General features: G+C 47.7%; 2 protein-coding genes across 2 annotated transcripts in view; both read right to left on the bottom strand.

The window, feature by feature from the left end:
* Positions 1-28227: 28227 nt before the first annotated feature.
* Positions 28228-138208, bottom strand: LOC147974876 (uncharacterized). Its single transcript, XM_087520186.1, has 8 exons — positions 138167-138208; positions 137975-138070; positions 137796-137870; positions 137528-137575; positions 38123-38193; positions 28738-28984; positions 28395-28661; positions 28228-28284 (listed from the first exon to the last, which is right to left on the bottom strand). Exons 1-8 carry the CDS (start codon positions 138206-138208, stop codon positions 28228-28230), a joined length of 903 nt encoding a protein of 300 aa, XP_087376312.1.
* A 4483-nt stretch (positions 138209-142691) lies between these two features.
* LOC125550817 (putative catabolite repression protein creC) overlaps positions 142692-144179 on the bottom strand; it is a 9405-nt gene continuing 7917 nt past the window's right edge. Inside the window, exons 10-11 of the mRNA XM_048713914.2 lie at positions 144073-144165; positions 142692-143458 (exon numbers count right to left, since the gene is read on the bottom strand). Of these exons, the coding sequence (XP_048569871.1) occupies positions 143018-143458; positions 144073-144165 (534 nt within the window). The 3' untranslated portion in view covers positions 142692-143017. The remainder of the gene's footprint in view (positions 143459-144072; positions 144166-144179) is intronic.

Genomic DNA, 144179 nt, shown 5'->3' with positions numbered 1-144179 from the left:
AGGGACCTTCCCACTTGGGATTGAGTTTGTCCTTTTTCTTGTCCGGTAGTCGTAGAACTAATTCGCCAACTTTGTAATTTTTGGCCCGTACTTCTCTGCTTTGGTATCTTCGAGCCTGCTGTTGATAGAATGCGGAATGGGCTTTTGCCACATCACGCTCCTCCTCCAATCCGTCCAAGCTGTCCTGCCGATCGAGTTTGGCTTCTCTTTCTTCGTACATGCGCACTCGAGGTGAGTCATGAATTATGTCACAAGGCAAAACTGCCTCTGCGCCATACACCATAAAGAATGGTGTGTATCCGGTGGTGTGATTCGGCGTGGTCCGCAGCCCCCAGAGTACGGAGTCGAGCTCCTCTACCCAGTGCGTGTTAGATTCCTTGAGGGACCGCACTAGTCTGGGTTTGATGCCGCTCATGATAAGACCATTTGCACGTTCGACCTGGTCGTTAGTTTGTGGGTGATCGACGGAAGCATAATCGAGCTTGATGCCCATGTTTTTACACCAGAGTTTTACCTCGTCGGCCGTGAAGTTCGTGCCGTTATCAGTGATGATGCTGTGGGGGACTCCGTAACGGTGTACAACCCCGGATATAAAGTCTATCACGGGTCCGGATTCAGCCGTCTTAACAGGCTTGGCATCTATCCATTTGGTGAACTTATCCACCATGACCAGTAAGTATTTTTGCTTGTGGGTTCCGCCTTTAAGGGGTCCAACCATGTCAAGCCCCCAAGCCGCGAAGGGCCAAGTAATGGGGATAGTTTGGAGGGCGGTGGGTGGCATATGGCTTTGGTTTGCAAAGAGCTGGCAACCGGTGCATCTTTGGACTAAGTCTTGAGCGTTTGCCCGGGCCGTCGGCCAATAAAAGCCTGTACGGAAGGCCTTGCTTACGAGGGACCGAGCTGCATCATGATGACCGCCCAGTCCAGCATGAATTTCAGCCAGGAGGTTCCGCCCCTCCTCTTCGGAGATGCACCTTTGAAGGACTCCGGTAGTGCTTTTCTTATAAAGCTCTCCCTCATGGACTCTGTAGGCTTTGGATCACCGCACTATGCAGCGTGCCTCATTTTGGTCCTCGGGGAGTTCCTTCCTAGTAAGGTAGGCGAGGAATGGTTCTGTCCACGGGGCGATGACGGCCATTATTACTTGGGCTGAAGGTGTTATTTCATTGGCAGAGCCTCCGATTGTGTCAGAATGTTCGGTGTCGGGCTGTGCGGTTGGGTCCGGTCTGTTATTGTTCGGCTCCCCTTCCCATACTATGGATGGCTTGAACATCCTTTCCAAGAAGATGTTGGGGGGGACTACATCGCATTTTGCGCCGATGCGTGCCAGGACATTTGCCGCCTGATTATTTTCCCGGGCTATATGGTGAAATTCAAGCCCCTCGAACCGAGCTGACATTTTTAGGACGGCGTTGCGGTAAGCTGCCATTTTTGGATCCTTGGCATCGAAGTCTCCATTTATTTGGGATATTGCGAGGTTTGAGTCCCCGCGCACCTCTAGGCGTTGAATGCCCATGGATACTGCCATCCGGAGACCATGTAAAAGGGCCTCATATACGGCTGCATTGTTGGAGTCCGTGTACATAATCTGGAGTACGTATTGAACTGTGTCTCCTATGGGGGACGTTAAAACGATGCCAGCCCCCAGTCTGGCCAACATCTTGGAGCCGTCGAAATGCATGATCCAATTTGAATATGTGCCGTACTCTTTAGGGAGTTCGGCCTCCGTCCATTCCGCGACGAAGTCGGCCAAGACTTGTGACTTGATGGCTCGCCGTGGCTTATAAGTTATGTCAAAAGAGAGGAGCTCAAAGGCCCATTTTGCAATCCGGCCCATTGCATCATGGTTGTTTATAATATCATTAAGTGGTACTTCCGAGGCTACTGTTATTGAAAACTCTTGAAAGTAGTGTCGTAGCTTCCGGGATGCCATGAATACCGCGTACGTGATCTTTTGATAATGCGGGTACTGTGATTTGCAGGGAGTGAGGACAGTGGACACATAATAGACCGGCTTTTGAAGGGGGAATTTTTGTCCGTCCGCTTCTCGTTCGACGACGAGCACTACGCTTACAACCTGATGTGTTGCTGCAATGTATAATAGCATTGGTTCGCCAATGTTTGGCGCGGCCAGGACTGGGTTTGTTGCCAGTATGGCTTTTATTTCGTCGAGACCGTCCATGGCTGCATCCGTCCATTCGAAGTGTTTGGTGCGCCGAAGGAGGCCGTAAAGGGGTAGGGCCTTTTCTCCCAAGCGGGAGATAAAGCGGCTTAAAGCCGCCACGCATCCAGTTAACTTTTGTATTTGTTTGAGGTTCTTTGGGATATTCAGTTGCGACAGAGCTCGGATCTTGGCTGGATTTTCTTCAATTCCTCTACCGGATACAATGAAGCCCAAGAGCTTTCCGGCTGGAACGCCGAAAACGCATTTTTCTGGGTTGAGCTTGATGTCGTATGTTCGGAGGTTATCAAATGTGAGCCTCAAGTCGTCTACTATAGATTCGACATGTCTTGTTTTGACGACCACATCATCTACATATGCATCCACTGTTTTGCCGATCTGGCTTGCCAGACATGTCTGAATCATGCGCTGATATGTTGCGCCGGCGTTTTTGAGCCCGAAGGGCATCGTGTTGAAGCAGAATGGGGCGTATGGAGTGATAAATGCCGTTGCGGCTTGGTCTGGTTCTGCCATATTGATTTGATGGTAGCCGGAATATGCGTCGAGGAAACACAACGAATCGTGTCCTGCGGTAGCGTCGATAATTTGATCGATGCGGGGGAGGGGGAAGGGATCCTTTGGGCAAGCCTTGCTAAGGTATTTAAAATCAACACACAGGCGCCAGGATTTGTCCTTCTTTGGTACCATCACCAGGTTTGCTAGCCAGTCCGGATGTTTTATATCTTTGATGAATCTGGCCTCCAATAGCTTTGCTAGATCCTCTCCCATGGCATGTCTCTTAGGTTCGGAAAAACACCGAAGAGCATGTTTGATAGGTTTGAATCATGTTTGGATATTTAAGCTATGCTCGGCCAGCCGGCGTGGGATTCCTGGCATGTCTGAAGGGTGCCAGGCGAAAATGTCCCAGTTCTCTCGGAGGAACTCTCACAATGCGGCGTCTACATCAGGGTTTAACTGTGCCCCGATGGAAGCTGTTTTATTGGGGTCCGTTGGATGGACTTGGAATTTGACTATTTCGTCCGCCGGTTTAAAGGAGGTGGACTTGGATCTTTTGTCGAGTACCACATCGTCCCTATTCACCGTAGAGCGCAGCACAGTCAGTTCCTCAGCCGCTAGGGCTTCGGATAGTGCCTCGAGGGCCAGTGCGGCTATCTTGTTTTTGGTGCAGAGTGCTATGTCCGGATCACTAGCGAGAGTGATGATCCCGTTATGCCAGGAATCTTGAGCTTCATGTACCCGTAATGGGGTATTGCTTGGAAGATTGTAAACGCTTCCCGCCCTAGCAGAGCGTGATAACCGCTGCTGAACGGAGCCACATGGAACGTGATCTCTTCGGACCTGTAATTGTCCGGAGTGCCGAACACCACATCTAGTGTGATTTTTCCTGTACAGCGCGCTTCCCGACTGGGGATTATTCCTCTAAAGGTTGTGCTGCTTCGCTCAATGCAGTTCCAGTCTATTTCCATTTTTTGAAGGGTTTCCTCATAAATGAGGTTCAATCCGCTGCCGCCGTCCATGAGTACCTTGGTAAGACGAAAGCCGTCCACTACTGGACTGAGGACCAATGCGGCTAGTGCTCGGGCTGTTCGGAATTTAGGTTCATCACTGGCGTTAAAGGTAATAGCCGTGTCACTCCATGGGTTTATTGTTGCTACTTGGTAGACTTCGGCAAGGCTGCGGAGTGTCCTTTTTCGCATATTATTTGATGTGAAAGTCTCGAAGACTGTTAATACCGTATTGGTGTCTTTGGGGTGGCTTTCTGTGGCCTCCAGAATTAGGAGATTTTCACCAATTTTGGCCACCTGCCGGAGTATCCAACATGCTCTAAGGCTGTGAGTTGGTGTGGTGTCCTCTGTACTGTGAATTTTACAGGGTCCATTAAGCCATCCTTCGAGTACGGTTCCATGTTTTGTAGAGGGTTTTTTCTTTTTAGTGCTTGACCCGGGTGTTTGGTGATGATGCACCCTTTTATTTCAGACTGGGTTTGAATTCAGGGCCGGATTATACCAAAATTTTATTTCGGTTTTCCAGGCGCTTTCCATCGCACAGTACTTTCGTACAATGGATGCCAAGTCAGCGAAGCGTGTAATATCACGGCGACTTATGGCGTTGAGTATTCCCTTGTCCGTGCAATTATTGCAGAAGATTGAGATCGCGTCTTCCTCGCGGCAGTCGCTTAACCTGTTCTCAACCAAGAGGAATCTGGCCCAGTAATGATGTACTGTTTCATCGGGCTCTTGCCTGATTTTGGATAGATTTCTTATGTTGGGGTGGGTGGGTGGAATTAAATCTGAAGCCTCACCCCATCTAAGGCTCAGAGGCTGAGGAATTTCTGAAGTCGAAAATTTGGATTCTTGGATGTTGTCCAATGAATCCAGCCCGTCGCCTGACTCTAAATTCAGATCTTGAGTGATATCCTCCCCTCCACGGGTATCCGGTTTGGAGGGATCGGGAATCCGAATGTAGCGAGTTTTTAAGATAGATGAAGGGTCGCCGCACTGTACCTCTACCACGGCAACGTGATGGGTGACTTGGGGAGAGTTAATCTCTCTCAGATCGGGTTTAGACCCAATATGGTCGTAATCCGTGGCGACTCCCAGGGCACCGAAGCGATCCAAGAGCTCGTTTATGGAGGAGAGCTCCATTGGATCTAACTGCTCGGCGAGTTCCGAGCTAACATGAAGATTTTTTTCGATGGCTCGAGAGGTCATCGTCGGCGCAGAAGCCGAACAGGCGGTCATAAGAAAACCACCTAGCCGGAGGGTTTGGCCGACAACCAAAGCTCCCTTAGCAACGGTGCCGTCTTTAAAGACGGGGCGAGGCATCCTTCCTGATGGCGACGACACAGAGGAACTCTCAATGAAAGCACCAATGTCGGTGTCAAAACCGGCGGATCTCGGGTAGGGTGTCCCGAACTGTGCGTCTAGGCCGGATGGTAACAGGAGACAAGGGACACGAAGTATTACCCAGGTTCGGGTCCTCTCGATGGAGGTAAAACCCTATGTCCTGCTTGATTAATATTGATGATATGGGTAGTACAAGAGTAGATCTACCACGAGATCGAAGAGGCTAAACCCTAGAAGCTAGCCTATGGTATGATTGTTGATGTGTATGTTGTCCTAAGGACTAAAACCCTCCGGTTTATATAGACACCGGATGGGGTTAGGGTTCCATAGAGTCGGTTACAATGGTAGGAGATATACATATCCGTATCGCCAAGCTTGCCTTCCACGCCAAGGAAAGTCCCTTCCGGACATGGGACGGAGTCTTCAATCTTGTATCTTCATAGTCCAACAGTCCGGCCAAACGATATAGTCCGGTTGTTTGGACACCCCCTAATCCAGGACTCCCTCAATCTCATTCATTCATATCTGAGAGCTATGCTCGATTGCATAACATGACATTCTATGACATGTCCACTACCATGGAAATTCAAACCCCTGGCTCTAGATGGCAAACCTCCAGAGTAAGCCATGGGAATGAAATTCTTGTTGATAGATTTGTCTTCCTTCCATCCTTAATAGCTCTCAAGTCCTCGGACATAAACAGCATCTTGGGTATGGACTGGATGTCAGCTCATTATGCTAAGATTGATTGTGCCACTAGAACCGTTCAACTTACTCACCTATCGGGCAAGACAGTCAATGTATTAACTCGAGTGGCCAAGTGCCAGCTTTACTCCCTAAATTCCAACCCCCTTCCAGACCTTGATGATATTCCGGTAGTCCGAGACTTCCCGGATGTCTTTCCAGAAGAACTGCCAAGTGTTCCACCTGACAGGGATGTCGAGTTCATGATAGACCTTGTTCCAGGAACCGTCCCAATTTCTAGAAGACCCTATAAGATGGCACCCTTAGAACTAGCCGAGCTTAAGAACCAAATCGATGAGTCCTTGAAAAAGGGTTTCATCCATCCTAGTTCTTCTCCTTGGGCTTGCCTCGTCATCTTCGTCAAAAAGAAGGATGGAACGGATCGGATGGTTGTAGATTACTGACTTGTCAACTTGGCCACTATCAAGAACAAGTATCCGCTTCCCAGAATCAATGATCTGTATGATCAGCTCGCTGGATCCTCAGTCTTTTCCAAGATGGATTTGAGGTTGGGCTACCATCAAATCAAAATAAAAAACGGGGACATTCCCAAAACGGCCTTTGTTACTCGCTATGGCCAATACGAGTACACCGTTATGTCCTTTGGTTTAACCAATGCCCCAGCCACCTTCTCTCGATTAATGAACTCGGTCTTCATGGAGTATTTGGATAAATTCGTCGTAGTATACCTCTATGATATACTCATCTACTCCAATAATGAGGAGTAACATGCCGAACATCTAAGGCTGGTATTGACGAAACTTTGAGAGCATCGCCTTTATGCCAAATTCTCCGAATGTGAATTTTGGTTGCCAGAAGTGACCTATCTAGGCCATGTAATCTATGGTAAGGGTATTTCTGTCAATCCCAAGCGAGTTCAAGCCGTCCTTGATTGGGCTCCACCTGAAATGGTCAAGCAAGTTCAGAGCTTCCTTGGCTTAGCGAGCTATTGTCGCCGCTTCGTTGAGAATTTCTCCAAGGTTGCTAAACCTCTAACTGAACTCCTCAAGAAAGATAAAAAGTTCAAGTGGACCCCACAGTGCGAGTTCAGCTTTCAGGAACTAAAAAGACGCCTGACAACTGCTCCCGTACTGGTACCACCAGATTTCTCCAAGGACTTTATTATCTATTGCGACACCTCGCGACAAGGACTAGGTTGCATACTCATGCAAGATCGTCAGGTAATTGCCTATGCTTCATGGCAATTACACCCCCATGAGGAAAACTATCTCACACATGATCTAGAGCTTGCAGCTGTAGTCCATGCACTTAAAACGTGGCGACATTACCTTCTCGGTAATCGTTGCGAGATCTTCACCGATCACCAAAGTTTGAAGTATATCTTCACCCAACCGGATTTGAATCTCAGGCAAAGACGTTGGGTCGAGTTGATCTCGGATTACGACTTAGGAATAACTTACACCCTGGGCAAAGCCAATGTCATGGCTGATGCGCTAAGTTGTAAATCTTATTGTAACAACCTGATGTTACAACAAAGTCAACCACTTCTCCATGAGGAATTTCGTAAGCTTAACCTTCACATTGTTCCTCGAGGATTCCTATCCACCCTGGTGGCGAAGCCTAACCTTACGGATCAAATCATAGCCACCTAGAAGCGTGATAAGGGCATATCCCGGATTAAGGAAAACATCGCTAGCGGAGTTGCTAAATGTTTTTTGATGGATGAGCGAGGTGTTGTCTTCTTCGAGAACCGCTTGGTGGTTCCCAAGAAACAACATCTACGACAGTTGATTCTTAAGGAAGCTCATGAATCCCCTCTCACCATTCATCCCGGTAGTACTAAAATGTATCAAGACCTACGCCAGAGGTTTTGGTGGACTAGGATGAAGAGAGAAATTGCTCAATACATTGCTAGTTGCGATGTCTGTCATCGTGTTAAAGCAGAGCATCAACGACCTGCTGGCACCCTTCAACCTTTGGCTATTCCCGAATGGAAATGGGATAAAATCAGTATGGATTTCATTACTGGGTTTCCCAGGACCAAGAGAGGGAATAATGCTATCTTCGTCGTGATTGATCGTCTTTCCAAAGTAGCCCACTTTCTACCTATTCGTGAGAGTATCACCGCTAGCCAGCTAGCTGACCTATACATCTCCCGAATAGTGTCTCTTCATGATGTCCCATTGGAAATTAACTCAGACCGTGGGAGTCTCTTCACCTCTTGATTTTGGGAAAGTTTCCAAAATGCTATGGGAACTCGTCTCTCTTTTACCACCGCCTTTCATCCCCAATCAAAGTGGTCAAGTAGAGTGAGTCAATCAAATCCTGGAGGATATGCTCCGAGCTTCGGTCATCTCATTCGGAATGGATTGGGAGAAATGCCTTCCATTCGCGGAGTTCTCTTATAACAATAGTTATCAAGCTAGCTTGGGTAAAGCTCCTTTCGAAGTTCTCTATGGACGAAAATGTCGAACACCTCTTAACTGGTCAGAAACCGTGGAAAGACAACTCTTTGGCCCGGATATGATTCAGGAAGCAGAAGAACAGGTTCGCGTTATTCTTGAGAAATTGAAAACAGCCCAATCTCGTCAAAAGAGCCAATATGACCGTAAACATAAGCTCATGACTTATGAAGTCGGAGAGAAGGCTTACCTTCAGGTCACTCCGTTAAAGGGAACCCATCGTTTCGGTATCAAAGGCAAATTGGCTCCTCGTTACATTGGACCCTTTCGCATTCTTGCCAAACGAGGAGAAGTTGCCTACCAATTGGAACTACCTCCACATCTTTCCAGAGTTCACGATGTCTTCCACATTTCTCAACTCAGGCGTTGCTTCGCGGATCCTATCCGTGGAGTGGACCATGAAAAGATTGATCTGCAAGATAATCTCTCATATCGGGAATATCTTGTTCGTATCCTTGATCAAGTCGAGCGTACCACTCGACGCCATAACATCAAGTTTCTCAAGGTTCAATGGTCACACCACTCTAAAAAAGAAGCCACTTGGGAAAGGGAGGATCGTCTTCGACTCGAGTACCCCACCTTCTTCCCAATGGACACTAAATCTCGGGACGAGATTCTTTTGAGTGGGGTGAGTTGTCACGCCCTAGCTAGTTCATGCATTAGAGTGTTGCATCATGTTTAATTTCCCAGAAAACTGAAATGGGGATGACAGAACCCCCAGCACCCCCCTGGAACAACTAGGGTTTAGTAAAAACTTTTTCAATGAACCTGAAATGCCCTTCTAAAAAGTCCACCCTTTTTGTTTTGGGTTAAAACCTTTGACAAAAATAGTGCACACTTTTCTAGGACATCATAAGGTCATTGGATTAAGTCATTACTAATTGCATTTGGGCAATTTAAATCTTATAAATATGTTAAAATGCCCAAATAATCCTGAAAGTAATTTTAGGCTGTTGAGAATATTTTCAAAGGTGCGCCTGATTATTTTCAGGGTTTTTCTAAATGAAATAGTATTTTTACTATTTCAAAACACAAAACAGAATAAATAGAAAACAGAAAAAGAGAGAGAAAGGGACTAACCTGGCAAAACCACCAGCCGGCCCACCTGGTGGCCCAGCACTGTGCTGGCCCATGGTCACTCAGCTGCTTCCTCTCACCAGGCAGGCAGGCAGAGAGGTGAGCGCCGGCGCGCCTGAGCTCGCCACGACGCCACCTGCTTGCCGCCCGCGCCCCTGGACGTCTGGACGACCTCCATGTCGTCGCCCCGACCCCCTGGACCCCTCCATTCGGCCCCAACGCCTCTCCCTCGCCCTCTCCCACCATGGCCGACGACCCTGCCGCCGCACCGTCGCCGTAGCCGCGCCCTCCGTCGTCCTCGCGACGCGCCATCGTGTCCACGAGCACCGCCGTCGTCGACTACGTCGAGCAGGCCGAGCCCCAAGCGCTCGCCCGCTCTGGAGTCGCCCCGACCCCGTCTTCCCCAACTCCGGCCGCCGGAGATCCCCTTCGCCTTCACCGCAGCACTAGCTCGTCCCGACCTCTCCGTCTGCCTCGTTGTGATCGCTGTGAGCCCAGCTACCTCCTCCCCCTCTCCATTAACTTCCTCCTGCACCGTGTGCACCGCACCACCCACACCCGAGCACCCGCCGCCGCCGAGCTCGTCACCGATGTGACTCCGGCCACCCACCGGCCACACCTTTGCGACCAACGCACTCACCGCACTCGCAGGAGCCCGTAGCACCATTCCACGCGCCTCGCCGTGCCCTATAGCCTCGGTTTCGACCTCGCCCGAACTCCGGCAACCGCCAAGGTCATCGTCGGCGACGTTTCCGGCCACCCCAGCTCCACCCACTGCCACCACTCGATGCGGCTTGCTCCCAGCTACGCGTAGATGCTCTCCGCTGTCATTTTGGTCGCCGGAGCACGAAACCTGCATCACTCCGCCACGTCTGGCCTCGCCGGCGGCTAAACACCGACGAGTTTGACCCTGTTTGACCCCGTGTGGGCCCAGGTTGACTTCCCCTGAGTCTATGACATGTGGGACATCCCTGCTAATTAACTTAGATTAGCACTAATAAAAATTAGTTAGTTAATTAACCACTGACAGACAGGGCCCACCGGTCAGGTTTGACCTGGGCTGGCACCTTTGACCTGCTGACGTCACCCTGACTCAATGCTGACGCAATAATTCAATTACTGGAATTATTCTTATATAGGAAATTCCAGAAAATATTACAAACTTCAAAAATTCATAACTTTTAATCTGTAACTCCAAATGCAAAGATTTATATATGAAATTTGATCAGAAAAATTCAATCTTTCCATCTGTAATGGTTTCATGCATGACAAAACACTTTAACCTTGCTGATTAGGTGAAACAAGCTAATACACTTATAAGGGTTAAGAACATAAGCTTCCATTTGAATCTTTGATTCAAATGGACCCAAACCAACTTGTTTCACATTGCATTAGGCAGGACACCTCATATTGCCATGTCATAGCATGCATCATATTGTTGCATATTGCCATGTGATGATTGTTTTCTGTGGTGTCTTTCGTGGTAGGTTCTGCCTCCGAGGATATTTCCGAGTATCCAACTGAAGGGCAGTACCCTACTACTACTCCATCAGGGAAGCAGCCCCATTGATCATTTCAATACAATCCCATGTTCTCTCTTCTGCTCTCATTTACTGCATTAAGACAACAATGTTTCAAACTGCTATGTGCTGTGGTAGTTGAACCCTTATCCTCTGCATGACCTATCATTGCCACAGTAAGTAGATGAAACCCACTAGCATGTGTAGGTGTTGATTGAGCCATGTATGTGTTTCCTACCTTGCTATGCCTGCTATGCTTAGAGTTGTGTCAGGTCTGGTTCATCTGGGTGATGGGCTAGAGTGAAATGATTACGTCGGTAATGTGAGGGATGTGTTGAACATGCTTTGCTAAAAGTATCGATTAGAGGCCATGTAGGAGTACATGGTGGGTTGTTTCATTGAGGTCGTCCCTAAGAACTGAGATCTGTATGCGTGATTTAAGATTCAGCGACTACCACACATTGGGCCCTGAAATATGACCCTGCTCGACTTACTGACCCCTCTCGTCCTCTGTCCAGGAGTTGCAACTAGTTTCTGGTGTTTATAGGTTATGTGTTGGCGGCCGTGCGTAGCGCTGACCCTAGGGGTGGGCTATGATGCGGTAGATACACCATGGCCGGGTATGCCGGGTGCCCGTTTGGCGTCTCGGGACCCTGTGCACATTGTTTGGGGCCGTTGAGGACACCCCGGCCGGATTTCCTTGCGGATGGAACCTGAATAGGCGATAAACCTGGACTAGAGACTTGTGTGGTTAGTCAGGTCGTGGTCTACACCCACATCAGCTTTCGCTTGAAGTCTGTCGAGCACATGTCATCTGCAGACGCTAAGTGGTGGAAACATGTGTGATGAAGTACACCCTGCAGGGTATAAAATATTCGAATAGTGCGTCCGCTGTAAAGGACTACTTGGTTGCCTATACAGTTCATAGACAAGTTAATGGTTACTACTAAAAGACTCAAGATAAGTGTGAGTACCGAGGATGGCCCTCTCGTAGGATGATGAGGGAGGATCCCCGGTGGAGTATTGAGTTGGTGATTAGTGGACTCGTGTGCGAAAACTATTTCACAGTGGCGTCTCGTAGGATAACTTAGCCAAGAGTCAAAGCTGGCTTGCTGCAATAACTCCACCATCTTCTTGAGAATGAGCATGTATAGTAGGATCTGTTTTAAGACTTGCTGAGCACCTTTGTACTCATGTTGCTTTAGTTACTGTTTTCAGACGACAACACCGCCCCCTCTGATGGGTTTTATGTAGACCTCGACGTCGATGAGTAACTTGCCACCCAGGTGGTGATTCTGGCCATGGAGGGCCCTATGTAGATAGACAGGCTTCGACAAGCCTTCTTTCTTTCTAGTGTCTGTACTCAGACTTATTTGCTTCCGCATGTGCTTGTATGCTTGTATGACTTGAGTGTCGGGTCTTGTGACCCCTACCTGTATGAACATGTTATGTGTGGCTCTCCGGAGCCTTTAAATAAAGTACTTGAGTTGTAGAGTTTTGTTGTGATGCCATGTTGTATTTACACATATCGAGCATATTGTGTGTATGATTGAAATGCTTGGTATGTGTGGGATCCGACAATCTAGTTGTTTATCCTTGGCAGCCTCTCTTATGAGGAAATGTAGTCTAGTGCTCCTTGAGCCATAGTAGTCCGCTACAGCCCAGTTTACCAGAGTCCTGCTTGCCCAGCACTACTGCTCAGGACACTTGACTGGCCGGCATGTGTTTCACTTTGTTCCTATGTCTGTCCCTTCGGGGAAATGTCACACGGTGACATCCGGAGTCCTGCCAAGCCTGCTACAGCCCGGGTTCCCCGGAGTCCTGTTAGCCCAGTGCTATAGCCCGGATTCACATGCTGATGACCGACATGCTCGATGTGATTCATGTATGCCTGTCCCCATAGGTTAGTGCCGCTTTGGGTTCACGACTAGCCATGTCGGCTCAGGTTCTCTGTCATACGGATGCTAGCGACACTATCATATACGTGAGCCAAAAGGCGCAAACGGTCCTGGGCCATGGTAAGGCGACACCCACGGGAATACTGTGCGTGAGGCCGCAAAGTGATATGAGGTGTTACCGGCTAGATCGATGTGACTTGGAATCGGGGTCCTGACAACGAATCTGATATGATGCTCATGTCACTAAAACAGAGAACGTTTAATTGGTCACCTAATGTTCCTATATTCGTTTCGAAAAGCATGTGTGCCACCCACTGGTCTAGCTAGTTCCACTTTCCTGATTTTTCTCTTGATGCTTAGGGTTTTCCCCTTTTATCTACTCTACTATGATCTGTGTAGTTGCTTTCTGTCGTACTAGCATCACTCCACCCTTCAAGCTAAACAACACTCAGAATTCGAAAGCTTAGTTGTTCAAATATGATTGTGATATGATACTGATATTAGTTAACCGACACATTTAATTAGTTAGCTAAAGGTCCCACTTGAGTTTCCAAATGCATGTCGCGACATATAGAGAGACATCATAATTGCATTTCTTTGTCACTTGTTGACCGTACTTTCTTTTCCATACCAAATCTTAGTTGTTATTTCAAAGCAAACATCGGTTGCTAACTACCCTTTGCGCGGTTTGCAGCTTCAAATCTGCCATCCCACTGCCACGGTCAACAATGTACTCATCATGCTTATGTTTTCCCCATTTTATGATGACCACAATCAGCCTACGTGGTTCTTGTGGTAATAGCACTGCTCCACCCATCGAGCTAAACAATCTTAGTTGTACAAATTCATATCTGATATTATTGCTGATATTAGTAAAACTGAGAGATGTTTAATTGGTTAGCTAAATGTTCCTACTTTAGTTTCGAAATGCATGTGAGCCACATATGGAGAGACCGGAAAGAATAGTATTTCTCTATGCGCTCTGGTTCATCATGGGTGGCCAACCGACATTGTATTAAAAGACTTGTAATATCTTCAATCTGCTTGCTCTTCTGCTCTTCTTTAAGATGATACTCTTCTCTTGCGGTCGATTGGTCAGGTCGAGTTGTTCTCCCTTAGTATATTTTGAATCTGTCAGGTCAGGTCGACTTGTTCTTCTTTACTATATGTTGAAGCTATCATCTGTGAAGTGTCATCACTTCTGGAGCTCTCATATTTTGAGTAGTAGGCCACATTATATTAATGCACACAACAAATTACAGCATGCATGGCATGTTTTAAAAGAATTGCAGAGATAGCACAAAGGGGTTTACAGGCAGGTAGTATTGGATTAGAATCACTTCTGCATTACAAAGAAAATCTCACTTGTTTTTATGTTTTCATGCATGTTAGATATTAAACATTATCAAAATGAATATGAGAATGGGCGCCCGAGAGGAATATCGCAGAATGATCCACTGCCTAACAAACTTGGCATGGTGGAGGATGGCCTATCTTATTCACCCATCAAGGTGCTTGCTCTAACTTTGCAAAGTTGTATTGGTCGCACATATTTTGCTTTTGACCTCTTGCATTACTTCTACTTTGTTACACCATCTGCTTAGTTTAAGCGTCATATATGAGTATATGCCATACCTATCCATTTTCTGTACCTATTCCATGTGTCATCACACTATTTTTCCAGTCAAATGTTGTTCTTTCATAATAGGTGTCCAAAAGGAAGAGGGTGAGTGTAGGTCGTCAAGGAGTACAAACTAGGTATTTGGAAAAGGTAGTGATACCTGTTAAATCAGATAAATCAGCAGCCACAGAAAACACAGGCCCAACTGGACCACACTTTACCCCTACTCGAGTGGCCAAACCCCTATTAGAACTGCTGGGAGCCCAGCGTCAGGTACTGTCTATGATATCAATTCAAAATTTGAACTCCTAAATTTCTTCTTGTGCCTTACCTTCTCTCTTGTATGAAAACTAATTTCAGATGAATCTCCTTGCTCAAAGGATCATACGATCTCAAAACAATAATGGGCTCTGCATTGCTCTTGTCAGTACCTCTCTCCCTTTTGCCTTGTAACGTTGTACTTAATTAATTGCTATTTGATTATGTATCATCAGTCTGCACCTGAGCTTCATTATCCTATGTTTCTTCCAATATTATTTGATCTATATTTACTCTTTGCAAAATGTAGAATAATGGCAATGCTTATAAAGAATTTTCTTTGGGGAATTTATTGAATTATCCTTCCATCAACATGGAGAAGGGCTTTGTCCAGCCCGTGTTAACATGTAATGTTAGTTCATCCTTCTCAAGCCTTCAAACTTTTTTCTAGTATAGATTTGGATAGGCATCATTTCCTCCACTGTTGTTTGCTTTGCTGTTTACACCTGATTGGATGTTTGCAACAACTACCGGTTTCAAATTGTAGTTGTAAAAACATGTTCCTTATGCAGAACATATCCATTTATTTGCTTATATAATTGTGAAACCTGTTACGTGTCTCCTTGTTTCTATTTCAGACTCGTATCTCTTACGCCAGGCAGAACTTTAGGGAAGATAGTGAGCCAAACCATCTTGAGGACAGCGAGATGACCCCAAGGTCCTGTCTTGATGAAGATAGTGAGTTGAAGCTACTCACCAGCAGGTGTGAGACAACCTCTGTGCAGTCGCTGCCTCAATCAGTTTGACTTCTTCAGTCTCAACTTAAAGCAGAAAGGCTTGCTTCAGCTCAGCTCCGACTTGAAGTGAAAGATGCAATGAAGATGTCAGAGGACTGCCGTGCGCACCATCATGCCTTAAATCCAGTGTTGATGCATCTATCGTTGACACAACTGAGGTCTACTCAGCTTCTTCAGCTGTTTGGGGGGGCGACCTGGCCAGGCCTAGTGCCTTCTGAAGTGCTCTCAGTTTTGTATATTCTTTTGTTGGCGCATTTATTTGCACTGGTGGCGAACTTTGATGCCAAGTGGATGTAATATGTGTGATAGCCATGATAGCCTAGCATAAGTTGCTTGCTTATTTATTTGCTTGTTGTCTTGTTTATTTGTTTGCTTCTAGTCATTGCAGTTCTTTTTCCGCGGTTTGCTAGTGGCTGCAATAACCTATTTTTTAAAACTAGGCCACAATAACCATGGGCTAATATTTACTGTAGTGACACTGGGCCTCCTACAGGCCGTAGAAACAGTGGGCCTTCTATGGGCCGTATCATCAATGGGCCTTATACGGGCAGTATGATCGATGGCCAAACATGGGCCAATAACAGGCCGCATTATGGCCGTAAACGGGCTAGAGTTGGAATCGTCCATTCATGGGTCGACCATAACGGGCCATCGTTAATAGGCCGTATTAGATGACGCTATGAAAACGGCCCAACGTATTAACGGACGACAAATGGGCCGACTGTAACCACGGGCTGAATTTGGCCCACAAGCAGAAAATGACAGTAACAGGTCGTAAGTAAACGAATGCTGGAAATGAGCCCAAGAATAAATGGGCTGTGAGAAGGCCGAAAGATAACATGGGCTGGAAACGGCCCAATGGAATAACGGGCCGTTAATGGGTATAAAGTGATACATTGTTCATTACGGGCCAATTTCACCACGGGCCGTTAATGGGTGTAAAGTGATACACTATTCATTACGAGCCAGTTTCACCATGGGCCGTTAATAGGCCAAGAGTTACATAGGGCCTCATATGTGCCGAAAGACGTCATGGGCCATACATGGGCCAGAAGTGAAAACGGGCTAGAATCATATTCGGTGCCCAGATGATGCTACTAGGCCTAATTCGGATAGGACTTAACGGGACTTGGGTTAGCGGGCTGTAAATGGGCTATATGCGAACAGGCCGTTAACAGGCTTTACATGGGCCGGCCCACCACCTTTTGACCAAGTCAAACGGGCCAGCCTTTTCATAGGAATGGGCCTCTGTTGGGCCGTGCCACGTGCCGACGTATCATAGGCACCAATCTGACCCACTGACGAGCTGACACGTGTTTCGTCCGGCCAATAAGAATTTTACACGTGGGAATTTCCCATTGATCGGGGCTATTAACGGGTTATCGGATCCAAAACCCGACCCGATAGCTTAATGGTGTTCCGTTATGGTGGATGCCACGTGTCGGTCACCCTTGACGAAAGCACTTCTGTGACGCATGATTTATCGTCATGGAAGTGGACACTTCCGTGATGATAATTTTGGTAATGTCATGGAACACTTCTACGACAGCACAGGTATGACTATCTTGATTCTGTCATAAATTTGTCATGGATGTACATGCATGACAAAAAACGTGACCTACTGTGACAAACACGTATCATCACAGAAGTGTATTTTTTTTGAAGTGCCTCCTCTTCTTTCTCCTCTTCTTCTTCCTCCTCCTCCTCTACATCTTCTTCTTTGTCATCCTCCTCGGATTCATCTGCATCTGTATAGGTGAAACCCATCTCTTTCTTTTTGGAGCACGGCATGACGTCCCGGTTCCCATTGATGGCTGCTGGACGTAGGGATCAATATCCGGCTCCTCGTTATCGATCTTGGCAACTGCTTCAATGAAGGTGCCAACCTGTTCAGTTACTGCCTTTGAAGGATCGAAATTAGGTCTAGAGGGGGGGTGATTAGACTACTTGACCAAATAAAAATCTAGCCTTTTCCCAATTTTAGTTCTTGGCAGATTTTAGCAACTTTGGACAAGTCAAGCAATCTTAACACAATTCAAGCAAGCATGCAAAGAGTATATGAGCAGCGGAAAGTAAAGCATGTAACTTGCAAGAATGTAAAGGGAAGGGTTTGGAGGATTCAAACGCAATTGGAGACACGGATGTTTTTGTCATGGTTCCGATAGGTGGTGCTATCGTACATCCACGTTGATGGAGACATCAACCCACGAAGGGTAACGGTTTCGCGAGTCCATGGAGGGCTCCACCCACGAAGGGTCCATGAAAAAGCAACCTTGTCTATCCCACCATGGCCATCGCCCACGAAGGACTTGCCTCACTAGCGGTAGATCTTCACGAAGTAGGCGATCTCCTTGCCCTTACAAACTCCTTGGTTCAATTCCACAATCTTGTCGGAGGCTCCCAAGTGACACCTAGCCAATCTAGGAGACACCACTCTCCAAGAAGTAACAAATGGTGTGTTGATGATCAACTCCTTGCTCTTGTGCTTCAAATGATAGTCTCCCCAACACTCAACTCTCTCCCACGGGATTTGGATTTGGTAGAAAGAATATTTGAGTGGAAAGCAACTTGGGGAAGGCTAGAGATCAAGATTCATATGGTAGGAATGGAATATCTTGGTCTCAACACAAGTGTAGGTGGTTCTCTCTCAGAAAAAATAGGTTGGAAGTGTAGGTTTGTTCTGATGGCTCTCTCCATGAATGAAGAGGAGGTGGAGGGGTATTTATAGCCTCCACACAAAATCTAACCATTACACATAACTTCCGAAACTCGGTGGGACCGAATGGTTAAACTTGGTGTGACCGATTTAGCAAAGCTAGTGACCGTTAGGGTTTTCGGTGGGACCAACATGTAACTCGCTAGGACCGATATGATTAGGGCTAGGGCATAATGTAATCTCGGTGAGACCGATTACACAAACTCGGTGTGACCGATTTTGGTAATAAGCTAACCAGAGAGTTGGTCAGGTAAACTCGGTGGGACCGATTGCTCATTTCAGTGAGACCGAAACATTACGAAGCGAAAACACAGAGTTTACATTGCAATCTCTGCGGGACCGATCGCTCATCTCGGTGAGACCGAGATCCCTATCGGTGAGACCGATTTGCCTAGGGTTTGTGGCAGTGGCTATGACATTTGAAACTCGGTGGCGCCGGATAGGAAGAATCAGTGGGGCCGAGTTTGACTTTTGGTTTAGGTCATATGTCGATGTGAGAAAGTGGTTGAGGGTTTTGGAGCATATCACTAAGCATTTTGAGCAAGAACCTCATTAAGCAACACCTCATTCCTCCTTGATAGTATTGGCTTTTCCTATAGACTCAATGTGATCTTGGATCACTGAAATAGAACATGTAGAGTCTTGAGCTTTGAGCTTGAGCCAATCCTTTGTCCTTAGCATTTTGAGGGGTCCACTTTTCTCATCCATGCCATGCCAATCATTGAGCTTTCCTGAGATATTAATCTTGAAATGGCATTAGCTCAATGAGCTATATGTTGTTAGGAATTACCAAAACCACCTAGGGATAGTTGCACTTCCAATCTCCCCCTTTTTGGTAATTGATGACAACATATAGATCAAAGCTTCGACAAATGATAATAAAAGTGAAAAACATTGTCGCTTTGAGAAGTATGTGAAAAGCAAGAGCTCCCCCTAAATTTGTGCATAGTTTAAGATTTGCTTTGGAATGCAAATGCACAAAGAGTTAGGATCATGGGTTACTCTTCCATGTCACATACATCTTGGTAGAGCGCTCAAAATGATAATAATTATTGAAATACATGCACTCATCACCAAGCAAAGTGAATGATCATATGGAATATAAAAAGGATAATGTCATCCAACAAGCATTAAGGTAGCATATGATCAAACACATGATCATCCAAACAAGCATAAAGTATAACGTATCTCAACCAAGCAAATAAATGAAGTTTAACCACCAAACAAAAAGAGAGAATAAAAAGCAACGCTCTCTCTCGAAGCCTATGATCTATACATTTCTCCCCCTTTGGCAAAAAGTTTCCAAAAAGTTCATAAAAATGCATAGTGCTAGATCGACACTCAGGCTTGGTCTTCAAGTGGTGGTGTAGACAGAACTCCAAGAATGAAGGCATCAGTAGATGTAGATGGAGCTGGTGGAGTAGGTGCTGGAGCTGGTGGCACTAAAGCTGTAGCTGGTGCAGATGAATTAGCTCTGGTGTTTGAAACAGGCACTGCAGCAGACCTCTGACCTCTGGGCACTCTAGCAAAAGCATCGGTGGTTGTCTTGCCCTTCTTGTCCCGCACTTCATCCTGAAGTTGCTCAACGACTGACTGGATCTTAGTGACCTTCACATCTAGGTCATAGAACTTCTGCTCCACGATCCTCTCCAAGCTCTCCTGGTTTTGAGTCAGGGTAGCCAATCCCTTCTCAATCCTCAGGGTGGAGGCAATCAAGTAGCCAAGCTGTTCATGCGTGCTCTTCAGAAGATACTGAGATGCCTCTTCAGTGGTTGGCATCTTCGCAGCTTTTTCAGCCCTTGCCTTCTCCTTCTTGGCTTGTGCGTGCATAGAAGATGGTTCATTTTCATCCATCACCACAGTGTTGTCCTCAATGTCTGGGTAGATGGGCAGGTGCTCCTTGTCCAGCAGATATGTGCCAGTGCCCATCTTGGAGTTAATCAGCTCCTGGATCTATGGGGCATACCCACAACTCCTCTTCTGATCTGTTGCTGTCCTCTTTATAGTTTCCACTATTAGGCTCATGACTTTGAACTTCTGTGGGACATCAAAGATGTGAAGCAAGTTAATTGCATGGCCTTTGATCATCTTGTGATCACCTGACTTTGGCAAGAGAGTGTGCTTGAGGATCCAGTTGAAGGTTGGCAAGCCTGACAGAAGGTAATGTACAGATCCAAACTTGTGTGTCCCAAGAGAAGCATCTGGGATCTCCTTGTACATGTGTGCCATGGTGTTGTGATCCTTCTTCTTCTTGGCATAGACATCCAAGTCATCTTCACTCTCTTCTGGGGCATTGATCAACTTAGCCCATTCTGCAACTGTTGACTGGTACCTAGTACCTTCAGACATCCAGACAATCCTTCAATCTGGGTAGAAGTGAGGTGTGGAGTAGAACTGCATGATGAGCTCATCATTCCATTTTGTGAGCTTCTGAGCCACAAACTCATCAACTCCACAAGCCTTGAAGCTGTCATATACACCAGGGAAGTGATCCTTGTTTTCCTCAATGAATGACCAATCGACCCATCTCATGTCACACACAATGGGCTTCTTGTCAAGCAAGATGGTCTCATAGAAGTCCTGTTGTTCCTTTGTATGGAACATGTAGTCCACATCAGTCCTTCTCCTGGTGGCATATGGATTAGACTCTCTCCATATCCTTAGACCAAAGTCCTTCCTAACTTTCATGTTCTCTGCAACAGGATGAGCATCATTGTGATCTGGAATTTTTGGCTTCAACTTCGTCAAGACAATAGAATCATCTTCTTCCATTTCAGCTTCAGGCATTGGGGCCTTGTTCTTCTCTGCTACTGGGATGTTCCTGGTGCTCCTCTTCGGTGCAGTTTTGGGTTTTGGCGCAGCTGGCTTAGAAGTTACTTTGGGCTTAGATGGAGTAGCCCCTGATCTTATGGCATCTCCCATAAGCTTTTGAGCTTTGGGTGCTGGTGCTGCATCCTCTTCCTCTTCCTCTTCTTTAGAGTCTTTCATGATTGAAGATCTCCCAAGCACTCTGGCAGTGGTCTTCTTGACCCTTTCCTTTCTTTTCTTTTCTGCCACAACCTGCTCTTTGGGTGCAGATCCCAAAGTCTCTTGAGTAGATGTTCTGGCTTTAGACATTGGAGCTCTCTTGGCAGGAACCTTTTGCTTCATCCCTGGCTTGGTGGCAGCAGCTGTCCCATATTACTTTTTGAGCACTTTCCTCTTTGAGGTGGCTTCTTCCTCCTCTACCACATAGTCCTCATCCTCTGACTCTGAGGTTCTTTTCTCGCTGGCCCTTGTGGCAGCCATTGGCAGATTGCTGGTGTGCTCCTGCTTCCATCATCTGAGCTGCTAGAGGGACTAGTGCCCTCACTCAAGTGAACCTGCTCCTCTGACTTGTTCTGACTGTCACTCTGATCTGACATGATGCAAACACTGACAGCAGACCCTTTGAATAGATTATAGATGAGGTAGAGTGGATGAGCATCACAAAGTACACAGGTTTTTGCAAAAGAATGAGTTAAAAACTTAGTTTTAGTTTTCCATAGAAAGCATTTCGGATCTACCGATTTGCAAACTTGGTGATACCGAAGCAGCTTTTGGAACCTAAACTAGTGAACTCGGTCAGACCGAGTCACACTTCGGTGGCACCGAGACTGCTAGGGTTTCACAAAGTGCTAAACTCGGTCACACCGATTTGCAATTCTCGGTCAGACTGAGAATCACATGTGCAATGGCCTGAGCCAAATCGGTGGAACCGATTTCATCAACTCGGTCGGTCCGAGATGGTTTTGGCGGAAACCTAACCCTAAATTTTCAATTCACGACTAAACTACAAAGTGTTTTCGATGGATAGAACGATCTCAATCGTGGCAAGATTCATGGCAAAGCAATGCTGGGGAATCAGAATTAGAACATCACAAAGGTCAAGTCCATACCCTAGTTCAACGGTGAACTTGCTATGGCGGCAACGGCGGAGATGATCCTGTTGACGATGGCGGAGACCAGCAACAGGAGGCAGCTGGCGATGAGGAGCATGATCCAGAGACCCAAGGAGGCAGAGCAGGCTAGGCGCGGGCGAGGAGGTTCGGAAAGTTTTCCAAAATTTGACCCATGGATATATATAGCCTAACCCTGTCGGTGTGACCGAGTGGAACAACTCGGTGGCACCGAGATTCATAACTGCAAGCAGTTACTAAAACTCGGTGTGACCGAAAAGTTCAAATCGGTTGCACCGAGATTGAAAACCTAGATCGACTTAGTGATCTCGGTATGACCGAGATGGATGAATCGGTCAGACCGAAACGCACAAAGAAGTTTTGGATTTTTAAGTCTATGACGAATCGGGGACTCCGAGTGCTCCTCACACAGAGTGGTTCGAATCTGGCTTGATCAAACTTTGTGATGCAGCATGAATAGAGTTTGAGACGAGAAAAGCATAGATAGCTAGAGAAGGTTCTTAGGCATTCTTGTCCATCCACTTGGCAAAAGAAACCAACCAATCAAAACAACAAGTGGATGTCCTCGAATGAGTAAATTATGCAACCAACATGCTCACACAATAAAATGACAAATGAAATATGTGGCAAAGCATGCACAAACAATTCTAGCATCTATCAAGCAATTGGCGATGACTAGGTCATCTATATATGAGTATATTAACTTAGGAGTCAAATGAGAACATTTGATCATAGGTCATACTCATCGTTTAAGCACAAGTGGGGTTACCACTTTTACATGAAGCGTTGTTGTGTTCACACCATTAGAGTTGCTTTAGCTCAATTCTTAGAGTAGCTCCCCCTAGATGTGAGATCCCCCCTAAGAAGGATGAACTAACCTTGGGTTTTGTCGATGATGACTTCATGTAGGTGTTGAATATGTGGATGTTCTAAGTTGATGTAGATCATTCGGAGCTATCCTTTGGAGTGAGTTGCACTTTCAATACCTACACAGGTTAGTCCCACAAGGAACAAACAAGGATATCCATAGACATAGTGTGATGCACACACAAGATGATGTCTATGAGAGGATTAGGTTACCTTGTCCCTTGTCTTACCAACAAGAGGGTTTATGACTCCTTGAACTAGTGCAAGATGTGAAAGTTGATTGCATTTGTTCTTGCCAAAATGATAAGAGTGAAGTATGTTGGCGGAGTCACCCTCAAGAACTCTCTAGTTCTTCTTCTTTGGGATCCACACCATCTTGATGGGAATCCTCGGAGTTGTAGTTGTACTTGATGAAGTGGAACTTTAATTAGTCTTGGGAACCCACTTGACCAAGGCCTTAGGAGCTTCTTCAAATGCATCAATTTCCTCTTGAAGCTTGTCCTTGCCTTTTTCCTTGTGGTCTTGTGGTGGAAGATCATCTTGAGCTTGTGTCCCTTTGAAGGAAGTAGGATCATACTTCTCTTGTTGAGGAACAAACTTTGTCTTGGGGTATTGATATTCTTCCCACTCAACTCCATTGGCTTTGAACTTTCGTTCAAAACCAATACCTTGATTCTTCCGGTGCCTTCCTTGCTTGCGTACAATTTCCTCGAATTGCTTACTCCCGGCAAGGCTCTTGTAAACACCTTTCTCTATGATTCCCTTCAATAAGCTATTTTGTTGCTCAAGTGTAACTTGGCTAAGAGAATCATTAGTGGAATCAAGAGAACTACTAGAAGCAACAATATTGGATTTAGCATGATTATTGTTACTACTAGAGGAAGAATCCTTCTTGTTCTTGTTACTAGACTTGACTTGAGGCTTGTAAGTGGATAAGAGTAAACACTTGGCAATGTAATAAGAACTTTTCTTGCGAAGATCATCATTGATTGCCTTTAAGAACTCATGCTCTTGCTCAAGATTGAGCTTCTCAAAACGTAATTTCTCATGAGTCCTTAAAAGTTCTCGATGATCTCCTAAGATAGTTTCATGAGCTAACTTAAGAGTGTTTAGTTCTTTAGTTAGAGACTCAATCTTCTCCTTATCATTTTCATTCGTTTCATATTGATTAGCATGATTAATTGATGTTTCATCATAGTATTCATCACTAGAGTTGTCAACAAGTAAATCATCATCACCTAACAAGTCATCTTCATTACTATTGAAATCAACATACTCGGGGTGTGATACCTTTGGACCTTTGGCCATGAAGCATCTTCTAATTCCTTCATTTGGTGAATCAAATATGTCATAGGAGTTGGTTGACACAAGTGCTAGACCGGCAACACCTTCATCTTGAGTATATTCAGAGTCGGAGTGATAGCTTCTCTCGGAGTGATTGTCAGAGTCGGAGCCGGATACCCATTCACCAACATGAGCTTGATGCCTTCGTTTTGTGTAGCTCCTTGATGACTTGTCCTTCCTTTCTGAATCCTTGCTTCTTCGGGAGGGTCTTCGTTCATAACGATCATCTCTACTCCTCCTCTCTCTCTATGGTGATTCTTCTTTTCTACTTCTTCTTTGGGAGAATCTTCTCTCCTCTTGTAGGGGGGCGTACACTCAGTTGAGTAGTGTCCGGGTCTTCCACAATTGTAGTAGTTTCTCTCTCGACTAGAAGATCTTTTGTCATTGTAGGACCTTGACTTGGAACTTCTCTCTTTGCTTCTACTCTTGTAGAACTTGTTGAAGTTCTTCACCATTAGGCTCAATTCTTCATTGAAGGTTTGTTTCTCACTTGATGATGTGGGAGCTTCACATGAGGCTTTGTAAGCACCACTTGACTTGTTATGGAGCTCCTCCTTATCCTTGAGTGACATCTCATGAGCAACAATTCTTCCAACGACTTCCGTTGGCTTGAGATCTTTGTAATTTGGCATCATTTGGATCAATGTGCATACGGTATCATATTTTCCATCCAAGGCTCTTAGGATCTTCTTCATGATGAATTTGTCGGTCATCTCTTCACTTCCTAAGCCGACAATCTCATTTGTGATAAGAGCAAGCCTAGAGTACATTTCAGCGACACCTTCACCATCCTTCATTTTGAACTTATCAAGTTGACTTTGAAGCACATCCAACTTGGATTCCTTGATGGAGTCGATACCTTCGTGCATATCAATCAAAGTATCCCAAATTTCCTTTGCATTCTCAAGACGGCTGATTTTGTTGAATTCTTTGGGGCACAATCCGTTGAAGAGGATATCACAAGCTTGAGCATTGTATTGCAGCATCTTCAACTCTTTCGCGGTAGCTTCACGGTCCGGTTCTCTCCAATCAAAGAATTCACCTTGCAAGCCAACACACACAATAGCCCAAATGGCGGGGTTATGTCTAAGAATATGAATTTTCATCTTATGCTTCCAACTAGCAAAATTAGTACCATCAAAGTAAGGACCTCTACGGTGGTAATTTCCCTCGCCAGACGCCATACTCTCCTAGGTTGTGAAACCAAGGCTATGACTTCCAAAAGCTATGAAAATCAAAGCAAATGGAGACCAAAGCTCTGATACCACTTGTAGGATCGAAAGTAGGTCTAGAGGGGGGGAGATTAGACTACTTGACCAAATAAAAATCTAGCCTTTCCCAATTTTAGTTCTTGGCAGATTTTAGCAACTTTGGACAAGTCAAGCAATATTAACACAATTCAAGAAAGCATGCAAAGATAGATGAGCAACGGAAAGTAAAGCATGTAACTTGCAAGAATGTAAAGGGAAGGGTTCGGAGGATTCAAACGCAATTGGAGACACGGATGTTTTTGTCGTGGTTCCGATAGGTGGTGCTATCGTACATCCACGTTGATGGAGACTTCAACCCATGAAGGGTAACGGTTGCGTGAGTACACGGAGAGCTCCACCCACAAAGGGTCCACGAAGAAGCAACCTTGTCTATCCCACCATGGCCATCGCCCATGAAGGACTTGCCTCACTAGCGGTAGATCTTCACAAAGTAGGCGATCTCCTTGCCCTTACAAACTCCTTGGTTCAACTCCACAATCTTGTCGGAGGCTCCCAAGTGACACCTAGCCAATCTAGGAGACACCAGTCTCCAAGAAGTAACAAATGGTGTGTTGATGATGAACTCATTGCTCTTGTGCTTTAAATGATAGTCTCCCCAACACTCAACTCTCTCTCATAGGATTTGGATTTGGTGGAAAGAAGATTTGAGTGGAAAGCAACTTGGGGAAGGCTAGAGATAAAGATTCATATGGTAGGAATGGAATATCTTGGTCTCAACACAAGTGTAGGGGTTCTCTCTCAGAAAAAATAGGTTGGAAGTGTAGGTTTGTTCTGATGGCTCTCTCCATGAATGAAGAGGAGGTGGAGGGATATTTATAGCCTCCACACAAAATCTAACCGTTGCACATAACTTCCCAAACTCAGTGGGACCGAATGGTTAAACTCAGTCTGACCGATTTAGCAAAGCTAGTGACCGTTAGGGTTTTCGGTGGGACCGACATGCAACTCGGTAGGACCGATATGATTAGGGTTAGGGCATAACGTAATCTCGGTGAGACCAATTACACAAACTCAGTGAGACCTATTTTGGTAATAAGCTAACCAGAGAGTTGGTCAGGTAAACTCAGTGGGACCGATCACTCATTTAGGTGAGATCAAAACGTTACGAAGGGAAAACAGAGAGTTTACATTGCAATCTCGGTGGGACCGATCGCTCATCTCGGTGAGACTGAATTGTTACGAAGGGAAACAGAGAGATTACAAGCCCATCTCGGTGAGACCGAGATCCCTATCGGTGAGACCGATTTGCCTAGGGTTTGTGGCAGTGGCTATGACATTTAAAACTCGGTGGCGCCGGATAGGAAGAATCGGTGGGGCTGAGTTTGACTTTTGGTTTAGGTCATCTGTGGATGTGAGAAAGTAGTTGAGGGTTTTGGAGCATATCACTAAGCATTTTGAGAAAGAACCTCATTAAGCAACACCTCATCCCTCCTTGATAGTATTGGCTTTTCCTATAGACTCAATGTGATCTTGGATCACAAAAATAGAAAATGTAGAGTCTTGAGCTTTGAGCTTGAGCCAATCCTTTGTCGTTTGCATTTTGAGGGGTCCACTTTTCTCATCCATGCCATGCCAATCATTGAGCTTTCCTGAGATATTAATCTTGAAATAGCATTAGCTCAATGAGCTATATGTTGTTACGAATTACCAAAACCACCTAGGGATAGTTGCACTTTCAGCCTTGCACAGGTCATTAACCACTTTGGCAATCTTTGCCTTTTTCTGCATAAGCACAAAAAAATAATTCAGTACTGATTCAGTTAGAAACCATTTTTAAAAAGAAAATGTATGTAACTGACAATGATGTGTTCAGCAAGCCGACTAAGACACATTTTTCTGGCCAACTAAAAACATGATTCTAGCCAACTACACATGCATTGTAGCCAAAACTAAACATGCATTCTGCCAAGTTTATGTTATTGGTTGCAAACGAGCACACTGGCTGTCCAAAGAATATGTGCAACTAAAAAAGCATATGTGTGCAACTGAACATACATCCCAGCCAACTAAATGATTTATTCTCGCAACTAAAAAGGTATATATGTGCAATTGAACATACATCCCATCCAAAAGAAAATGTTGGTAACTGATACAAACTTCTGTGTGCAAAAGACTAACCTGCGGATTGTAGGTTATTGGCAACTTGGATGCCACGAATGCTTCGGCTTGCAAAATACCATCAAACAGTGGTGTCTGCTCCATGTCCCTATACTCCTCTTTAAGCTGATGTAAAAAAGAGAAAAATAAAAGAACAAGGTTATCAAAATAGATTTGTGTGTTAAATGAAAACCAAACATTATAACCCGTGCAACTACAACAAGATACTAGGTAGACAATTGGATTCTACATATATGCAACTGAACAAACCAAAAAAACTGTGCAACCCACATGTCACCTAAAAAAGATTTCTGCCAACTGATGTCACACATCTGTGCAACAAGAAAAAATGTGCAACTTAGAACAGATGATGTGCCAATTAAAAATGAACATGTGTGCGGATGCCAAAGTTAAAGCTACAAGTTGTGCAACTACATGCATTGTTGTGCCAACTGATCACAATTTTTTTGCAATTTCCAAAAAGTGAGCAGACATGAATAGAACATAAAAAGAAGCCACTGTTGGAAAAAAAACAAAGAGAACTCACTTATAATTGGCCGTACACACTAGGAGAGATCGTTTCCTTCTTGATCACCTTGACAATTAGAATACCGTCCCATGCATTCGCTCATATCACGCAGTTGCTTACTGGGATATCATGAACGAGCGCATCAAGGTATAGTATCTGCGCCAGAACCAACAAAGGAAACCCAAGTTCAGTTATTGTGAGGAGTATTTCAGAAACTGTAACTGCACAAAGAAGAAAAACACATGGAAGTGCTCGTTTTCACTAACCAGCAAGTGATACAAGCAGCAACAGACGGTTTGCTTCTGCTGATCCATGTTCCGAAAAGCTTCATTTATGTGTTCTGCTACAAAGAGGTAGACGTTTGTGTTCTTGAGCATTTCATGATCTACCACAACTCCGTAGCACTTTGGGCTGAGCCTCAAGGCCGTGGTTGGTTCTAGAAAAATGCTGAATGGAACCACAAGCCAGGCCATAAAGAATGTGTCATCCATTCTTCCCACCATATCCTTAATCATCTTGCACCATGTAGTGATCTGGGGATGAGAATCTCCATTATGTTCAAAGCCTCTCTAATCTCCTAGTTGCATCCTTGCCAACTACATATCTAACTTTTTGACCCTTGTTTGGGAGATCAAATACCCTGTGAACACTGTCAGCATCGACACAGATCCTTCCCCTGCCTGGGAACACCATTTCAGAGCTCTCTGGCTGGTAGGACTGCACCAGGAATTTAGTGAGGTCCGCTGGAAGTGTGTCTGATAAGTTCAAGAGGCCCTCGAACAACCTCAAAAATAGCTCAGACTTCTGTGGTGGGGATAGAGAGCTGTTGAACTTCACAATCCGCCCTGGTGATGCTTGAGGAAGTCCTGGATTAGGGGGTATCCGGATAGCTGGATTATATCCTTTGGCCGGACTGTTGGACTATGAAGATACAAGATTGAAGACTTTGTCCCGTGTCCAGATGGGACTCTCCTTGGCGTGGAAGGCAAGCTTGGCAATACGGATATGTAGATCTCCTTCCTTGTAACCGACTCTGTGTAACCCTAGCCCCCTCCAGTGTCTATATAAACCAGAGGGTTTAGTCCGTAGGACCAAGAACATACAATCATACCATAGGCTAGCTTTTAGGGTTTAGCCTCTCTGATCTCGTGGTAGATCAACTCTTGTACTACTCATATTATCAAGAACAATCAAGCAGGACATAGGGTATTACCTCCATCAAGAGGGCCCGAACCTGGGTAAACATCGTGTCCCCTGCCTCCTGTTACCATTCGCCTAGACACACAGTTCGGGACCCCCTACCAGAGATCCGCCGGTTTTGACACCGACATTGGTGCTTTCGTTGAGAGTTCGTCTGTGTTGTCATCGTTAGGCTTGATGGTTCCTTCGATCATCGATAGCGATGCAGTCCAGGGTGAGGATTTTCTCCCCGAACAAATCTTTGTATTTGGCGGCTTCGCACTGCGGGCCAACTCGCTTGGCCATCTGGAGCAGATCGAGAGTTACGCCCCTAACCACCAGGTCAGGTTTGGAAGCTTAAACTACATGCCCGACATCCGCAAAGACTTTATCTTCGATGGATTCGAGCCCTTGCCGAGTGCATCGCACGGTCACGATCAGCATGATTTAGCTCTACCATCGGACAGTGTTCGAGTGATCGCACCGGCGACCACTCTGACCCTCAATTCGGAGCCAATTGCGCCATCCATGGACGGGTGGATAGACCCCGCCACGGAGGCCGCATTCTCAGCGGCGATCGAGCCGAGTATCGACCTTACCCTTCACGAGAGCCGTGACGCCGAACTGCCGGATTCTCCCCCGGCCACGGACTCCGAACCGCCTGCGCCCGTGCCTATCGAATCTGACTGGGCGCCGATCATGGAGTTCACCTCCGCGGATATCTTTCAGCACTCGCCCTTCGGGGACATACTGAACTCACTAAGGTCTCTCTCCTTGTCAGGAGAGTCCTGGCCGAACTATGTCCAGCAGGATTGGGATGCGGATGACGAAGAAATTCGCCGCCCACCCACCACCCACTTAGTAGCCACTGTCGACGATTTGACCGACATGCTCGACTTTGACTCCAAAGACATCGACGGTATGGACGACGATGCAGGAGACGAACAGGAACCACTGCCCATAGGGCACTGGACAGCCACCTCATCATATGATATATATATGGTGAACACACCCAAAGAAGGCAATGGCGACGGCACAGCGGAGGATGACCCCTCCAAGAAGCAACCCAAGCGCCAACGTCAGCGGCGCCGCTCTAAGTCTCGCCACGGAAAAAGCGGTGATACCGGCATAGGAGATAATAGCACTCCGGACAGTGCCGAAGATGACGACAATCCCATCTAGCAAGATTTAGAGCAGGAGGATGGAGAAGCCAGCATTCCTGAGAGAGCGGCATATGGAGAGGCAGAAGATGATAATTTCATGCCTCCCTCCGAAGACGAGGCAAGCCTCGACGATGACGAATTTGTCGTGCCTGAGGATCCCGTCGAGCAAGAGTGCTTCAAGTGCCAGCTTATAGCCACGGCAACTAGCCTTAAGAAAAAGCAACAGCAGCTTCGAGCTGATCAAGATTTGCTAGCTGACAGATGGACAGAAGTCCTTGCAGGCGAGGAATATGAACTCGAACGCCCCTCCAAGAGTTACCCAAAGCATAGGTTGCTACCCCGACTGGAGGAGGAAGCATTAAAAACCTACATCTCCAGCATATGACGCGGCTGATCGGCCACCTCGTGGCCGCGATAGAGAGGCATTTCAGCCAAAAGCTCAGCCCGCACCCTGACGCCACTCAGATAAAAATGTCAAGGCATGGGGAAATACGCTAGACCTGCGACACGTATTGGAGGACAAAGCAAAACACGCAAGATCGATCTATAGATCACGAGGGCGCGCCACTATGCGAGACGATAACCGTCACGCCGGATACAGTAAAAGTAAATCCGGTCGGGCCGAACACAGCGGACAAGACTCATTTGAGCTGCATCGTGATATAGCCCAGTATAGAGGCGCCGCACACCCCCTATGCTTCATAGACGAAGTAATGGATCACCAAATCCTAGAGGGTTTCAAACCCGTAAATATCGAATCATACGATGGTACAACAGATCCCGAGGTATGGATCGAGGACTTCCTCTTGCTCATCCACATGGCCCGTGGTGACGATCTACACACCATCAAATACCTCCCACTCAAACTCAAAGGACCAGTTCGGCATTGGCTCAACAGCCTGCCAGCAAAATCCATTGGCTGTTGGGAAGATCTGGAAGCCGCATTCCTGACAACTTATAGGGCACTTATGTGTGACCACCAGATGCCGATGACTTGAGCCACATAATTCAGCAGCCAGAGGAATCGGCCAAGCAATTCTGGACACGGTTCCTGACAAAGAAAAATCAAATTGTCGACTGTCCGGATTCAGAGGCCCTAGCAGCTTTTAAGCACAACATCCGCGACGAGTGGCTCGCCCGGCACCTTGGCCAGGAAAAGCTGAAATCTATGGCAGCCCTCACGACACTCATGACCCGCTTTTGCGCGGGAGAGGACAGCTGGCTGGCTCGCAGCAATAACATATCAAAGAACCCTGGTACTTCGGATACCAAGGATAGCAATGGCAGGTCACGTCACAACAAACACAAACACCGCATCAACAGCGACAATACCGAGGATACGGCAGTCAATGCCGGATTCAGAGGCTCTAAACCCGGCCAGCGGAAAAAGCCATTCAAAAGAAGCACTCCGGGCCCGTCCAGTTTGGACCGTATACTCGATCGCTCGTGTCAAATACACGGCACCCCCGACAAGCCAGCCAACCACACCAACAGAGAATGTTGGGTGTTCAAGCAGGCCGGCAAGTTAAATGCCGAAAACAAGGATAAGGGGCTACATAGCGATGATGAGGATGAGCCCCGGCCGCCGAACACCAGAGGACAGAAGAGGTTCCCCCCACAAGTGCAGACGGTGAACATGATATACGCAACCCACATCCCCAAGAGGGAGCGGAAGTGTGCGCTAAGGGACGTATATGCGTTGGAGCCAGTCGCCCCAAAGTTCAACCCATGGTCCTCCTGTCCGATCACCTTTGATCGCAGGGACCACCCCACTATTATCCGTCATGGTGGATTCGCCGCACTGGTCCTAGACCCAATCATCGATGGATTCCACCTCACTCGAGTCCTTATGGACGGCGGCAGCAGCTTGAACCTGCTTTATCAGGACACAGTGCGCAAAATGGGTATAGACCCCTCAAGGATCAAACCCACAAAAACGACCTTCAAAGGCGTCATACCAGGTGTAGAGGCCCATTTCATAGGCTCAGTCACACTAGAAGTGATCTTCGGATCCCCGGATAACTTCCGAAGCGAGGACTTAATCTTTGATATAGTCCCGTTCCGCAGCGGCTATCACGCACTGCTCGGGTGAACCGCATTTGCGAGATTCAATGCGGTACCGCATTATGCATACCTCAAGCTCAAGATGCCAGGACCTCGGGGGGTCATAACAGTCAATGGAAACACAGAGCGCTCTCTCCGCACGGAGGAGCACACTGCGGCCCTCGCAGCAGAAGCACAAAGCAGCCTCTTAAGCCAATCCACCAGTTTGATGATTAAACACCCGGACATCGTCAAGCGCGCCTGGAGTAATCTGCAACAAAACCGCCTGGCACGTTCCGAGCTTGCGTAGCAATGCGGCCCCTACCCCAGTCCCAGCCAAATGGCGAAATCCGTGCCACGCGTACATAATTATGCATTGAAAATACCATGGGCATACGTGGAGGGGGAGGGGCACGACTACAGCACGCCCCAAAACACGGCTCAACCGCACTCGGGGCTTCCTGCTTTGATATTTTTTTCTCTCTTTCAGGACTTTACTCTCTGGAAACCCTGTCCGGCAGTACGATTGCTGGACACATGATACAACAACCAAGGAGGCAGAAAGCTACGTCGCACCATGGAACTCCCAGGTGGTCTCTGATAACGAGTAAAATACCTGCTTTAAATACCATTCCGCAGCTTGCCCTTGGAGGGGACATGTCAAATAGTCCTACTTTTTGCTTATCGCACTAATTGTATCATTATGCTTCGACGCACCTTTTTGAATAAACAATGCATAGCACTAGTCTATTATCGCATTCTATATTCCTTTTTATATATATGTTCATTCATGACATTCACCACCCGTACACTCTGGTACGGCCAATACGCCAGGGGCTTACGCATACCCCATAATACGGCGTGAGAAGTCCGAACACTTTCGACAGTGCGGCACCCCGAACTTATAGCATTATATGCATCAGCTCCGAATCATGTCTTGGGTCAATAGTTGGGTTTGCCCGGCTCCCATGTTTTGGTACCTTACGTTCCGCTATATCGGCTAAGGTAGCATTGGGAGAACTACTGCGATTGTGCCCCGGTTCATCTCGGCAAGCACCTCAGTAGAGAAAGCTAAAACTGACTGTCATGATAAGGCGAGAGCTGGTCGCTGTTCGAGAGGTCTCGAGTCCTTAAAGACTTATGCCGCTTAGGGCGAGGAGTCGGCTTTGTCCGGCTTAGGCGTGTATAGCGCCCCGATTCGGCCTTCCGAATACTAGGGGTTCGCCAAAATTTAAAATTGTAGACTTCTATGGCTAACTGAGAGTGATAAAGCATTATAGTCTGATTGCCTTGTTCGTTGCACTGAGCACCTCCCTCGAAGGACCCAATAATGGGAAAAAGAGTGCTCAGATTTATCCCGAACACCCCAGCACCCGTGGCATGGGGGCAGAAGCCGACGACTGGCCATCTCTCAGATTTGATAAACAACCGCACAGAAGGTAATATTTTAAATTCAAATAAGTGTTGCATAGCGCACATGAACAAGTTTTCATAATACAGGATCACACGAGCAAGTTCATTCAAAAATTACATCCTTCGCACACTCGTCCGCCACAAGACGGGCACCCTTTAGGACACCCTCATAATACATTTCAGGGTGGCAATGCTCCTTGCCCTGCGGCGGCCCCTCCTTCACCAGCTTCTCGGCGTCCATCTTGGCCCAGTGCACGTTCGCACGGGCAAAAGCCCGGCGTGCACCTTCGATGCAGATGGACCGCTTTATGACTTCCAGCTGTGGGCAGGCATCAACAAGCCGCCTCACCAGGTCGAAGTAGCTGTTGGGAAGGGAGTCGCTAGGCCACATCCGGACTATAAGACCCCTCATGGCCTATTCGGCCGCCTTGTGCAGCTCGACCAGTTGCTTCAGCTGGTCACTCACAGGCATCGGGTGTTCGGTCCCAGTATACTGAGACCAGAACAACTTCTCCGTCGAGCTTCCTTCCTTGGCCTGGTAGTACTTTGCGGCATCCGACACGCTGCGGGGCAAATCTAGGAATGCTCCTGGAGAGCTCCGAACTCAGGTAAGTAACAAGTAATTTACTTTCACATGCTCTCTTTGCATAATGAATGCCTTACCCGCCGCTATCTTCCTCATCGCCTCAATTTCCTGGAGGGCCTTTTGGGCTTCAGCCTTGGCATGCTTTGTGCTATCGAGGGCCGCGGCAAGCTCGGACTCTCGCGTCTTCGAGTCAAGCTCCAAAGTCTCGTTCTTCTTCACGAGAACCTGGAGCTCTTGCTGCACCTCGCCAACCCGTGCCTCTTGTTTCTCCCGCTCGGTGCGCTCCTTGGCCGCTTTGTTTTCGGCCTCGGACAGTGTTTGCTTTAGGGTCGCCACTTCGGTCGTGTCCCCTGGCACATACATAATCATCCTATCATTTTGCAACCACATATTATATATATATAGACAAGGTATTACTTACCTTTGTTCTCCTCGAGCTGCCTCTTGGCAAGGCCGAGCTCTTTCTCGGACCGCTCGAGGTTCTGCTTCAGTGCAGCAACCTCCGCAGTCAGTGCGGCAGAGGTCAGCAGCGAAGCCTGCATACGCATATAGACATACTTGTATTAGACTCCTGCAGATATTATTTGATCCTCTATTAGACTTTTCTTTGTGAACACCAAACAGAGCATCAGGGGCTACTGTCTATGCGATAATATTTTCCTATATTTTAAATACTTACCTCAAAGCCTGTTAGAAGGCTGGCACAGGCTTGAGTCAGTCCACTCTTGGTGGACTGAACCTTCTTGATCACCACGCTCATAATAGTGCGGTGCTCTTCATCGATGGAAGCGCTGCGAAGCGCTCCCAGCAGGTTGTCCGGTGCCTCTAGATGGACAGAGGTCACCGGCACGGGCGACTTGCCCCTCTTGGAAGGGGGCCGCATGCCGGAGTCCGGAACCATTAGAGGTTCCGACACGGTGTTCGGCTGAGGGCCGAACTTAGAGCCCTTGGGAGCCTTGCTCCCTTTGCGCCTGGAGTCCAGAAGGTCGCCTTGAGGCGCCTCCAGGACTACCTCCCCTCGGCTCGGTGCCCCTGGAGACAATACCTTGACATTGTCCGTGGGGCGAGGAGAGGAGGTGGTTGGAAGTGAATCGGTATTCATATCCGACGAGTCCAAGGAACTTCTCGACGAGGGTACGTCGATACGGGCTCGGGGCGGACTGCATGATCATATTCGGCGTTAGGAGAAGTAGTGCAATAAAAGTATGCTATGAGTTACTCTGGTATCCGAATACTTACGACTTCGCCAGGGGCTTGGCCCTGAGTAACCACTCATTTTCGCTGTCGACGGCGGCGGTGGAACAGTCCGGAAGGAGATTCCTTCCCTTCTTGGACCCTTCGTCCTCCCCGGTTGGGGCGGCCTTCCTTTTCTTATCTCCCCCGACTGGAGGGGGAGAACCTTTGTCTTCCTCCTCCTCGTTTTCACGGGAGGAGTGCGTCTCAGAGTTATCGGACGATGAGTCCGATACCACCTGGCGCCAGGAACTTTTTCGGGTTCCCGTGGCCTTCTTCTTGATCTTCTTCTCCGGCACCCCATAAGGAGCCGGAGTCCGGATCTCCGTCAGGAGAGCGTCTGCAGGGTCTTCGGGCAGAGGGGCTGGGCAGTCAATCTGCTTCAATATCTCCACCCAGTCCTGTCAAAGGCATGGGAGCTCAGATCCCGCACATGGTTAAACTATGGAAAATAAATACCCTACGAGGTGTACAGAACTTACCAGATTCGCAAGGCGCGTCGCGCTTAGCCCGTGGTCCTCGGTACGGGGAGGGGGAACCCCGGCGCCCTTGAACAACCCTTTCCAGACGTCTTTATGCGTCGTGTCGAAGAGCTCGCGTAGAGTCTGGTGCTGGGCCGGGTCGAACTCCCATAAGTTGAAAGCCCGTTGTTGAAATGGGAGGATCCGGCGGAAGAGCATGACCTGGACTATGTTGACAAGCTTGAGTTTCTTGCCTATCATGTTCCGGATACACTTTTGGAGTCCGTCCAGCTCCACCGGTGAGCCCCAGGACAGGCCCTTCTCCTTCCAGGAAGTGAGCCACGTGGGGAGTCCGGATCGAAACTCGGGGGCCGCCACCCAGTTGGTGTCACGCGGCTCGGTGATGTAGAACCACCCCGATTGCCACCCCTTTATGGTCTCCACGTAGGAGCCCTCGAGCCATGTTACGTTGGGCATTTTGCCCAACATGGCTCCGCCGCATTCCGCTTGTTGGCAGCCGACTACCTTCGGTTTGACATTGAAGGTCTTCAGCCACAGGCCGAAGTGGGGCCGGATGCGGAGGAAAGCCTCGCACACGACGATGAACGCCGAGATGTTCAGGATGAAATTCGGGGCCAGATCATGGAAGTCCAGCCCATAATAAAACATAAGGCCGCGGACGAATGGATGGAGGGGAAACCCCAGTCCGCGGACGAAGTGGTGAGGAAAACCACCCTTTCATAAGGTTCCGGGGTAGGGACAATCTTCCCCGCGGCTGGCAGCCGGTGCGCGATATCCGCGGCCAAGTATCCGGCCCCGCGCAGCTTTTTGATGTCTCCCTCCATAACGGAGGAGACCATCCACTTGCCTCCCGCTCCGGACATGTTTTGAGAGGGTTGAGGAGAAGGATGTGGACTGGGGCGCTGGAGCTCGAGTACGCAAGAATGGATGAGCAAAGAGGAAGAAGGCATGGGTAGAAAAAGGTGAACCCTTATCCCTTTATAAGGGCGGATGAAACTATGCACCCCCACCAGCCTGGTAAAACTCACTTATCCCACAAGCGTCGTGATTGATGGCACGGTTGGGTTACCCACGTCCGTATTGATGGGAATCCCGTAATAAGGGGACACGATCTCTGCCTCGACAAGACGTGCCAAGGAAACAGCCTCGCGAAATACGCTGAGGTTGGTTGTGAAAAACGATTCTAATGGTGACCTGGTTGTGGTGTGATGTCACACTGCGGAATGCGTCGGCAGATTAGATTTTTCAAAATATTATTCTCTCTACGGTTGTATGTGGAACTTGTTTTGCAAAGCCGGACACGATCCTCGTGTTCAAAATCTTCTATGAAGTATTCGGAGGAGGAACCCGCCTTGCAATGCCGAAGACAATCTACGCGCCGGACTCATTGTCATTGAAGCCTGGTTTAGGGGCTACTGAGGGAGTCCTAGATTAGGGGGTATTCGGATAGCCGGATTATATCCTTTGGCCGGACTGTTGGACTATGAAGATACAAGATTCAAGACTTCGTCCCGTGTCCGGATGGGACTCTCCTTGGCGTGGAAGGCAAGCTTGGCAATATGGATATGTAGATCTCCTTCCTTGTAACCGACTATGTGTAACCCTAGCCCCCTCCGGTGTCTATATAAACCGGAGGGTTTAGTCCGTAGGACCAAGAACATACAATCATACCATAGGCTAGCTTTTAGGGTTTAGCCTCTCTGATCTCGTGGTAGATCAACTCTTGTACTACTCATATTATCAAGAACAATCAAGAAGGACGTAGGGTATTACCTCCATCAAGAGGGCCCGAACCTGGGTAAACATCGTGTCCCCTGCCTCCTGTTACCATCCGCCTAGACGCACAGTTCGGGACCCCCTACCCAAGATCCGCCGGTTTTGACAACGACAATGCTCTTATCCTGCCCGCTTGTGATGGTCGCTCCACATCTTCCCATGCAGCCACCTCAAGTCCTTCACTGCTGGTCTGTTGATGAGAAAGTAAAAACATTAAGGAAACATTAAACACAAGACAAAAAACAGGACTGAAAAAACTAGCAATCATCATTTGGATTGGTATTGCAAAAACTATATTGTAACGCCCACAATGCGGCTATATCTCCCACGTGTCGAGGCATGACTTAGAGGCATAACCACATGGTGGTTTTGTCGCAAGAGGGGTAATCTTCACACAATGCCATGTACTGAATAAGAAAGGGATAAATAGAGTTGGCTTACACTCGCCACGTCACACAATACATAAATAATTCATACATCATCTAAAATACACACATAGACTGACTACGGTCAAATCCAAATAAAAGGAAGATAAACCCCAAATGCTAGATCCCCGATCGTCCCAACTAGGCTCCACTACTGATCATCACGAAACGAAAAAAAGTAACGACCAAGGTCCTCGTCGAACCCCCCACTTGAGTTCGATAGCATCACATGCACTGGTATCATCGGCACCTTCAACTGTTTTGGAAGTATCCGTGAGTCATGAGGACTCAGCAATCTGGCATCCCCGAGATCAAGACTATTTAAGCTTATGGGTAGGACAAGGTAATGAGGTGGAGTAGCAGCAAGCGCTAAGCAAATATGGTGGCCTAACATACGCAAAAAGAGTAAGATGAGAAGCTACACAACGGTCGTGAAGCTAGGAGTGACCAAGAAGTGATCTTGAAACTACTTACGTTCAAACATAACCCAAAACTGTGTTCACTTCTCGGACTCCGCCGAAAAAAGACCATCACGACTATGCACGCGGTTGATGCATTTTAATTAAGTCAAGTGTCAAGTTCTCTACAACCGGATATTAACAAATTCCCATCTGCACATAACGACGGGCACGACTCTCGAAAGTTTATACCCTGTAGGGGTGTCCCAACTTAGCCCATTACAATCTCTCACGATCAACGAAGGCTATTCCTTCTCCTGGAAAGACCCGATCAGTCTCGGAATCCCAGTTACAAGACATTTCGACAATGGTAAAACAAGACCAGCAAGACCGCCCGAATGTGCCGACAAATCCCGATAGGAGCTGCACATATCTCGTTCTCAGGGCACACCGAATGGGCCAGACGTCGGGTTGGCATAAACCCTGGTTGCCCAGGGGGCGCTGGACATCGCCCATGTTGGACCAACACTCAAAGGAGCACTGGCCCGGGGGGTTTAAAAATAAAGATGACCCTCGGGTCCGCGGAACCCAAGGGAAAAGTCTTAGGTTGTTAGGAAAATGTAAAACCAAGGTTGGGCCTTGCTGGAGGAGTTTTATTCAAAGCAAACTGTCAAGGGGGTCGCATAACCCCAACCGCATTTGGAACGCAAAATCAAGGAACTTAACACCGGTATGATGGAAATTAGGGCGGCAAGAGTGGAACAAAACACCGAGCAAAAGGCCAAGCCTTCCATCCTTTGCCAAGTATATAGATGCATTAATTAAATAAGAGATATTGTGATATCCCAACATATCCATGTTCCAACATGGAACAACATGCAAGGCACCTGCAACTAGCAACACTATAAGAGGGGCTGAGCAAAAGTCGTAACATAGCCAAACAACGGTTTGCTGGGAAGGTGGGTCAGAGGCTTGACATGGCAATATGGGAGCCATGATAAACAAGTGGTAGGTAGCGTGACCTAGCGATAGAACGAACAACTAGCAAGCAAATATAGAAGTGATATCGAGGGTAATGGTCATCTTGCCTGAAATCCTGCAAGGAAGAAGAACGAGTCCATGAAGAAGACAAACGGACATAGTCGAACGGATCCTCACAACTCCGGAATGAAACTGAAGCTAACGAGAGAAGCAAACCAGAAAGAAACAAGCAACATGGTAAACACACAAGCATAATCATGGCATGATGCACAAACAAGTATGATGCATGTCCGGTTTAATGAGGCATGGCATAGCAAAGTGCAACAAACAACACTACAAGTTAAGTGGAGCTCAATATGCAACAAGTTGCATATTGACAAAACACCACATTCGGTTATTTATTTCACTCCCGTTTAGGTACTCAACAAAATTAAATGTTGGTTAACATGGCAAGAGGTGAGGCAAAAGTAAACTAACTATTTAGGCAAGTTTAAATGAGGCCGGAACAACAAACAACAAGTCCGGAAAAAATCCTCATATGCATATATAGAAAATTTGAAGCAAACAACAATTTTAAACATTTTAAATGTTATTATCATGATTCAGATGACATGTGCAAGTTTTATGCAATTTTTGTTAAAAGTTGACATGAACATATTATGAAGCATTTGTCACTGTGGTGGAAAGAAGGGTGCCACGGTGACGATAACGAAAACGGTGCCACGGCAACGTTCCAGTTCCGGTAACTCGATTGAGATGCTGCTGAAAAAGATAGGGCATGAGCGAGTTGAGCAAGATGGTGGGGTGCTCCCGAATACCGGGTTCCCACGGGTTAGTGGCATGGAAACGAGTGACAATTCGGACACGGTGCCAACATACGGTTCATCTCATGCAACATGCATTTGTCCACGAGTCATCGTCTCGGTGGTATACCTTTGAAGCATGCGATTTCGAGGCGGTTCGAGATCGGTGCAATGTAGAGGAAGTAGATGTTCTCGGGACAGTTGTAGTGGAAGTAGTGGTACACGGCATCGGTAATGGAAGTAGTGATACATGTTTCATAGAGGGACTTGACAAATCCGAGTAACTTGGGGTCGACGGTAGTCATTCACGTTCTTAGTCGCACAAGCTTCCGTAGATTTTCGGGGTCACGGCGAGGGACTTGACGTCCACGGAGTCTTCGAGGGTTGACGGTAGTGGTACTTGGCAAAATGCACGTCGACGGTAGTTGTTCTCGTATCATCGTGGAAGTAGTCGTTCACTTTTTTTGACTATAAACAGTAGGGTAAAAACCCCACTGCAATTTTTATATAAATAAAAGGGAGCAAGGTCTCAAGTATTCCTGAAACATTAAAGAAGGGCTTGAGCAAAGCCCTCAAAAAATATAACTAAACTAGCTAAAACTAGGGAAAAAACTAGAAGATTACAACAAAAGGCATGAGAGTTGCCTATGAAACTATCCTTGGTGCTGAAGCCAAGCCATGAAATGATCAGCATACTTTGGCATGATCCTATGTGTGAGTAACTTCATCTCCAGCAAATAGATTTGCTTCCATCCTTGGAAGGTAGGCTGAATATGTTGAAAGATCTTGTTATTTCTATAAATCCAAATTGCCCATGAGCTTAGAATTATTATTTCCATGAAGAAAGGTAGACTCAACTTGTCCTTGATGTCTTGAAAAGCTTCCATGGCAGAAAAATTTTGTGATCTGGTAGGACAGATGTAGTCCCAACATCTCTTGCCAAAAGGGCATCCCCAGAATAGATGATGCAGAGTTTCCTCATGTTAACATTCTCTGGTTGCACAGTTATATTCCTCTAATATAAAGTTCTTCCTTCTTAGAAGATCTGTTGTGTTGAGTCTATCATGCAACAACATCCAGAAGAACATTTTGTGTTTTGGCTGACATGAAGAATTCCAAATCCAGTTGAAATGTGGAGGGACTTGTTTGATTCCAATCATAACATTGTATGCCTTTGCAGAAGAGAATTGTTCATTACCCCATATGTAACTCCATGTATTTGTCATGTCCTGAAAGTGAGATTGCCTTAGTGAGTGACATAAGTAGTCGTTTACTTGAAGGTCTTATTAGAACCTCGTCAACGGTAGAGATCCACCTTGGCGTTCCGAAGGGGTACTTGGCGTCGTGGTACTTGGCGATTTCGGAGACGGCGGAAGACGACCTTGGCGGTCCTCGTTAACCTGGTACTTGGCGTCATTCCCTGTTCAGTGGTCATTCTAAGCATCGGACGTCGAGGTATTTGGAGGATCTGTGGTGCTCACGGTCTTGGTCACACCGAAAGAGGCACTTGGCAAAACCATTCAGGGAGGGAGCAACGGAGTGATGCTAGCAACTGGTGGAACTCCATGGTAAACACCACACGGGTGTACACAGGCAAAACTTGTGGCGCTGCACATATGTGGTTGCCAAAGGGGACGATGCCGGGTCGAGGCGGAAGACCGACGACGCAGCTGTGGACTCCGGGAGGCGTGGCTCCGACGGGCAGGGCCAGAGACGAGGTGCAGAAGGGCGGAGACTCGGGACAGAGGAGCTCGTGCCTGCTGTGGCCGGGGACTCGGGCAGGAGGGCTTAGTGTGGCCATGGCTGGGAGGCGGAGAAGATGGCGCGACGGCAAGGCGAGGTCGACGATGAGCTAGAGAAACAGCTGCAACGAGGGTCGTTGTAACACCCCGGATGTAACTTGCCATATTTGTAACTCCGACTCTTGCCCTTTTAGGCTTTAAGTTATGAGATTTCCTTCGTGGTTGGGTTTTGTCTTTGTTTTGAATTTTGTTCATGTCATGCATTCCATATCATGTCATCATGTGCATCTCATTTGCATACGTGTTGGTCTCATGCATCCGAGCATTTTCCTCGTTGTCCGTTTTGAAATCCGACACTCCTACGTGCACCGGCGCACCCCTCTTGTCTCTTTTTGTGAGCGGGTGTTAAACGTTCTCGGAATGGACCGACATTTGCCAAGTGGCCTTGGTACACCACCGGTAGACCACCTGTCAAATTTCGTTCCATTTGGAGTCTGTTTGATGCTCCAACGGTTAACCGGGTAACCGCGAAGGCCTCTTGTGTGTTACAGCCCAACACCCCTCCAAAACGGCCCAATAACCCATCTAACCCACTTCCATGTCCTCCGTCGTCAGATCACGATTGTGTGGGCGAAAACTACACCTCATTTGGACACTCCTACCTCCTCCTAGCTATAAATATGTGCCCCTCCCTGATTTTTCGCGGATGAAACCCTAAAATCCTCCCCGCCGTTGCCGGACACGTCCGGCCATCACCGGACGCAACCGCCGCCGCCGCCCGACCAACCGCAAGCCACCACCTGTCCCGCGCCTCTTCACCGCCGCCATGGCCTGCCGGGCCCAGGGCAGCCCCGCCCGGCCCGCGCGCCTCCGCACCGCCCGACCGCGTCCCCGCCTCCTTCGCCCGCCGCCGCCTTCGTCCGCCCTGCCGCGCGCCGCCCCGCCGACCAGCTCCGCCGGCGCCGCCGAGTTCCTCGACCGGCGCCGCCCGGCTCCGCCACCCGGCCTCCTCGCGTGAGGCTTGGCCCATGCCGCCTGCGCCTCCTCTTCGGCGCCTGAGCTCCGTTGAGCCCTCGAACGCCGGCGAGCCCGCGCCCCCGTCTTCTTCGGTGTAGCTCCAGCCACCGCGCGACATTCTCCGGCGAAGATCCGTCCGCCTCGATCCGCGTGCCACTGGAACCCTAGATCTAGAATTCGGAGGTTGTTTTTTCACCAAGTCCAGAACCCCCCTGTATTTTTTATGCCCATGTTCATCGCCTCATATCTCCATGACCATAGCTCCGTTTCATGCATATGATATATCAAACTGTTCATTGTGAGATGCTCTTAATTTCATTCCATTATGGCATGCTTGTTTGAGTTCATCTTGGTGCAATAATAATTGATGCAAGAGTGCTATAAAATGTTTACTGCTGCTACTTATCAGATTATGTTGATTTGTCATTTTTGTCACATTTGATGTGTGCTTCATATGGGAATGAGCTCTACATGTGTTTTGAACTATGTCATGCCATCTTTACATAGGTGCTTGTATTGTATTTTTGTGATCTTTGTGGTGACTAGCACAAGCATGCAAACTAGGCTTCGTGATATTGCTGATTTCAGTGACTTAGGATTTTGCAAGTCCTTATCCTGTTGTTATCTTGATGCCATGTTAACTTGATGCTACAGTGAGATCCATGCTTATTTTGAGATGCTTCAGTAAGGATGTTTTGAACATGTGGTTATGCTCTATCCATCCATGCCCCGGTTTGCAATTATGGGGTGCCCTAGCATGTCTTATTCTTGCTCTACTTTTGCTATAAAATGTTCCTGGTAGAATGTTAACATGTTAATCAATTTTTCCATGGTTTTTTCTAGTGATCCATGCATCCTATGAACTTGCTCTTGCCATGGTTAGCTTAATGAACATGGAATCCTGCTGTTGGTATGCTTTTTTTTCATGCAATGCTTTGTGATGAGTGGTTTGATCTCGCAAAGATGCCTTCATAATTCTGTTTATGCCATGCTCTGTTTTTTGGCAAGTCTGAAACTGTTAATAAAACCTGCTATATTTACATGGGTGCCATCATATCTTATGTGCCTTTTTGGCTCATGATCAGTAAGGGACTTTTGTTCTATGCGTTTAGTAGATTCATGCCATGCCTTGAGTTTCTATGATGTGTTCCTATAGTATGTTGTTTGCTTGCTCTAAACATGGCTTCCTGATGTTGTTTCTGGCATGTTAGTATTTTCACTAAGTCTGTGAAGCTGATATGTTTTGCACTTTTGCCATGCTTGTTTGAACCTGCTCTTGTGTGATTTAGCCATAACTCAGTGTTCATGTTTTGTCAAGAATCTTGAGTAAATCACTGCCATATGCTTTGTTGCTATGTTGGAGTGCAGTAGCTTAGTTTCTTGTTGCATACTAAGTGGCACCATGCTGTTAATCGCATAATTGTGTCATTCTTGTTTTGCTTGCCATATGCAAACCGTGCATCCGTTTCCGGTGATCTTTATATCGAATTCGACCAAAATCATCTCATCTTTCCAGCGGCACACTTTGTTTGCCAAGTTGATGCCTTGATAATTCTTTCTCTTCCAGAGCTTGCATATGCATTGCATATCATATCTTGCATATCATGCCATGTTTTGCATCATGTTGCTTGTGCATTGCACCGTGGTTAATTTTTGTTCCTTTGCTTGTGTTCTTGCTTTGGGTAGAGCCGGGAGATGAGTACGTGACCGAGGAACCTGTTGAGTACGCTAACGAGGATCAAGCTTTCGACAACTTTGAGAACTTTGCAGGCAAGATGACCATACCCACGAAATCACTTCTATCTTTGCTTGCTAGTTGTTCGCTCTATTGCTATGTCGAGCTACCTATCACTTGCTATATCATGCCTCCCATATTGCCATGTCAATCCTCTAACCCACCTTTCCTAGCAAACCATTGTTTGGCTATGTTATCGCTTTTGCTCAGCCCCTCTTATAGCGTTGCTAGTTGCAGGTGAAGATGAAGCTTGTTCCATGTTTGAACATGGATATTGTTGGGATATCATTATTATCTCTTATTTACTTTAATGCACCTATATACTTGGTAAAAGGTGGAAGTCTCGGCCTTATGCCTGGTGTTTTGTTCCACTCTTGCCGCCCTAGTTTCCGTCATACTGGTGTTATGTTCCTTGATTTTGCGTTCCTTACGCGGTTGGTTGTTATGGGAACCCCTTGACAGTTCGCTTTGAATAAAAGTCCTCCAGCAAGGCCCAACCTTGGTTTTACCATTTGCCACCTAAGCCTTTTCCCTTGGGTTTCGTGGACTCAAGGGTCATCCTTATTTTAAACCCTCGGGCCAGTGCTCCTCTGAGTGTTGGTCCAACCTGTCAACCGCCGGTGGCCACCAGGGGCAACTCTGGGTTGGCCTACCGGAAGCTTGGACAATCCAGTGTGCCCTGAGAACGAGATATGTGCAGCTCCTATCGGGATTTGTCAGCACATTCGGGCGGCTTTGCTGGTCTTGTTTTACCATTGTCGAAATGTCTTGTAACCGGGATTCCGAGACTGATCGGGTCTTCCCGGGAGAAGGAATATCCTTCGTTGACCGTGAGAGCTTGTGATGGGCTAAGTTGGGACACCGCTGCAGGGTTTGAACTTTTGAAAGCCATGCCCGTGGTTATGGGCAGATGGGAATTTGTTAATATCCGGTTGTAGAGAACTTGACACTTAACTTAATTAAAATGAATCAACCGCGTCTGTAGCCGTGATGGTCTCTTTTCGGCGGAGTCCGGGAAGAGAACACGGTCTTGTGTTATGCTTGAACGTAAGTAGTTTCAGGATCACTTCTTGATCTTTTCTAGCTTCTCGACCATGCGTTGCTTCTCTTCTTGCTCTCTTTTGCGTATGTTAGCCACCATACATGCTAGTGCTTGCTGCAGCTCCACCTCACTACCCCTTTCCCTACCCTTAAGCTTAAATAGTCTTGATCGCGAGGGTGTGAGATTGCTGAGTCCCCGTGACTCACAGATACTTCCAAACAGATGCAGGTGCCGGTGATGCCATTGCAGGGGACGCTACCGAACTCAAGTGGGAGTTCGACGAAGACTTGGGTCGCTATTATGTCTCATTTCCTGATGATCAGTAGTGGAGCCCAGTTGGGACGATCGGGGATCTAGCATTTGGGGTTGTATTTCTTTATTTTGGTTCTATAGTCGGGCCTCTGATTGTACTTTGGATGATGTATGGATTATTTATGTATTGTGTGAAGTGGCGATTGTAAGCCGACTCTTTATCCCTTTCTTATTTAGTACATGGGATGTGTAAAGATTACCCCTCTTGCGACAGACCTACCTTGTGGCTATGCCTCTAAGTCGTGCCCCGACACGTGGGAGATATATCCGCATTGTGGGTGTTATAGTCGCAGAGAGGCAGAAGCGACCGGCGAGGTCAGACGCGATTGCCGGGGAAGCAAGCGAGCGGCTGGCAGCAGTCCGACAACGCAGTGCGGGGGGTGAAGAAGACAGCGCGGCGGCCAAGCACTGCGGGCGTGCGATGACGGTAGCAACGTTGTTGCTGACAACGTCCTTGGCTTGAAGAAGGGGAGGCGGAGCAGAGGAATGAAGTGGCCGGTGGAAGAGCAACTCAGGCGCTCGAGGTCGAGCTCGCGCACGAGGCCCTCGGGCACGAGGGGCTGAGGGATCGGGCGCGGGGCTCCTCCCTGGTGCGTGAGGTGGGAGACGAGGGAGAAAATGAGCGGAGGGAGACGGGGCGCTGGGTCTGGCGGTGCGAGGGCAGAGGGTGAGGGAGAGGTCGAGTGGAGGGAGATGGGGCGCTGGGTGCGGGCTAGGGTTGGAGTGGCTGGGCCTTAGAGGCTGTTGAGCTAGGGAGGCCGACGGCTGGGCCTAGTTGAGCTAAAGGGCCGGACTGATTGGGCTGCTCTCTCCTCTTCTTATTTCCTTCAACAGAAAACAATTAAAGAGGAGAAAAGGAAAGAGGACAATGATGCAAGACTTGATAAGATGAAAAGAACTTGAATGGAGGACACGACACTCCGGTTGAATGGATAAGCAAAGGAAAAAACATGATCTTTGACAAAAAATGTGATGATGGGTCGAAGAGTGCAACATCACAATGCTTCCGGTGTCGGCGTCCTCGGAACAGGGGTCCCCAGACTTGCCTGCCTATGGCCCACGGCGTGGCTTCGCCAGCGGCCCCGTACGACCCGTCTTCACCAGCAAACACTCAAGACCCTCGCGAGGCGGACGATGCAAGACCTCCTCGGGGGCGGCCTCACCAGGCTGGCTCATGAGGGGCGAAGAGATCAAGACAAGGGGCACCTTGTGAGGTTCCTGTGACGCAAGCCATGACGACCAAGGCCAGGCGGGCACCAAGCGGGCGCCAGCACGCGCAGTGTCCTCGTTTCCTCTTTGGTGCTAAAGGGACAGGTGCAGGCGAGGAGTCCCGAGGGATCAGGCAAAGGTTTCCATATTAGTGCAACGAGACCAAGACCAGCAAGACGGCAGGACGAAGGTCACCATGGAGCCTAGGACGGCGTCACCACCAGAACCTTTGGCAGGCGAAGACCACCTTTAGTCAGGATAACTTGTACTAGTTGTCTCCCTTCAAATTTGGCCGTTGTGGCATCCCTTCCCGCCAGCATTTGGGAAGAGGACCAGGGCCTCTATAAATAGGGCTAGCCACGACAATAGGAGAGGACGGGTCCGAGAACGGATCTGAGGTCATTCAGATCATCCTCATCCATACAAACTCACCAAGCACAAGAGCACCTCTCCTCAGGAGGTTGTTCTTCCCTTGTAATTGTTCATCCTCAGCCCAATAGGAAATCCACCACACCACACTGGAGTAGGGTATTACACCACATCGCTGGCCCGAACCAGTATAAATCTCGTGTCCCTTTGTTCTGTGAGTTCGACGCGCTGAGCCTTGAGATCACGATGAGGGAGAGTACAAGGGGGAGGAGACATCTTCGTGCGCACCCCAGTGTTCGAACCTCAAGGGTTTTGCCGGAACCTAAAATCTGACATTTGGCGTGCCAGGTAGGGGTGCGCTGAAGCTTTCCTTCCGTTGATCCACGTTCCACCGCACCACCGCATCCATGTCAGACGTGCGTCGAGCCCGCGCCGAGCGCCGGGCCGCCCTCGCCGCCCGTGTCGCTCAGACAGCCCCTGTCGACGGGCCTCCCCGTCGTTCTCCGTCTCCTGTTGCCAACACCGTTACCGGCCCGACAGCAAACGAGCAGCAAGCATCATCATTGCACCCCTCCGTGCAGCGGGACGGCCGCACCGCCACCCCGTCGCTGACTCCTGCTGGCTCATCATCTCATGCTCGCCACGCACACACGAACGCGCAGGCTGCGCTACTCATGGCATGTGAGCTCCTGCGGTACCGCCCGGTCAATGACCTCTACGAGGACTATTTAGACCACATCGCTGAGCTCGTCAGTGCGGCTGGGGGCTCTCCTGCACCATCCCTCTTGCTGCCTCGCTGTAACAGCCTCGATGCGACTATATCTCCCATGTGTCGAGGCACGACTTAGAGGCATAATCGCATTGAAGGCATATGTCGCAAGTTAGGCAATCTTCACAACATCCCATGTAATATAGATAATAAAAGGGGAGATAACATAGTTGGCTTACACTCGCCATGTCAATCAAGTACATAAATAACATTACATCATCCAAACACTCATGGCCCGACTACGGCGCCAAAATAAAAGATAACCCAACAAGCGACACGGTCCCGATCACCCCCAACTGGGCACCACTACTGATCATCAGGAAAGGAAATATAGTAACGTTGAGAGTCTTCGTCGAACTCCCACTTGAGCTCAAGCGTGTCTCCTGGAGCGGAATCATCGGGCCCTGCATCTGGTGTAATAGTAATCTGTGAGCCACAGGGACTCAGCAATCTCGCACCCTCGCGACCAAGACTATTTAAGCTTATAGGTAAGGCAGGGTAAATATAGGTGGAGCTGCAGCAAGCGACTAGCAAAATATGGTGGATAACTTATTCGCAAAAGAGAGCGAGAAGAGGAGGCAAAGCGCGAATGAGAAACTAGAGGACAACCTGCGCAAGCATTACTTTCAAAAGTTCAAATCCCTGCAGGGGAGTCCCAACTTAGCCCATGACAAGCTCTCACAGTCAACGAAGGAACAGACCTCCTCCCAAGACGTTCTGATCAGACTCGGTATCTCGGTTCTTCAAGACACTTCGACAGATTAAAACAAGACCAGCAACACCGCCCGAATGTGCCGACAAATCCCGATAGGAGCTGCACATATCTCGTTCTCAGGGCACACTCAGATTGTCCACACTTCCGGTAGGCCAGCCCAGAGTTGCCCCTGGTAGCCACCGGCGGCTGACGAGGTGGACCAACACTCAGAGGAGCACTGGCCCGAGGGGGTTTAAAATAAGATGAACCTCGGGCTCCGGAAACCCAAGGGAAAGAGAGGCTAGGTGGCAAATGGTAAAACCAAGGTTGGGCATTGCTGGAAAAGCTTTAATCAAGGCGAACTATCAAGGGGTTCCCATTATAACCCAACCGCGTAAGGAACGCAAAATCCGGGAACATAACACCGATATGACGGAAACTAGGGCGGCAAGAGTGGAACAAAACACTAGGCGAGAGGCCGAGCCTTCCACCCTTTACCAAGTATATAGATGCATTAAGATAACATGGCTATATAATGATATTCCAACAAGTAAGTAAGACATGGCAAAAATGCATATGACAAACTGATTTTAGACCTAGTGAAATTAACACTTGTCTGGAGTTTCAGATCAGGTAGCACTCTTTGGAGCAACAAAATTACATGCTACAGGACCTGAAAATGGCAAAGTAAAGCATGGCATGGAGCTACTCAAAGAGCTTAACAAAAGTCCCTTAGTGACCTTGAGCCAAAAGGGGTCAGAAAACACAATTGCAAGCATGTGAACATGGCAAAAACATAATCAGTTTTCAGACTTGGTGAAAACTGGCACATGCTGAAACATAACTCAAGTAGGCATGTTTATGAGCTCGATGCACTCACTACGGTGCAAGTCATGACAAGCTAAGCATACATCTATCAAGAACACACAAAATGCAAGCTAGACAAGGCAAGAACAATAGCATAGCATGCACGGATCAACTACAACATCATCGGCAAAATTGCAAACAAGTTGACATTCTGCCCAGATTCACGAAGTAGCAAAAGTAGAGCTCGATTGACTCAAGCTAGGGTGCTCCATAATTGCCAAAAATGACATGGATGGATAGATCACTACAAGATTAAAAAAACATCCTTACTGAACATCCTCAAAATAGGCACGGATCACTAGGAAACAACATGAACATATGGCAATATGAGATAAACAGCTCAAGGACTTAGTAGAATTGCTAAGTCCCTGAAAACAGAATTACCAAGTGCACCACTTTGCAAGCTTGTACTAGTCACCACACACATCACAAAAATACATGGGTTGCACCTCTAGAAATATGGCAAAACCCTTAACAAAACATATGTAGTACTCATGGGCATATCATGCACACAATAATCATGGCAAAAATGACAAATAGCTAAATGGAGCAGCAGATCTGACAATTATCTCAAGTAGCCCTCTTCTGACAGCATTTCGGAAATCAAGATGAACCCAAATGAAAATGATGTAATGGAATGAAATGATGTACTCTCTGAGATGAACATTTTGATATGCTATATGCATGAATCGGAGCTACGGATGCAAAGTTGCGGCACAATGAACATGGGCACTTGAAACTGAAAGAAACGGGGACTTAGTAGAATTTCGACCTCCGGATCTAGGGTTTGACCCGGCAAGCAAAACGAGGCGGTGGCGCTGCTCGCCGGAGATGACGAAGACGGCGGCCGGCGAGGTCGAGGTCGCTGGATCCGGTCGCTCCTCGACCGGATTTGGCCGAAGGAGGGAGGCGCCGGCGGGGGCGGCGGCTTGTGCGGCGGCAGCGGCAGCGGGGATCCGCGGTGGTGCGGCGGCCGGTGGACGTCGGGCGGCGGCGGCTCGGAGAAGGAGGCGGCGCGCCCGGGCGGCGGGGAGGCGCCCTGGCGCGGCGGCGGCGGCGGATGGCGGCTCGGGCCGCGGGGGCCCCGGCTGGGCCGAGCGGGCCGGCGGGGATGTGGTCACGGGGGCGCCACGTGGCAGCTCCCGGTTGGCGGCGGCGGAAGCGTCCGGCGTGTCCGGACACGTCCGGCACGCAGAGAGACGAAGGGGGCTAGGTTAGGGTCAATTTGATCTGGAATTTTGGGAGGGGATGCATTTTTATAGGTAGACGGAGCTACGAGAGTCCAAATGTGGTGCGTTTTTCAGCCACGCGATCGTGATCGAACGCTCTAGATGATGGAGAGGGTTTTGGTGGGTTTTGGGCCAAATTGGAAGGGTGTTGGGCTGCAACACACACGAGGCCTTTTCGGTCCCTTGGTTAACCGTTGGAGTATCAAACGAAGTCCAAATGATACGAAACTTGACAGGCGGTCTACCGGTAGTAAACCAAGGCCGCTTGGCAAGTCTCGGTCCAATCCGGAAATGTTTAATCCCCAGACATGAAAGAAAGGTAGAAATGACCACCGGAGGAGAATGAAGCGCCGAAAAGCAAAACGGACAACGGGGAAAATGCTCGAATGCATGAGATGAACACGTATGCAAATGCAATGCACATGATGACATGATATGAGATGCATGACAACGACAACAACACACGGAGACAAAGACCCGAACCCTAGAAAATAAAATAACTTAACGCCGGAAACGGCAAGAGTTTGAGTACAAATTGGGAAAGTTACATCCGGGGTGTTACACTCGCCCACCGCCGGCCACGGGCGACGTAGCTCATGGAGCGCCTCTGCCGGCTCCGCATCAAAATGACACCCTTGCGCCAAGACGTGCAGCTCACGGAGCGCCACCGCCCCCTCCGCATCAAGATGGTGTCCTCGCCCCAAGACGCACGGTCCCGCGGCGTGATCCGCCATGCCGTGTGCCCGCGCACGAAGAAGGAAGCTGCCAAGAGGTTCCCCGGCCGCAAGAAAATGCTCCAGTGCTCCCGGCACCACCATGACAAGACCGCGTGCCGCCTGTGGCGGCGGTGCGCGGACATCAAGGGCAGGTTCTGCCCCTGCAGAGGGCCCCGATGGCCACTCCAGGCTGCCGTGCCTTCGCTCCCGAGCTGCGCACCATCGTTTGGCCAGGCAAGTTCAAGCCGGATCTGCCTACGCGCTACGACGGCACCCCCGACCCCGCGGAGTTCCTGCAGCTCTACGAGTTGAGCATCGAGGCGGCCAACGGCGACAAAAAGGTCATGGTGAACTGGTTTCCCATGGCTCTCAATGATGGCGCACACTCATGGCTCCCAATCCTGCCCACGGGATCAATCTCCTCCTGGGGTGAGATGCGCAACCGCTTCATCGCCAACTTCTAGGGCACTCGCGACCGTCCTCCAGTTGTGGGTGACTTGCGCCGCATCAAGCAACAGCCGAGAGAGACCTTGCAGAAGTACATCCAGCGCTTCAACTGTGTTTGTCTCAAGATCCCCAAGGTGACGGACGAGGCCATCATCTCAGCGTTTTCCGATGGCGTCCGCGACATCAAGATGAAGGAGGAGCTCACCATCCACGAGGAGCTATGCACGACTCTGGAGTTGTTCAACATAGCAACCAAGTGTGCAAGTGCTGAGGAGGGGCGTCTCTCCCACCTTGAGCTCCCTGCTGCCGACCCAGAGGAGAAGAAAGCCTAGGCCAAGGACGTGAAGCGCAAGGGAGTGCCGTGCTCGCAGCGGAGCCGGACACGAAGCGCGGCCGGGACCCCCCGAGTCGTCCAAGAGCAGCCGTCCGTTCTGCGCCTTCCACAACATACATAGCCACACCACCAACGATTGTCAAGAGCTCAGCTCAGGGCCATCCGAGATGGACGCTTTGGTCGACGCCCCGAGCGCAATGACCGGGGCTACGACCGAGGAGGAGTACGAGGTGGAGGACGTTGGGACGACCGCGACCCCCGCCAGGAGTGGTGCGACCGGCCTCGAGAGGAGCACTGGCAGGAGCAGCCTCATGAGGGCGCCTGGCGCGACCAGCCTCGCGAGGACCGCCCTCAGGGCAATCCTTGCCTCCCTCCATCGCCGCCACCACCAATAAGGAACGGCGACCACCATCAGGACGAGGGGGCTGGGGGCTTCCAGGAACCATGTGCTATCGCTTGCATCTTGGGCGGAGCTCAGGCCCCAGCATCTCAGCGTATCTTCAAGCAGTTTGCTCGTGACGTGAACGCAGCCCTTCCTAGGCTTGATGCCACGTGCCCGCTCAGGTCGTCCAAGTACGCCATCACCTTCAGCTCGGCGGACCAGCTCAAGCGCACGGCGACCGTTGGTGTCCTCCCGATGCTCTGTTCACCCGTCATCAGTGTCGGTGTCAAACCGGCGGATCTCAGGTAGGGGGTCCCGAACTGTGCGTCTAAGTTCGATGGTAACAGGAAACAAGGGACACAATGTTTACCCAGGTTCGGGCCCTCTCTATGGAGGTAATACCCTACTTCCTTCTTGATTGATCTTGATGAATATGAGTATTACAAGAGTTGATCTACCACGAGATCGTAATGGCTAAACCCTAGAAGTCTAGCCTGTCTGACTATGATTATGAGGATATCTGACCTAGCCCTCCGGTTTATATAGACACCAGAGGGATCTAGGGTTACATAAGGTCTATTACAGAGAAAGGAATCTTCATATTTGGACGCCAAGCTTGCCTTCCATGCCAAGGAGAGTCCCATCCAGACACGGGTAGAGTCTTCGGTCTTTGCATCTTCACAGCCCATGAGTCTGGCCCATGTCCAATAGGTCGGACGGCCAAGGACCCCTTAGTCTAGGACTCCCTCAGTAGCCCCTGAACCAGACTTCAATGACGAGGTGTCCGGCGTGCAGGTAGTCTTCGGCATTGCAAGGCGGGTTCCTCCTTCAACGACTTCAAAGTGATGTATTCGGCCTTCCATTTAATGTCGTGCCCTTCGGCTTCCACACCTTCCTGACTTCAGCTTCCACGTGGCGAGTGAATACGAGAGGTTGGGGTATTTTTGCACATACCGCCCTAACCGTACAAGAGAGGTGCCTATTTAAAGAGAATAGATCTCACATCCATTCCACACCCCGTGGAAAAATCCTTAGAGCTTGCTAGGCAGAACCACCCCAACATGGCTAACGCTCCCAGCTCTACCTCTCATCCCCATGGCTCCGAAAAGGGTGATTGGGAGAGATGCTCCGTATATCACGGTCAGCCGTCGAAGCTGCAAAAACAAGGCTTTCTTCCCCTCGCGGATCTAGTCCCTGTATGAGCAGGGCTGACATCCTTTAATGGTGGGGTTCAGGTAGAGGACTTTCCCAATCCGTCTAGGGGGAACGAGTATGCTTCGTTCCATTTTTGTTAAGAGGCATCGGATTTCCAATCCATCCCTTCCTCCAAGGACTTCTGGAGTATTATGGCGTCCAACTGCACAGTTTCACTCCCGCCTCCATCCTGCACATTGCGGGTTATGTTGCTCTGTGCGAGCTATTCCTAGGCTGCGAGGCCCATTTTGAATTATGGAAAAAACTGTTCTGCCCCATCCCTCATAATCAAGGGGGGTCAATATTCAAAGTGGGAGGAGCCGAAGTGTGGCGTATCGCCGGGACCAGATACCTGTCTGGCACGCCGAAGAAGGCTTCCGAAGAGTGGCCTTCCGAATGGTTCTATATTGAGGACATCGCTCTTCCTGACCCAGTCCGAATGGGCCTCCCCAAATATTCAAGCGGCCCATTGAAGAAACTCCATAGTTGGCGCCCTCGGAGCCTCGAGGAGGAGGATAGCGCAGAAATCAGTCAGTTGATGGGCAAGATTAAGATGCTTGCCCAATCCGTATTGTCAATAATCGAGGTAATGGCGATCTCCATAGTGCGGGGGGTCCAACCACTGCAATACAGAGGGCTTCCTATGTGGCACTATAATGGGGAATATGACACCTCACGCTGCGGTAGGAAGGGTCTGAAAAAACCCCGCCGCTTTGGCCAAAATATTGGCCGAACTGTACAAAGGGGAGAAGGAGGAGTTCACTCGTCTCCAATGTCGAGATGGATTTTCCATGTATAATCCTCCCAGTTGGGTAAGCTCCAATCCCACCATTTTACTCTCCTTGAATTATTTTTGATGGACAGTAACATATCCACTTGCTATAGGAATGGCGGAAGGCTATCGACGAGATCCATAGCCCCGCTCTCTAGCCAGAGGGTCACAACCGGGACCTTGACCCTGGATTCGAAGAATCCGGACATATTTGTGGAGCTTGAGGATGGAGTATTCTATCAGACGAGTTACGATGGTACGGAAGTACCCATCATTGCCTATTACCCCGGTCTCCTCCCTCCTTCACATGTGAGTAATTTAAAAGACACCTTCTTCGAAAGATTTTCCTTACTATGCCTCACCCACCACACTATTTCATGTTCCAAAGGGGAGGCGCTCGACGCCACAACATGCACCAGAAGCGTCTCCGAGGAGAACGGCGCCCACGCCGAGCATATCTTCGAAGAGGAAGGCAAATGATAACATGACAGAGCCCTCGTCAAAGAGGTAAGGCTTTCTTTTCAAGAATACACCTTCTGATCGCCACATCAAATCATGATGCCATTCTCCGCATTCTATCAGGAAAAGTATCTGTCGGACTGTGTTCGAGGATCCGGCCGAACATGCCTACACTAGTCAGGTTTCGGACCCTGCCCTAAGGACGGGGGCTAACACGGGAGTGGCGCCGAACAGTCCTTCCATAGAGGATTCGGACGATATGTCCATCATGAACTCTGAAGTGGAGAGCTCCATGGATCATCGTCGTCGGAGGGCCGCTCTTCGTGACCCTGGCTTTTCAAAGGAGGCATTTGATGCCTTCAACTGGGCTGATGCGTACATCCGAGCTGCTCAGGATGGGCTTGCCAGAGCCACGGACTAGCATCTGAAAGATATGCGGGTAAGCATAGATTTAATAATCATACACCAGTAGCCCCTGAGACTTAAAGCAGATGATACAAATGATTTAAGGATCATTGTATAACCGGGTGCTTATGGAGAGGAACAACATGTTATCTCACGAACTAGAAAAGTATCGGAGCCAGCTAACTGTTGCCAATGCCAAACTAGAGAAATCCAAGAAGGCGTCTCTTGTTAATGTTCCCCTCCATCGAGAAAACATAATGGTATACCAATAATGCTAACACGGTTGCTCACCAATTAATAGGATCATTAGATCAACTGCAAGAGCAACTGAAAGCCGCTCAAGCAGAGAAGGAGAAGCCAAAAAACTGCTAGCCACAAGCGAGCGTGTGCTAACAAAAGTCATGATGGAGAAAAACAAGCTCCAGGATTCAAATACCCAACTGGGCGAGGAACTGAAAGATGTACGAGCCCAGCTGGCTGACTCCGTAAAGGAGAATAAAAGGCTGCGAGGCGGCATATTCAGTATGTAGTCGAACTTACCTTCAAATAATTAAGAGATAGAGGGGACTGACAGAGTTCTGTCTGCAGGTATGTTGACCGGTCGTCCCGAAGAGGAGATGTCTGGATTCTCGAGCGATCTGCTACAAGAGTTGTCACAAGTGCATGAGCAGGCTCGGCAGGCGATGCGAAGTGTTGCCAAGGACTTATGGCCATCCGCCTCCCCTTCGGGAAAGATGGAGGAGCTTATACATCTATTTAAGGGAGCGCAGCGGCGCTTTTGACTGTGGAAGATATCGGCCTGCCGGGAAGGTGCACGAGAAGCCTGGGCCATGGTGAAAACATGGTATACCAAGCTTGACCCGAATCATATGGCTCGGGTCGGACCTCTAGGGTCAGATGGAAAAGAAGTTCCTGTTAATTTGGTATATGACCAAGTAGAAGTAGCCGCCAAGTATTCCCAGCAAGATTGTAAGTTAGACCGCCTGCTGGACGGTATAGAGGAGGAAATTTTTGAGTCCTAGTGACTATGTACTTTCCTTGACATATGTAACTCTAGCTGAATTGTAAAAATGATTGTCATGGCAGACCTTTTCGCTTTGACCTCTGGACCCGAAGGTGCGGAGTGTTTCCTAATACCCGAGCGGTAAAGTAGACCGGGGTATGTGGGGAAACCAGGTGTAGGGGTCATAGTTGCTTGAACAGACAAGTTGTATCCAGCTAGTTATGTTATATTACATCATGATTGTAAGAAACGTCTTCCAGAGAGAATAGTTCCATTAAGGGTTCCTTTCCATGGGTGTGCATGCGTTAAAATGCATGTCCGAACTGTGATTGGTAACATCACAGTATAGGTAATCATTTGGGGGTTCATAGCGAAAGGAATATAAAACATCTTTAGTCCACCGACCGAATATTCCCTTAAGAACGCTAGCTTTCAGCTTCACCCAGTCTGAGGTACACATCCGGATGACCCGGCAGTAACAATCGCAGAGGTGCTCCCTTTATGCCCTAGCCGAACTAACGTGAACGTAGGGCATAAGCATAGGAGCTAGGCAACCCGGCTTGGCTAAAACTTAAGTCATATCGATGCATATAATGGCAAAGAAAAGGTACATATGGGAAAAACGCATATGTGATGAGCTTCATGCTCGGAAAATAAGAATAAGCTTCTGTCCGGAAAGCCCCCAGGTATAATGGACGTACATGTTTGAGGATGTGTACATCACAGGTGCACGGTTTAGCCGTGCGAAAGCTTTAAGGCTTAGAAAAAAAGAAGAATGAAAAGAGAGGAAAAAAATAAAGGAAACAACAGGGAGAAGGAGAAGAACGAATAGTTCTGCACTAGGCATAGAATCTTCGGAGTCTGGCCGCGTTCCAGTGGTTCGGCTCTAGGCGATTGTCTGATGCACCACGCAGGAAGTACGCTCCTCCAGTGAGAACTTCTTCAATGATGAAGGGACCTTCCCGCTTGGGCTTGAGTTTGTCCTTTTCCTTCTCCGACAAGCGTAGAACGAGTTCGCCAACATTATAAGTCTTGGCCCATACTTCTCTGCTTTGATATCTGCGGGCCTGTTGTTGATAAAATGAGAAACGGGCTTTTGCAACATCGCGCTCTTCCTCCAGGGCGTCTAGGTTGTCCCGCCGATTAAGCTCGGCCTCTCTCTCTCTCTTCGTACATGCACACTCGAGGTGAGTCATGAATAATATCGCAGGGCAACACAGCTGTCGGTGTCAAAACCGGAGATCTTGGGTAGGGGGTCCTGAACTGTGCGTCTAAGGCAGATGGTAACAGGAGGCAGGGGACACGATGTTTTACCCTGGTTCGGGCCCTCTTTATGGAGGTAAAAACCCTACGTCCTGCTTGATTAATATTGATGATATGGGTAGTACAAGAGTAGATCTACCACGAGATCAAAGAGGCTAAACCCTAGAAGCTAGCCTATGGTATGATTGTCTGTTGTCCTACGGACTAAAACCCTCCGGTTTATATAGACACCGGAGAGGTTAGGGTTACACAAGGTCGGTTATAAAGGAGGAGATACACATATCCGTATTGCCTAGCTTGCCTTCCACGCCAAGTAGAGTCCCATCCGGACACGAGATGAAGTCTTCAATCTTGTATCCAGAGACGAGACGAAAGATATAGTCCGGCTGTCCGGAGACCCCCTAATCCGGGACTCCCTCAGTAGCCCCTGAACCAGGCTTTCAATGACGATGAGTCCGGCGCGCAGTATTGTCTTCGGCATTGCAAGGCGGGTTCCTCCTCTGAATACACCATGAAAGAATCTGAATTCAAGGATAGTGTCCGACCCTGCAAAATAAGTTCCACATACCACCATAGAGAGAATAGTATTTCCACAAATATAATTTGCTGACTTGTTTTGGCAAAACGACATAATGTCATGGCCCGGTGATTATTCGAACAGTTTCCTTTAACTAGCCCCGCACATAACGCGAGGCAGTTTTTTGACACGTCTCGTCAAAGCAGATATCGTGTCCCCTTATCACGGGATTCTCATCAATACGGGTGTGGGTAACCCAATCGCGCCATCGATTACGGCACTTGGGGGACGAGCGAGTTTTACCAGGCTAGTGGGGATGCATAGTTTCGTCCGCCAATATAAAGGGATAAGGATTTACCTTTTCATCCACGCCTTCTTCCTCCTTTGCTCATCCACCTTCGCATACTCGAGCCCCAGCGCCCAAGTTCGCATTCCCCACCCCGACCTTCTCCAACCATGTCCGGAGCGGGAGGCAGGTGGATGGTCTCCTCCGTCATGGAGGGACACGTCAAGAAGCTGAGGAGAGCCGGATACTTGCCCGACGACATCACGCACCGGCTCCCAGAGGAGGGGCAACTCATCCCCACCCCCAGGCCCCATGAGACGGTGGTGTTCCTTACCCATTTCATCCGCGGACTGGGATTTCCTCTCCACCCATTTGTCCGGGGGCTCATGTTCTACTACGGCCTGGATTTCCACGATCTGGCCTCGAACTTCATCCTCAACATCTCGGCGTTTATCGTCGTGTGCGAGGCCTTCCTCTGCATCAAGCCCCACTTCGGCTTATGGATGAAGACTTTCAATGTCAAGCCGAAGGTAGTGAGCGGCCGCGAGGCGGAGTGCGGAGGCGCCATGGTGGACAAGATGACCAACGTCACATGGCTCGAGGGCTCCTTCGTGGAGACAATAAAGGGGTGGCAGTCGGGGTGGTTCTACATCACCGAGCCGCATGACCCTACATGGGTAGAGGCCCCCGAATTTCGATATGGCTTCCCCACACGGCTCACCTCCTGGCAAGAGAAGGGCCTATCCTGGGGTAGTTCAGGAGAGCTGACCGGACTCCAAACATGTATTCAAAACATGGTCAACAAGAAGCTCAAACTCGTCGACGTAGTCCAGGTCATGCTCATCCGTCGGATCCTCCCGTGCCAACAACGGGCCTTCAACTTATGGGAGTTCGACCCGGCGCAGCACCAAACTCTGAACAGGCTCTTCGACACAACTCACGAAGATGCCTGGAGGGTGCTGTTCAAGAGTGCCGAGGTCCCCCCTCCCACTACTAAGGATCGCGGATTCAACGCGAAGCGCCAAGCCAGTGTGGTAAGCTGCTTTACCTCTTACAGGATACTTGTTTTTCATAGCTTGACTCCATGCGGGGTCTAAACTCCCGTACCTTTGACAGGACTGGCAGGAGACGGCCGGACAGATCGACTATCCGGCTCCTTTGCCCGAAGGCCCAGCAAATGCTCTTCTGACGAAGATGCTGACCCCGGCTCCTTATACGGTGCCGGAGAAGACCAAGAAGGCCAAGGGAACCCGAAAGAGTTCCCGGCGCCAGGTGTCATCGGACTCACTGTCCGAGGACTCTATGGCGCAATCCTCCCCCGAAGACGAGGAGGCAGAAGAAGATGCTCCCCCTCCAGAGGGGGAGACAAGAAGAGGAAGGTCGCCCCAACTGGGGAGGCCGGAGGGTCCAAGAAGGGGAGAACTCTCCTACCGGACAGCTCTACCACCACCGCCGATGGTGAAGATGAGTGGTTGCCCAGGGCCAAGCCCCTGGGGAAGTCGTAAGTGTTCGTATACCAGAGTAACTCATAGCATTTCTTTGTCGCACTACTTCACCTAACGCCGAAATATGATTATGCAGGCCGCCCCGAGCCCGTATCGATGTATCATCAGATGGCTCCCTGGGCTCGTCGGACATGGATAGCGATCCGGTTCCGACCGCCACCTCCCCTCATCCTGCGGACGACGCCGAGGTGTTGTCTCATGAGACACCGGGTCGAGAGGAGACGGTCCCGGAGGCGCCTCAAAGCCGCCTCCCGAAGTCCGGGAGCAGAGGGGACAAGGCCCCTGAGGGCTTCGAGTTCGGCCCTCAGCCGAACACCACGCCGGAGCCTCCGGTGGTTCCGGACTCGGGCAGGCGGCCTCCTTCTAAGAGGGGAAAGGTGCCTGCGCCGGTGACCTCTGTCCATCCAGAGGCGCCGGACAATCTGCTGGAAGTGCTTCGCAGCGCTTCCATCAACGAGGAGCACCGCACTATTATGAGTGTGGTGATCCAGAAGGTTCAGTCCGCTAAGAGCGGATTGACTGAAGCCTGTGCCAGCCTTCTAATAGGCTTTGAGGTAAGTGTTTAACGTATAGGAAAAATATTACCGCATACACAGTAGCCCCTGATGCTCTGTTCGGTGTTCACAAAGAAAAGCTGAACTGAGGATCAAACAATATTGCAGGAGTCTAATATGAGTATGTCAATATGCATATGCAGGCTTTGCTGCTGGCGTCCGCCGCACTGACTGCGGAGGTCGCCGTACTGAAGCAGGACCTTAAAGGGTCCCAGGACGAGCTTGGCCTTGCCAAGAGGCAGCTCGAGGAGAACAAAGGTAAGTAGTACCTAGTCTATGGATATGTATAAAAAGAATGCGATTGCAAAATGACAGGATCATCATGAATTTGCTAGAGGCCACGACCAAAGTGGCGACCCTAAAGCAAGCGCTGTCTGAGGCCGAAGATAAAGCGGCCAAGGAGCGCACCGAGCGAGAAAAGCAAGAGGCTCGGGTGGGCGAGGTGCAGCAAGAGCTTCAGGCTCTCGTGACGAAGCACGATGCGTTGGAGCTTGACTCGAAGACGCGGGAGTCTGAGCTTGCCGAGGCCCTCAAGAGCGCAAAGAGTGCCAAGGCCGAAGCCCAAAAGGCCCTCCAGGAGATCGACGCAATGAAGAAGATAGCGGCAGGTAAGGCATTCTATATGCAAAGCAAGCATGTAAAAGTAAATTACCGATTACTTACCCGAATCCAGAGCTCTCTAGGAGCATTCGCAGATTTGCCCCGCAGTGTGTCCGATGCCGCACAATTTTACCAGGCCGAGGATGGAAGCTCAACGGAGAAGCTGTTCTGGTCTCAGTATACTGAGGCCGAACACCCGGTGCCAATGAGCGACCAGCTGAAGCAGATGGTCGAGCTACATAAGGCGGCCGAACAGGCCATGAAGTGCTTTATATTCCGGCTGTGGCCTGGCGACGCCCTTCCGAACAGCTTCTTTGGCCCGGTGAGGCGGCTTGTCGATGCCTGCCCGTGGCTGGAGGTCGTCAAGCGACCCATCTGCATTGAAGGTGCACGCCGGGCTTTCGCCCGTGTGAAATTGCAATGGGTCAAGCTAGACGTCGTGAAGCTGATCAAGGAAGGGCCACCGGAGGGCAAGGAGCATCGCCACCCCGAGATGTACTACGAGGGTGTTCTACCGAGTGCCCGTCTCATAGCGGACGAGTGCACAAAAGATGTAATATTTGAGTAAAACTTGCTCGTGTGATCATGTATTTATGAAAACTTCTTTAATATGCGCTATGCAACGCTTGTTTGAATTTAAAATATTACCTTCTGTTTGGCTGTTTATCCAATCTGAGAGATGGCTAGTCCTCGGCTTCTGCCCCCATGCCACGAGTGCTGGGGTGTTCGGGATAAACCAGAGCACTCTTGTTCCCATTTTTTGGTCCTTCGAGGGAGGTGCTCAGCACAACGAACAAGGCAACCAGACTAATAATGCTTTATCACTCTCACTTAGCCATAGAATTCTATAATTTTAAATTTCGGCGAAGCCCCTGGTATTCGGAAGGCCAAATTCGGGGCGCGATACATGCCTTTAAGCCGGACAGGGCCGGCCCTTCGCTCTAAGCGGCATAAGTCTTTAGGGACTCGAAACCTCGCCGAACAGCGACCAGTCTCTCGCCTTATCATGACAGTCAGTTTTAACTTTCTCTACTGAGGAGCTTAACCCAGCAGAACCGGGGCACAATCGCAGTAGTTCTCCTAGCGCTACCTTAGCCGATAGAGCGGAACGTAAGGTACCAAAACATAGGAGCCGGGCAAACCCAACATTTGACCAAAGACATGATTCGGAGCTGATGCATATAATGCTATAAGTTCGGGGTGCCGCACTTGTGGAAGTGTTCGGGCTTTTCACACCATATTGTGGGGTACGTAAGCCCCTGGTGTATTGGTCGTACCAAAGTGTATGGTTGCAAGGTGTCATTAATGAACACATATATATAAAACATGAACGCAATAATAGTCGTAATGTTATGCATTGTTTATTCAAAGAGGCGCGTTAAAGCAGAATGATACAGATAGTGCAATAAGAAAAGAGTAGGACTATGTCCCTTCCAAGGGCAAGCTGAGGAATAGTATTAAATCAAATATTTCGCCCGTTACTGTAATCCACCTGGGAATTCCATGGTGTGATGTAGCTTTCTGCCTCCTTGGTTGCTGCATCATGTGTTCGGCAATAGTGCTGCCGGACAGGGTTTCCAGAGATTAATGTCCTGAAAAGGAGAAAAATAACTAAGCAAGGAAGCCCCTAGTGCGGTTTAAGCCGCGTCTTGGGGCGTACCACAGTTGTGCCCCCTCCCCGCCTGTGCCCATGGTATTTTTAATGCGTAATTATGTACGTGTGGCACGAGTTTTGCTGCTTGGCTGGGACTGGGGTGGGGGCCGCATTGCTATGTGAGTTTAGATCGCGCCAGGTGGTCTAGTTGACGATTGCTCCGAGCGCACTTGAAGGTGTCCGGGTCTTGAAACGCCGAACCGGTGGATTGCCTTGAGAGGCTGCTTTGCGCTTCTACTGCGAGGGTCGCAGTGTGCTCCTCCGTTCGGAGAGAGCGCTCTGTGTTTCCATTGACTGTAATAACCCCACGAGGTCCTGGCAACTTGAGCTTGAGGTATGCATAATGTGGTACCGCATTGAATCTCGCAAATACGGTTCGCCCGAGCAGTGCATGATAACCACTGCGGAACGGGACTATATCGAAGATTAACTCTTCGCTTCAGAACTTATCCGGGGATCCGAAGACCACTTCCAGTGTAATTGAGCCTATGCAATGGGCCTCTACGCCCGGAATAACGCCTTTAAAGGTCGTTTTTGTGGGTTTGATCCTTGAGGGGTCGATACCCATTTTGCGCACTGTGTCCTGATAAAGCAGGTTCAGGCTGTCGCCGCCATCCATAAGGACTCGAGTGAGGTGAAATCCGTCAATGATTGGGTCTAGAACCAGTGCAGCGAATCCGCCATGACGGATACTAGTGGGGTGGTCCCTACGATCGAAAGTGATTGGATAGGAGGACCATGGGTTGAACTTTGGGGCGACTGGCTCCAACGCATATACGTCCTTGAGCGCACGCTTCCGCTCCCTCTTGGGGATGTGGGTTGCGTATATCATGTTCACCGTCCGCACTTGTGGGGGAAACCTTTTCTGTCCTCCGGTGTCTGGCTGCCGGGGCTCCTCCTCATCATCGCTATGTGACCCCTTATCCTTGTTTTCGGCAATTAACTTGCCGGCCTGCTTGAACACCCAACAATCCATGTTGGTGTGATTGGCTGGCTTGTCTGGGGTGCCGTGTATTTGACACGAGCGATCGAGTATGCGGTCCAAACTGGACGGGCCCGGCGTACTTCGTTTAAATGGCTTTTTCCGCTGACTGGGTTTAGAGCCTTTGAATCCGGCATTGACTGTTGTATCCTCGGTATTATCGCTGTTAATGCGGCGCTTATGTTTGTTGTGACGGGACCTGCTATTGCCGTCCTTGGTATCCGAGGTACCATGGTTCTTTGACATATTGTTGCTACGAGCCAGGCAGCTGTCTTATCCCGCACAAAAGCGGGTCATGAGTGTCGTGAGGGCTGCCATAGATTTCGGCTTTTCCTGACCAAGGTGCCGGGCTAGCCACTCATCGCGGATGTTATGTTTGAAAGCCGCTAGGGCCTCTGCATCCGAATAGTCGATGATTTGATTTTTCTTTGTTAGGAACCGAGTCCAGAATTTCTTGGCTAATTCTTCTGGCTGCTAAATTATGTGGCTCAAGTCATCGGCATCTGGTGGTCGCACATAAGTGCCCTGAAAGTTGTCAAGGAATGCGGCCTCCAGATCTTCCCAACAGCTAATGGACTCTGCTGGCAAGCTGTTAAGCCAATGCCGCGCTGGTCCTTTGAGCTTTAGTGGGAGGTATTTGATGGCGTGTAAGTCATCACCGCGGGCCATGTGGATGTAGAGGAGGAAATCCTCGATCCATACCGCAGGATCTGTTGTGTCGTCGTATGATTCAATATTTATAGGTTTGAAACCTTCTGGGATTTGATGATCCATTAGTTCGCCTGTGAAGCATAAGGGGTGTGCGGTGCCTCTGTATTGGGCTATATCCCGATGCAGCTCAAATGGGTCTTGCCCGCTGTGTTCGGCCCGGCCGGATTTACATTTACTGTATCTGGCGTGACATTTATCGTCTCGCATAGTGGCGCGCCCTCGTGATCCGTAGATCGATCTTGCATGTTTTGCTTTGTCCTCCACTACGTCTCACAGGTCTGGCGTGTTTCCCCATGCTTTTTTATTTGAATGGCGTCGGGGTGCGGGCTGAGCTTTTGGCTGGAATGCCTCTCTATCACGGCCACGAGGTGGCCGATCAGCCGCATCATACGCTTCTTCCTCCAGTCGAGGTAGTAGCCTGCATTTTGGGTAACTCTTGGAGGGGCGCTCGAGTTTATATTCCTCGGCCGCGAGGACTTTGGTCCATCTGTCAGCTAGCAGATCTTGATCAGCTTGAAGCTGCTGCTACTTTTTCTTAAGGCTATTTGCCGTGGCCATAAGCCGGTGCTTGAAGCGCTCTTGTTCGACGGGATCCTCTGGCACGGCGAATTCATCATCGCCGAGGCTTGCCTCGTCTTCGGAGGGGGGCATGTAATTATCATCCTCCGCCTCTCCGTCTGCCGCTCTCTCAGGAGGGCTAGCTCCTCCGTTCTCCTGCTCTAAATCTTGCTGGAGGGGGCTGTTGTTGTCTTCGACACTATCCAGAGTGTTATTACCTCCTGTGCCAGTATCACCACTTTTGCTTTGGCGGGACTTAGAGTGGCGCCACTGACGTCGGCGCTTGGGTTGCTTCTTGGAGGGGTCATCCTCCGCTATCTCGTCGCCATTGCCTTCTTTGGGTGTATCCACCATGTATATATCGTATGATGAGGTGGTTGTCCAGTGCCCTGTGGGCAGTGGTTCCTCTTCGTCTCCCGCATCGTCGTCCATACCGTCGATGTTTTCGGAGTCGAAGTCGAGCATGTCGGTTAAGTCATCGACAGTGGCTACTAAGTGGGTGGTGGGTGGGCCGCGAATTTCTTCGTCGTCCGCATCCCAGTCCTGCCGGACATAGTTCGGCCAGGATCCTCCTGACAAGGAGAGAGACCTTAATGAGTTCAGTATGTCGCCAAAGGGCGAGTGCTGAAAAATATCTGCGGAGGTAAACTCCATGATCGGCTCCCAATAAGATTCGATAGGAACGGGCGCAGGCGGTTCGGAGTCCGTGGCCGAAGAAGGATCCAGTAGTTTAACAACACGGCTCTCGTGCAGGGTAAGGTTGATGTTTGGCTCGATCACCACTGAGGGTAAGGCCTCCGTTGCAGGGTCCATCCACCCGTCCATGGACGGCGCAACTAGCTCCAAATTGAGGGTCAGAGCGGTTGCTTGTGCGATCTCCCGAACACTGTCCGATGGTAGAGCTAAATCGTTCTCATCGTGACCGCGTGACACACAAGGCAGAGGCTCGAATCCGTCGAAGATCAAGTCTCCATGGATGTCGGCCGTGTAGTTTAAGCTTCCAAACCTGACCTGGTGGCCAGGGGCGTAACTTTCAATCTGCTCTAGATGGCCAAGCGAATTGGCCCGCAGGGCAAAGCCACCGAACACGAAGATCTGTCCGGGGAGAAAAGTCTCACCCTGGACTGCATCACCATCGATGATGGTAGGAGCCATCAAGCCTAATGGCGATGACACAGAGGAACTCTCAATGAAAGCACCAATGTCGGTGTTAAAACCGGCGGATCTCGGGTAGGGGGTCCCGAACTGTGCGTCTAAGGCGGATGGTAACAGGAGGCAGGGGACACGATATTTTACCCAGGTTCAGGCCTCTTGATGGAGGTAAAACCCTACGCCCTCCTTGATTAATATTGATGATATGGGTAGTACAAGAGTAGATCTACCACGAGATCAAAGAGGCTAAACCCTAGAAGCTAGCCTATGGTATGATTGTCTGTTGTCCTACGGACTAAAACCCTCTAGTTTATATAGACACCGGAGAGGTTAGGGTTACACAAGGTCGGTTACAAAGGAGGAGATACACATATCCGTATTGCCTAGCCTGCCTTCCACGCCAAGTAGAGTCCCATCCGGACACGAGACGAAGTCTTCAATCTTGTATCTTCATAGTCTAACAGTCCGGCCGAAAGATATAGTCCGGCTGTCCGGAGACCCCCTAATCCAGGACTCCCTCAACAGCCTCCACGCCATACACCATGAAGAAAGGTGTATATCCAGTAGTGCGGTTGGGAGTAGTCCACAACCCCCAGAGTACGGAGTCAAGCTCCTCGACCCAGTGCTTGTCCGATCCTCTCAAAGACCTCACTATTCTGGGTTTGATGCCGCTCATAATAAGACCATTGGCCCGTTCGACTTGACCATTTGTTTGTGGGTGATAGACAGAGGCGTAATCGAGCTTAATGCCTAGATTAGCACACCAAGTTTTCACCTCATCGGCTATGAAATTGGAGTCGTTATCGGTGATGATGCTGTGTGGAACACCATCACGGTGCATGCTACCTCTTGAGCACTGTGTTGGATTTCCCCGAAGAGGAGAGGATGATGCAGCAAAGTAGCATAAGTATTTCCCTCAGTTTTTGAGAATCAAGGTATCAATCCAGTAGGAGGCTATGCTCAAGTCCCTCGTACCTACACAAAAACAATAGCTCAACGCAACCAACGTGCTTAGGGGTTGTCAATCCCTTCACGGTCACTTACGAAAGTGAGATCTGATAGAGATGATAAATAATATTTTTTGTATTTTTGATATAGAGATGCAAAGTAAAAAGTAAAAGGCAAAGTAAAAGCAAAGCAATAATAAAGTGATGGAGATTAATATGATGAGAAAGAGACCCAGGGCCATAGGTTTCACTAGTGGCTTCTCTCAAGAGCATAAGTACTCTACGGTGGGTGAACAAATTACTATTGAGCAATTGACAGAATTGAGCATAGTTATGAGAATATCTAGGTACGATCATGTATATAGGCATCACGTCTGAGACAAGTAGAACGAAATGATTCTGCATCTACAACTATTACTCCACTCATCGACCGCTATCCAGCATGCATCTAGAGTATTAAGTTAAAAACAGTGTAACGCCTTAAGCAAGATGACATGATGTAGAGGGATAGTTTCATGCAATATGATAAAAAACATCTTGTTATCCTTGATGGTAATGATACAATACGTGCCTTGCTGCCCCTTTTGTCACTGGGAAAGGACACTGCAAGATCGAACCCAAAGCTAAGCACTTCTCCCATGGCAAGAACAACCAATCTAGTAGGCCAAACCAAACTGATAATTCGAAGAGACTTGCAAAGATAACCAATCATACATAAAAGAATTCAGAGAAGATTTAAATATTATTCATAGATAGACTTGATCATAAACCCACAATTCATCGATCTCAACAAACACACTGCAAAAAGAAGATTACATCGAATAGATCTCCACAAGAGAGGGGGAGAACATTGTATTGAGATCCAAAAAGAGAGAAGAAGCCATCTAGCTACTAACTATGGACCCGTAGGTCTAAAGTAAACTACTCACACTTCATCGGAGAGGCTTGGATGATGATGTAGAAACCCTCCGTGATCGATGCCCCCTCCGGCGGAGCTCCGGAACAGGCCCCAAGATGGGATCTCATGGATACAGAAAGTTGCGGCGGTGGAATTAGGTTTTTGGCTCCATCCCCAATCGTTTGGGGTATGTGGATATATGTAGGAGGAAGAAGTATGTCAATGGAGCAACAGGGGGCCCACGAGGGTGGGGGCGCGCCTAGGGGGGTAGGGCGCGCCCCCCTACCTCGTGACCTCTTGTTAATTGTCTTGACGTAGGGTCCAAGTCTCCTGAGTTGTATTCGGTGAGAAAATCACGTTTCCGAAGGTTTCATTCCGTTTGGACTCCGCTGATATTCCTTTCTTCGAAACCCTAAAATAGGCAAAAAAACAGCAATTCTAGGCTGGGCCTCCGGTTAATAGGTTAGTCCCAAAAATAATATAAAAGTGGAAAATGAAGCCCAATATAGTCCAAAATAGTAGATAATATAGCATGGAGCAATCAAAAATTATAGATACGTTGGAGACGTATCAAGCATCCCCAAGCTTAATTCCTGCTCGTCCTCGAGTAGGTAAATGATAAAAACAGAATTTTTGATGCGGAGTGCTACTTGGCATAATTTTTATGTAATTCTTCTTAATTGTGGTATGAATATTCAGATCCGAAAGATTCAAGACAAAAGTTCATATTGACATAAAAATGATAACACTTCAAGCATACTAACTAAGCAATTATGTCTTCTCAAAATAACATGGCCAAAGAAAGTTCATCCCTACAAAATCATATAGTTTAGTCATGTTTCATTTTCGTCACACAAGAATGCTCTCATCATGCACAACCCCGATGACAAGCCAAGCAATTGTTTCATAATTTAGTAATCTCAAACCTATAAACTTTCACGCAATATATGAGTGCGAGCCATGGACATAGCACTATGGCTGGAATAGAATATAATGAGGGGGTTATGTGGAGAAGACAAAAAGGAGAAAGTCTCACATCAACGAGGCTAATCAATGGGCTATGGAGATGCCCACCGATTGATGTTAATGCAAGGAGTAGGGATTGCCATGCAACGGATGCCCTACAGCTATAAATGTATGAAAACTCAACAAAAGAAACTAGTGGGTGTGCATCCAACTTGCTTGCTCACGAAGACCTAGGGCACTTGAGGAGGCCCATTGTTGGAATATACAAGCCAAGTTCTATAATGAAAAAATCCCACTAGTATATGAAAGTGATAACATGAGAGACTCTCTACTATGAAGATCATGGTGCTACTTTGAAGCACAAGTGTGGTAAAAGGATAGTAACATTGTCCCTTCTCTCTTTTTCTCTCATTTTTTGGGCCTTTTCTTTTTTTATGGCCTTTCCTTTTTTTGGGCCTTCTCTTTTTTATGGCCTTTTTTTAATTTATTCCTCACTTGGGACAATGCTCTAATAATGATGATCATCACAATTCTATTTATTTACAACTCAATGATTACAACTCGATACTAGAACAAAGATGACTCTATATGAATGCCTCCAGCGGTGTACCGGGATATGCAATGAATCAAGAGTGACATGTATGAAAGAATTATGAATGGTGGCTTTGCCACAAATACTATGTCAACTACATGACCATGCTAAGCAATATGACAATGATGAATGTGTCATGATGAACGGAATGATGGAAAGTTGCATGGCAATATATCTCGGAATGGCTATGGAAATACCATAATAGGTAGGTATGGTGGCTTTTTTGAGGAAGATATAAGGAGGTTTATGTGTGAAAGAGCGTATCATATCATGGGGTTTGGATGCATCGGCGAAGTTTGCGCCAACTCTCAATGTGAGAAAGGGCAATGCACGGTACCGAAGAGGCTAGCAAGGATGGAAGGGTGAGAGTGCGTATAATCCATGGAATGAACATTAGTCATAAAGAACTCACATACTTATTTCAAGAATCTACAATTCATCAAAAACCTCGGCACTACGCGCATGCTCCTAGGGGGATAGATTGGTAGGAAAAGACCATCGCTCGTCCCCGACCGCCACTCATAAGGAAGACAATCAAATAACACCTCGTGTTTCAAATTTGTTGCATAACATTTACCATACGTGCATGCTACAGGACTTGCAAACTTCAACACAAGTATTTATCAATTTCACAACTACTCAACTAGCACAACTTTGATATTATTACCTCCATATAATAAAACAATCATCAAGCATCAAACTTTTCTTAGTATTCAACACACTCATAAGAAAGTTTTATTATTAATCTTGCATACCAAGCATATTATTATTAAGCAAATTTCCATCCTATTAAAGACTCTCAAAATAATCTAAGTGAAGTATGAGAGATCAATAGTTTTTATAAAACAAATCCACCACCGTGCTCTAAAAGATATAAGTGAAGCACTAGAGCAAAATTATAAAGCTCAAAAGATATTAGTGAAGCACATAGAGTATTCTATCAAATTTCTAAATCAGGTATGGCTTCTCAAAAGGTGTGTACAGAAAGGATGATTGTGGTACACTAACAAGCAAAGACTCAAATCATAAAATACGCTCCAAGCAAAACACATATCATGTGGTGAATAAAAATATAGCTCCAAGTAAAGTTACCGATAGAAGTAGACGAAAGAGGGGATGCCTTCCGGGGCATCCCCAAGCTTTGGATTTTAGGTGTCCTTAGATTATCTTGGGGGTGCCATGGGCATCCCCAAGCTTAGGCTCTTGCCACTCCTTGTTCCATAATCCATCAAATCTTTACCCAAAACTTGAAAACTTCACAACACAAAACTTAAAGTAGAAAATCTCGTGAGCTCCGTTAGCGAAAGAAAACAAAAGACCACTTCAAGGTACTATAATGAACTCATTATTTATTTATATTGGTGTTAAACCTACTGTATTCCAACTTCTCTATGGATTATAAACTATTTTACTAGCCATAGATTCATCAAAATAAGCAAACAACACACGAAAAACAGAATCTGTCAAAAACAGAACAGTCTGTAGTAATCTGTATCTAGAGCAAGATCTGGAACCCCAAAAATTCAAAAATAAATTTCTGGACGTGAGGAATTTATTTGTTAATCATATTCAAAAATAATTAACTAAATATCACTTTTTAAATAAAAATGACAGCAGTTCTCGTGAGCGCTAAAGTTTCTGTTTTTTACAGCATGTTCAACAAGACTTTCCCCAAGTCTTCCCAACGGTTCTACTTGGCACAAACACTAATTAAACACAAAAAACACAACCAAAACAGAGGATAGATAATTTATTTATTACTAAACAGGAGAAAAAAAACAAGGAATAAAAATAAAATTGGGTTGCCTCCCAACAAGCGCTATTGTTTAACGCCCCTAGCTAGGCATAACAAGCAAGAATAGATCTAGGTATTGCCATCTTTAGTATTAGGGAAGAAAAGAACAAACTTGCTATCTATAGAATTAATCCTTATATTTTTATAAAGCACATGGCTATTAATGATAGAATAAAGATTAATTATGTTACGGAAATTTGTATCTAGACTAGCCTTCATCTCTTTAATAGATTCATTTTGGTAAGAGAGCAAAAGAGATGTAGATTCAACTTTCTCATTCATGGGGTGAACAAATATGGTTTTCATTTTTTCATAAGTGTCTACGGCATCCCCTTCAAGAAAACCCTCCTCAAATATAGAATCTAAGACATGCTTAAAAGAGGAAGGAAGGGCAATATAAAAGCTTTTTAAGTAGACTTTAATTTGATATTGAGGCACATAATTAGCCCTTATTCTTAGTAGTCTATACCAAGCATCTTTCAAAGATTCATCAAGTGAATAACGAAAAATTCCAGAATCATCTTCATCAAGATTATTAAGATTCTCATTGATAACTCCGGTAGGTTTTTCCATAGTATTTATGAGCTTAGCTAGAACAGAAGGGTTGTCCAAAGTACTAAAACTCCAGAGAGAAGCCCCTACCCTTTTGGATTCAGACATAGCGGAAGAAAGGCGAGGGAAAAAGAAGGAGGATAGAGAGAGAGGGCGAATAAAACGGCAAGGGTGGAGTGGGGGAGAGGAAAACGAGAGGCAAATGGCAAATAATGTAATGCGGGAGATAGCGATTGTGATGGGTACTTGGTATGTTGACTTTTGCGCAGACTCCCCAGCAACAGCGCCAGAAATTCTTCTTGCTACCTCTTGAGCACTGCGTTGGATTTCCCCGAAGAGGAGAGGATGATGCAGCAAAGTAGCGTAAGTATTTCCCTCAGTTTTTGAGAACCAAGGTATCAATCCAGTAGGAGGCTACGCTCAAGTCCCTCGTACCTACACAAAAACAATAGCTCAATGCAACCAACGCGCTTAGGGGTTGTCAATCCCTTCACGATCACTTACGAAAGTGAGATCTGATAGAGATGATAAATAATATTTTTGGTATTTTTGATATAGAGATGCAAAGTAAAAAGTAAAATGCAAAGTAAAAGCAAAGCAATAATAAAGTGATGGAGATTAATATGATGAGAAAGAGACCCGGGGGCCATAGGTTTCACTAGTGGCTTCTCTCAAGAGCATAAGTATTCTACGGTGGGTGAACAAATTACTGTTGAGAAATTGACAAAATTGAGCATAGTTATGAGAATATCTAGGTATGATCATGTATATAGGCATCATGTCCAAGACAAGTAGACTGAAACGATTCTGCATCTACTACTATTACTCCACTCATCGACCGCTATCCAGCATGCATGTAGAGTATTAAGTTAAAAACAGAGTAACGCCTTAAGCAAGATGACATGATGTAGAGGGATAGTTTCATGCAATATGATAAAAACCCCATCTTGTTATCCTTGATGGCAACGATACAATACGTGCCTCGCTACCCCTTCTGTCACTGGGAAAGGACACCGCAAGATCGAACCCAAAGCTAAGCACTTCTCCCATGGAAAGAACAACCAATCTAGTAGGCCAAACCAAACTGATAATTCGAAGAGACTTGCAAAGATAACCAATCATACATAAAAGAATTCAGAGAAGATTCAAATATTATTCATAGATAGACTTGATCATAAACCCACAATTCATCGGTCTCAACAAACACACCGCAAAAAGAAGATTGCATCGAATATATCTACACAAGAGAGGGGGAGAACATTGTATTGAGATCCAAAAAGAGAGAAGAAGCCATCTAGCTACTAACTATGGACCCGTAGGTCTGAAGTAAACTACTCACACTTCATCAGAGAGGCTTGGATGATGATGTAGAAGCCCTCCGTGATCGATGCCCCCTCCGGCGGAGCTCTAGAATAGGCCCCAAGATGGGATCTCGTGGATACAGAAAGTTGTGGCGGTGGAATTAGGTTTTTGGCTCCATCCCCGATCGTTTGGGGGTACATGGATATATATAGGAGGAAGAAGTACGTCGGTGGAGCAACAGGGGGCCCATGAGGGTGGGGGCGCGCCTGGGGGGGAGGGCGCTGCCCCCTACCTCGTGACCTCCTGTTAATTGTCTTGACGTAGGGTCCAAGTCTCCTGAGTTGTATTCGGTGAGAAAATCACGTTTCCGAAGGTTTCATTCCGTTTGGACTCCGTTTGATATTCCTTTTCTTCGAAACCCTAAAACAGGCAAAAAAACAGCAATTCTGGGCTGGGCCTCCGGTTAATAGGTTGGTCCCAAAAATAATATAAAAGTGGAAAATAAAGCCCAATATAGACCAAAACAGTAGATAATATAGCATGGAGCAATCAAAAATTATAGATACGTTGGAGACGTATCAGTGCACCACGCCGGACATGAATTCTATCACTGGCCCCGCCTCGGTCGTTTTAACTGGTTTGGCCTCTATCCACTTATTGGATTTATCCACCATGACCACTATATACTTTCTCTTATGGCTTCCTCCTTTAAGGGGTCCGACCATATCGAGCCCCCAGACCACGGAAGGCCAAGTGATGGGGATTGTTTGTAGAGCGGTGGGGGCATATGGCTTTGGTTGGCGAAGAGCTAGCATCCGATGCAACGTTGGACAAGGTCATGCGCATCTACTCGGGTCGTCAGCCAGTAAAAACCTGTACGGAAGGCCTTGCTAACAAGGGCCCGAGCTGCGGCGTGGTGACCGCCGAGACCGGCATGAATTTCAGCGAAGAGCTGTCGCCCCTCTTCCTCAGAGATACATCTATGAAGAACTCCGGTAGTGCTTTTCTTGTAGAGCTCTCTGCCGTGAACCTTGTAGGCCTTCGAATGCCGGACAATGCGGCGAGCCTCATTCTAATCCTTCGGGAGTTCTCTCCTATTAAGGTAGGCCAAGAAGGGTTCGGTCCATGGGGCAATGACTGCCATGATGAGATGGGCCGACGGTGTTATTATGGTGGCTGAGCCCCCGATGATATCATTGTGATTGGAATCTAGGGTTGTGTTCGGATTCAGACTGGTGTTGCCGCTCTCCCCTTGCCACACCACGGACGGCTTAAAAAGCCTTTCCAGAAATATGTTAGGTGGGACGGGGTCGCGCTTAGCACCGATGAAAGCAAGGACGTCCGCTGCTTGATTACTTTCTCGAGCCCCTCGAACCGAGCCAATATTTTTAGGACGGCATTGCGATAATCCGCCATCTTCAAATCATTGGTATCAAAATCTCCATTTATTTGAGATATTGCGAGGTTTGAGTCCCCGCGCACTTCCAGGCGTTGTATGCCCATGGAGACAGCCATCCGGAGACCATGCAATAAGGCCTCGTATTCGGCTGTGTTATTGCAGTCTCTGTATAATATTTGGAGCACGTACTGGACTACGTCTCTAGTGGGGGACGTTAAAATGACGCCCGCTCCTAATCCTGCCAGCATTTTGGAACCATCGAAGTACATAACCCAGTTGGAATATGTGTCGTACTCTTTAGGGAGTTCGGCCTCTGTCCATTCAGCGACGAAGTCCGCCAGTACTTGGGATTTGTGGCTCGATGCGGTTTGTATATTATGTCGAATGGAAGGAGCTCAATGGCCAATTTAGCTATCCGGCCCGTAGCATTGCGGTTGTTTATTATGTCATTGAGTGGTACTTCGGAAGCCACCGTGATAGAACATTCTTGGAAGTAGTGTCGTAGCTTCCGGGATGCCATGAAGACCGTGTACACTATCTTTTCATAATGAGGGTACCGGGATTTGCATGGTGTGAGGACAGTGGATACGTAATATACTGGCTTTTGAAGCGGGAATTTGTGTCCGTCCTGCTCTCGCTCAACGACGAGCACGGCGCTCACCACCTGGTGTGTTGCCGATATGTATAATAACATGGGTTCGCCGATGTTAGGCGCGGCCAGGATTGGGTTGCTCGCAAGAAGGGTTTTTATTTCTTCCAGTCTGGCTGTTGCCGCATCCGTCCACTCGAAGTGATCGGTGCGCCAGAGGAGGCAATACAGTGGCAGTGCCTTTTCTCCCAATTTGGAGATAAAGCGGCTTAGAGTTGCCATGCATCCTGCGAGTTTTTGGACCTGTTTAAGATCCAATGGCGTGGCCAGTTGTGACAAAGCTCGGATTTTGGCTGGATTTGCTTCAATTCCTCTATTGGAAACAATGAAGCCCAGCAGCTTTCCGGCAGGGACGCCAAAAACACACTTTTCCGGATTGAGCTTGATGTCATATGCACGGAGGTTGTCGAATGTGAGACGTAAATCGTCTATTAGTGAATCTACGTGCCTAGTTTTAATGACGACGTCGTCCACGTATGCTTCAACTGTCTTGCCGATCTGTTTCTCCAGGCATGTTTGAATCATGCGTTGGTAAGTGGCCCCGGCGTTTTTGAGCCCGAAGGGCATGGTGTTGAAGCAGAATGGCCCATATGGGGTAATGAATGCCGTTGTTGCTTTATCAGACTCCTTCATTTTGATTTGATGGTATCCGGAATATGCGTCGAGGAAGCACAGTGAGTCGTGTCCTGCGGTGGCATCAATGATCTGGTCGACGCGGGGGAGTGGGAAGGGATCCTTAGGGCAGGCCTTATTGATGTCTTTGAAATCGACGCACAGGCGCCAGGATTTATCCTTCTTTGGCACCATCACCAAGTTTGCTAGCCAGTCCGGGTGTTTTATTTCTCTAATGAATCCGGCCTCGATTAGCTTGGCTAGCTCCTCCCACATAGCTTGACGTTTGGGTTTGGAAAAGTGCCGCAATGTTTGCTTGACCGGTTTATATCCCTTCAATATATTGAGGCTATGTTTGGCCAATCTACATGGGATTGCTCGCATATCAGAAGGGTGCCAGGCGAATATATCCCAGTTTTCCCGCAGAAATTATCATAGCGCGGTGTCGACCGTTGGGTCTAGTTGTGCCCCGATAGATGCTGTCTTCTTGGGGTCCATTGGATGGACTTGGAATTTGACTATTTCTTCTGCTAGTTTGAAGGAGGTGGTTTTGGGTCATTTGTCCAGGATTACATCGTCCCTATCCACCGTGGAGCGTAATGCGGTTAATTCTTCGGCCGCTAGGGCTTCAGATAATGCCTCAAGGGCCAGGGATGTGGTTTTATTTTCTGCGTGGAGTGCTATGTCCGGATCACTTGCGAGAGTGATTACGCTGTTGGGCCCGGGCATCTTGAGCTTCATATACCCGTAGTGAGGTATAGCTGGGAAGCGTCTAAATGCATCCCGCCCCAATAGGGCGTGGTATCCATTGTCGAAAGGGGCCACTTGGAAGGTTAATTCTTCGGTCCGGTAGTTCTCTGGTGTGTCGAATACCACGTCGAGCGTGATTTTTCCCGCGCATTGCGCCTCCTGACTAGGAATAATTCCTCGGAAGGTCGTGCTACTTTGCTTGATACGGCTCCTGTCTATTTCCATTTTACTGAGTGTATCCTCGTAAATGAGGTTTAGTCCGCTGCCGCTGTCCATGAGAACCTTGGTGAGCCGGAAGCCGTCCATGATCGGACTGAGGACCAAGGCGGCTGGGGCCTGGGCTGTCCTAAATTTTGGTTCGTCGTCAGCATTGAAAGTTACGGCCGTGTCGTTCCAAGGGTTTGTTGCTGCGATTTGGCAGACTTCGGCGAGGTCGCGGAGTGCCCTTTTGCGCTTACTGTTTGAAGCGAAAGTCTCGAAGACAATCAATACTCTAAGGTCTTCGTCTTCTGGGGCATATTGCTCTGGGTTGTTTTTGGTGAGGATATCATCGCCGCTCTTGGCCACCTGCCGGAGTATCCAACATGCTCTAAGGCTGTGGGTTGATATAGTGTCCGGTGTTGCATGTAATTTGCATGGTCCATTGAGCCATCCCTCTAGAATGGTTCCGTGTCCCGTAACGGGCTTATATTTCTTTACCATTGGGCCAGGCGTGCCATGAGGGTGCGTCCTTTTCACCTGAATGAGGGGTTGGGTGGAAACCGGCGGTTCCCAGCGAGCTGCCTGAGTTTTCTAGGCGCTTTCCATTGTGCAGTACTTCTCTACTATGGTTGCCAAGTCTGCGAAGCGTGATATGTGACGACGGTTGATGGCATTGAGGATTCCTTCTCCGTGCAATTGTTGCGGAACGCTGAAATCGTGTCTTCGTCGCGGCAATCTTCAATCTTATCTTTGACGAGGAATTTGGCCTAGAAGTGGTGGACCGTTTCCTGAGACTGCTGTTGCATGCCCATGAGAGCGCTTATATCTGGGTGGGTGGGTGGTTTGTAATCCGAACCCTGACCCAATTTAGGATCTGGAGTTTGAAGAACTTCCGAACTTAATAGTTCGGGCTCCGGGATGTCAACTGATTTTTTGGGCTTGTCGTCCGATTCTACGTTCGGATGACAAGGCATGTCTTCCTACAGGTAGGTGTCTGGATCTTCAAGCTCGGAGATCCGAATGTAGTTCGTCCTCAATATAGAGGAAGAGTTGTCGTTTTGCTCCTCTACTACCGCTATTTGATGGGTGATCAGCGGAGTTTTAATTTCTCTCTGGTCGGGTTTAAGCCCAATCCAATCATAATCTATGGCGACCCCCAGGGCGGTGATGCAATCTAGGAGCTCGTTTAAAGACGACAGCTCCACTGGATCCATCTGCTTGGAGTATTTGGAGTCAACATGGAGAGGATTTTCGATGACCCGAGAAGTCATCGTCGGCTTAACGGCCGAACGAGCGGTCATGATGAAGCCGCCCAGCCGGAGGGTTTGGCCTGGGGCCAGTGCTCCTCCGGAGGTGACGTTTTCCTTGAGAACAAGGCGAGCCATCGACCCTATCTTTTGACGTCACAGCGGAACTCTCAATGAAAGCACCAATGTCGGTGTCAAAACCGGCGGATCTCGAGTAGGGGGTCCCGAACTATGCGTCTAAGGTCGATGGTAACAGGAAATAAGGGACACAATGTTTACCTAGGTTCGGGACCTCTCTATGGAGGTAATACCCTACTTCCTGCTTGATTGATCTTGATGAATATGAGTATTACAAGAGTTGATCTACCACGAGAACGTAATGGCTAAACCCTAGAAGTCTAGCCTGTCTGACTATGATTATGAGGATATCTATCTATGGACCTAGCCCTCCAGTTTATATAGACACCGGAGGGATCTAGGGTTACATAAGGTCGGTTACAGAGAAAGGAATCTTCATATTTGGACGCCAAGCTTGCCTTCCACGCCAAGGAGAGTCCCATCCAGACACGGGTAGAGTCTTCGGTCTTCGCATCTTCACAGCCCATGAGTCCGGCCCATGTCCAATAGCTCGGACACCCGAGGACCCCTTAGTCCAGGACTCCCTCAATTAGCAATGTCCAAGCCACCAAGACCCTCATCGACAGCGGCGCAGGGCTTAACGTCCTGTCCGTCGAGACATTCGACAGTCTCCAAGTGACATACAATCAGCTTCAGCCCACCAAGCCCTTCTCAGGAGTGACTGACGGCTCCACCACCCCGATAGGGAAAGTTCGTCTCCCTGTCACCTTCGGACATTGTGAAAACTACCGCACCGAGCTCATTGACTTCGACGACGCCCACATCTGTCTGCCATACAATGCCATCCTCGGGTACCCAGCATTAGCCAAATCCATGGCAGTGACCCACCATGGCTACAACGCCCTCAAGATTCCAGGAATCGGCGGAATCATCACAATCCCCTGCGAAGAAAGAGATGCGGTGTGCTCCCTCGAGCGCGCCTTCCAAGCCACAGCAATCGAAGACCCTGACAGCGAGGGCATGCAGTACCCTCCTGAAGCCATATCTAAGAAGAAGAAGCAGCTACTCCGCACAGGGCCTTAGGGGGGCGGTGCCTCTAGCGGTGCCACATCAGGATCGGCGCCCGCACCTGGGGCGCCTCCCTCCCTCGCATAGGAAGGCGCGCCTGGTGCCCTCCTCGGGCAGGGATCGGGGGCTCTCTTTTGGAGGGCCTCATACCTAGCCGACATCATGAGGGAGGTGCTCGGGCACCACGTGGAGGCGTGCTTCGCGGCACATTTTCCTCAGGAGGGCACCGGGTGAGGAGCGCCCGACGCTCAGGAGTCCATCATCAAGGCCACCCAGGAGCTTCGGGAAGCAAGGACAATACTCGGCGACCGCCGCCCACCAGGTGCAGCTCCCCATCCAGGCAAGGGTGGCGAGCTGTGCGTCTGTGTCGACATCCCAGGGCTCAATAGGGCCGCATCTCAGGAGCGCTTCTGGCCTTCGCGCACTGGCCGGTGTGAGGGTCCACCTCACAGCTATGTTCGCATGTCATTTAACCTGTCGAGCGTGGCAGCCGCCTTCCAGCGCAACCTACGAAGCATCCTGGCAACCCAGGAGGCCAAGCATCATGCGGTCCTGGCGGAGATGGAGACGGTCCTCAGGGAGCCACCTAAGCCCCCAGAGCCTCTCGAGACTTAGGGTCGTGGCGGCTCATGAGGAGCGCTTCTTCAGCGCGCGCCTTCAGCTACCCCAACGCTCCTTCGACAACAAAATTAGGTGACATTTTCCAAGTTCATTCAGCTGGGAGCGCCCCTCGAGCTGCATTATTCCCAGGTCGCATGGGCTTGTCCCTGCGGCGTGTATCCTCTTGCATCTTTAGCTTACCTCACTGGGGGCGCCCCTTGGGCTGCATCATCCCCAGACTGCTCGGGTCCGTCCCAGTGGCAAGTATCGTTCTTGCATCTATCTAAGCTAGCCGGTTCCCATACATGAGTTATTTATAGTCATCCCTTGCTTGATTGTCACTCTCCGCGGTCGCCCACGTCGCCGATCGGCCACTCGCTCATCCCGCAACGGGGGCTGTCCATGCTGGCACGACGCTTGTGCTCGGGTCCGTCCCTGCAACACTGACAAATCTGAGCGGTCGAGCTCTGGCTTGCGGCACGCCCATGCACGTCACCTCACCAGACCCTCAGTGCCTTCATCTTCTTGCAGAGAAACCAGTGGCAGACCAGCAATCGTAGTGGCAATTTGTGTCCCTCCTCGCGCTAACCTGCAGGAACCTCCTGAGGACAACAGCAGGCGGTACCGCGGGCTACCTCTTCTCCCATGCAATTCGCTTGCGCGTTAAAAGGGGGCTCCTGAGGATCGCGACTCAGGAGCTCTTACCGGCTCTCCAGCCCTCACCCCCTGGCCTTGACCACGGCACCGCGACCTGGCATACCAGTGGCGGCTGAGCTCGCTCGAGGGCTGGAACCTGAGGACGTAGAGCACATAGAAGAGCATGGAGAAGAGGGGGAGGCTCGCACGGGCCTAACCTATCTACACTACTGTCGTCGATGCACGAGTCTGGCGCAACACAAGGAACCGACTCTGGACTGCCAAGATAAGTTTCGCGCCCGGGTCGACCAAGCGCTACGGCGTATGATTCTCACTTGTTGCAGCCTTGTCACGCCAACGTCACCTCCCTTTCCTACCTCTCGGTGGCTGCTTGCGCGCTAAAGGGGACCTCTTGAGCATCGCCCCTCAGGAGCCCTTACTGGACCTCGGGCCGGTCACCTCCTGGCCTTGACCACGGCATCGCGACCTGGCATACCAGTGACGGCTGCAGCCTGCCTGGGCACCGGGACCTGTCGGCGTAGAGCACCAAGCTGCCGCGGGGTTGGAAAGGGGAGACCGAGCCGAAACAGTACATGCATTCACAAATTTTCATAATAAAGATAATATCAACAAAAGACATTACAGACCCTTTACACGCCCCCGCGGGGTCCATCTCGATTCCTCGCAGGGAACAAAAGAAGGGAGTTTCTAGGGGCCCTATCTACACGCGCCAGCGCGGCCAACACCATCATCAACAGTGGGTCACGGGAGGCCGGCGCCAACCCCATCCCGATAAGCGACGGTGGTGGTCGGACGCCGCGGCCTTGCTCCGGGCGCGGCGAGAGCTCGAGGGCACGTAGCTGTCGTCGCTCGTCTCCGGGGTCTCGTACGGCTCAGGAGAGTCCCTGGACTCCTAAGCGCCGCCGCTACTGCTGGAGGAGCTGCTGGCGAAGCCAACAAGAGGCTCGGTGTTGGCCGCTGCGCCGTGCCGACGACCCCCTTCAGGACAGCACTCCAAGCGGCGGCCTTCCTCGTCAAAGACCTTAAAGAACATCATGGAGGCGTCGTCGTACTCAAAATGGATGGTGAGGGCGCCTTCCGCACGGCAAACTCGAGCAGCCTCGCTCCAGCCATGGGTCATGAAGATCTTGCCTGGGGAGACGGCTTCAACCTCCGCTCCAGTCGCCGGGGTGTCGCAGTCGGTGTGCTGCAGCCTGATACGTCTCCAACATATCTATATTTTTTGATTGCTCCATGCTATATTATATTCTGTTTTGGACATTATTGGGCTTTATTATCCACTTTTATATTATTTTTGGGACTAACCTATTAACCGAAGGCCCAGCCCAGAATTGCTGTTTTTTTGCCTATTTTAGGGTTTTGAAGAAAAGGAATATCAAACCGAGTCCAAACGGAATGAAACCTTCGGGAACGTGATTTTTGGAACGAACAAGATCCAGGAGACTTGGACCCTACGTCAAGCAACCAACAGGGAGGCCACGAGGTAGGGGGGCACGCCTACCCTCCCCCCCCAGGCGCGCCCTCCACCCTCGTGGGCCCCCTGTTGCTCCACCGACGTACTTCTTCCTCCTATATATACCTACGTACCCCCAAACGTTCAGAGACGGAGCCAAAACCCTAATTCCACCGCCGTAACTTCATGTATCCACGAGATCCCATCTTGGGGCCTGTTCCGGAGCTCCGCCGGAGGGGGCATTGATCACGGAGGGCTTCTACATCAACACCATAGCCTCTCCGATGAAGTGTGAGTAGTTTACCTTAGACCATCGGGTCCATAGTTATTAGCTAGATGGCTTGTTCTCTCTTTTTGGATCTAATACAAAGTTCTCCCCCTCTCTTGTGGAGATCTATTCGATGTAATCTTATTTTGCGGTGTGTTTGTTGAGACCGATGAATTGTGGGTTTATGATCAAGTTTATCTATGAACAATATTTGAATCTTCTCTAAATTCTTTTATGTATGATTGGTTATCTTTGCAAGTCTCTTCGAATTATCAGTTTGGTTTGGCCTACTAGATTGATCTTTGTTGCAATGGGAGAAGTGCTTGGCTTTGGGTTCAATCTTGCGGTGTCCTTTCCCAGTGACAGTAGGGGAAGCAAGGCACATATTGTATTGTTGCCATCGAGGATAACAATATGGGGTTTTCATCATATTGCATGAGTTTATCCCTCTACATCATGTCATCTTGCTTAAGGCGTTACTCTGTTCTTATGAACTTAATACTCTAGATGCATGCTGGATAGTGGTTGATGTGTGGAGTAATAGTAGTAGATGCAGGCAGGAGTCGGTCTACTTGTCTCGGACGTTATGCCTATATACAATATCATACCTAGATATTCTCATAACTATGCTCAATTCTGTCAATTGCTCAATAGTAATTTGTTCACCCACCGTAGAATACTTATGCTCTTGAGAGAAGCCACTAGTGAAACCTATGGCCCCGGGGTCTATCTTCATCATATTAAATCTTCCAATACTTTGCTTTTTTACTTTGCTTTTATTTTACTTTGCATCTTTTCATAAAAATACCAAAAATATTATCTTAGCATATCTATCAGATCTCACTCTCGTAAGTGACCGTGTAGGGATTGACAACCCCTTATCATGTTGGCTGCGAGGATTTATTTGTTTTGTGTAGGTGCGAGGGATTGGCGCGTAGCCTCCTACTAGATTGATACCTTGGTTCTCAAAACTGAGGGAAATACTTACGCTACTTTGCTGCACCACCCTTTCCTCTTCAAGGGAAAACCAACGCAAGAGCTCAAGAGGTAGCAAGAAAGATTTCTAGCGCCGTTGCCGGGGAGGTCTACACAAAAGTCAACATACCAAGTACCCATCACAAACCCTTATCTCCCGCATTACATTATTTCCCATTTGCCTCTCGTTTTTCTCTCCCCCACTTCACCCTTGCCGTTTTATTCGCCCTTCTTCCGTTCGTCTTTTTGTTTGCTTTTATGTCTTACTTGGCTCGTTTGGTTGGATTAGTTGTTTATTTATTACTAAATAGAGCACCTAAGATCTATGGATCCTCATCCACTTGCTAATCTTTTTAAGATATCCAATTATGATGAACCAATTGCTAGTGAGTTTTTTGCACTAGATTATCTTTATGAAGTTTTGCTTGAAATTTGTGAATCTAAAAATTGTGATGAAGTACCTTATGGAGTGATTCACGATAGATCTTTGAATAAAAAGCATGATTGCAATGATTTTACTATAAATTCTTTTGATGTCAATTGTGCTAATAATATGCAAAACCCAAGCTTGGGGATGCTAGTTTTGCTATGTCATCTACTTGTTGCAATGATCATGATTGGGGTGATTCTTCTTATGATCTTGAAAATTTATTTAAGCCCCATGATGAATATGAGATTGATAATAGTGTTTGAAATATTATTGAAAGTGGGTTTGGAAGAGTGTCAACTTTAGATCCCACATATTTGGATAATGTTCAATCTTATGAAGTTTTTGATAAAAGTGGGTTTGGAGAGGTCATGACTTTAGTTAATGTTAATCCCACTATTTTGGAAGAGTGTCAACTTTGCATCCATGTGGATTGTGTTGAAAATATTTTATGTGATAACTATTTTGTTGAATTTGCTTATGATACTACTTGTAATGAGAGAGGAAAATATGGTGGTAGAAATTTTCATGTTACTAAACTACCTCTCGTTATGTTCAGATTGTTATTGTTTCTTTCCTCTTCCTTGCATATGCTAGTTTTTGCTTGCCTTGATAATTTGTTTGCCTATAAGATGCATATGCATAGGAATTATGTTAGACTTAGATGTGGTTGTCACATGTTTTATGATGCTCCTTTTGTGCTTCAATTCTTGTCTTTCATGTGAGCATCATTAAAATTATCAATGCCTAGCTATAAGGCTTTAAAGAAAAGCGCTTGTTGGGAGACAACCCAATATTTTTCCTTGTTGCTATTTAATAAATAATTTATCTAGCCTCTGTTTTGGTTGTGTTTTTTGTGTTTAATTAGTGTTTGTGCCAAGTAGAACCGTTGGGAAGACTTGGGGAAAGTCTTGTTAATCTTGCTGTAAAAAACAGAAACTTTAGCGCTCACGAGAACTGCTCCATTTTTATTTGGAAAGTGTTATTTAGTTAATTATTTTTTCAGATGATTAATAGATAAATTACTCATGTCCAGAAATTTATTTTAGAATTTTTGGGGTTCCAGATCTTGCGCTAGATACAGATTACTACAGACTCTTCTGTTTTTGACGGATTCTGTTTTTCGTGTGTTGTTTGCTTATTTTGATGAATCTATGGCTAGTAAAATAGTGTATAAAACATAGATAAGTTGGAATACAGTAGGTTTAACACCAATATAAATAAAGAATGAGTTTATTACAGTACCTTGAAGTGGCCTTTTGTTTTGTTTCGCTAACGGAGCTCACGAGATTTTCTACTTTAAGTTTTGTGTTGTGAAGTTTTCAAGTTTTGGGTAAAGATTTGATGGATTATGGAACAAGGAGTGGCAAGAGCCTAAGCTTGGGTATGCCCATGGCACCCCCAAGATAATCTAAGGACACCTAAAATCCAAAGCTTGGGGATGCCCCGGAAGGCATCCCCTCTTTCGTCTACTTCTATCGGTAACTTTACATGGATCTATATTTTTATTCACCACATGATATGTGTTTTGCTTGGTGCGTCTTGTATGATTTGATTCTTTGCTTTTTAGTTTACCACAATCATATTTTATATACACACATTTTGAGAGAGACACACATGATTCGGAGATTATTAGAATACTCTATGTTCTTCACTTATATCTTTTGAGTTATATAGTTTTGCTCTAGTACTTCACTTATATCTTTTAGAGCACGATGGTGGATTTGTTTTATAGAAACTATTGATCTCTCATGCTTCACTTAGATTATTTTGAGAGTCTTAAATAGCATGGTAATTTGCTTAAATAATCCTAATATGCTAGGTATGCAAGATTAATAATAAAATTCTCTTATGAGTGTGTTGAATACTAAGAGAAGTTTGATGCTTGATGATTGTTTTGAGACATGGAGGTAGTGATATTAAAGTTGTGCTAGTTGAGTAGTTGTGAAGTTGAGAAATACTTGTGTTGAAGTTTGCAAGTCCCGTAGCATGCACGTATGGTAAACTTTATGTAGATTTTTGCAATAAGTATGTGAGTTCTTTATGACTAATGTTGAGTCTGTGGATTATATGCACTCTCACCTTTCCATCATTGCTAGCCTCTTCGGTACTGTGCATTGCCCTTTCTTACATTGAGAGTTGGTGCAAACTTCGCCGGTGCATCCAAACCCCGTGATATGATACGCTCATTCACACATAACCCTCCTTATATCTTCCTCAAAACAGCCACCATACCTACCTATTATGGCATTTCCATAGCCATTCCGAGATATATTGCCATGCAACTTTCCACCATTCCATTTATCATGACATGTTCATCATTGTCATATTGCTTTGCATGATCATGTAGTTGACATAGTTTTTGTGGCAAAGCCACCGTTCATAATTCTTTCATACATGTCACTCTTGGTTCATTGCATATCCTGGTACACCGCCGGAGGCATTCATGTAGAGTCATACTTTGTTCTAGTATCGAGTTGTAATCTTTGAGTTGTAAATAAATAGAAGTGTGATGATCATCATTAATAGAGCATTGTCCCAAAAAATAGAAAGGCCAAATAAAAAAAGGAAAAGTCCAAATAAAAAAATATAAAAGGGACAATGCTACTATCCTTTTTTCCACACTTGTGCTGCAAAGTAGCACCATAATCTTCATGATAGAGAGTCTCTTGTTTTGTCACTTTCATATACTAGTGGGAATTTTTTATTATAGAACTTGGCTTGTATATTCCAACAATGGGCCTCCTCAAGTGCCCTAGGTCTTCGTGAGCAAGCAAGTTGGATGCACGCCCACTAGTTTCTTTTGTTGAGCTTTCATACATTTATAGCTCTAGTGCATCCGTTGCATGGCAATCCCTACTCCTTGCATTAACATCAATCGATGAGCATCTCCATAGCTCATTGATTAGCCTCGTTGATGTGAGACTTTCTCCTTTTTTCTTCTCCACATAACCCCCATCATTATACTCTATTCCACCCATAGTGCTATATCCATGGCTCACCACTACAAAAAAAATACACTTCCGTGATGATACGTGTTTGTCACAGTAGGTCGCTTTTTTTGTCATGCAAGTACATCCATGACAAATTTATGACAGAATCAAGATAGTCATACATGTGCTGTCGTAGAAGTGTTCCATGACATTACCAAAATTATCATCACGGAAGTGTCCACTTCCATGACGATAAATCGCGCGTCACAGATGTGCTTTTGTCAAGGGTGACCTACACGTGGCATCCACCGTAACGGAACGCCGTTAAGCTATCGGGTCAGGTTTTGGATCCGATAACCCGTTAACAGCCTCGACCAATGGGGATTTTCCACATGTAAAATCATCATTGGCTGGAGGAAAGACGTGTCGGCTCATCGTTGGGACAGATGTCAACCACTCATTGGACGGAAGGCGCCTATGATACGTCGACATGTGGCACGGCCCAACAGAGGCCCATTCCTGTGAAAAGGCTGGCCCATTTGACTTGGTCAAAAGCTGGCAGGCCGGCCCATGGAAAGCATGTTAACGGCCTGTTCGAATATAGCCCATTTACAGCCCGCTAACCCAAGGCCCGTTACGCCCTATCTGAATTAGGCCCAGTGGCGTCATCTGGGCCATCCAATATGATTCCAGCCCGTTTTCACTTCTGGCCCATGTATGGCCCATGACGTCTTTCAACCCATATGAGGCCCTATGTAACTCTTGGCCGACTAACGGCCCGTGGTGAAACTGGCCCGTAATGAACAGTGTATCACTTTACACCCATTAACGGCCCGTGGTGAAACTGGCCCGTAATGAACAGTGTATCACTTTATACCCATTAACGGCCCGTTATTCCGTTGGGCCGTTTCCATCCCATGTTATCTTTCGGCCTTCTCAGAGCCCATTTATTCTTGGGCTCATTTCCAGCATTCGTTTACTTACGGCCCGTTACTGTCATTTTATGCTTGTGGGCCAAATTCAGCTCGTGGTTACAGTCGGCCTGTTTGTGGTCCGTTAATATGTTGGGTCGTTTTCATAGCGTCATCAAATACGGCCTATTAACGATGGCCCGTTATGGTCGGCCCATGAACGGACGATTCCAACTCTAGCCCGTTTACGGCCATAATGCGGCCTGTTATTGGCCCATGTTTGGCCATCGATCATACTGCCCGTATAAGGCCCATTGATGATACGGCCCATAGAAGGCCCACTGTTTCTATGGCCCGTAGAAGGCCCACTATCTCTACGGCCCGTAGGAGGCCCAGTGTCACTACAGTAAATATTAGCCCATGGTTAATGTGGCCTAGTTTTTAAAAATAGGTTATTGCAGCCACTAGCAAACCGCGGAAAAAGAACTGCAATGACTAGAAGCAAACAAATAAACAAGACAACAAGGAAATAAATAAGCAAGCAACTTACGCTAGGCTATCACACATATTACATCCACTGGGCATCAAAGTTCGCCACCAGTGCAAATAAACGCGCCGACAAAAGAATATACAAAACTGAGAGCACTTCAGAAGGCACTAGGCCTGGCCAGGTCGCCCCCCCCCCCCAAACAGCTGAAGAAGCTGAGTAGACCTCAGTTGTGTCAACAATAGATGCATCAACACTAGATTTAAGGCATGATGGTGCGCACTGCAGTCCTCTGACATCTTCATTGCATCTTTGACTTCAAGTCGGAGCTGAGTTGAAGCAAGCCTTTCCGCTTTAAGTTGAGACTGAAGAAGTCGAACGGATTGAGGCAACGACTGCACAGAGGTTGTCCCACACCTGCTGGTGAGTAGCTTCAACTCACTGTCTTCATCAAGTCAGGACCTTGGGGTCATCTCGCTGTCCTCAAGATGGTTTGGCTCACTATCTTCCCTAAAGTTCTGCCTGGCATAAGAGATACGAGTCTAAAAGAGAAACAAGGAGACACGTAACAGGTTTCACAATTATATAAGAAAATAAATGGATCTGTTCTGCATAAGGAACATGTTTTTACAACTACAATTTGAAACTGGTAGTTGTTGCAAACATCCAATCAGATGTAAACAGCAAAGCAAACAACAGTGGAGGAAATGATGCCTACCCAAATCTATACTAGAACAAAGTTTGAAGGCTTGAGAAGGATGAACTTACATTACATGTTAACACGGGCTGGACAAAGCCCTTCTCCATGTTGATGGAAGGATAATTCAATAAATTCCCCAAAGAAAATTATTTATAAGCGTTGCCATTATTCTACATTTTGCAAAGAGTAAATATAGATCAAATAATATTGGAAGAAATAGAGGATAATGAAGCTTAGGTGCAGACTGATGATACATAATCAAATAGCAATTAATTAAGTACAGCATTACAAGGCAAAAGGGACAGAGGTACTGACAAGAGCAATGCAGAGCCCATTATTGTTTTGAGATCGTATGATCCTTTGAGCAAGGAGATTCATCTAAAATTAGTTTTCATACAAGAGAGAAGGCAAGGCACAAGCAGAAATTTAGGAGTTCAAATTTTGAATTGATATCATAGACAGTACCTGACGTTGGGCTCCCAGCAGTTCTAATAGGGGTTTGGCCACTAGAGTAGGGGTAAAGTGTGGTCCAGTTGGTCCTGTGTTTTCTGTGGCTGCTGATCTATCTGATTTAATAGGTATCACTACCTTTTCCAAATACCTAGTTTGTACTCCTTGACGACCTGCACTCACCCTCTTCCTTTTGGACACCTATTACGAAAGAACAACATTTGACTGGAAAAACAGTGTGACGACACATGGAATAGGTACAGAAAATGGATAGGTATGGCATATACTCATATATGATGCTTAAACTAAGCAGATGGTGTAACAAAGTAGAAGTAATGCAAGAGGTCAAAAGCAAAATATGTGCGACCAATACAACTTTGCAAAGTTAGAGCAAACACCTTGATGGGTGAATAAGATAGGCCATCCTCCACCATGCCAAGTTTGTTAGGCAGTGGATCATTCTGCAATATTCCTCTCGTGCGCCCATTCTCATATTCATTTTGATAATGTTCAATATCTGACATGCATGAAAACATAAAAACAAGTGAGATTTTCTTTGTAATGCAGAAGTGATTCTCATCCAATACTGCCTCCCTGTAAACCCCTTTGTGCTATCTCTGCAATTCTTTTAAAAGATGACATGCATGCTGTAATTTGTTGTGTGCATTAATATAATGTGGCCTACTACTCAAAATATGAGAGCTCCAGAAGTGATGACACTTCGTAGATAATAGCTTTAACATATAGTAAAGAAGAACAAGTCGACCTGACCTGACAGATTCAAAATATACTAAGGGAGAACAACTCGACCTGATCAGTCGACCGCAAGAGAAGAGTATCATCTTAAAGAAGAGCAGAAGAGCAAGCAGATTGAAGATATTACAAGTCTTTTAATACAATGTCGGTTGGCCACCCATGATGAACCAGAGCGCACAGAGAAATACTATTCTTTCTCGTCTCTCCATATGTGGCTCACATGCATTTCGAAACTAAAGTAGGAACATTTAGCTAACTAATTAAACATCTCTCAGTTTTACTAATATCAGCAATAATATCAGATATGAATTTGTACAACTAAGCTTGTTTAGCTCGATGGGTAGAGCAGTGCTATTACAACACGAACCACGTAGGCTGATTGTGGTCATCATAAAATGGGGAAAACATAAGCATGATGAGTACAATGTTGACCGTGGCAGTGGGATGGCAGATCTGAAGCTGCAAACCGCGCAAAGGGTAGTTAGCAACCGACAAGAAAGTACGGTCAACAAGTGACAAAGAAATGCAATTATGTTGTCTCTCTATATGTCGCGACATGAATTTGGAAACTCGAGTGGGACCTTTAGCTAACCAATTAAATGTGTCGGTTAACTAATATCAGTATCATATCACAATCATATTTGAACAACTAAGCTTTCTAATTCTGAGTGTTGTGCTGTTTAGCTTGAAGGGTTGAGTAATGCTAGTACGACAGAAAGCACCTACGCAGATCATAGTAGAGTAGATAAAAGGGGAAAACCCTAAGCATCAAGAGAAAAATCAGGAAAGTGGAACTAGCTGGACTAGTGGGTGGCGCACATGCTTTTCGAAACGAATATTGGAACATTAGGTGACCAATTAAACATTCTCTGTTTTAGTGATATGAGCATCATATCAAATTCGTATTTCAACACGTAAGCTTTGGGTTGAGGTCTTGAGGAGCAGTGCTAGCACGACACGAAGCACCTACGATGATGGTAGTGAATATAAAGGGGGAAACCATAAGCTTTACGAGTATAGTGCCCGTGCCATGGCGGATCTGAAGGTGCAAACCGGACAAAGATACTTCGCAACCAATGTTTGCTTTCAACTAGCCACTACGATTTGGTACGGATAAGAAAAGTACAGTAAACAAATTACGATCTATTTTCCGGGTGAGATCAATAACTTAAGCACATATGGAAGAGTACCACCTCTCTTGCGACGCCGTGTAGGCCTATGCTGATACATTGAGGGTGCTGCGGGTGTGATGGCTGTCGGCGGCGGGGAAGAAGACTTTAGACGGCAGACGGCCGGGTCGGGGGATATATCCTATTGTAGTGGACGAGGCGGTCGTAGGAGCGGCAACGGCAAGGTGGACGATGGCGCCGATGAAGCGAGAGGACGTGATCAAAGGATGTTGGTCCAGCGCCGTGGATGAGAGACGTCCATCTCTTGCAGTGGACAACGGGGTAGGGTAGCGGCTCCGGCAAGGTGGAGGATGGGGTGGCGGACGGAGGAGGCTGGCCGCAGTGCGGAGGTTGTCGTGCCGCTAACGGTGTATGAATGGGGAAATGGAGGGGAGGGGGATCTCAAACTTTGGGACGCGCTTCTCTGAAATGGGGGAAAGTTACGAACTTATCCCCCGTTTAAAATTTCGGACGTCGCGTCGGTTGCGGATAGGACGGTAATCTCGCATCTCCTAAATATTTTCCGGTAACTATTTCGGGCGAGGAGAGGGTGTTTTGCCGCCCACGGTTAGCGCCCACGGTGTATGGACGGGGCTGACAGGTAGGGCGGTTGTGTCATGTCTGATGGAAGTTACACATCTGCCCCTATTTAAAATATAAGCCTACATCGATTTTGGACGAGAAGAGTTTGTTTTGCCGCCCACCGTGTATGAATGGGGAAATGGAGGAAGAGACACATGTCTTTCGGATGAGCTTGAATCAAATGTGTTTTGCCGCCCACGTTTGGCGCCCACCGTGTCTGAATGGGCTGAGAGGCCGTCGTGTCACGTCTAATTGAAGTTACTAGTCTACCCCTATCGACAGCAGTGTAAATCATGTCGATAAGGATGTCAAGTGTCAGGGGTAGACAGTAATTTCCATCTCGCAAACACTTGCTTCGAGCAGCCCACAAATTATAGTGGGTGTTTAGCCGCTTCGTTCAAAACTTGGGAGAATTAGCATTCACGTTTGCCATGGGACCTGGCAAACTAAATTCAAATCCAATTTGTATTCGATTACGAATATCCACAGATAATTATATGTTTTGTTACTTATTTCTTCAAAACCACAACAAAGATTTATTCCACCTTTATATATGATTATGATTTAGAACTGTCGTGATCTTCGAATTCAGTAGGATGGATACACTCTGAGTCAAATAGTTATTTCATCCAATACAATATGCTCACACGACAAACAGTTCACCTTATGTCAATCATACAAGTTCTGAGGATTACCTCGCCTAAAAAATTCAGATCATTACAACACATGGACAACATAGGTGGTCTTGCAACATAATCCATTCAGAGACATGACACAACATGCAAGTACAATAATCTAATGAAAAATTGAACTGTTATCTAAAGAAGAACCGGGATTATCTTGGGCTTCAGATAGCAGAAACAGCAGGACCTCCTCTGTCTTCAAATGCAACATTCTTACTTCCTCCAATTCTTGGGTTGCTTGCATAATACGTACCGCTAATTCCGTAATTTCCAGCCTCAAGATAAATATTACCTCATTCATGGCAGCCACACCATCTCTTTCTTCCTCTAGTAGAGCCTGAAGCACTATAATATCTGTGCTCAGACTGCTCTCTGGCGGTGTTGCCTCTGAACTGCTACCATCTGGTAACATGGATGGCGCACTGCTTCCACAAATAGATTCTGGGGTTGTACATTGTGTCCTAGTGTGAACGGCATCCTGAAAGGTTTCCGCTGGACATCAGTAAGAGATAGTTATCGTATGATCCAGGCAGTAAGCTTACATGGTAAACGACGGACGAATTATTGCCGAGCATGGCAAACTATATTTAAATGGTTCGAAGCAGCATCAGCCGAAAAGAAATTAAAATGGTAAGATGAAACTAGGGATGTAAGTGGCAAATAAACGAAATTCGCCAGTCCCATCTAGTTAGTTTTTGCTACCTCCCTAGTTCATTTTCCTCAAAAAACAAAAACTCTTTTGAACTATCATACCACTAGTGGACTTTAATCGGGATTAAACCGGACCCAGTTGACATCCCTAGTTGAAAGGGAGTGTACAACCGCTATATTTAAGTTGCCAAGGCATCTAAGAAGTTGAAATAATCTGAGAAAGCAATTAACGGTGTGGCCTCATATAAACTACGAAGACAGTCATGTGATGAACTTGAGAGGAAAAGTTAAGGACTCAAATGAAATAGGCATGCATTTCTTTACGATAGTACAGCAGGCACTGCTAACATATTGGCCAACTCAGGTATAGCGTAACAACAAATAAGCATTCGAATCAAGCAATACAGCAAAGCAGACAACTGAACTATTTGTAATTCGGTAGGATTACACGTTGAGGGCACAAGCCAAGAAAGCAGCCCACTCGCATTACATTTCACATGTACTAAAACACACTGGCTTACCATATGTTGTTGTGAAGCCTAGCTGCTGTTGCAATGTTCTTTGAAGATATTGTCAGCATCCCGTGGTTGCAAATCTAGTTGTTATAGTTTATTCTGCACCATCTATTTAGGTAAAATTAATTTTAATCGCATGCACTGGTCCGAATTGATCATCAATGGTTCATCTAAACTAATGAAAGAAGGGTGTGTGCATACACGACAATACTCCCTCCGATTCTTTTTACTTCGCGTATAACTTTTTCTCAGTTTTCTCGTATTAGTCTGCGCATTGCCGATTCCTAGCACTGGTTTCCTTTTGTACCCTGCCCCATCCGCCTCTGCCCTAATTAATTGGCAAATTAGTCCAGAAAAATTAAACCAGTGCCCTCCTTGGTATGCGGGTCAAGAGTTATGGGCAGAGTAAATTGAATCGGAGGGAGATTTATCTGCTTCCCTCTATTTTTATGCTTGTTCGAGGTGCCAGCCCCAAAAGAACAAATATTTTGCTTGATGGGGTTGGTAGCTCCATAATTAATAGAAGCATCAAATTAGTCATGCAACTTGGGAAGATCAAGAACACACAAACAAGTAATGAACAGAGGCTCAGAGCAGTGATGTAATAGCTAGCATCAGAAAATGTAGGGTAAAACAAACAAAAAGCAGCGGAACCACATGCTAGTTTGCTGATGTGTAATTAAGCATGGAGAACATTAAGCAGTCTGATGGAACCAACAGGTGGCATCAGAACAAAACTAAAGCATATTAACTATATGTGCACTGGTATGTAATTTAGCACATGTAACATGTTCACTACCAGAAGTATGGCCCTACAGGTGCAAGCAGAATAACGCGTCTCATGAAAAACTGAATGATGCCCTGAAGAAATTCAAAGGTGTGGTGCTTATGCTAGGAAAGTGAACGTAGGCGCCGGCCGTTGGATAATAGTACCTGATTCTCGGTGGCGTATGGGTATCGTTGTCATACTTGATAGCTAAGGATCGTTGATGGTGCTCGTGTTGCGGTTGAGTTTGGGCCGGTTGTCGCTGTCGCTGAAGCGGCTCCGGTGCTACAGTTGCGGCACCTATCGACATACAAGAAAGCTCATCTGTGGTAAGTGAACAGTTGCACGATAAAGAGAAAAACCGAAGGAGTACAAATCGAAATAACCTGATGAGGCTGCGGCGTCGGTAAAGCAGGGCCGATGGAGTTGCATATGGCGTCCGTGGAGCGGGTCCAGTGCAGTGGACGAAGGCTTCGGCGGGCGCGTTGTACAGTGCTTTCGGTGAGGCGGATCTGTTGCGGCGGACGAGGGCTTGTATGAAGGGCCAGCGAAGGGGCGGACGAGGGAGTCAGTGAAGGGCCTACGCTGTGGTGGACGAGGGCGCCGGTTAAGCAGATCCGGTGCAGTGGACCATGATGGCGGTCAAGGAGATCTGGAGCGGTGGACAAGCCAGTCGCTAAAGTGGCTCCGGTGAAGTGGTGAGTTGGCAGTTGGGGGTTCCAAGGTGCGGAAGGTAGATCCGGCGGGGTGTGAGGTCCCCCGCTGCGGCGGAGGACTAGATTCGGCGGCTTGCCGTGGTTGGGGGTCGGGGAAGGGAAGGGGAGGGGCTCTGGGGAAGAATGTTGGGGGCAAAGAGGGGAAAACAATGGAGTTACCAAAGCAGCCCTTTTCCATTCATGTGGCAGGGGTAAAACAGGAATATCGCAGGGCTAAACTTTCGGGAGCGTGATATTTCGATGTGAGCGGGAAGTTTGAAAGCTTTTGGCGCCTAAAATTATAAGTATTCTGCTCTCGTACGGCCGACTATGATATCATGGCCGACAATTTGTTTGTTTTACACGCAAAAAAATGTGCAAGTTCTGAAAATCAATGTCTCCAACTCGAAACTTAGATTGTTCATTCAATTCAAATATGGATCATTGAGCTACTACAAGCAAATACCATCATACGGTCCAATTCAAATGAAATTCCAAATGTGTTTATCCTAAATATGATGACAAAAGCAAAAATGTGTATGTGTATGAATAAAGTGGATGATTATAAAGTTTGAACATGCACGTATGTGTATATCTCTAGGTTTGATATATGAATTTGAAATCACGAAATCCCGGCTTAAAAAATGTACCTCCGTTTAAATGAATTACAAAAGCTAATGATGGAGTCGAATTCCAAAACTCCAATCTTAGGTTTGTAATTCTGGTACATCAAGGTATATCACGCATGTTGAAAAGTATCGTTATCTCATAGTACAAACTGTGAAACAAATTGATCAACCATGAGTGCACAATATCTCAATTACGCTAAAGTCCCTCAAATATAGACACCTCACTCTTTATCTGAAGTCAACCCCCCCCCACCACACACAGACACACACACAGAGAAGTCGTTCTCTCCCCTAAACACCAACAGACGAGCACATTAACACCCCTCTCTCTTGTAAAGTCCGGACCCCGACATAGGTCTCTATCACTTTGTCTCTCGGGCATGCACACATCTCTTCCCTCACTCTCTAGGTCTCCCGCTATCTCTCTTACCCAAGCACACGCACTACGTAGAGTGTATATTTCCCATACACACAAAACATCGCCCCCAAATGTCTATCTCCCTAGTTATGTGGTTCTCGCGCACTCACCTCACACACCACCCCCACTGCAAACAAGCACACTTTGTCTCCTTGTGCACCACTCTCCTCTTTCTATCTCTCCCACATGCGGACCCGCCCCAGCTCCTTCCCCGTATACATATATGTCGTGACTCTTTGCATAGCTCCCTAATGTATAATCGTTCTCGATTTTGCACATTGTTCTCTACACCATCTATTCTAGATCTCTCATGAAGTCCCTATCACACACACGATGACTCGCTTCCCTTGCGTCTCCGTTCATAGGCCAATTTCGGACAACATCAACATTGTCTCCCTATCTATACGCCATTTATGGACACAAACGACCCCTCTCGCCCTCTCTCTCTCTCCCTCTCCCTCTCTCTCTCTCTCCGGCGCTAGCTCTCTCTTTCTCTCGCTCTCACACCCCTCTCCTCCACACACACTCGATGTCTCTTCCAAATAGTCTGCTCCCCCTGCCCGCACCCGTGCTATCTCGCTACTACACATGTCACACCATTCCCCCTTCCCTTATACTAGGTTTACATCATCAGTGGTCTCTCTACTCCACATACACTCGCTCCCCCACACACACAAACGCGTGCACAAACACACACAGACACGCACAAACACCCATTTACCTGGATCCTCATCTCTCCTCATGTATGCATGTGTATCTCACACACTCACTCTCTAATTATGTATATGTGTCTCCATGTTACACAACACAAACCCCCATGTACATGTCTCTCTCTATCCTCCACACACATAGACACAAAGAATCTGTTATCATTGCCTCAGTCTCTAACATATCACACACGCACACACTCTCTCTCTCTCACGCAAACACGCTCAACAAGGGTTTCCTCGTGAATAACTTACCGTCTATTCATGAACAGTCGTGGTAGTACGGCGAACACGAGACGTGAAAAAGAATAAATCTACACGTGCTTAGACCACCTAGTATGACTACTAGGACTAGAGCAAGCCAAAAAGCACGTCGCGTCAACCCCTCCTTGTCGACGACGGGAAAATCTTCGTTTTACACAGTCGAGAAGTCATTGTGCTAAGGGCCCACATGCCGAGGCGTTGAATAGAATGTAGATGCTAGTTTATGGAAGCAAGTATCGATAATACGTTTGTATCTCCATACTTATATTTCTTCTCTTATAAAAAACCGAGTGGTGATGATGGTACGTGTGCCATCTTGCAATATAGACCGTCCGATCTATATCTGACGGATGAAAATTAAACTAAAAGATACCTGCACCCCTCTCCACATTTGCAGACAAGGCCTTCCCTTGTTCATCCTTATCTCCAACAAACCTCATTGTTGAGCAATTAAGAAAGGAAGACTCTCGAACAAACTGGCCTGGTGGCCGCTGCCGGCGTCGTCAATCCCCATGCCTCCGCTCAGTTCGACCACCAACCACCACCACACCCCACTCCTCTTCACCTTATCTCATATTTCTCGAGATATCATTAGTTTTTACACATTGGATTACTCCCGCAAGGGTCAATCACAACAAGTGTTTTATAAAAAATGCATCTTGATGTTCCGTGCAATGCACGGATCTTGCTAGTACTCCTACACAAGACTAAGTTGGTGATGCTGGTGTGTCTGCCATCCGTCATTTCTGACCATTAGATCTACATCTAACGATTGTGAGGTAAGTTGTTGCCTTTTCTCACCAACATCCCACTTGTCTACCAATTTGCAGAAAAACTCATAATTAGTATCTTAAAACCAACCACATCCCTCCCTGACCTCGCCAAAACAGCCCAAGGAATATATTCTAATTGACACATAATATATCTCTAGTGACATATGTATATCAAAATTAGAGTGTTTTGTACCAAGTTTGTGAATAAGTATTATTCTAATTATGATACGTTGCAATGGACATGAACATTGCTAGTATTTCCAACCATGCATTTCTTTTCCTAGTATTCCATAGTTTCGAGTTTTCCATCAAGATATTAGTCACTCATGGTTGATATTTACTTTCAATCATGTACACATATGCACTATGTAACTAGCCTTGCTTATTGGTTTCCAAAGCTTAACTTTCTCTCCTACTTACAATATGTAGAGTATTTAACAAAAAACTACCACTTTCAACCAGCCCTAGGAGGAATCTATTGTACAAAAAATAGCAAAAACATACCCAAAATTTCTTAATCCACGCCAAAAACTACCTAGTACTCCTACCGATTAGGTTCGTTTAAACCCATTTATGACAGGGTTGGCCCACATGTCCGTGCTGGCGAGGCAGCTTAAACCAACACATTTTGTTTGACCGTTGACACGAGGGACCCACATCTGACCTTCTATCCTGTTATTCCCCCTCAAATCATTATTTTTCCTGAACATTACTTCAAACAGTACTGATGTGTGTTCGTCGATGCCGCCGGTAATGAGTGAGTTGGCCGTCGCTCCGCCAGACAGGCCGGACGCCGCGCTGGCCTCCGCACGGGTTGGCAGGCTGGCCCGAGCGTGACTCACGAGCGAGAAAGCCGCCGCGCTGGCCTTCGCTCGAGCCAGATGGCTGGCCTTAGCACGGCGCGCTAGCAAGCCGCCGCGCTGCCTTGCCAATCTAGCTAGCAAACCTTGCAGACAAGCAGCTGGATGGAGCTATCTTGGCTAGCTAGCGGCCGCGAGCGCCGGACGGAGCTGGCATCCGGGCTGCCGCAACATGGGCTCCGCACCGCCGGCGGTTTTGACCTTGCCTTCTGCCGGCGGCGGTAGCTGTGTCCCATGGCCGAGGATGACTAGGTGGACGGGCCGGATGTAGGAGGTCACTCGAGGATTTTTGTTGGTAAGAGCATGTACAATGGTTGATAAGGTAGTCTTATCTTAAGTCTGCCATGTATGCAAGTGGTAGTAGTTTCTTGGCATTTTAGTGGTTTCTTGCATTATTGGAGCAAGTACAATAGAGCTGAGTCAGCGGGCTATAAGAAATAAACTACTACTACATGTTGGCTATAAAATGGGCTGTAGATGACATGGCACTGGCTTATAGCCAGGAGCTGGCTATACTATTAACCATGCTCTTAGGGTTTCTTGTAAGGAACAATGTACGTACTACTAGCGACAAAAGGCGATTCTGGTTGCGTTGTACTCCAACGAGTACTACTAGTGGTCGCGGGAGTGTATACCTCGTTTTGTGGGTTCGATCCCGGCCGAACGCACGGTGGCCTTTTAAAAAAAAATTAGTACTACTACACTTCGCTGCGAGCCAATATTTTACACGGGTAGTTTGAGTTTTGAAGTCAAACGGACGTGCGGCCCCACAATCTGGGTGCACTGGACAGCCTAGCCACGTGAACGGGTTTTCCTTCCCAGCATCCCGTGGCTCGCGTGCTCGCCCTAGCCGCACCTCGCTTGCAGCTTCCAGCTAGTAGCATATTTAAACTAGCGCCTCCCAATTAAGCCCAAGGAGCAGGAAAAGCCTGGCGGGGCATTGGGAACTGTGCAATATGGCTCTATACGTAAAGTGTTCTACTACTACTCTGTAGCTTGTGGTGTTGCATGCATGGACTTCACTCCATTATCGGCTCTACTATAAAAGAAATTCCTCTTGCCGTGTTTTTTTTGAAACGGGGGAAAAAGCTTTGCTTCATCTCATTCATAAAGAAGGAACTACTAACAAAGTTCGACGAGATCCATTACACCTCCACAAATGGAAGCAAAAAGCCTAGTCTCGCTGTATCAAATAACTCAAATGTTCTGCCCCCGCAGTAACCGTTGCTGATAAACAGACTGCTAGTGTGTGCGTGAGAGGAGCGGCTGAGTAGGCCAGCTACGTGAGAGGAGCGGCTGAATAGAGCACCGAGAGTACCCACTAGGCCACTACACAGGTGTACTTCCCCTGCATTGATAGTACAGTGATGGTTCTAGAGAACAGTAGTACCCTCCACTTCCAACTGTAGCTCCTTGGCCCTGAGATTCAAGAGTTCAAAACTGGTGCACTATACTAGACTAGACTAGAAGTACAGTACATCACACTACTGGTTGAGAAAAGTAGTACTAGTACTGCTACAGTACAAGTACGTACTCCTCCGTCACATAATGTAAGACGTTTTTTGACACTAGTTGGCGTGTACAAAAAATGGCAAAAACATACCCAAAATTTATTAATCCACGCCAAAAACTACTACCTAGTGCCAAAAATTTCTTACTAGTGCTATTATTTACAGTATAATGCAATCCCATAACGTTCCATAATCCCTTTCTTTCAGAAAAATCACTTCTGAGAGAAGATTGCTATCTCCACGCGAGCTTCTCATAGGCCAGCGCCACCGCATGCAGTCATGTGAGAGAGAGGGAGACATCCATGCAGCATGTAGAGAGAGGAGAACGCGGGCGGACAGCCAATGGGCTGCATGGGGCATTTATAGCTGCTAACTCCTCACATCCAGGCGCCAGGGGTATTTCTGTCCAGAAAGCATGCAGCGAGCCCCTGCCTTGGTATCCGGGTCTGCTCTTATGCGTAGAGTAAAAAGAATCGGAGGGAGTACTAGTAGTGAATAATAGCCTCACCCCTTCGCTGAGGAACGATCTACAGTTGGAAGGGACGAGGCCCTGCGGTTACTACGCTCTTATCTCCTCCTCGCCAGTTCCCCTCCCCCCGAAGAGAAGGCAGTTCGTCGCTGCTCCCATGGATTCACCAGGCGGTTCTCCTCCTCGTCGGGGCTGGGAGACCTTGGACGATGATCCTGTGGGAGAAATCGCACGCCGCTCCGACATCTTCACCGCCGCAAAACTCGGTGCTTCCTGCACCAACTTTTTCAAGACGTTGCTTAAACAGGCCATGCTTGTTGGTCTTCCATGCATCCTCGAGGAGAAGGTTCTTCTATGGGACAATCCTTCGAACAGTCCACCATTCCCTGGCCATGGTTGCCCGTTGACTCTGCTAGAGTTGCCGACGTTGAGAGGTAGTCGGATTTTGTCCGATGAGCAGGTCAGTAATGGAGTTTGATCATGTAGTACATAGTTATTCCATTTCCATCCCGTAATTTCTCCGCTGCCCATCGTCTTATATATAGGTCTGGGTCGGTGCCAACGAAGATTGGCTTGCATACCTCCGGCCGGATACCACCATCATTTTGCACAACATCCACAGCAGTGCAGACATTCCGGTAGACCCCTTCTCCACCATTGGGATCGGCCTTCCGGACTGGCTGGGCAAGAATACATATGATGATTCCTACATGAGATTGAAGAAGATAGCAATTGCAGACCCGCCGACAAAGCGACGCGGCTACGACGATTACTATCTCATCGCGGTGTTCGACATAAGGATTGCCATCAATGTAGGAGGCAGTAACGGCAGAGGCTGGCGCATGTTGGCGGCGGCAGATTTGTACCCCTACACGTTCGAAGACGTCGTGCGCCATCTAGGCCGCATCTTCGCGGTGACAAGCCAGGGGACTTGTTTCATCTGGTTGACATCCTATGGTATGGGAGATTACAAACGGGATGCACAAACCATCATTTGCATCCCTAACAGTACTCCATTATTTTGCAGGGACCAGTCATCCCCCGATCAAAATAAGATCGCCGATCCTGGATGTGCATTTGCATCCGCGATTTGGTCTAACCTGGAACCTTGTAGCTGACTTTGGCATATTGGGATCAACTATCTTAGCAGTCGTTACCCATGGTACCACTGATGTGCAACATGGTCACATAATCTACCACGATCGGACCGTCACCATCTACCCAGGTATTCCATTTTTTAACCCTCTCTCCTTCTCTTTCATTGTTGTACTAGTAGTATACTTTGTAGTACTAGTAGGAGTACTTTTTACCTTGGAGGACGTGTATAGCTAGCTAGGCCCTTGAAGACTTGAACCCACTAGCTGCCACCATTTTTGTTTTTCCATGTCTTACTATCTCATCCATGTAGCCAAGAGTGGCTATATATAATAAGCCGGTTATTTTACTTCCTCTATACCGGAGTAGTACTATTTGCTGCATAGTATTACTGACCGCCACATTTGAGCACAACATTATTATGCATGGACCTTGACTATGTACATCACCATGTGTCCAGATCTGGGATGTCGCGTGTACCAGATGAACGGCGCTGAGTTCGACCTCCGTGATGCTACATGGGTGCCGAGGAACACTCTTGGAGAGTACTCGCTTTTCATCGGGGACAGCTACCCCATTGTGAAGCGGATGCCACCTTCCGCGCACGACACGGAAGGCCTGTCATTCATGAAGCATGGTTGTGTCTTCAGTGCACACCGCCGGATGAACGACATGCTGGGACACGCTATCCCTGATTTATGCCGCTTCAGCTTGGATGAGTCTCCATCGTGTGGAACCGGACTAGAAAGCTGCGACAATGATTCCAGTTGCCCACCGCTATGGATCGTGCCATCCATGAAGAACACCTGGGACTGGAACCTGGAGGAGGACATGTAGCCCATCTATAACGTGTATGTGGAGTACGGTAATTGTGGACGGTAGCGCTGTGAATATATGTAGACTAGTCGTGCACAAATTTATCACATGAGTTGGAGATGAACTTGTGTGGCATACTGGCATTTGTCCTTTAGAATTTATTACTAGTAAATGTGTTATGTGTACGTGCAACTTGTGTGGTTGTTGCACGGGCTCCAACACGCTCTTTGAGAAAAAAGGTGGCACAGCTTTGGATATACGTGACGTGGCGGCATCATACAGTAGCATCGTTCACTATAGTTGTACTAGTACACTCCTACTAGGACGACAACTCCTATAAAACCTTGCGCTTGGCTCTTTGCCTCTTCGGGAGGTTCAACAGTTCGTACTCGTGTGAACCTTGCACTTGGCTCTTCGCCTCTTCGGAAGGTCCAACAATGATGATACTACAGTACAATATGCTTCTGGCAATCTGACACCGATTGAACTGCTGCACGTCCACCACGAGGGCGAGGGCGAGGGAGAGGGAGAGGGCGTTGTAGTCAAAACCCTCTCCTCGTCCTGCGAACCACCGCGCGTGTGGGCAAGGGAGAGGCGTAGTAAGCAAGCTTCTCCTCATTTGGCGAGTTGACGGGACACATCAAAGCAGTACTAGTACTAGTAGTAGTAGTCCATACTGCGTCCTTTCCGGTTAATATGGCTTAATTTGAAACGAGAAAAATACACTGGCGGTCAACGTATGTAACAGTATGCTCTTTACGGTCACTATATATAGTTTTGCGGCGATTATGCGATCACTAGCTTATCGTAGAGCACCGTATTGCACCCTACTGACCGTCCACATAGTCGACGTGGCACTTTCTTGACTGGTTAAATTGTCACCTGGTTTCTGGGTCCCGCCTGTCAGTTGGCAGAGCAAAGAAATCAGTTAAACAAAACTTTACGCAGGCGCGACACGAGTCCAACCCTTGTGCGCGAACTGCCCTGGCTGTGTATGTGAGTGCATGCACGTGTCCTCCCTCGGTCTTCCAACAAAGAGTGTACTACATGATGTACATCTACACTTCCAATGTGTTTAGCCTTTAATCTAGATCGATATTGATTGACTAATGCACCAACTTGTGTTGTAGGTATAGGCTACATGTCTATCCTTAATTACAGCATGCAACGGCCTTCATTTAATCTTCTTATCTCAATGGTCGCATGCACACATAAGTCTGCTACTTTTGGGCATTAATTATGCCCTGTTTAATGTGTAAATCTCTAAATGTACAGTCTTTCACGAACGTAGGGAGTAGGTTGAGCACTTGAGCGTGAGTGTGTGTGTTGCGTCGTGTGCTGTGTGCCGCATGGGTGCATGAGTGTTGCGTGCGTCCATGTGTACGTGTGAGTGTTGCATGTTGCATGCATGCATGCATGGGGCTTACTCCCTCCCATTGACATGTTCATTTGGCTATAGATTTCAACAAGTGACTAGGTACAGAGAAAAATGAGTGAAGTGAGCGTAGAGGCATAGGGATACTATAGAAAGGAAGTCCTCACGATCCATTTATTCCCCATCTCGGTCAGAGAGAACTATTCAACTAGTCTTCGCAGTGAAGTGACAATACACACTGTAGCAGATGGGACACGTAATTAATAAGCTGAACCAGCGTGTTGGTGTTACTAAATCAGTCGGTTATGTTTGGTAGTCTCAAGTCATTGAAAGCATGCACAGCCCACATATCTTATTGGTTGACATGCCACAAAACAAAAAACGAGAAGGGAGTTAATGTACGGTGCCTAAGTGTTTTGGGATTATTTGGTTTTCGTAAGGTGACTTACACACCTAGACGGAGGGAGTAGTAGAATTGAGATTGAATGCACTTTCTTCCCCGTCTTCCACTCTTCTTCCTCCTCTCTTCTTCTTCCTCCTCTCTTCCCCATCGTCGGCCGCACACCATTTACCCCCGCTCACTGCTCGCCTGCCCATGCCATCTTCCTTGGTAGCTCGTGCATACCATATCCCCTGCTCACTGCTCGGCCACACAAGGAGAAGCTTCTTCGCTCGCTCGCCCGAATCCACTTCCCCGCTGGCTCGCAGGCACCGAAAACCCCAATGGCAGAACCGACTGACACGCAGAGCCGCGATTGGAATTCCCTCCCCGATGTTCCCTTGGAGCAGATCTGTAGTCATATGGACCTACTTAGCACCGTCCGTGTGGCCGCATGCTCGGTGTCTTTGTACCGTCTACTCGTCTGCAACCGGCCGGCTCTTTTCAAGACACCCTGCTTGCTGATGCCCGATCCTCGCAGGTGGCCTAGACACTGACTTGACGATTCTACGGAGGTTGTCGTGGTGCCCCTCGACATGCTACCACTACCCGTCCACATGTCCTTCATGCGCGCCCACTACTGGGCGGGCATGAAGGCCAACTGGATCGTCCTCATCCACCACACCGGTAGTCCGTGGAGTCTCGTGGATATCTACACCCAGCGAGAGATCACCCTTCCATCGTTGGATACCGCCGCCATCGAGCCTCGCGGCCCGCCGGACACTCCTGCCTACTATGCACGAGACGCGTCAAGCTTTTGGCTCGACCTCTATTTGCAGAAAGTTGTAATCTGCAAAGTGCCCACACCATCAGAAGACTACATGGATTACAAGCTCATTGCCTTGTTCAACAAGGGATTAATCTATTTGGAATCTGGTCGCCATACATGGTTATGGCCCATCATCAATCCTGTTGAGGAAACATTTCTGTCTGATGCTATAGTGCACGATGGCATTGTTTACGCAGTCGACGCACAGATTGGCTACCTATATTGGTGGAATCTATCATCGTGTAATTGTTCTATCTCATCTCATATTTACTTTATGAATACGACTGCCTGTTCATTTGTTACAAATTTAGAATGCATAGCATGTCTATAACCACATCATTGCTATATGCTCCTCTCATTTCCTAGATTTTTACGACCACACATGTTATTGTTAGAGTTGATATGAGAACAATTGGCATCTAATGATTGTTAGAATACATATTATGAGCATAACATCATGATTGCTATATGTTACTCTCGTTTACAAGATTTTTATAACAACGCATGTTATTGCTTAGAGTTGATATGAGAACAGTAGTAGTAAGTGCTATGGTAGAATATGAGTAGGCGCTGTCATAGTTGTTTTCCTCTCATTGTTACATGATGTTTGAACCATGACATATTGCTAGAATATGAAAGCCATTGGCTTATTTTTTTTAACTTGGGGTATGATTATGACCACGGCATTGCAATTCTCTGTCTATGATATGTGTCACTGTTATAATAATCTTAATTCCACACATACTCTGAACATGATTGTTTATTTTTGTCCTTTTGGTCTCCAATTTGAATTGTTGCAGTAGACGCAAATGCGCTGGCCTTCATGATTCCAGGACCTGGAATCATACCAGCCGATGGGTGGTGATTTATCACTCGTTCAGCTGATGGCGGTCATTTGATGCTCATTCGCACGTACCAAATTGACCAAACCATTACATCAAACCACATGCAGTACAATGCATGGGGCGTTCGTGACATTGATGGCTATGGTTGCTTCATGTTCGAGAAAGATCCCAGCTCCGTTGGGCCAGGCGTATTCAACTGGAGGCGGGTTTACAGCCTCGGCAACCACTCCTTGTTCCTCGGGCTCAATTATCCGACCATCCAACCAATCATCGATCATATCACCGGCGATGATTACTGTGCTATGCAACTTCCATTCGCGAGGGGGGGCTGTGTTTACACATCATACCATGGGTTTCATGAATCACCATATCTAGAGATTCGTCGACACAGCTTGTTGCCAGATAATCTTCAGTGTGTGAAAGGCAGCAAGCTTCCATGCGATGGATGGCTTTTGCAAACCCGACATGCGGCGATGTGGTTCATGCCAACAGCAAATATGCACAACTTGATTCGTGCTGATATCTAGACTGAGCCATGTATTCTGCTGCTGTAGCACGACCCTCTTTTGTTGGATATTATGTATTGTTGTTAGTTTGAAGCACTCCTCTAGTTTGAAGGATAGATACCTTCCTGGGATCAAGCGCATCATAACTCACCTGCATAGGATATACTGATAATGATGATGGAGATGCTGTGCAGAAGCCATATATATATCAGTTAGTCTTGAAGTGCATACTTGTTAGTTAAACCTATGTATAAATCGTGACACTAAATACGACTAGTAAGTAGTACAGTAGCAGTACTAGTATACGTCGGTTAAATTATTCATCATGTCCACACATTGAATTGACGTGACAACACGCTGCGCGTGAGGTGACACAAGAATCCCGGCGGCGTGTTCGGGTATTCTGGACTTCAGATTTGGAGTACCACTTATCTGTCGAAATCTTTCATCATTCACTTAAAACAGTCGATTAATCATACATTGAGTACCATATAACTGGAGTTACTGATGCAAGTCGAAGAAGGATTGGCCCGTGCTGCCGGCTGGCGTCAAGTTTGATCCCACGGATCAAGAGCTGATCGAGCACCTTGAGGCCAAAGTGAGTGCTGAGAGCACGAGATTTCAGTCTCTCATCGATTTGTTCATACCAACCATCGACAGCGAGCACGGCATATGTTACACCCAACCTGAGAAACTTCCAGGTAAGACACCGATTGGCCATCTACTTGCACAAACATATTCCTTTGTTTATAGCTCTATTTTTCTTTTTAGACGCAGACCTGGTGAAGCAATTACAATTTGACAGTTAATAAAAAGTGAAACAAGTGACTGCAACATGCCAAAGATGTTATGAAAATGCCAACTAGGTACACTAAAACATGTATTCCACAATACTGCAGGTATCACAGTGAGTGGCCTAAGGAAGCATTTCTTCCAGCACAATTCCAGGGCGTTCAGAAGGGGCGCGTGGACGCGTCGCAAGATACAGTCAGAGTGCGGCATGCACGCGATGTGGCACAAGACCGGCAATACCTTGCCGGTGATGGTCAACGGCCGGCAGACGGGAAGCAAAAAAGGTTCTGGTGTTGCACACCAACAAGAACTTCGACCAGCAGAGGACCAACTGGGTGATGCACCAGTACCACCTCGGGGACCTGGAGCAAGAGAAGGAGCGGGAGATGGTCCTCTGCAAGATTTTCTACCAGACGAACACTAGGGCCAGGAGTAAAAAGATTATAAGTTAGTTTGGTATTGGTAGTTGTACTACCTTGTCGTCCGCAAGTTGGTATTGTTGTTAACGATCTTTTGGTATGAACTTGCATTTGCTTCCAACCATCATGCCAAGGGTCGACGTGGATATAAAGCTGAATCATTTGTTTCAAAACGAATTTTTAGGCACCTGATTTTTATTTGATGGGTAGCATAAGCATCCGCCTTTCGAATTCCCAGTTCTCCGATTTTTTTGAAACAAGTGCATGCACTTATTATCACGATAAAAAAACAATATCAGTGCTGCATCCCAGTTATCAGTCTGTACTTGCAGAATTCTCTCGTTTATTGAGCACGTATATTGTTTTTTCAGGTCGAGCAAATTTCAACTGGGCTGTAGATTGCCCAGGGTTGTTTTGTTTTTAACAGGCCCAGCCCATGACAACAACGGGGCACAAAGATCCAGCAGGTATCTACTGGCCTCTGGCCCACCAGCGTTAGTTATATTTTGTCTTACAACATGCGCAGGCAGTTTTTTTTACTGAATCAAACACACAGCCCAGTTCTATTTTCCTCTTGAAACGCATGTCCTACATCCGTTTTCTAATCTCTACCTATAGTTTTACTAGTTCATATACACGTATCATTATATTTAAAACACATAAAATTCCCTTTTCATATTTACATCCTTATTTTTGTTGTTTTTCCCACCCAGCGCTGATTTTTTTACCACTGGTTTTCCCTTAAACCAACTAAATTGTCCCACGTCTTATTTGCTTACAAAAACAAAATGATTTTTTTTGGCAAATCAATAAGTTCTTGAAAAATGTTTATCATTTCGGGATTACAACAGTTCGGACTCCATCGAAATATGCAAAATAAGGTTGGACTTTTTGACCGTGGTCCTGGGCAGAAAATGGGCTGTAATAAATTACTTAAGAACTAGCAAATGGGATGCAAATTATAAAAAATAGCAAATGGGCTTTATGTTGTATGCCACAGATTTGGAGGCTGACTTGTGGGCCTACTAAGTTCATGCGTACACAAGGTTTCTCAAAAAAGAAACTTAGTCAACGATCGACTCTACCAGCGTCAGACCGTTAGATGTCAATCTAACGGCAATCGTGCTTCTTCAGTCTCTGATCTTCCTGCCCCAGCCGCCCAAACCAGCGCCGTCGGAACCGCCTGCTCCCGCCTCCCGTGGTCGGCGGTGCTGCCGGGAAGGCCTCACAGCCTCATCATACTCGCATCCCTGGCCTGTCTATCCCTCTACTCACCCACACCTCCTGTTATTTTTCGGCAACGGCAGCCGAACCAGTCAACCCTCGTACTCTCCACCGCGTGGGCAGCCACTGCCGTGTCTTCCCCGACTCTGTGTCATTCCCTTCGTAGGCCTCGCCATCATCCACCGCCCTGGTGCTGACGGCGCGGTGTGGTCAACGATGTCCATCCAACGGCCGTAGTGCTTCTTCAACCTCTGGTCTTCTTGCCCCAGCCGCCCAAAGCAGCGCCGGTCGTGCAGCATGCTCTTGACTCCCATGGCCGGCTGTGCTGCCGCGGAGGCCTCACCGTCCCCATACTACTCCCACCGCTGGCCAGGCCATCCCTCCACTTACCCACTCCCCTTGTTATTCTGCAGCGACGGCAGCCTCACACCGCAACCGAACCAGTGAACCCTCGTACTCCTCTCCACATGGGCATCCACTGCCGCGTCTTCCCCGGCTCCGCGTCGTCCCCTTCCAAGGCCTCGCCGTCGTCCACCGCCGTGGTGCTCTCGGCGCGGCATGGTCAATGTGGACAACGACCGACTTCCATCGGAAGAGTACTGTACGTGGAGAGGCTGACAGCTGGGTCCACGGCAGCCGCAAGGAAGTGCCTCCTTATTACGCGCAAAATAATTATTTCTCCACCAGACAGCAGGGACCCACCGGACGGGCCACCAGTATTTCATGGAAAAAACGTTTCCCCCCTCACTGCTGGGACCCACTGGACGGACCACAGTATTTCGCGAAAAAAACGTCCCCCCCCCACTGTCAGCTCGGACCCACCGGAAGTGCCTCCTTATTACGCACAGAAAAATGAATACTCCCCCTGGTAGCTGGGACCCAACCTGGTGGGAGGCTGACTTGTGGGCCTACTACGTTGACGAGGATGGAGGGCTTTGTCAACTTAGTAAATATGAACGATCCTAGCTCCAGTGACCGTACGATGTCCATCCAACGGCCGTAGTGCTTCTTCAACCTCTGGTCTTCTTGCTCCAGCCGCCCAAAGCTGCGCCGGTCGTGCCGCGTGCTCCTGCCTCTCGTGGCCGGCTATGATGTCGCGGAGGCCTCACCGCCCCCTACTACTCCCACCGCTGGCCCATGCTATCCCTCTACTCACCCACACCTCCTGTTATTCTACGGCGACAGCAGCCTCACGCTGCAGCCGAACCAGTGAACCCTCGTACTCCTCTCTGCGTGGGCATCCACTGCAGCGTCTTCCCTGGCTCCGCGTCGTCCCCTTGCTAGGCCTTGCCGTCGTCCACCGCCTTGGTGCTCTCGGCGCGGCGTGGTCAATGTGGTCAACGACCAACTTCCATCGGAAGAGTACTGTACGTGGAGAGGCTGACAGCTGGGTCCACGGCCACAGCCCAGTTTTTTGTGATTTGCCAACTAAGTCGCTTTGTCAGGCCTGTTGGGCTGAAAATCTTTCAAGACGAGGAGAGCTTCATTCAGCTGGCCGAGAAAATGGCCCATCAGTAATGAGAAATGGGTTGTACATTTTTAAAACACATCAAACCGGCAATTAGTTTAAAATATCTTTTTTTTCATTTCGAGATTTTAAATTACATTAATTTTTATGTGTGGAGAATTTGTTGGATTTTATATTGATATACATTTATTTTTAAAATCAGTTTGAATGTGAGTCGAAATTTCGGGATTAAAAACAGTTCGGACCGCACCGAAATATGCAAAATTTCATTAATTTTTTAACCGTGGACACAATATAGGCTGTAATGCTAACAAAAAGAATATGGGCTCCAAAAAACCTTAAGAATTAGCAAATGGGCTATAAATTATTAGAAATAATGGCAGATGGGTTGTATGCTGTTTTCCACATATTTGAGGCTTTCCTAAAAAAAGGTTGACGCACAAGCACTCACTGTTGGATGTCCATCCAACGGCCATCGTGCTTCTTCAATCTCTGCTCTTCCTGCTCCAGCCGCTCAAACAAGCGTCGGCGGGACTGCCTGCTCCCTCCTCCTCGCGGCTGGCTGTGCTGCCGCGTAGGCCTCACCGCCCGACCGTACTCCCATCGCTGGCCTAGCCATCCCTCTACTCACCCACACCTGCTGTTATTCTCCAGCAACGGCAGACGAACCAGTAAACCCTCGTACAGTCGTACTCCCCTCCGCGTGGGAAACAACTGACGAGTCTTCCCTGCCTCCGTGTCGTCCCCTTCCTAGGCCTCGCCCTCGTCCACCGCCCTGGTGCTCTCGGTGCGGCGTGGTCAACGACCGACATGCATCTGAAGTGGACTGTATGTGGAGAGGCCGACAGCTGGGTCCATGGCCGCACGCAAGGAAATGCCTCCTTATTACGCGCAAAATAATGATTCCTCCCCTGACATCAGGGACCCACCGAAAGGGCCTCTGTATTTCACGAAAAAAACGTTACCGCCGCTGACAGCTCAGACCCACCAGCTATATCTTCGCACGCAAGGAAGTGCCTCCTTATTACGCTCAAAAAAATGAATACCCCCCTGCTAGCTGGGACCCACCTTGGTGGGAGGCTGACTTGTGGGCCTACTAAGTTGACGGGGACGGAGGGCTTTGCCAACTTAGTCAATATGCATGATTCTAGCTCCAGTGACCGTACGATGTCCATCCAACGGCCGTAGTGCTTCTTCAACCTCTGGTATTCTTGCTCCAGCCGCCCAAACCAGCGCCGGTCGTGCCTCGTGCTCCTGCCTCCCGTGGCCGGCTGATGCGGCGGAGGCCTCACCGCCCCCTACTACTCCCACCGCTGGCCAGGCCATCCCTCTACTCACCCACACCCCCTGTTATTCTGCGGCGACGGCAGCCTCACACCGCAGCGAACCAGTGAACCCTCATACTCCTCTACGTGTGGGCATCCACTGCCGCGTCTTCCTCGACTCCGCGTCGTCCCCTTCCTAGGCCTCGCCGTCGTCCACCGCCCTGGTGCTCTCGGCGCGGCGTGGTCAACATGGTCAAGGAATGGCTTCCATCGGACGTGGACTGTACATGGAGAGGCTGACAGCTGGGTCCACGGCCGCAGCAAGGAAGTGCCTCCTTATTACGTGCAAAATAATTATTCCTCCACCTGACAGCGAGACCCACCGGACGGGCCACCGTATTTTGCCCCCCTAACTGCTGGGACCCACTAGCTACATCTTCGCAGGCAAGGAAGTGCCTGACAGTCGGGACCCACCTGGTCGAAGCGTACGTAGTATTGTCATTCTGGTCGCGAACGTGTACGTACATACTGGTCGATGTAGAGGCGCGCACGTGTCGTAGTAGAGGCGCGCATGTAGCATGTACACGTACGTACAGCGGCCAGGGTGCAAGAAAGAAAATACGGCCACGTATGTGTACATACGGGCGGGGTCTCGAACGCCTACTCGCGCATACGTACGGCCAGGGCTCGTGTACATGGCTGGGTCGGAACGGAGAAATAGTGTCGTCGTCGTGTTCGTGGGGAGGCAACGGAATGTGTCGTATTCATGGAGAGGCAATGGAATGCGTCGTGTTCATCGGGAGGGCTTGGAGGGAACAGGCGATGGAAACGAGGCCTGGCGTACCGCAGAACAGAGGAAACGGCCTTGTGTTCGATCGGCCACGTTCGAAACAGGATCTTGTTCATTGGGAGGGGTCTGGCGTACCGCAAAACAGAGGAAACGGACCTCCTACGGTCGAAACGGGGGTCCTGTTGATCGGGACGGGTGTGGCGTACCGCAAAACGGACGAAACGGACTTGTGTTGGAGCGCTACGATCGAAACGGGGGTCCTGTTCATCGGGAGGGGTGTGGCGTACCGCAAAACGGGACTCCATGGGATACTGTTCATCTCCACCGTCGACCCCCTCCAGCCTCCGCGAGCTACTGTTCATCCACCGTCGACCTCCTCCAGCCTCCACCTGCGACTGTTCATCCACGGGCTCCTGTTCATCCAGCCTCCACCGCGCGCTACTCCACCGTCTACTGTTCAACCAGCCCTCCACACCACGGGGTCCTGTTCAATCACCCCTCCACGGGCACCCCTCCACCGTCTACTGTTCATCCAGCCCTCCACACCACGGGGTCCATTTCAACCACCCCTCCACCGTCTACTGTTCATCCAGCCCTCCACACCACGGGGTCCTGTTCATCCACCCCTCCACGGGCACCCCTTCACCGTCTACTGTTCATCCAGCCCTCCACCACACCACGGGGTCCTGTTCATCCAGAGGCAACGCCACCGCTCACTGTTCATCCAAACCCCCCCCCCCCCGCAACGCTCACTGTTTATCCCATCGATCGGCTTAAGTTAGCAGCAATAGCGAAGGAATCGCTCGATCGGGTTCAGTTAATAGCCATTGATCGATCGCTCGGGTTCAGTAATGCGTAGCCTGCAGTGCAATCGCTCGGGTTCAGTTAGAGCCCAACGCCTTGCTCGGGTTCAGTTAGAGCCAACGCCTCGCACACACGCGCGTACGTGTATGAGAGAAACGCGCATCGCTCGGCCCCCGACCTCCCACCGTAACCGGGAACTCCCTGAAATTTTCCTCCCCCTCGCTTCTAGCACGGTTTTTCCATCATGGACAGCCCAAAGAATGTCATGCAGCTGCGTCTCCGGCCCGCCCAGGACGAAAAGCCCATTTTCTGTCATGATTTTTGTCATAGAAGTAGGAGCCCACCACATCTATGATGATACCGGGTTTTGTCACAATTATCGTCATAGAAGTGTCATATGTATGACAGAAAAAAAAAATTCGTTCGGCCCAAAATGTCACGGATGTGTCTTTTTTTTGTAGTGAACGCTCATGTATTGCGTGAAGGTTTATAAAGTTTGAGATTACTAAAGTATGAAACAATTGCTTGGCTTGTCATCGGGGTTGTGCATGATGGGAGCATTATTATGTGACGAAAATGGAGCATGACTAAACTATATGATTTTGTAGGGATGAACTTTCTTTGGCCATGTTATTTTGAGAGGACATAATTGCTTAGTTAGTATGCTTGAAGTGTCATTATTTTTATGTCAATATTGAACTTTTATCTTGAATCTTTCGGATCTAAATATTCATACCACAATTAAGAAGAATTACATTGAAATTATGTCAAGTAGCATTCGACATCAAAAAATCTGTTTTTATCATTTACCTACTCAAGGACGAGCAGGAATTAAGCTTGGGGATGCTTGATACGTCTCCAACGTATCTATAATTTTTGGTTGCTCCATGCTATATTATCTTCTGTTTTGGACATTATTGGGCTTTATTATCCACTTTTATATTATTTTTGGGACTAACCTATTAACCGGAGGCCCAGCCCAGAATTGTTGTTTTTTGCCTATTTTAGGGTTTCGAAGAAAAGGAATATCAAACGGAATAAAACCTTCGGGAACGTGATTTTTGGAACGAACAAGATCCAGGAGACTTGGACCCTACATCAAGCAACCAACAGGGAGGCCACGAGGTAGGGGCGCGCCTACCCCCCCCCCCCCAGGCGCGCCCTCCACCCTCGTGGGCCCCCTGTTGCTCCACAGACATACTTCTTCCTCCTATATATACCTACGTACCCCCAAACGATCAGAGACGGATCCAAAACCCTAATTCCACCGCCGTAACTTCCTGTATCCACGAGATCCCATCTTGGGGCCTGTTCCGGAGCTCTGCCGGAGGGGGCATCGATCATGGAGGGCTTCTACATCAACACCATAGCCTCTCCGATGAAGTGTGAGTAGTTTACCTCAGACCTTCGGGTCCATAGTTATTAGCTAGATGGCTTCTTCTCTCTTTTTGGATCTCAATACAAAGTTCTCCCCCTCTCTTGTGGATATCTATTCGATGTAATCTTCTTTTGCGGTGTGTTTGTTGAGACCGATGAATTGTGGGTTTATGATCAAGTTTATCTATGAACAATATTTGAATCTTCTCTGAATTCTTTTATGTATGATTGGTTATCTTTGCAAGTCTCTTCGAATTATCAGTTTGGTTTGGCCTACTAGATTGATCTTTCTTGCAATGGGAGAAGTGCTTGGCTTTGGGTTCAATCTTGCGGTGTCCTTTCCCAGTGACAGTAGGGGCAGCAAGGCACGTATTGTATTGTTGCCATTGAGGATAACCAGATGGGGTTTTCATCATATTGCATGAGTTTATCCCTCTACATCATGTCATCTTGCTTAAGGCATTACTCTGTTCTTATGAACTTAATACTCTAGATACATGCTGGATAGAGGTCGATGTGTGGAGTAATAGTAGTAGATGTAGGCAGGAGTCGGTCTACTTGTCTTAGACGTGATGCCTATATACATGATCATACCTAGATATTCTCATAACTATGCTCAATTCTTTCAATTGCTCAACAGTAATTTGTTCACCCATCGTGAAATACCTTTGCTCTTGAGAGAAGCCACTAGTGAAACCTATGGCCCCTGGGTCTATCTTCATCATAGTAAATCTTCCAATACTTTGCTTTTTTACTTTGCTTTTATTTTACTTTGCATCTTTATCATAAAAGTACCAAAAATATTATCTTATCATATCTATCAGATCTCACTCTCGTAAGTGACCGTGTAGGGATTGACAACCCCTTATCGCGTTGGTTGCGAGGATTTATTTGTTTTGTGCAGGTGCGAGGGACTCGCGCGTAGCCTCCTACTGGATTGATAACTTGGTTCTCAAAACTGAGGGAAATACTTACGCTACTTTGCTGCACCACCCTTTCCTCTTCAAGGGAAAAACCAATGCAAGTGCTCAAGAGGTAGCACAGCCAAAGCTCGAGGGGCCCCTCGGCGGCATCTCGGCGGAGAAGAACTGCGGAAAGCGAATACAAGTGCGCGGAGGCATCGCCGCCCACATCATGAGTTCGCGCGAGGAGTCTGTGGTGTGGGCTCCTAGGGCGACGGCGTGCGTCACCACGGCGCAGTGACCACGGCCACGGCGTGGGCGGCGCCGCTCGCCGCCTCTCCCTTCGGAGCCCTCGGCTTGGGCGTACAGAGGTTGCAGATACCTGGGAGGTGGCCGCTCGCACCAAGGCCTCGACACCTCCGGCCTCACGACTACGTCGCGGCGGTGGGCTAGCCTATTCTTCAACGGAAGTGGTCCGGGTTCATCGCGGGGTTTTTTCCCTTCTCTACGGCCGATAACCTTCGTATCGGCGCCATGAGTGTCGCTGATAGTGATGAAGCAAGGGAGAAGAAGCGAGCGGAGAAGGAAGGGATGAGCGACGGTGGCTCCGCCCCTCCTCACTTATAGCGGGAGAAGGCCAACCGGCGATCCCCATGATCACAGGTAATGATGATTTTTCTCTGCATGCAGCAGGGACTCGTCAAGTCGGGCAGTTGCTGAGGCGGCGTGGGGAAGCGGAGACGCCCATGTCCCATCAATCACCATGCATCAACCAAGGCCGCAGGCTATTGGGGCCCGCGGCGCTCTGCACTTGCCCCTTGGCTTCACCTCGAAGCCAAGTCCGAGCACGCCTTGGGCCCGAGGGCTACTGTCGGCGTCCTAGGAACAGGGGTCCCCAGACTTGCCTGCCAGCGGCCCCGTACGGCCCATATTCACCAGCAAACACTCAAGACCCTCGCGAGGGGCCGAGCCTCGCGAGGCTGACCACGCAAGACCTCCTCGGGGGCGGCCTCACCAGGCTGGCTCGCGAGGGGCAGAGAGATCAAGGCAAGGGGCACCACGCGAGGTTCCTGTGACGCAAGCCATGACGACCAAGGCCAGGCAGGCACCAGGCGGGTGCCAGCGCGCGCAGTGTCCTCATTTCCTCTTTGGTGCTAAAGGGACAAGCACAGGTGAGGAGTCCCGAGGCATCAGGCAAAGGTTTCCATATCAGTGCAACGAGACCAAGACCAGCAGGACGGAGGTCACCATGGAGCCCAGGACGGCGTCACCACCAGAGACTTTGGCAGGCGAAGACCACCTTTAGCCAGGATAACTTGTACTAGTTGTCTCCCTTCAAATTTGGTTGTTGTGGCATCCCTTCCCGCCAGCATTTGGGAAGAGGACCAGGGCCTCTATAAATAGGGCTAGCCACCACAGTAGGAGAGGACGGATCCGAGAACGCATCCGAGGCCATTCAGATCATCCTCATCCACACAAACTCACCAAGCACAAGAGCACCTCTCCTCAGGAGGTTGTTCTTCCCTTGTAATTGTTCATCCTCAACCCAAGAGGCAATCCACCACACCACACTGGAGTAGGGTATTACACCAAATCGGTGGCCCGTACCAGTATAAATCTTGTGTCCCTTTGTTCTGCGAGTTTGACGTGCTGAGCCTTGAGATCACGGTGAGGGAGAGTGCAAGGGGGAGGAGAGATCTTCGTGCGCACCCCAGTGTTCGAACCTCAAGGGTTTTGCCGAAACCCGAAATCCGACATCCGGAACGAACGAATAGAAGCTAGATCGTTAGGAAGAAAGAAAGTAGAAGAAAATGATAACTTCTACCACCAATGGATTTGAAGGCATCCTTAGAAAGAAAGATTGAATGGAGTTGTTGAAAATTAAACAACAAAAGAATAAGGTTGTTGTGGGCTTATGGAAAACGTCTCAAAGTTATGAGGTGAAATTCTTCCACTAACGGAAACAATAGATTGGATTGATATCAACAAGGAGATGAGAAACTTATTTCACCGGGAGGATAAATGAAGAACTTGGGTCATTTATAAGCACCATAAATAGCAACAATCCTTAGGGAAAGATTTAGGTGAAAAATAACCCAAGATAACTCGAACGAAGAGATTGATGGATTGAGAAGATCTCATGCTCAAAGAAATTGATGGGTTTAACTATCTCATTCTAGACAACTGTTGAATCATGACACACGACGGGAAATTGTCAAGAGTGACATAACACCACCTCAAAAGATAAGGAAGAACGAATTGCATTTCGGAATGCAAGATGAAGAATACTTGAACTCCTCAAAACAAAACATGTGTTGAACACCATGTTTATTTTAGAGTATAGCTTGGCGGATCTTAGCTTCGAGAGAAATCTTGAAGAGCAAATCGAGAATGAAAGGAATCATTGACGAACCACCATGTAGAGCCTCCATGAACAACTCCGGTAAACAAAAGGATGATAAAAAACAAAGAGAAGTTGAAAACACAAAGTGAACCTTGCGATGATTAAGATGGAGCTTCACGATGAGATCATGCAGAATACTTGGAACTTCGGAAAAGAAAAGATGAAGCATCTCGAACCGAGAAATGTGACATGATGAACAACTCTGGAAATAAGAAACTAGATCACTTGGATGAAACAATAATAAGAATTACGTTATGCGTATCCTTCACCAATTTAGGTTGATGACAAGCAACGGATTTGGCATACTACTTATTCTCGTAGAAAGGATTAAGAGAGATATAGCGTAAACTTGAGAAAAGTCTTCAACGATCCACCAGTAGGATTGGAACAATGAATGAATTGATATGATAACCAATGAAGAGAACTCTTGAACGAACCATCGTAAGAATTGAAAATGAACGAAGGAAAGATAAAGAAACACCGGGAAGAATTAGAAAATGAACGAAGATACTTGAGAGAATTTAGATACAAGTGAACGAAGAGATCCAGAGCTAATTTAGGAATTCTTGAATGATGCCCCAGTAAGATTTGGAGAACGAGAACTGAAAGCTGGAATGAATAATTCTGAGATCATGGCTCTGGAGAATCAAACTGAAAAGACTCCTCAATTGCTCCAGATGGGTGAAAAGAATCCTCACAATCGAAACAATTATTAGAGGATGGCATCAAGCATGAACTACACATATTTGGGAAAACGGGTAAGGATTTAAGAGGAACTCTTCTTCGGTCTTCAAAATCCGAGAATGATAATGAGAAACACCACCAAAATTATTGAGACACTCCGGAACAATGAAGAATATAAATATCAAGCCAAAGATGAAAAGAATTTGAAGCGATCTTGGAGAAGGCATCTGACTGATGACAATTCATTCTTACATCACACTTTTGAAAAGAATTTGGGAATCGCTCCAGATATAGAAGAGTCGGGTAAGATCCTGGGAAAAGACCTGTGGGTTAGGGCCCACTCAAAAGATTCACGGTTGAACGATTTTAAAAGAGAGATTTCACCGGTTGAATTAAATGACTTGAAAGAGATAACAACCTCGAGATAGCTTGAACGGATTAGGAATGGAAACGAATCTTCTGAGATATCTTTCACACTCCGAAACTATTGAATAGAGAGAGGTGAGCAATTAAGAGGTGCACCGGCATGTGAAAGCATTTGAATCAGGGAAAGGGTATGGTCAACACCGAAGGCTTGAATTGGATCCACCGGAGAATAAAATGAGAACGAAGAAGGATGAACTTGAAGCTCCTAAGCATCTTCATGAGAATCACCGGCTAAGAACATTGAAGGAAAGAATGAAGAAACTTCACATCCATAAGATGGATACTTGATTAAGAAAATCTGAGTCCTCGAAGAAACAAGGGGTGGGAGGGTGGGAAAACAAAGGCAGCTTGGGACGGATGAAACGAACACCGTTGAGAAAACTGAGATTGGATCTTGCAAATGGGAAAATATGATAGGATCATCTTGAAGAGAATCACACCGGTTGGAAATAGAATTGTCGAGACAATCTCGAGGAAGGAGGATTAGTATTCGCATAGAAATATGAGAACACTGCTTAGGAAAGGTATAGAATCAACACTTGACATTGAAGCAACTCGAATACCACAACTCAAAACAAAAAAACAAAGGATTTGGCTTGCAGAATAAGCCAAAACAAACATATGATAAATCCCATATCGTATCATGTGTCTGTTCGAAAGAATTTCTACGTGATACTTGAATTCCCACCTATAAACTCCCGGAACGTTCTGGTTATGCAATCTGGTGTTGGGGATACAGGGAGGCACAATATAAATCACACAACTAACAAGTTATCCATCCATCAACACATAACCAAGAAAACTCCAGAAATCGTGTACCTCAACCTTTGAAAAGCATCCGTTATACGAGTTATGGCAATACTCCCGAACTCCCGCCCCAGTACTGGGTGGCGTTGAGGTTATCTCACCAACAACTGCATAAAAGAGATTTTCGATGTCACGAACTCAGGTATTCCAGAACTGCAACGATAAAATTGTGACGACAACACCTCGGAGCTCAACTCCCCGGGACACTGCCACAACCCCTAAATGTCAGGAGGCACCAAGAACAATGTTCTCGTCACAAGAATATCGAAACGATCCCAAGATACCCGCGTGATCCTAAAAATTTTCGTGAAATTTGAGAGGAAAGTCAAAACATCTACGTCAGGAGGCCTCACCAGAGCGACGAAGGGACCGAGGAGTAAAAAGAATCCTACTCTCCGATATATATAATCCTAAGACTCAAAACATTTTGTTCTAGACTCAACAATGTCAGCAATTCGATCAAGCAGGGCTCCTAAGTTGGGGATGGCTCTGATACCAACTTGTAATGCCCACGATGCGGCTATATCTCCCACGTGTCGAGGCATGACTTAGAGGCATAACCGCATGGTGGTTTTGTGGCAAGAGGGGTAATCTTCACACAATCCCATGTACTGAATAAGAAAGGGATAAATAGAGTTGGCTTACATTCGCCATGTCACGGAATACATAAATAATTCATACATCATCCAAAATACACACATAGACCAACTACGGTTGACGGTGTCCTGGACTAGGGGGTACTCACCACGTCATCTTCTGATCTGTTAGATTGGGCCGAGGACCCCCCCCCATGGCCGTATACTCATGGGCCAGTTCGGACAGCTGCCGCATACATGGAAGATTCCACAAGACTTGGCGATCAAGACAAGGACTTCTCCCCACCGGCGTATTCGGCTAGGACTCTTGTTATCCTAGGCCTCTGGTGCATTATATAAACCGAGGCCAGGCTAGTCGATAGATATACATACAATCATACCACAGGCTAGCTTCTAGGGTTTAGCCTCTCTGATCTCGTGGTAGATCTACTCTTGTAATACTCATATCATCAATATCAATCAAGCAGGACGTAGGGTATTACCTCCATCAAGAGGGCCCGAACCTGGGTAAACATCGTGCCCTGCCTCATGTTACCATCCGCCTTAGACGCACAGTTCGGGACCCCCTACCCGAGATCCGCCGGTTTTGACACCGACATTGGTGCTTTCATTGAGAGTTCCGCTGTGTGATCAGCAAAAGGATCAATGGCTCGCCCGCAGTAACTGGCCTCCCAAACAAAATCCTCAATATTTGGCTCTTACGTTAGAGCTGAGGTTTCATGATCATGCTTAGCATGACAACCCAAAGAAAGGAACCGATAGCGGGAATATTTTCTTTGGAAGACATTTATTATGTTAAACAGTAATATAACAAATCTCTCTGCATACCTTTGTTTATAAAACCGTATGGCCAGATTGCCTTGTTTGTCGTAAAATCTTTGCCCTCATAAAGGCTTTATAAAGTAGGACAAACACTCCTCAGCTACTGGCCAAGGAGGTGGAAGCCAATGGTCGGTCAACAAAGTTTTGTACAATGCAGATCCGAGCATTAATGATGTAAAGTACTTGGATACATAGAATCATTACACATAATTTGTGATTTTACTCTGGATATCGATCCTTAATTCGGCCACCCGTGCCCGCATTAAGGCTCGGGGGCTACTGGGCTTCGGGCTTATCATTTACTAATATTAAAGGGGCGTATCGATCCCCTGATTTGGTGTTGCCACCCGACTAGTGTCTCGGGGGCTACTGCATTGGCAATCCAGTGCAGAAACTTTAAGTGCAATATAGTTTTCGAGGAGATTATTATCCTCACGTTGGTCGGCTGCACCCAACCTGAGTCTCGAGGACTCTGCACACTGCTTTTTGTGTCCCGAAGTATTCTGCCGAGCTAGGATTTGATCCTCAGACCGATTTTGCAAATCAACCTGAGTCTTAACGGCTACTGGGATCAGCGGTCTTGTGTCATCCTTCAGGTGCATCTCGGGTTTTAGACCGATACACACCTTGAGGGCTACTAGCTATATATCTCAGCAGAGAATAAATTGCACCAATAAAAAATATTGACAAAAAATCGGCCCATGGTCGGGGTGGTGCACCACCTCGGAAACAGTCCGGCATAAAGCTCGGGCGCTAGTTGCTGGCTCCATAGAGGGCATTTCCGGCATTAAGCTCGGCTAAACTCCTTCAACTCTTTTGGCCCAAGATGATCTATGACATCTTGGAGATAGTCCGGCGTTGGAGCTCGGATACATTTCGACGTTGGAGCTCGGAAGTAGTCCGGCATTTGTGCTCGGCTGCAAAAGATACCTCGAATGCTGTCCAGCGTTAGAGCTTGGACGCAAGAGGACACTGCCTCCCGGGAACAACTCCGAACCCGAGGTGTGGCATAAAAATAACAAGGCATTGATAAAGGCCGGAAACTTAAAGGGGCTCCTCGGATACCTGACGTGTAAACTCGTCGAATGCATTTCGGCGATCCTCAAGATCAAAGATGAGAAGATTTGTTGAACCAGTTTTCAAGACTGACAACCAAAGATGAAGAACAGTTCGGAAGAATTGAGGAGCGTCACTAACTTGAAGACCGGTTCAGGGGGCTACTGACGATGTCCTGGACTAGGGGGTACTCACCACGTCATCTCCCGATCTAGTAGATTGGGCCGAGGACCCCCCCCCCATGGCCGTATACTCATGGGCCAGTTCGGACAGCTGCCGCATACATGGAAGATTCCACAAGACTTGGCGACCAAGACAAGGACTTCTCCCCATCGGCGTATTCGGCTAGGACTCTTGTTATCCTAGGCCTCTGGTGCATTATATAAACCGAGGCCAGGCTAGTTGATAGATATACATACAATCATACCATAGGCTAGCTTCTAGGGTTTAGCCTCTCTGATCTCGTGGTAGATCTACTCTTGTAATACTCATATCATCAATATCAATCAAGCAGGACGTAGGGTATTACCTCCATCAAGAGGGCCCGAACCTGGGTAAATATCATGTCCCCTGCCTCCTGTTACCATCCGCCTTAGACGCACAGTTCGGGACCCCCTACCCGAGATCCGCCGGTTTTGACACCGACAACGGTCAAGTCCAAATAAAAGGAAGTTAAACCCCAAATGCTAGATCCCCGATCGTCCCAACTAGGCTCCACTACTGATCATCAGGAAACGAAACAAAGTAACGACCAAGGTCCTCGTCGAACCCCCCACTTGAGTTCAATAGCATCACCTGCACTGGTATCATCGGCACCTGCAACCGTTTTGGAAGTATCCATGAGTCACGAGGACTCAGCAATCTCACACCTGTGAGATCAAGACTATTCAAGCTTATGGGTAGGACAAGGTAATGAGGTGGAGTAGCAGCAAGCGCTAAGCAAATATGGTGGCTAACATACGCAAAAAGGAGTAAGATGAGAAGCTACGCAACAGTCGTGAAGCTAGGAGTGACCAAGAAGTGATCCTGAAACTACTTACGTTCAAACATAACCCAAAACCGTGTTCACTTCCCGGACTCCGCCGAAAAGAGACCATCACGGCTACGCACACGGTTGATGCATTTTAATTAAGTAAAGTGTCAAGTTCTCTACAACCGGATATTAACAAATTCTCATCTGCCACATAACCGCGGGCACGACTCTCGAAAGTTTATACCCTGCAGGGGTGTCTCAACTTAGCCCATTACAAGATCTCACGATCAACGAAGGATATTCCTTCTCCCGGAAAGACCCGATCAGTCTCGGAATCCCGGTTACAAGACATTTGGATAATGGTAAAACAAGACCAGCAAGACCGCCCGAATGTGCCGACAAATCCCGATAGGAGCTGCACAAATCTTGTTCTCAGGGCACACCGGATGGCCCAGACGTCGGATTGGCATAAAACCTGGTTGCCCAGGGGGCGCCGGACATCGCCCAGGTTGGACCAACACTCAGAGGAGCACTGGCCCGGGGGGTTTAAAATAAAGATGACCCTCGGGTCCGCGGAACCCAAGGGAAAAGGCTTAGGTTGTTAGGCAAATGTAAAACCAAGGTTGGGACTTGCTGGAGGAGTTTTACTCAAAGCAAACTATCAAGGGGGTCCCATAACCCCAACCATGTTAGGAACGCAAAATCAAGGAACATAACACCGGTATGACGGAAACTAGGGCGGCAAGAGTGGAACAAAACACCGAGCAAAAGGCCAAGCCTTCCACCCATTGCCAAGTATATAGATGCATTAATTAAATAAGAGATATTGTGACATCCCAACATATCCATGTTCCAACATGGAACAACCTGCAAGGCACCTGCAACTAGCAACACTATAAGAGGGGCTGAGCAAAAGCGGTAACTTAGCCAAACAATGGTTTGCTAGGAAGGTCGGTTAGAGGCTTGACATTGCAATATGGGAGGCATGATAAACAAGTGGTAGGTAGCACGACATAGCGATAGAACGAACAACTAGCAAGCAAAGATAGAAGTGATATCAAGGGTAATGGTCATCTTGCCTGAAATCCCGCAAGGAAGAAGAACGAGTCCATGAAGAAGACAAACGGACGTAGTCGAACGGATCCTCACAACTCCGGAATGAAACTGAAGCTAACGAGAGAAGCAAACCGGAAAGAAACAAGCAACATGGTAAACACACAAGCATAATCATGGCATGATGCACAAACAAGTATGATTCATGTCCGGTTTAATGAGGCATGGCATGGCAAAGTGCAACAAACAACACTACAAGTTAAGTGGAGCTCAATATGCAACAAGTTGCATATTGACGAAACACCACATTCGGTTATTTAGTTGACTCACGTTTAGGTACTCGACAAAATTAAATGTTGGTTAACATGGCAAGAGGTGAGGCAAAAGTAAACTAACTATTTAGGCAAGTTTAAATGAGGCCGAAACAACAAACAACAAGTCCAGAAAAATCCTCATATGCATATATAGCAAATTTGAAGCAAACAACAATTTTAAACATTTTAAATGTTATTATCATTATGCGGATGACATGTTCAAGTTTTATGCATTTTTTGTTAAAAGTTGACATGAACATATTATGAAGCATTTGTCACCGTGGTGGAAAGAAAGGGTGCCACAGCGACGATAACGAAAATGGTGCCACGACAATGTTCCGGTTCTGGTAACTCGATTGAGATGCCGGTGCAAAAGATAGGGCGTGAGCGAATTGAGCAAGATGGTGAGGTGCTCCCGACAATCGGGTTCCCACGGGTTAGTGGCATGGAAACGAGTGACAATTCAGACACAGTGCCAACATACGGTTCATCTCATGCAACATGCATTTGTCCACGAGTCATCGTCTCGGTGGTACACCTTTGAAGCATGCGTTTTCGAGGCGGTTCGAGTTTGGTGCAATGTAGAGGAAGTAGACGTTCTCGGGACGGTCATAGTGGAAGTAGTGGTACACGGCGTCGGTAATGGAAGTAGTGATACATGTTTCGTAGAGGGACTTGACAAATACGAGTAACTTGGGGTCGACGGTAGTCGTTCACGTTCTTAGTCGCACAAGCTTCCGTAGATGTTCGGGGTCACGGCGAGGGACTTGACATCCACGGAGTCTTCGAGGGTTGACGGTAGTGGTACTTGGCAAAATGCACGTCGACAGTAGTTCTCGTATCGTCATGGAAGTAGTCATTAACTTGACGGTCTTATCGGAACCTCGTCAACGGTAGAGATCCACCTTGGCGTTCCGAAGGGGTACTTGGCGATTTCGGAGACGGCCGAAGACGACCTTGGCGGTTCTCGTTGACCTGGTACTTGGCGTCATTCCCTGTTCGGTGGTCGTTCTAGGCAACGGGCGTCGAGGTACTTGGCGGATCCGTGATACTCACGGTCTTGGTCACACCGAAAGAGGCACTTGGCGAAACCATTCAGGGAGGAAGTAATGGAGTGATGCTAGCAACTGGTGGAACTCCACGGTCGACACCACATGGGTGTACAGAGGCAAAACTTGTGGCGTTGCACATATGCGGTTGCCAAAGGGGAATGTCGGTGTCAAAACCGGCGGATCTTGGGTAGGGGGTCCCGAACTGTGCGTCTAGGCCGGATGGTAGCAGGAGGCAAGGGACACGAAGTTTTACCCAGGTTCAGGCCCTCTTGATGGAGGTAAAAACCTACGTCCTGCTTGATTAATATTGATGATATGGGTGTTACAAGAGTAGATCTACCATGAGATCAGAGAGGCTAAACCCTAGAAGCTAGCCTATGGTATGATTGTATGTTGTGATTGTTGTCCTACGGACTAAAACCCTTCGGTTTATATAGACACCAGAGTGGGTTAGGGTTACACAAGGTCGGTTACAAAGGAGGAGATATCCATATACGTATTGCCTAGCTTGCCTTCCACGCTAAGTAGAGTCCCATCCGGACACGAGACGAAGTCTTCAATCTTGTATCTTCATAGTCTAACAGTCCGGCCAATGGAGATAGTCCGGCTGTCCGGAGACCCCCTAATCCAGGACTCCCTCGGTAGACCCTAAACCAGGCTTCAATGACAATGAGTCCGGCGCGCTGTTGTCTTCGGCATTGCAAGGCGGGTTCCTTCTCCAAATTCTACGTACCTGTCGAAATAATGTTCGGTTCCTTGTGACGGTTTGTACTCCTTAGCTTCTACGCCCAATAATGGCCACTTCCCACGTGTCGAGCGAATGTGAAGAGCCAGGGTGTTTTCACATTTACTCCCCTAGCTATGTAAATGAGCCGCCTATTTAAAAAGACGAGGATTCTGATCAAAATCACATCATCCTCCATTGCCGAGTCTTCATCGGAGCGTACCCGGCAGAGATCCATTCCACCATGGCCGGTCGACACAGCTCCTCCTCTCGCACCCCTAGTTCCAAGCCTGGAGATTGGGAGAGATGTTCCATCCCGCACAGCAAATTGGTGATGCTTCAGTCCAAGGGATTTCTTCCCCAGCGTACCTGGTCCCGGTTTGAGCCGGGCTTGCCACCTATAATGGCGGAGAGCAAGCGGAGAGCCGTCCCAATCCCTCCAAGGGAGAGCGGGTATGCCTTGTCCCTTATCTGGTAAGAGGGCTCGGATTCCCAATTCATCCGTTTCTCCGGGGGCTTCTGGAGTTCTATGGCCTCCAGCTGCACAACCTTACGCCTGCCTCCTTGCTGCATATCGCGGGATTCGTAGCCCTTTGCGAGTTATTTTTGGGTTGTGAGGCTCATTTCGCTCTGTGGAAGAAGTTGTTCTGCCTTGTGCCCATTCCAAGAAGGGATCAATATATCAAGTGGGCGGAGCCGAAGTGTGGCGTATTACTGGGACCGGATACCTATCTGGGACCCCGAAGAAGACGTCCGAAGACTGGCCTTCAGAATGGTTTTATATAGAAAATGTCCCCCTTCCGGACCCTATTTGGATCGGCCTTACTGAGTTTGACAACGCCCCTTTGAAGAAGCGCCGGAGCTGGCGTCCACAGAGCCCCCTGGATGAAGACGACCGGGACATTCTTTATCTGATGAGCCGGATAAGCTCTTTAGCTCCATCCGGATTGACCATGATCGAGCTCATGGCTATATGCATTATGCGGGGGGTGCAGCCGCTCCAGTATAGAGGCCACCCCATGTGGGATTTCAACGGGGAGGATGACGCCACCCGCCACGGCCGCAAAGGGCCGGGATCGGCTGCTGATCTAATAAAGATCTTGTCCACTTTATACAAGGGAGAAGAGAAGGAATTCCTCCATGTCAACCCGCGGGGCGGATTCTCTATGTACAATCCTCCGAGCTGGGTAAGCGGAGACTTTTCTCGCCCATCCGTTTCATATTCCCGTAGTTTAAGTATTCATTCTGGTGATTTCATCGCATGAGCTGCGCCAGGCAGTAAAGGAGATAAACAGCCCTCCTCCACAGCCCGAGGACCCTGGACGGTCCCTTGACCCGGCCTCCCAGGAGGATCCGGACATATCCATGGAGCTGATCGACGGGGTTTTTTTACCAAGGGAGTAATGACAATACCTTGGTGGCCATTACGGCCAATTACCCTGGGCTAGTTCCGGCCTCACAGGTGACTGAGACCGAAATCCCAGCACTTAAAAAGGGATCCGTCCTTGTGCTCTCTCTTTTTTATTGTCATATAACAGCCGTGTCTTGCAGGGGAGGTCCTCGGGTCAAAAGGCCGAGCCTGTGGCAACTAGCCAACAAGGGGCCGCTGGGCCAGGCAGGCTGAAAAGATCCGCAGTCCGGATTGAGGCACCGGCGCAGCGGTATGGCGCGTCGTTTTTATTGCAAGACATTAGTTACAGTGGCATATTAACCCATGCCTTCTTTTCAGGAAAAAGAGCGCTCGCCGGACTATGCCCGGAGAGGCTACCAATCGCGCCTCCACAAGCCAGGCTCCAAGGCCGGACTCAGAGGTGGGAACGAGTACAAGGCGTGCGCCGGGTGCTCCTCCGACAGAGGATACAGATAGACTATCCACCACCCATTCCGAGGTGGAAAGTGCCATGAACCACAGGCGTCGCCGGACTGTTCTTCGTGACGCTTGTTTCTCCCAAGAGGCATTGGATGCCTTCAACTCGGGAGACGCGCACCTCCATGCCGCTCAAAATGGTCTAGCTAGAGCCACGGAGCAGTATGTAAAAGACATACGGGTGAGAAAATTTGATGATTATATATATCAGTAGCCCCTGAGACTTGAAACAGTTAGGATAACTGATTTAAGGATCATTTGTTATGTAGGTTCTTACAGAAAAGAATACTCAACTATCCCAGGAGCTGGAAGAGTGCAAAGCCCAACTCCAGGCCGCAATGGCCGCAGCAGGGGAGCCCAAAGAGACCCCCTCTGGTAACATATCCGTCAAATGATAAGTATCATATTAGAGTGCGGCTTTATATGTAGATCTGACGATAAAATTGCAGATGGCGCTGGAGTGAATCCGGATAAGCAACAGCTCATACGCCAGCTGAAGGCCGGTGAGAGCGTGCTTACAAGGGTGAGGCAGGAGAAGAATGATCTCCAAGATGCCAACACCTAGCTGGGCGTGGAACTAAAAGATGTTCGTGCCCAACTGTCGGACTCTGTTAAGGAGAATCGGCGGCTTCGACGCGGCATATTTAGTAAGTGCTTGAACGAACTTTGAAAAAGAGTTCGGCGAGGAAGCTGGCTGACAGAGTTATGTCTGTAGGTATGCTAACAGGTCGTCCTGCCGAGGAGATGCCTAGTTCAACGGGTGATCTTCTTCCCGAGCTCGCACAGTTGCACGAACGAGTTCGGCAGGTGATGCAAGGCGTTGCCCAGGCCTTGTGGCCGTCCGTCTCCATACCCGAAGGCCTTGGAGAGCTTGCAGAAAAGTTGAAGGGAGCACGGCGGCGTTTCCGATTATGGAAGATATCGGCCTGTCGTCAGGGCGCCAGGGAAGCTTGGGCAATGGTGAAGACACGGTACACGAAGGCTGACCCAAACCACATGGCTGAAGTCGGACCTGTGGGGCCTGATGGCAAGGAGATCCCTGTGAATTTAGTGTACGGCCAAGTAGAATTGGCCGCAAAGTATTCCCAACAGGACTGTAGACTAGACAGCCTATTGGAGGGCATTGAAGAGGAATTCAACCAGCCAAATTGACTATGTAATTTTAAAGTGACATATATGATGTCTTCTAGCCAGATTTTAGATCGTTTGTCGTGGCGGACCTTTTCGCTTCAACCTCGGGACCCGACAATCCGGAGTGTATCCGAATACCCTCTCGGTTATATAAAAACCGGGGCATGTGTGGAGACCAGGCGTAGGGGTCATTAGTGCTTTATCAGACAAGTGACCAACTAGTTATGTTATATTACATGGGTAGTAAGAAACATCTTCCAGAGAGAATAGTTCCGTTAAGGGTTCCTTTCCCTGGGTAGGCATGCCCTAAAGTGCATGTCCGGACTGCGACAAGAAGCGCAGATATGGATAATAAATAAAAGTCATCTTTTGTTCACCGACCGAATATTCTCTTAAGAACACTAGCTTTTGGCTTCACCCAGTCTGAGGTACACGTCCGGCTGACCCGGCGGTAATAATCGCAGAGGTGCTCCCCTTATGCCCTAGCCGAATTAACGGGAACGTAGGGCATAAATACAAGAGCCAGGCAGCCTAGCTTGGCCAAAACTTAAGTCATATCGATGCATATAATGGTGAAAAAAGGTACATGCGTAAGTATAACACATGTGTCGGGCGTTGGGCCCAGGTAAATAATTGAAGCTTCTGTGAGAGAAGCCCCCAGGTATGAAGAGTGCGGCTAGCGCATCTATGATGTATGAGTGAGGCACAAGGTGATCCTTGAAGGCCTAGGGAAATAAAAAGAAAGGAAGGGAAACAAGACAGATGATGCATGTGCAGAAAATGGACGAAGGGAGGGGACTAACATAAAGTCCGGAGCTAGGCGTAGAATCTTCGGAGCCTGGCTGCGTTCCATGGGTTCGGCTCGAGTCGACTGGTCGATGCATCCCGCAGTCGGTACGCTCCACCAGTCAGAACTTGGTCGATAATGAAGGGACCTTCCCATTTGGGCTCGAGCTTGTTCTTTTTCTTATCCGGCAGCCGTAGAACTAGTTCGCCAACGTTATAAGTTTTGGCCCGTACTTCTCTGCTTTGGTATCTGCGAGCCTGCTGCTGGTAAAATGCGGAACGGGCTTTGGCTACGTTGCGCTCTTCCTCCAATGTGTCCAGACCGTCCTGCCGATCGAGCTCGGCTTCTCTTTCTTCGTACATGCGCACTCGAGGTGATTCATGAATTATGTCACAGGGCAGGACTGCCTTTGCGCCGTATACCATAAAAATGGTGTATATTCGGTACTACGATTTGGCGTGGTCCGCAGTCCCCAGAGTACGGAGTCAAGCTCCTCTACCCAGTGTGTATCGGACTCCGTTAAGGAGCGCACTAATCGGGGTTTAATGCCGCTCATTATAAGACCATTTGCTCGTTCGACTTGACCGTTGGTTTGTGGGTGATAGACTGAAGCATAATCGAGCTTGATGCCCATTTTGCTGCACCAGAGTTTTACCTCGTCGGCCGTGAAGTTCATGCCGTTATCAGTAATGATGCTGTGGGGGACGCCGTAATGGTGTACAACCCCGGATATGAAATCTATCACCGGTCCGGATTCGGCTGTTTTTACCGGTTTAGCCTCTATCCATTTGGTGAATTTATCCACCATGACCAATAAGTATTTTTTTTTCTTGTGAGTTCCCCCTTTAAGGGGTCCGACCATATCAAGCCCCCAGACCGCAAAGGGCCATGTAATGGGGATCGTTTGGAGGGCGGTGGGTGGCATGTGGATTTGATTTGCAAAGAGCTGGCAACCAGTGCAGCATTGGACCAAGTCCTGTGGATCTGTCCGGGCCGTTGGCCAATAAAATCTTGTGTGGAAGGCCTTGCTTACAAGAGCCCGGGCTGCGGCGTGATGGCCGCCGAGTCCGGCGTGAATTTCTGCCAAAAGATTCCGCCCTTCCTCTTCGGAGATGCACCTTTGAAGGACTCCGGTAGCGCTTTTTTTGTACAATTCTCCCTCATGGACCCTGTAGGCTTTGGATCGCCGCACTATGCAGCGTGCCTCATTTTGGTCCTTCGGAAGTTCCTGTCTAATTAGGTAGGCCAGGAATGGTTCTGTCCACGGGGCAATAATGGCCATTATTTCGTGGGCTGATTGTGTTATTTCGGTGGCGGAGCCTCCGATTGTGTCAGAGAGTTCGGTATCGGATATTTTGACCGGGTCCGGACTGTTGTTTCCGGTGTCCCCTTCCCATGCTATGGATGGCTTGAAAAGCCTTTCCAGAAAAACGTTGGGAGGGACCGCGTCGCGTTTTGCGCCAATGCAGGTGAGGATATCCGCCGCCTGATTGTTTTCCCGAGCCACATGGTGAAATTCGAGCCCCTCGAACCGAGCTGACATTTTTAGGACGGCATTGCGATAAGTGACCATTTTTGGATCCTTGGCATCAAAGTCTCCATTTATTTGGGATATCGCGAGGTTTGAATCCCCGCACATCTCTAGGCATTGAATGCCCATGGATACTGCCATCCGGAGACCGTGTAGAAGGGCCTCATATTCGGCTGCGTTGTTGGAGTCCGTATACATTATCTGCAGTACGTATTGAACGGTGTCTCCTGTTGGGGATGTCAAAACGACGCCAGCCCCTAGACCAGCCAACATTTTGGAGCCGTCGAAGTGCATGATCCAGTTTGAATATGTGTCGTACTCTTTAGGGAGTTCGGCTTCCGTCCATTCAGCGACGAAGTCAGCCAAAACTTGCGATTTAATAGCTCGCCGTGGCTTGTAAGTTATGTCGAATGGGAGGAGCTCAATGGCCCATTTGGCAGTCGGCCCGTCGCGTCGCGGTTGTTTATAATATCGTTAAGTGGTACTTCCGAGGCTACCGTTATCGAACACTCTTGAAAGTAGTGTCGTAGCTTCCGGGATGCCATGAATACCACATACGCTATCTTTTGATAATGCGGGTACCGTGATTTGCATGGAGTAAGGACAGTTGACACGTAGTAAACCGGCTTTTGAAGGGGAAATTTGTGTCCGTCCACTTCTCGCTCGACGACAAGCACTGCGCTTACTACTTGATGAGTTGCTGCAATGTATAATAGCATTGGTTCGCCAATGTTTGGCACGGCCAGGACTGGGTTTGTTGCCAATATGGCCTTTATTTCGTTGAGTCTGGCCATGGCGGCGTCCGTCCACTCGAAGTGTTCGGTGCGCCGGAGGAGGCGATAAAGGGGTAATGCCTTTTCTCCCAAGCGGGAGATAAAGCGGCTTAGAGCCGCCACGCATCCAGTTAATTTTTGTATTTGTTTGAGGTCTGTTGGGGTAGCCAACTATGACAACGCTCGAATTTTGGCCGGATTAGCTTCGATACCTCTACTGGAGACAATGAATCCCAGGAGCTTTCCTGCTGGTACGCCAAGAACGCATTTTTCCGGATTGAGCTTGGTGTCATATGTTCGGGGGTTGTCGAATGTGAGCCTCAAGTCGTCTACTAGAGTTTCGACATGCTTGGTTTTAACGACGATGTCATCCATGTATGCCGCCACTATTTTGCCGATCTGGTTTGCCAGGCATGTCTGAATCATGCGCTGATATGTTGCACCGGCGTTTTTTAGCCCGAAGGGCATTGTGTTGAAGCAGAATGGGTCGTATGGTGTGATGAATGCAGTTGCGGCTTGGTCTGGCTCTGCCATTTTGATTTGATGGTAGCCGGAGTATGCGTCGAGGAAACACAATGAATCGTGTCCTGCGGTAGCATCGATGATTTGATCGATGCGGGGGAGGGGGAAGGGATCCTTTGGGCAGGCCTTGTTAAGGTCCTTAAAATCGACGCACAAGCGCCAGGATTTGTCCTTCTTTGGTACCATCACTAGGTTTGCTAGCCAGTCTGGATGTTTTATGTCTCTGATGAATCCGCCTCCAATAGCTTGGCTAGTTCCTCTCCCATGGCTTGTCTTTTAGGTTCGGAGAAACGTCGAAGAGCCTGCTTGACTGGCTTGAATCCTTTTAGGATATTTAGGCTGTGTTTAGCCAGCCTACGTGGGATTCCTGGCATGTCTGAAGGGTGCCAGGAAAAAATGTCCCAGTTCTCGCGTAGGAACTCTCGCAGTGCGGCGTCGACATCAGGGTTTAATTGTGCCCCGATGGAAGCTGTTTTTGTAGGGTCCGTTGGATGGACTTGGAATTTGACTATTTCGTCCACCGGCTTAAAGGAGGTGGACTTGGATCTTTTATCGAGTATCACGTCGTCCCTGTTCACCGTGGAGCGTAGCACAGTAAGTTCTTCGGCCGCTAGTGCGCGGAGTGCTATGTCCGGATCACTAACAAGAGTGATGATTCCGTTGGGCCCGGGCATTTTGAGCTTCATGTACCCGTAATGGGGTATGGCTTGGAAGATTGTAAACGCCTCCCGCCCTAATAGAGCGTGGTATCCGCTGCTGAACGGGGCCACTTGGAATGTAATTTCTTCGGACCTATAATTATCCAGCGTGCCGAATACCACGTCTAGTGTGATTTTTCCAGCGCAGCGTGCTTCCCGACTGGGGATGATTCCTCTAAAGGTTGTGCTGCTTTGCTTAATGCGGCTCCAGTCTATTTCCATCTTTTGAAGAGTTTCCTCATAGATGAGGTTTAATCCGCTGCCGCCGTCCATGAGTACCTTGGTGAGTCGAAAGCCGTCCACAATTGGACTGAGGACCAGTGCGGCTAGTACTCGGGCTGTTTGGAATTTAGGTTCGTCACTGGCATTGAAGGTAATAGCCGTGTCGCTCCAAGGATTTGTTTCTGCTATGTGGCAGATTTCGGACGTGCTGCGGAGTGTTCGCTTCTGTCTACTATTTAACGTGAAGGTCTCAAAGACCGTTAAGACCGTATTGTTGTCCTCGGGGTGGTGCTCTGTGGTTTTTGGAAGGAGTAGATCCTCACCACTTTTGGCCACCTGCCGGAGTATCCAGCATGCTCTAAGGCTGTGCGTTGGTATCGCATCCGCTGTACTATGAATTTTGCAGGGTCCGTTGAGCCATCCCTCCAGTACGGTTCCTTGCCCCGTAGAGGGCTTTTTCTTTTTGGTAGTTAACCCAGGTGTATTGTGATAATGCACCCTTTTATTTCGGACTAGGTTTGTATTCAGGGCCGGATTATCCCAAAATTTTATTTCGGTTTTTCAGGCGCTTTCCATCGCACAGTACTTTCGTACTATGGACACCAAGTCGGCAAAGCGTGTAATTTCGCGACGACTTATGGCGTTGAGGATTCCCTTGTCCGTATAATTATTGTAGAAGAATGAAATTGCGTCTTCCTCGCGGCAGTCCTTTATCCTATTCTTGACCAGGAGGAATCTGGCCCAGTAATGGTGTACTGTTTCTTCGGGCTCTTGCCTAACTTGGGATAGATCGCGTATGTTTGGGTGGGTGGATAGAATTGAATCCGAATCCTCACCCAATATGAGGCTCAGTGGCCAAGGAGTTTCTGAACTCGAAAATTTGGATTCTTGGATGTTTTCCGGTAAATCTAGCCCGCTGCCTGATTCTAGGTTCAGGCTTTGAGTGGCATCCTCCCCTCCGCGGGTATCCGGCTTGGAGGGATCGGGAATTTGGACGTAGCTAGTCCTTAAGATGGATGAAGGGTTGCTGCATTGTTCTTTCACCACTGCAACATGATGGGTGACCTAGGGAGAGTTAATTTCTCTCAGATCAGGTTTAGGCCCAACCTGATCATAGTCTGTAGCGACTCCCAGGGCGGCTGTCCGGAGACCCCCTAATCCAGGACTCCCTCAGGGACAATGTCGGATTGAGGCGGAAGACCGACGATGCAGCTGCGGGCACCGGGAGGCGTGGCTCTGACGAGCAGGGCCGGAGACGAGGTGCAGAAGGGCGGAGACTCGGGACAGAGGAGCTCGTGCCTGCTGCGGCCGGGGACTCGAGCAGGAGGGCTTAGCGTGGCCATGGCTGGGAGGCGGAGAAGACGGCGCGACGGCAAGGCGAGGTCGACGACGAGCTGGAGAAAGAGCTGCAGCGAGGGTCGCGGAGAGGCAGAAGCGACCGGCGAGGTCGGACGCGGGTGCCGGGGAAGTAGGTGAGCGGCTGGCAGCAGTCCGCCAACGCGGTGCAGGGAGGTGAAGAAGACGGTGCGGCGGCCGAGTAGTGTGGGTGCGCGATGACGGTAGCAACCCTGTTGCCGGCGACGTCCTTGGCACGAAGCAGGGGAGGCGGAGCAGAGGAACGGAGTCACCGGCGGAAGAGCAACTCAGGCGCTCGAGATCGAGCTCACGCGCGAGGGGCTGAGGGATCGGGCGCGGGGCTCCTCCCTGGTGCGTGAGGTGGGAGACGAGGGAGAAAACGGTGGAGGGAGATGGGGCGCTGGGTCTGGCAGCGCGAGGGGAGAGGGTGAGGGAGAGATCGAGTGGAGGGAGATGGGGCGTTGTTTGCAGGCTAGGGTTGGAGTGGCTGGGCCTTAGAGGCTGTTGAGCTAGGGAGGCCGGCGGCTGGGCCTGGTTGAGCTAAAGGGCCGGACTGATTGGGCTGCTCTCCCTCTCTCTCCTCTTCTTATTTCCTTTAACAGAAAACAATTAAATAGGAGAAAAAGAAAGAGGGGGTTAGGGAAAGAATTTGCGCATGCGTATAATTTTTCTGGACTCACAAAAATGTACATGTTCACAGGAAAAATAGAAGTGGCAAGATTGCAGGAATTTAATTCAAATGGGTTTGAACTAGGACTTGGTATTTGAAGTGTCCAAAAATGTTGAAATTTTTGGAGGAACCTCGGCAAATGGGAAGAGAAAATGTGGGCAAGGTTTTGAAGTCGAACTTAAAGTAGAAAAGACATGGGGAATATTTGCAAGTGTGTTAGAATATTTATTATAGCTCCCTAATATATTGGGAGGATATGTTATATAGAGAAATCACCATGTGAGCTCCCTTAATTTAAATAGATCAAAAATCTATGCATTTTATTTAGTGGAGTTGGAAAAATTAATGGCATGATGATATGATGCAATGCACATGATGCAAAGATGAATGCAACAAACAAATAAATAACAGAGCTAACACGCAAAACATAGAAGGCATCTGGACCGTCGGTCTCGGGGCGTCACATATATAAACATAAAATGGATCATGCCAATTAATATGATGTTTTTATGCAACTAATAAAGCTCATGATGACAACTGAAGACTACCAGTGTGCAACCTGCAAAAAAATAAGAAAATATACTAGACCTGACAACTACAAAACGTTATAGGGGATGTGCAATGATAAGAAATGATATTGCAATAAGATAACAACAACTAAAAATAGTTTGCAAGGAACTGCTCAATAGCTCATAAACACACACAAAAAAACCACATACCTCAGCATCTGCTGCGGAAGATGCGGCAGCTCCTCCAACAACTGCTGCCTGCACAAAAATAGTGACCAGTGGTGTCAACTACAAGATGCCAACTAATGTCAACTACAAGATGCTAATTAATGTCAACTATATTTAGATCAAGATGACCAGTGATGTCAACTACAAGATTGTTATTAACCAACTACAACAAAAATAGTGCTGGCAATGGCTGCATAATTTCATCAGCGTCTAAAAAGCGAGAAACACTTATATTCAAGAATTTACTTACCATAGAAGATGACTCAGCTCCCCTTCCAAGTGTTGCACGTCTAGTCCGCTTTACAACACGAAACTGATCAACATCCTAAGAAAAATAAAAAACATGAGCGTGGGAAAAAACAAAAAAAAATATTATATAACCCAAACAAAACCAAAATAAGGCGCTTGTGTCATCAGCATGCCACTTACCTCAACTTTCTCTCCCTGCTGAACACTCCGCGCAGGTCGTGGCTGGCGATTAGCAGGACGCTTCGAGTTCCGGCGAAGCGACTGACTTCCAGAACGCTGATTAAGCAACCAAAGAAAACATGAAAAAATGACATTACCATACGTGCATAAGTTGAAAACAACTCAAAAACACAGAAAAAGTGAAAAAGATACAACTTCTTCATTGCCATCCGCATCTCCTCCTATTATAACCATTTTTGCCCTGCGGGGGGAAATACAACAAAAGAAAACATAGTTAGAAGATGCACAAACAAACTAGAGAAATCATAAAAGGTTGCTTTGATCTGCAGACCTCTACACATAAGCAGGACACATATTGCAAAAACCTATAAACCATGTGGACAACCAACTACTACAATGATGCAGCCAACTGGACAGTCAACCTTATGCAAACTGGACAGCATATAAGCCAACTAAGTTTAACTGTGGCAAGAAAATAGTTAACTAAAGGCAACAAGATCATTATGATAACTTATGCAGCTGGGACAAACAGAACTTGTGCAACAAGAATATACTATATTGGAAAATTGGCAAGCATTGGAACTGATTTGCACAAACAAATGGTCCCTAGTTGCACACAGCAGGGGAAACACACATGAACAACCACATACACAACAAGACTGGCAGATTGGGTAGACCATGTTGGAAAATTGGCAAGCATTGGAACTAATTTGCACAAATAATGATCCCTAGTTGCACACAGCAGGGGAAACACACATGAACAATCACATACACAACAAGACTGACAGATTGGGTAGACCATGTTGGAAAATTGGCAAGCATTGGTACTAATTTGCACAAATAATGGTCCCTAGTTGCACACAGCAGGGGAAAACACATGAACAACCACATACACAACAAGACTGACAGATTGGGTAGACCATATTGGAAAAGTGGCAAGTATTGGTGCTAAATTGCACAAACAAGGGTCTCTGGTTGCACACAGCAGGGGAAAACACACAAACCACCAGATCTATCACAAAGGCTCGCAGCTTGGATATAGTGTATTGGATAGAAGTATATTGGCAAGGATATGTACTAATTTGCACGGGTAATGGTCCCTAGTTGCACACAACAGGGGAAGACACATTAACCAGGATATCCACCACAAGGCTGGCAGATTGGCTATATTATCTCAAAAATTGTCTACAACTGCTCCTAATTTGCACAAAATCGTAGCATACTAAGGTCGAATCGAAGCAAACACAACAAGGGACCCTATGCAGCCCGCCAAATCCGTCACCGTCAACCTAGACACGGCCTCACCCCCGGCAACAAGACAGAGAGAGGAAGGATAACAGAAGGCCGACGTGGATGTCTCCGTCGACCACAAAACCCAACAACCACACCCACCAACACCAATGCACCCTCCCGCCATGAATCCCCACCACCACTGTCCTTCCTGCCGCACAAATCCAAGGACAGGAGAGTCGAACGGAAGCACACATGACACGTCTACACCAAATCGACCATACGAGGCAGTTGATGCCATAGGAACCCTAGGAATCCCGGCCCGCCATTTCCGCCAACAACGACCTCGACAAGACCTAGAACCCCCAGCGACGAGACAAAGAAAGGGAGGACAATAGTAGGTACCTGCAACACCGGCAATGGCCAGCACCGAATCCCCCCACGGTCCAGTAACGAATCCGTCGGCGATTTGAGAGCCGCAACGCGATTCCGCCGCAGTTACGGGGCGAGAGCGAGAGCGGAAAGGGAGGAGAGGAACGGGAATGCCACGCCCAGCGGAGGAAATGGGGGAGAGAACGGCTCGCATTTCGAAACCGCCGCTCACGATCTCCCTCTAGCCACTTACATGTGGGTCCCACGCTGGCTCGGATAAGGACAAACCACCCACGACCGTGCGGTGGGAGGAAACGGACCAGGCGGCACCTGGCGCTTGCGCGCTTCGATCGCGACGCGATCGTGCGGTGGAGAGTCGACCGCTCGTTCTCTCCATATAGTGCGCGTGCACTTTTAAGATTTCAGGTTCAAGTTATAAATGTAAAAGAAGTGGGTAAGCGAATATCCAATTCTGAGCCTGGGCTCATCTGCACCCGGTCAAAAACAATTTATAAAAAGATTGAAAAAATTCAAAAAAATCCTATTTTTTATGCAAGGTAGATAATTTGATGCATGAAGTGCGCTCCAAATTTCAGAGCATTTGAACATTTGAGTAGCTCTCAGCAAAAAAGACAAATTGAATCGAAACAATATATGAACAATACACTATTTAACAAACCTCAAATTTGTCTTTTTTGCCGAGAGCTACTCAAATGTGCAGATAATTTGAAATTTGGAACGGACATCACGCACCAAATTATCTACCATGCCAAAAAATGGATCTTTTTTGAATTTTTTTAGTATTTGTTTTGATTTTTCTTACTCAGCGCAGGTGCAAATGATTCTGGAAGCCAAAACGCCTCACTCGTACAGTGGTGTACTAGTAAAATAATAAATGGCTATATCTAACTATTATATGGGTTGGTTTTTAGGTTGGCTGTAGATAAAATGGGGCAATGCTAATGCGCTGGAGTGAGCGATTTCCGACAAAATCGTTGTGTCGTACTCTCTCCGTTCCAAAACAGATGACTCAACTTCATACTAACTTTAGTACAAAGTTGAGTCATCTGTTTTAGAATGAAGTAAGTATTAGGCAAGCACATCGGGAGGCAAAGAGATTAGAATAGAGAACTCGCCCACTTTAAAATCAGGGGGGAAACTGTGGAAAGGGAGAGATTGGGATCGAGCGTCCCAACGCTCATATAATTAGCTCCACTATCCCTACAATTACAGTGCTCAAGTTTCATGAATACGAGGACCTAGTAAGAGGGACATGTATTGGAACATGATCAACCATGGCGTGGAGTCAAACCCACAAAAAAATGAAGACAATGCTTTAGTGAACATTCAGTTATGCACTTGACCATTTTTTTAAACGAAGGCAAAAGTTTTGCCTCATCCACTAATTAAGAAGAAGAAAGTTGTCTGATTAATTCACAGAAAACCAGGCTAAAATCGTTACAAACTTGGTCACGAAAGACAACCAAGCCATAATTCCATGATGCAAGCGGACTACTTCCATATCAGAGTAAATTGCACAAAACCACCACTTTGAAGGCTAGATTTGCGAAAAACACTACAATACATTTTTTTTGTAAAAACACCATGTCTACGGTAATCTTTTTGCAAAAAATATTGATCGGCGAATCTTGCTCAGTTAAGTGAGTTTATGACAAATGGGGCCCGCCAGTCAGGTTGACGTGGCACCAATTTCTCACACCGTTACATGAAAACGTTTGCTGGACATGGGGCCTGCTTGTCAGCCTAACAAGCCTCTCATGGGCATTCCATCGAACAATTTGCGTGCAACGACTATGGCGGGCTCTGCCTCGTCTAGGGGCAGGATGGGTGACCTCGGTCGGGGTTGGGACGGGCCGCGGCAGTGAGCAGCACACAGCGGGCACGGCGGGTGCGGCAAACAACAAGCAGGCAGCGGCACGGCGAGCAGGCAGTGGGCGTGGTGGCCACGGCAGTGAGCAGCAGGCAGCGGGTGCGGCGAACAACGAGCATGCAGCAGGTGCGGCGGCGGCTGCGGCGGGCAGCGGGCACAGCAGAAGCGAGGCGCGGCGGCGGCGAGCAGCGGCCGCGACGGGAGGTTGACGAATCAGTTTTTTTTTTCTTTTTGTTTCAATGACAAGTGGACCCCACAGGGCCACACATGATGATAACGTTAGCCAATGTCGCCGTTACTTAGGCTATGCCACGTCGGCCTGACTGGCGGGCCCTATTTATCATAAACTCACTTAACTGAGCAAGATCCGTCGATCAGTGTTTTTTGCAAAAAGATTACCGTAGACATAATGTTTTTTGCAAAAAAAAATATTGTAATGTTTTTCGCAAATCTAGCCTTCAAAATGGTGGTTTTGTGCAATTTACTCCCCACATCATGACACAAGACCCCAACACACTACCCCTACAACCTGTCGGCATATGCAACTCATCCTAACAAAACTGCCCCCACAAAATAAGTTGAAAGAAAGACATCATCAAGCAACCACGACCTTCCCTATAGCGCCAACATATACAGGATGAAACTTAATAATTGTGTCCAAAGTTTGTCCATGTGTTTGCATGTTTATTTTTAAGACCTAGACAGTTTTTGGAGTCTGTATACAATGGGTATTTAGCTTACTCTAAACTACACTGCTTTGCATTATAAATGCCAACAGTTCCCATCAGCCAAAATCACCCTGGACCAAACAAAGAATCAACAACGACAACTCAACCAAATTTCAGTGATAGGTCCAAAATCTTCAAACTCATCTCTCGTGGATGAGAGGAGAGCCCATTTCACAGTTGAAATACTAGTCCAAATAGATAGTAGAAAGCATAAGACATAGGTAGCAGAACATAATCATTTTAATTCAGATGCATTCCCTTCTGTTCTTAACATCAACTTGCCTCAAACTTGTGTGGGACAACTCGAGCATTTTGTTTCTCATAAGACTACATTCAAGTGACAAATCAACACTCAAAAGAAGAAGAAATGGAATACAATACCCAAGGGGATTCAGAAACATTGTATAAACAACAACAACAACAACAGTAATTTACAGTTCCATTGATAACACAAGCAGGAAAGCAACGTTATGGGGGGCAAATGGAATCTGATCTGTAACCTCCAGAGCGCCTAATAAGTGAAGATACCATTAATATGCAAAGAATGGGTACATACTCTAATCTATTGAGATGTTATGGAAGACCAGACAAATGATATGGAACAACAACCAGTAAACTTTTACTATTCATCTGGGGGCAATATCTGTATCTGTACAGGAACAAGTTCCGTTATTCTTTTGTCACATAGACATCTATGAAGCACGCCTCTGTCGCTGGCAGACTTCCCAGCGAAGCCCTGCGTCACTAATCGCCACGTTAGTGACAAGATATGAGTAGCCATGGCTGAGCAAGCATGATAAAAATGCAAGCAGAAGCCTTTGGTCATGAGAAAATAACAGATGATGGTTGCTTGAAGCTAGAGCTGGAAGTGCCTGCTTTGTTTGGTGATGTTATCATCTTATCCTTGGAGATGGCATTGCCAGCTGCCAGCTCAGAAGAATTTGGCCGCTGGCTGTTTCCACTGTGTTGTGGCCTGGCCCAGATTTTGATTAGCCCCTCACGGCATATGGTGACGATCGATTCACTGGTGAATTCTAGGCCAGAAAGGGGATCAGCATGTACTCTGTGTGCAACGAGGGGTGAGAGCTTTGGTACGTCTCGCATCCGTGGAGACGGCTGAAGAACACCAGTAGGAGGAGGACATGCACTGTCCCAGTGTGCAGAAGGGCTTCCACTGCTAAATGTTGGGGAGCCGCTGGAAGGATGTCGAAGTGGCACAGCAATCTCATCCATTGCCAAATCCCAGAGAAGAAGTTGGGTATCCTAAGTGCATGCAAAGGTAAATACATTATTTCCAGTACTAACCCAGTACGAAAAGCAATGCTAAATGGTAGCTGAAGCATAGACCACATGACAGTAGCACATCCTATGCCCAAGATAAAATCATGGAACCTCAAGTTGTAATACTTGGTCGAGAGTATATATATTCAATGCCAGAGCTTAAGAATAAATACACAAAACAGATAGAAACCTATTTCGAATTCAAGATACATGAAATACAATGGAACTTATTTGTGATACCCAGTCCCTCATGAACAAGTGGTAAGTGGCACAGAGTGTAGCACAACTTTTTAAGCAAAAAAAAGCTAGTGAGACACATGAATCATGATTCATCAACTCGGTAAGAATACTAATGAACAAGAAGCAAGCATGCTCATTTTTCACAACTGCAAGTCACCTAAGCAACCCAACAAGTAACCAATACAAAATTCAGATATCACTAGCATTTAAATCCTTGTCGCTATAACAAGTATACAAGGAAACAAACAGATTATTCTATGATGTATCATTATGATTTCCGTTAGAATAAAAACCATAAAAGTTACAAATTAGGCCCAGATTAACAAATTCATTCATTCATATAAATTTACTGGTACCTGGCCAACAGAACCAAAGCGATACATGACATTTTCTCCTGCGTCATCAGAACTTGGAGGGGACCAATACGAATCAAAGGCAACTGAGCTAACCTGCAACAGAAAAG

The sequence above is a fragment of the Triticum urartu genome, chromosome 4A (genome assembly GCF_056163025.1).
Source record: "Triticum urartu cultivar PI428250 chromosome 4A, HENAU_Tu73, whole genome shotgun sequence".
Lineage (NCBI taxonomy): Eukaryota > Viridiplantae > Streptophyta > Magnoliopsida > Poales > Poaceae > Triticum > Triticum urartu.
The sequence above is the reverse complement of the archived record's forward strand: the minus strand, read 5'-3'. Positions and strand labels throughout refer to the sequence as shown.

Excerpts from the sequence above, each read along its gene's own strand:
- LOC147974876 (XM_087520186.1), bottom strand. The coding sequence starts at position 138,208 with ATGGTTATAATAGGAGGAGATGCGGATGGCAATGAAGAAGTT. Across the intron at positions 137,871-137,974 it reads AGCAGGGAGAGAAAGTTGAG|GATGTTGATCAGTTTCGTGT; the intron begins GTAAGTGGCATG and ends TATTTTTCTTAG. Across the intron at positions 28,285-28,394 it reads GCTGCTTGTATCACTTGCTG|ATACTATACCTTGATGCGCT; the intron begins GTTAGTGAAAAC and ends GTTCTGGCGCAG.